At 39.8% G+C, this 135,473-nt stretch overlaps 2 protein-coding genes and 1 long non-coding RNA gene across 3 annotated transcripts; all 3 read right to left on the bottom strand.

Annotated features, from left to right (window-relative positions):
- Positions 1–29,920: 29,920 nt before the first annotated feature.
- Positions 29,921–33,496, bottom strand: LOC134733713 (uncharacterized). Its single transcript, XR_010117343.1, has 2 exons — positions 33,307–33,496; positions 29,921–30,061 (listed from the first exon to the last, which is right to left on the bottom strand). It is a non-coding gene; the product is annotated as an uncharacterized lncRNA (long non-coding RNA).
- A 13,426-nt stretch (positions 33,497–46,922) lies between these two features.
- Positions 46,923–78,233, bottom strand: CLCA1 (chloride channel accessory 1). Its single transcript, XM_063628010.1, has 14 exons — positions 78,027–78,233; positions 73,603–73,743; positions 73,284–73,431; positions 70,571–70,676; positions 64,777–64,954; positions 61,595–61,813; positions 60,457–60,684; positions 58,091–58,265; positions 55,891–55,997; positions 53,661–53,876; positions 52,813–53,074; positions 51,554–51,724; positions 48,409–48,648; positions 46,923–47,566 (listed from the first exon to the last, which is right to left on the bottom strand). Exons 1-14 carry the CDS (start codon positions 78,186–78,188, stop codon positions 47,175–47,177), a joined length of 2,745 nt encoding a protein of 914 aa, XP_063484080.1. The 5' UTR covers positions 78,189–78,233; the 3' UTR covers positions 46,923–47,174.
- Positions 78,234–90,139: 11,906 nt separating this feature from the next.
- On the bottom strand, positions 90,140–122,099 carry CLCA2 (chloride channel accessory 2). The gene is made up of 14 exons (XM_063624267.1): positions 121,197–122,099; positions 120,151–120,288; positions 117,086–117,236; positions 114,696–114,804; positions 113,141–113,300; positions 110,932–111,159; positions 106,575–106,805; positions 105,367–105,544; positions 104,149–104,255; positions 101,685–101,909; positions 98,933–99,203; positions 95,987–96,157; positions 93,114–93,347; positions 90,140–91,633 (listed from the first exon to the last, which is right to left on the bottom strand). Exons 1-14 carry the CDS (start codon positions 121,380–121,382, stop codon positions 91,191–91,193), a joined length of 2,832 nt encoding a protein of 943 aa, XP_063480337.1. The 5' UTR covers positions 121,383–122,099; the 3' UTR covers positions 90,140–91,190.
- Positions 122,100–135,473: the final 13,374 nt, after the last annotated feature.

Genomic DNA, 135,473 nt, shown 5'->3' with positions numbered 1-135,473 from the left:
ATGTGTACTCTTTTTATCCCTCACCCCCCCACCCTTTCCCCTGAGTCCCCAGAGTCCATTGTGTCATTCTTACGCCTTTCCATCCTCATAGCTTAGCTCCCACTCATGAGTGAGAACATATGATGTTTGGTTTTCCATTTCTGAGATTGGCTGCTGCAAATGCCATTATTTCATTTCTTTTTATGGCTAAGTAGTATTCCATGGTGTGTATGTAGGTATATGTGTATATATATATATCACATTTTCTTTAACCACTGGTTGATTGATGGGCATTTGGGCTAGTTTCATATTTTGCAATTGCAAATTGTGCTGCTATAAACGTGTGTGCAAGTATCTTTTTATATATGACTTCTTTTCCTCTGGATAGATACCCAGGAGTGGTATTGCTGGGATTTCTAGATCAAATGGTAGCTCCACTTTTAGTTCTTTTTTTTTTTTTTTTTTCAGATGGAGTCTTACTCTGTTGTCCAGGCTGGAGTGCAGTGGTGCGATCTCACCTCACTGCAACCTCCGCCTCCAGTGTTCAAGGGATTCTTCTGCCTCAGCCTCCTCAGTAGCTGGGATTACAGGCATGTGCCACCATGCCTGGCTAATTTTTGTATGTTTTTTTGTTTGTTTGTTTGTATTTTAGTAGAGATAGGGTTTCACCATGTTGGTCAGGCTGGTCTTGAACTCCTGACCTTGTGATCCACCAACCTCGGCCTCCCAAAGTGCTGGGATTACAGGTGTGAGCCACCACACCCAGCCCACTTTTAGTTCTTTAAGGAATCTCCACACTGCTTTCCATAGTGGTTGTACTAGTTTACATTCCCAGCAGCAGTGTAAAAGTGTTCCCTTTTCACCACATCCATGCCAACATCTATTATTTTGTGATTTTTTGATTTTTTGATTATGGCCATTCTTGAAAGAGTAGGGAGGTATTGCATTGTAGTTTTGATTTGCATTTTTCTGATCATTAGTGATGTTGAGCATTTTTTCATATGTTTGTTGGCCATTTGTATATCTTCTTTTGAGAATTATCTATTTATTTCCTTAGCCCACTTTTTGATGGGACTGTTTGTTTTTTTCTTGCTGATTTGTTTGAGTTTTTTGTCGATTCTGGATATTAGTCCTTTGTCAGCTGTATAGATTGCAAAGATTTTCTCCCATTCTGTGGGTTGTCTGTTTACTCTGCTGATTATTTCTTTTGCTGCGCAGAAGCTTTTTAGTTTAATTAAGTCCCAACAATTGATCTTTGTATTTGTTGCATTTGCTTTTCGGTTTTTGGTGATGAAGTCTTTGCCTAAGCCAATGTCTAGAAGGGTTCTTCTGAAGTTATCTTCTAGAATTTCTATGGTTTCAGTTTTAGATTTAAGTCTTTGATCTATCTTGAATTGATTTTTGTATAAGGTAAAAGATGAGAACCCAGTTTCATTCTTCACCATGTGGCTTGCCAATTATGCCAGCACCATTTGTTGAATAGGGTGTCCTTTCTCCACTTTATGTTTTTGTTTGCTTTGTTGATGATCAGTTGACTTTAAGTATTTTGGCTTATTTCTAGGTTCTATATTCTGTTCCATTGGTCTATATGTCTGCTTTTATACTGGTACCATGCTGTGGTAGTAACTATGGCCTTATAGTAGAGTCTGAAGTCAGGTAATGTAATGCCTCCAGGATTTTTGTTTTTGCCTAGTCTTGCTTTGGCTATGCAGGCTTCTTTTGGGTTCCATATGAATTTTAGGATTGTTTTCCTAGTTCTGTGAAGAATGATGGTGGTTTTTGATAGGAATTGCATTGGATTTGTAGGTTGTGTTTGGCAGTATGATCATTTTCATAATATTGATTCTATCCATCCATGAGCGTGGGATGTGTTTTCATTTGTTTGTGTCGTGTATGATTTATTCAGCAGTGTTTTGTAGTTTTCCTTACAGAAGTCTGTCACCTCCTTGGTTAAGTATATTCCTAAGTATTTTAATTTTTTTGCACTATTGTAAAATGGGTTGACTTCTTGATTTGACTCTCAGCTTGATCCCTGTTGGTATATAGGAGAGCTACTGATTTGTGTACATCAATTTCATATCCCGAAACTCTGATGAATTCATTGACAAGTTCTAGGAGCTTTTTAGATGAGTCTTTAGGGTTTTCTAGATATATGATCACGTCATCAGCAAACAGTGACAGTTTGACTTCCTCTTTACCAATTTGGATGCCCTTTATTTTTCTTGTCTTGTTGCTCTGGCTAGGACTTCCAGTATTATGTTGAATAGAAGTGGTGAAAGTGGGCATCCTTGTCTTGTTCTAGTTCTCAAGGGGAATGCTTTCAACTTTTCCCTGTTCAGTATAATGTTGGCTGTGGGTTTGTCATAGATGGCTTTTATTACCTTAAGTATGTTGGGGACACATTTTCTATACTTTCTAATTTTGATGAATTTCCTAAACATAGACATATACTTTATATTTTCTGTAGAGCAGAATGTGAAAATTAATAAAAATCCATAATAAAATGAACAGATACAGTAATACTAATGTCTTTTATTTTTACAAAGCAATTTATCAGCATTACAATGGTATAAATAATTGAAGAGATGATAAGATATTTAAATGTAAATAATAGCAAATTAGTTAAGACGGGTTTGAGGTCCAAATTAAAGATTTTAAAGACTTTGATAAATTTAGAAATCAAATTATTTACCTAAAAAATACTGTCCAGTAAAGAAATAATAAAATTTGTTTCCATACAAGCACATCAAAAACTTTATCTGGTAGTTTGCTTGTTACTATTGAGGCAGAGTGAATCACATTAATAGTTTACATTTATTCAGTTCTTACCAGAGCACAGATTGTCTCACTTAACCCTCACTGCAACTCTGTAAGGCAAGTATGCATATTACCTTCATTTTATGTATGGAGGAACTGAGGCACACAGATTTAAGTAACTTGCCAATATCACATGGCTAGTAACTGGTAAAGTCAGGATCTGAACCCAGCATTCTTATGCCAGAGCCCATGGATTTAATCTCTCCATCACAAGGCAATGCTGTTTTGCTAGGCAAGTAATGTAATAAGTTTTTATAAAAAGGAGCAGCTCTGGGAAACTGATTATCCGGAGTGAATAGACTGGGTATTAACAAATACATCCTATGCAGTCTTGCCCTCACTGACCCTCCCTTCCTCTTGCTCCCTGCTTCTTCCTGAACTCCAGCTTTGGTGGCTCCAAGAAAACCAAACATGCTCCCATCCCATAGAACTTGTGTTCAGGAAATTGTTTCTGACTGGTTGACTAAATGAATAATGAATGATTATAATTTTAACCAAAATAACAGCTTATCACAATGCCTAAACAGAAGCTTGTCCAAGGCCTTCGAAATTTTGAAGAAGCCTGATGGACTTAGATCCCCTCTATTGTTTGGGGGAGTATTTATTTTGAGGAGGTGCTATTATAACCTTAAAAAACTCAGGAAACTCTCAGTTATACATTTGGAAGGGAGAGAATTCCTCTTTGCCAAAGCAGTTAGAAAAAGCTCCCTGAGCACATGCAGCCTGGTGAAAAAAGGTGAATATTTATAACAGTCTCTCCCTACTTTTTCCTGGTGTCACAGGAACCTCGAAATTGGAGACAAATGTATATCCTTGTCTTGTTTTCCATCTATCCCCCTGGTTGAGTTTCTAATACTCTTCTAAAAGAGGAAAGTGGGAAGCTGCTCTGGTGGCCTCAGAGACACCCCCTTCCATTACTAGTCTACATATTACAGTTTCCAGGTCAGCTGGTCCAGCTACAAGGGCCACTGCCTCCATCAACCCAACCTCAGGTAGACATTCCAGCAGAAGCTGGCTTGTCGTAAATCAGAAAAGACTGTGCTAAGTGAGTCAAACCTAGATTCAATTCAACTCAGGCAAACAGGCTCACTTGTGTCACTCAAAAAGTACGAGTTTCCTTGTCTGTCACTGGGTCAAAAAAGAGCTATAAAAAAATCAGTTGTTATGTATTTGTTTAGTGTGTAATAGAAAAATGTATCCAACATAACAAACTTGTGTTTTCACAGATACTACTATCAGAATAACACCATATTTGTTTTTCTCTCTTTTTTATTAAGAAATAGTAGTTGTACATATTCATGAGCTTCATGTGATATTCTGGTACATGCATAACGATGATCAAATCGGGGTAATTAGAATATCCATCACCTCAAATATTTATCTTTTTTTTGTGTGTGTTGGAAACATTTTAAAGCTTTTTTTTTTTCTAGCCTCAGCCTCCCAAGTAGCTGGGATTACAGGTGTGCACCATGCCGGCTAATTTTGTATATTTAGTAAAGACAGGGTTTCACCATGTTGGCCATGCTGGTCTCGAACTCCTGACCTCAGATGATCCATCTGCCTCGGCCTCCTAAAGTGCTGGGATTACAGGCGTGCACCACCATGCCCAGCTAATTTTTGTATTTTTAGTAGAGATGGGTTTCACCATGTTGGCCAGGCTGGTCTCAAACTCCTGACCTCAGGTGATCCATCTGCCTTGGCCTCCCAAAGTGCTGGGATTACAAGTGTGAGCCACTGCACCAGGCCTCTAGCTCTTTTGAAATATACAATAAGTTATCGTTAACTGTAGTAACCCTACTATGCTGCTATTGAATATTAGAACTTATTCCTTCTACCTAACTGTATGTTTGTACCCATTAACCAACCTCTCTTCATCCTCCCATGTTCCCACCCTCTGGTAATCATCATTCTACTCTCTAGCTCCATTAACACTGAATTCTCCAGAGAGAGTCAGGACTTCTGATTTCCATGGCAACAGAGAGGTCTCCTGTCACTGGACTTATAAATCATGAGTCAATTACATGCTAAGAGAGTAATAGTCATTTTCTTTGTGAGAAAATTTGGATTCTTACTGAGGTAGATGTGTGGTCTATGATTTCATTTTTTATTTCTGGAAGAAATAATATTTGTAAACTTTTTATTTAAAAAAATGAAAGGAGCCTCTTTTTGAACTGAAAAACTGAGTTACTTATCCTTATACAATTTTCTGAAGGCAACATTGGATTTTAATTATTATAAGCTATACACTATCAACACAGAAACTGAAATATAAATAAGTTGGAATTTATTATGTGAGGCTTAGTTTCTTCCTCTTTTCTTTTGGATCTCTCTGTCTGTAGTGTGTGCTCTGGATTCCTTGTGCTAAGCACATGTGGTTCAGTGTCATGTCTTGCCTTCTAGAGGCAGATCCAGAAACCAGTCTCTCTTTCCTATTCCCAGTGCCAACTTATGTGAGGTTGGGATTCCCTTTGTACCTAGTCAGATGCAGGTATCTGTGAAAGAGGGAGTGTCTCTATGAGCTCTACACTTGGAGAGAAGCATTAGAAATCCTAATTGTGACTTGAGGTGAAGCCATACTTATTAATTTAACTTCAGCATATATGGGGCTAATATTTTTATAATCTGTCTGACTCCTATGTCAATTTCCAAATCAGTTCCAAACTCTGAAAAGGAAAATGGCAGGGTTTGCTGTGTTTCATTTTTGTTTTTGCCATTTTATTTATTCATTTATTTATTTATTTTGAGACAGAGTCTTTCTCCATTGCCCAGGCTAGAGTGCAGTGGCACGATCTCGGCTCATAGCAACCTCTGCTTCCTGGGTTCAAGTGATCCTCCTACCTCAGCCTCCCAAGTAGCTGGGATACAAGCGTGTGCCACCACACCTGGCTAGTTTTTGTACTTTTAGTAGAGCTATGGTTTCACCATGTTGGCCAGGCTGGTCTCGAACTCCTGACCTCAAGTGATCCAACTGCCTCGGCCTTCCAAAGTGCTGGAATTACAGGGATGTGCCACCATGCGGGGCCCTGTTTTTGCCATTTTAATATACTAAATACACTAAACAGGAAACAATGTGAAGTCACCTATTTTTGTACATTTTTGGGAATCCCACCATTAAGGATTTCTCATTGGCCTGCCTTTCTTCCTACTTAGTGTCCAGTTTTCCTCTCGCCTTCCCTCATTCTCTGCTTTTTACCCCTTCCTTCTAGGATTGTTAAATTTCTGGAACTCCAAATACTTTCTCTCTGTTCTACAAAGTAGTGCTTTAGCTCTTTCCTCTCCTACTCCCAAACTTGCACATTCAAACCCGTCAAGGGGAGGTGATGATATGTATAAAGAGCAATATAGTCTTACATGAACAAAGGGAAATTTACAGGTTCTCTATAGATAAACTGTTGGAGATTATTCCATTCCACAGTTAGAGGACTCTGCTCTGTTTAACCTCTCTACAGATTAACAAAATGGTATAAAACCCTCATTTCATCATACTGGACAATCTGGCATCCTTCTTAAAGATTTCTTAGCCATATCTTCCAGTCCAATCTTGCACAACATCAAATTATCTAATGTATAATACGAACTTTTCTTTCTCAAGTTCTTCAGGAGTTCATCATTACCTTTGGGTTGGCACAATCCTTTACTTGCTATTCAGAATTCATCACAATGTAGTTCCAAATTATAATTTCCAGTTTTATCTCCCAATATTACCTATGATAAATCTTTTTCTCTAGTCAAAATTTGTGGAAAATTATTTTTACTTTCCACTGTTATCCCCTTGACCATACTCATTTTTCTAATTCTATCCAGCTTAAATTGTACTTCTTTATGAAGACTCCCCTGAGCAATCCAGCCTGTTGTTTCCCTTCTCTGAACTTTTGTACCCTTTTCACCATAACAGGAAATCTTCCAGATCCAGGATTTAGGAGTTGAGATTTTGAATATCCATATGAGAGAATTTTCATGCTGGAAAACATCTTAGAGACCATCTAATTCAACCACTGATGTTACAGATGAGAACACTGATGTCCAAGGAAGGTAACTGACTTAATGGCAAAACTTAAACTGGAGACATTTGACTTTTAGCCCCATGTGATCTCTTCTTTTTTTTTTTTTCACAGTTCTTTTTTTTATTATTATTATACTTTAGGTTTTAGGGTACATGTGCACAATGTGCAGGTTTGTTACATATGTATCCATGTGCCATGTTGTTTTGCTGCACCCATTAACTCCTCATTTAGCATTAGGTATATCTCCTAATGCTGTCCCTCCCCCCTCCCCCCTCCCCCCTCCCCCCACCCCCTCCCCCCTCCCCCCTCCCCCCACCCCCTCCCCCCTCCCCCCTTCCCCCACCCCACAACAGTCCCCGGAGTGTGATATTCCCCTTCCTGTGTCCATGAGTTCTCATTGTTCAATTCCCACCTGTGAGTGAGAACATGCGGTGTTTGTTTTTTTGTCCTTGCGATAGTTTACTGAGAATGATGTTTTCCAGTTTCATCCATGTCCCTTATGGCTTCCTGCTCACCAGTGCTGCACCAGCCTCTCCTTACTTTCTCTAGCTGCTGCTGCTGCTGCTGCTATTTGTACACCAGCCGTACCCTGAGCTTAAGGCATCCCTTTCTTCTTAGAAGCTGTAAGCTTAGCGGATGCTACAGAAATATTCTAACATATGGCTCTTACATTTAAATATTTCTCTTTGTATAATCAGAAGAATTGAAAAAACCACAAGGAGAAATAGCCTTTGAACAAAATTGCTTAGAAGAGAGTTTGTCCAAAGAATGTTATGCCAGGAGAAAGTACTTATAGATTTATCAATTCATAGTCTACAATCCATTCTTTTTTATATATAAGAAATCCTACAAAGATTGGAGAGAATTAATATTTACGGAGCATATCTGAGCATGTCTGGTATTCTGATAACTATATAACTATGTCTGATATTCTGATACCTATATTCTGAGAGTTACCTGATAACTCTCAGATATTTTGATAGTTACTTTACATGAACTTATTTAATTTTCATAATCACTCTTTGAGATAGGTAATATCATCCCCTTTCTACAAATGGTGAAATAGATACCCAGAGATATTAAGTAAATTGTCGAAGTTTGTATAGCCAGGAAAAGGGAGGAGATGGGATTTGAACCTGTGTGTATTTGTCTTTATGCCATGCAATGGGTAGTTATGTTTTGCCTGGTTGGTTATACCTTGGAGTATGGTGCACTGCCCAAATCCCCTCATATCTCTTTGAGTGTTCCTGTGTGCTCCTTCTTTCTGCACAACATGCATTTGCTTGCAAAGGCCCATACCTGCAACTTTTCTTTGGAGGACAGCCTTCAGACTACAAGAGCTATTTTACCCACTTACACAGAGAGCCAGAAGGTACTTTACATCCTCTGAAGTGGTACATAGCCAATGACTGACAGTTCAGCGATATGAAATCTGAGTGCCTCCACTTTGGGTTGGGACCAGTTCTGAGGTGTAACGTACACACTAGAGATCCCTGTGGACCAGCCTGATGCTGCCCCTATGGGACTTTGCCTATACTCATATCCCTGCTTGGATTCTTCTCTTGTCTACTTCCTGCCGTATCCCCTTTTTTTTTCTTTCTTGAGAACTTATTTGGTGAATTACTCGTACATAAATCCTTGTCTCAGAACCTGCTTCAGGAAAACCCGCCTAAGATAGGGTGTCATGTCTTAACAAATAATATTTATTAAGCACTTATTGTATGTATGCTAAGCACTATGTTACATTGTTTATATGTATTAACTTATTTAATCCTCACAACAACCTCAAGAGCAGACACTATTTCTCATTTTACAAATGAGAAAACTCAGCTTTAATATAGCTTGCTGAAAGTCACACAGCCATTGGGTGTTAGAACTAAACCGAAACACCGGTCCGTCTCCAAGTCACACTTATAATCCTTATGCTGTATTCCTTGAAGATTACCATTTTCCTTACCATTTTCCCTGGTAAGGAGACCAACTTACGGTCAGTCAACCCCTCTATTTGAGGAAGAATATTAAAAGAAATGATTAAAATGCCAGTGCAAAAACCAGATTCTGACAAATTTTACAATTTTCTTTTTTCTAATGCAGAAGCTTTTAACTTTTGTTACTGGGGAGCAATAGAAATCTTGTCTGGGAGAAACAAATTTAGCAGATCATATAGTGATTATACTAATTCCTTAGATGTTTATGGTGTATTTCCTTTGTGATAAGCTAAGAAAATAAAAAGTTGTTGCCCTTAAGGAATCCATAATCTCGTGAAGGCAATGTCCCAGTGAAGACCTATGATATAATATCATAAGTGCCATAATAAAATTATATGATAGCAAGAAGGAAATAACAAGGAATCATGACCCTAGGGATTCCCTGGGTGAGTCAGTGCTAGTGACGGAGTTAGAAAATGATGATATTTCAGCTAGGTCTCAAAGAATTGGCAGAATTTTAATATTTTATTTTACTCTGTTATTTTTATTTTATTTTACTATTCTATTCTATATTTTATGAAGGAAGAACACATACCAGAATTGTGTTTAAAAGATAGGTCAAAATCACAGAGGTAGAAAATGGCCTGTATTTCTACTTCTAATTAAACTTCCAACACGAAGAATTAAAAAAAAAAAATATATATATATATATATATATGACACTTAGACACTGCCTGACACATAGTAAGTGCCCAACAAGTAGAGGCTGTTATTATTATGTATGTGAATTGGGGAAGTAGATTCCTGAAATTCTTTTGACATTAAAAAAATACTACATTATTTATGAAAAAGCTGGGGATCAACTTCTCATTTCCCATTTCACAGGTAAGGAGCTTTGAAGTTTCTACTCCATTCTAACAAGTAAAATGTTGAACACACTGAAAAATCAACAACTCTTCTTGGATATCTAAGAGAGGTGAGGACACAGGGCAAACTGCTGCCCCCAAAATAGGAGCAGACAGGTGAATACAGGGTCTTAGCTTACTGGTGTATAGACTTAGGAGTGAAAGCCGCCATGAGAACCAGTGCCAAGGTAGGAAATCTGAACTGTAATCGACTACTTGCTGGAAGCTCAGTGTGGACAAGTCTGAGAGTTAAAAACTCCAGGGTGAGCCAGCCATGGGCACGGGGCAGGGCAGGTGCAACATTTATGTAAGTTTTACCTCCAGAAGCCTGACCAGGTTCTCACAGTAAATACTAGAAACAAACAAACACTTTATGCTTCCAGTAGCAGGAGGGGGAAAAACTATTTAAAAATATGTGAGAGCACTCTGTTCTTAACAAGGCCTGCTCTCAGGAAAAGCTATTTAACCAGAGCCTAACCTGCTGGGGTTTCTTCAGAGCTTAACTGACTTGAAGGAAGGGAAATACCCAGCTCCAGCCAACTGTAGCCATCCTGTTTCATCTAAGGAGGGAGAAAAACCTGAGACACCTTTGTAACATTTTCCAGTCCAGAGGCATAGGCTCACTGAAAGACTAATCATAGGATGATAGGACATTTTCCCTCTGCCCTCACCCCCAACCTTACCACCACATTTTTACAGGTCTACTTGTGGCAGTTCCTTTTACTCAGTACATCATGTTTAGCTATCAAGAAAAAATTACGAGGCATACTAAAAAGCAAAACAACAACAATTTGAAGAGAGAGAGGAAGGATCAGAACCACACATGGCAGGGATATTGGAATCATCAGACATGGCAAGGATATTGGAATCAGACCAGAAATTTTAAACAAAAATGATTAATATACTAATGGACAAAGGAAATAGCATGCAAAACCAGATGGGCAATGTAAGCAGTGAGGTGGAAATCCTAAGAAAGAATGAAAAAAATGCTAGAGATAAAAAAACATTGTAATAGAAATGAAGAATACTTTGGTGTGTCTACTAGTAGATTGTACACAACTTATGAAACAATCACCAAGGTTGTGGCTATATCAATACAAACCTCCAAAACTGAAAAGCAAAGAGAACAAACAATGAAAAAAAAATAGAAAAGAATGTCCAAGGATTGCAGGACAACTACAATAGGTGTAACATAGGCGTGATGGGAATACCAGAAGGAGAAGAGAGAAAGGAATAGAAATCATATTTGACCCAATAAAGACCGAGAATTTTCCCAAATTAAGGTACGGATCCAGGAAGCTCAGAGAACACCAAGTGGATAAATGTTTAAAAAATTACACCTAGGCATATCATTTTTAAACTACAAAAAATTAAAAATTAAAAAAACTCTCAACAAGGATTTTACCTGTAGAGAAACAAAGAATTACATTTGACTTTCCTCAGAAGCCACGTAATCAAGAAGAGAGTGAAATAAAATATTTAAAGTGCTAAGACAAAAAGAAACCCCACCAACCCAGAGTTCTGTACCCTGTGAAATTATTCTTCAAAAATGAGGGAGTAATAAAGAGTTTCTCAAACAAAAATTAAGAAAATTTATTGCCAGCAGTCCTGCCTTGCAAAAAATGTTTAAAAAAGTTCTTTAGAGAAGAGGAAATAATATAGGTCAGAAACTCAGATCTTTATAAAGAAAAGAAGAGCACTGAAGGAGGAATAAGTAAAGATAAAAACTTTTATTTATCTTATTTTCAATTGTTCAAAAGTAATAGTAACAATATATTAGATTATGTATGCTTATGGGTATATATTATATATCATATATATAGATAGATGTATGCTATATCTATCTACATATGTAGATATAACATATATCTTTTTACATCTCATATGTATAATATATGTACTTATATGTGCTTATATTTTGGTGAAATGAATGACAGCAATGGTACAAAAAATGGGGCAGAGGAATTATAATTATTTTGTATTAAAAGGTACTCGCACTACCTGTGAAGTGACGTAGTGTTATTTGAAAATGGAGTTGGGTTAATTGTAAGTATATATTGCAAATTCTAGGGCAACCACTAATAAAAGTAAAAGAATGATAATGAATAATGCTAAGAAAGAAGAGAAAATAGATCATATAAAATCATCAGTTAAAACCACAAAAGGCAGGAAACAAGAGGAAGACAAAAATAGCAACAAAAGAAAACAAATAGGAAAATAGCAAGGAAAACAAATAGAAAAATAGTAACAAATATGGTAGACAATAATCCAACTACATCAATAATCACTTTGAACATCAATGGTCTAAATGTACCAATTAAAACACAGAGATTGTCAGAGCGAATCAAAAAACGAGGTCAGGAGATCGAGACCACGGTGAAACCCCATCTCTACTAAAAGTACAAAAAAATTAGCCGGGCGTGGTGGCGGGCGCCTGTAGTCCCAGCTACTCTGAGAGGCTGAGGCAGGAGAATGATGTGAACCCGGGAGGCGGAGCTTGCAGCGAGCCGAGATCACGCCACTGCACTCCAGCCTGGGTGAGAGAGCAAGACTCCGTCTCAAAAAAAAAAAAAAAAAAACAAAACAAACAAACAAAAAACAAAACAAAACAAAAAAACAAAAAAAACAGGATCCATCTAGGTATTGTTTACAAGAAACTCACTTTAAATATAAAGACACATAAGATTAAAAGTAAAAGGACAGAAAATCTTAGGAAACCAGAAAAAAAGGGAAAATTTAAACTGTGCAGAAGAAAAGAAATAAGTAGAACAAAAAACAATAACATTTAAAACAGGACATTAATAGAGAAAATCAATGAAACCAAAATCTGGTTCTTTGAAAAGAACAATAAAACTGATAAGTCTCTAGCCAGGCTAAGAAAAAAGAGAGAGGACATAAATTGCTGATATCAGAAATGAAATAAAGGATATTACTACAGATCCCAAGGACATTAGAAGGACAATAAGGAAATACTATGAACAGCTTTATGCCCACAATTTGATAACTAGATGAAATGGACCAATTCCTTGAAAGTCACAATTGGCCAAGACTCACACAGGCACAAATAGACCATTGGAATAGGCCTGTATCTGTTAAGGAAATTGAATCAATAATTAATAACTTCCTATAGAAAGCAACAAGTCCAGATGGGTTCACTGGTGATTTATACCCAACACTTAAAAAAGAAATTAAACCAATTCTTGACAATCTCTTTCAGAGGATAGAAGCAGAGGGGTTACTTTCCAACTCTTTCTATGAGGCAAATGTTATTCTAAAACCAATACCAGAAAAAGACATTATAAGAAAAAGATAACTACAGACCAATGTCTCTCATGCAAAAGTCCTCAACAAATTATTAGTAAAGTGGATCAAAAAATGTATAAAAAGAATTACATACCGTGACCAAATAGGATTTACCCTAGGTTTTTATCCCTTTATACAAGGTTGATTCAACATTGGAAAATGAATTAATCTAATTCATCACATCAATAGGATAAAATGGGAAAATTACATGATCATATCAATAGATGCAAAAAAAGCATTTGACGAACCAAACATTCATGATAAAAATTCTCAGTAAACCAGGGATAGAGGAGCATTTCCTGAACTTGACAATATCTACAAAAAAAACACACAGCTAACATTTTCCTTAATAGTGAGAAATCAGAGTTTTTCCTCCAAGATCAGAAACAAGGCAAAAGTGTCCCTCTCACCACTCCTCAACAACATACTGGTAATTCTAGTTAATGCAGTAAGAAAAAAAAAGTGGGTGAGGGGAGGGTGCGGGAGGGAGAAATAAAAGATATACAGATTGGGAAGGAAGAAATAAAATTGTCATCGTTCACAGATGACTTGAGTGTCTATGTAGAAAATTTGAAAAAGTTGACAAAAAATTGCTAGAACTAATAAATAATTGTAGTAAAGTTGCAGGATCCAAAGTTAATATACAAAGGTTAATCACTTTCCTATACATACACCAGCAATGACCAAAAGGAATTTGAAATTAAAAACACAATATCATTTACATTAGAACTGAAAAAAATAAATAGATATAGTCTAACAAAATATGTATATGATCTATATATGGAAAGCTACAAAACTGATGAAAGAAATTGAAGAACTATAATGGAAAGATATTTCATGTTCATGGATAAGAAGATTCAATATTGTCAAGATGTCAGTTCTTCCCAACTTTATCTATAGATTCAGTGCAACCCTAATCTAAATCCAAGCAAGTTATTCTGTAGATATCAACAAACTCATTTTAATGTTTATACGGAGAGCCAATACCCAGAATAGTCAATATAATATTGAAGGAGAAGAACAAAATTGGATTATTGACGCTACCTGACTTCAGGACTTACCACAAAGCTATAGTAATTCAGACAGTGTGGTACTGGCAAAAGAATAGGTAAATAGATCAAGGACACAGAATAGATAGCCCAGAAATAGACCAACAAATATGCTTAACTGATCATAACTGATGACAAGGGAGCAAAGGAAATACAATTAAGTAAAGATAGTTTGGTGCTAGAACAACCGGACATCCACATGCAAAACAAGAAAGAATTTAGTCACAAACCTTACACCCTTCACAAAAAAGTTAACCCAAAATGGATCATAGACCTAAATGTGAAATTCAAAACTATAAAACTCCTTGAAGATAACATAGGAGAAAACTTAAATGACCTGTATATGGTGATGACTTACTAAATACAGTACAAAGGCACAATTCACGAAATAAATCATTGATAGGCTGGATTTCATCAACAGTTAAAACCTCTGCTCTGCAAAAGACAATATCAAGTGAGTAAGAAGATAAGCCAGAGACTGGGAAAAAATATTTGCAAAAGACACATCTGAGAAAGGACAGTTATTCAAAATATATGAAGGATTCTGAAATTAAACAATAAGAAAACCAACCTAATTAAAAAATGGGCCAAGGACCTTAACAGACAACTCACCAAAGAAGATATGCAGATGGAAAATAAACATATGAAAAGATGCTCCACATCATAGGACATCAGGGAAATGCAAATTAAAACCACAATGAAATACCACTGCACACCTATTTGGCCAAAATCCAGAATACTGACAAGATCAAATGACAGCAATACTGGAGCAACAAGAAATCTCATTGGCAGGAATACAAAATGGCACAGCCACTTTGGGAGACAGTTTCTTACAAAGCTAAACCTACTTTTTTTTTTTGAGACGGAGTCTCGCTCTGTCGCCCAGGCTGGAGTGCAGTGGCGCAATCTCGGCTCACTGCAAGCTCCGCCTCCCGGGTTCACGCCATTCTCCTGCCTCAGCCTCTCCGAGTAGCTGGGAGTACAGGCGCCCGCCACCACGCCCGGCTAATTTTTTGTATTTTTAGTAGAGACGAGGTTTCACCGTGATCTCGATCTCCTGACCTCATGATCCGTCCGCCTCGGCCTCCCAAAGTGCTGGGATTACAAGCGTGAGCCACCACGCCCGGCCTGCTAAACCTACTCTTACTATATGATTCAGCGATTATATTCCTTGGTATCTATTCAAAAGAGTTGAAGACAAGTCTACACAAAAACCTACACATGGATGATCATAGCAGCTTTATTCCTAATTGCCAAAACTTGGAAGCAGTCAAGATATCCTTCAGTAGATGAGTGGATAATTAAACTGTGGTACATCCAGACAATGTAATATTATTTACCACTAAAAGAAATGTTACCAAGCCATGAAAAGACATGGAGGAATCTTAAATGAATATTACTAAATGAAAGAAGCCAATTTGAAAAGGCTGCAAACTGTAGAATTCCAACCATTTGACATTCTGGCATTCTGGAAAAGACAAAACTTTGGAGACAGTAAAAAGGTGAGTGATTGCTAGAGATTGAGTAGGGGAGGGTGAGGATAAAAAGTCAAAGCACAGATTTTTACTTTGTATGATACTACAATGGTGGACACGTCATTATATATTTGTCAAAACACATAGAATGTACAACACCAAGAGTGAACCCTAATGTAAACTATATGTAGTGTCAATGTAGGTTTATCAATTATAACAAATGTATCACTATATTTGGTAGGGATGTTGATAACGGGGAAGGCTATGCATGTGTAGGAAACTGGGATATATAGGAAATCTCTGTACCTTTTTCTCAATTTTGCTGTGAACCTAAAATTGCTTCAAAAAAATGAAGTCTATAAAAAGCTGGGGGTTTCTAGTCCACAGTGGATTCTTGCTTATTCACAGAAGCTTATCTCCATTTGGATTACCCAGGTCTTTTTTTTTTTTTTTTTTTTGAGACGGAGTCTTGCTCTGTTACCCAGGCTGGAGTGCAGTGGCACGATCTCAGCTCCTGGGTTCAAGCGATTCCCCTGCCTCAGCCTCATGAGTAGCTGGGACTACAGGCATGTGCCACCACACCTGAATAATTTTTGTGTTTTTAGTAGAGACGGAGTTTCACCATGTTGGCCAGGATGGTCTTGATATCTTGACCTCATGATCCGCCTGCCTTGGCCTCCCAAAGTGCTGGGATTACAGGCATGAGCCACCGTGCCCGGCCAGATTACCCACGTCTTTTACTCTTCCTCTCTCTCCCTGTCCTGCTAGCTTGTTTGTCCACACTTGACACATTAGTACTTACAGCCTATTTATAGGGAGTACTTATATCTATTTATTAGGAGTGTTTCCAGTTGTAACACTTGATTAATAGTGGCTGAACCAAATATGGATTTATTTTCTTTATAAGGCAGCCTAGGGCTGGTATAGTAGATTAATGATGGCAATAAGGACACAGGTTCTTTCTATATTTCTTCTTCACCAACCTTGGATTGGTGGCTTTTTACTCATCATAAGGTGGCTGCTGCAGCTACAGAGGATTGTGGTGGCCCCAACAATGTCTGCTCTTTTATCAGAATAGCAAATTTTTTTTTTTTTTTTGAGACAGAGTCTCGCTCTGTCGCCCAGGCTGGAGGGCTGGAGTGTAGTGGCATGATCTCCACTCACTGCAACCTCCACCTCCCAGGTTCAAGCGATTCTCCTGCCTCAGCCTCCTGAGTAGCTGGGATTACAGGCACACGCCACCAAGAGCCTCAGAAAATTTCAATTTCCACTGATTCGCTATATCTTCTGATTCTGTACATCATGCTATTAAAAGTGTGGTCTACGGTCTGGGCACAGTGGCTCACACCTGTAATCCCAGCACTTTGGGAGGCTGAGGTGGGTGCATCACTTGAAGTCAGGAGTTCGAGACCAGCCTGGTCAACATGGTGAAACCCCGTTTCTACTAAAATTACAGAAATTAGCCCATTGTGGTGGGCGCATGCCTGTAATCCCAGCTACTTGGGAGGCTAAGGCAAGAGAATAGCTTGAGCCTGGGAGAAAGAGGTTGCAGTGAGCCAAGATATTGCACCACTGTACTTCAGCCTGGGAGACAGAGCAAGACTTTGTCTCAAAAAAAAAAAAAAAAAAATGTGTGGTCTATGGACCAGCTGCATTGCTGCATTGTCATCAGTGGGAGCTTGTCAGAAATGCAGAGTTTCAGGCATTATCCCAGACCTACTGAATCAGAATCTGCATTTTAACAGATTCTCAGATGATTCATATGCACATTAAATTTTGAGAAGCACTGATGTTCACCATATTGACTATAATGGCCAGACTATGCCTTTATTTGTTTGACTTGAATGTAAATGCATTATTATAAATCATTTCTCTGCTACGGTCAAATAGGCTTATGGTGGCAGCACTGCCACCCACATAATCCTTCATGCTTGATCTACTTTCTTCACTAGGCATTCATATCTTTGCATTTCTCTACCAGGCATGGCCTTCATTCTTGGTACAGAGTCAACTGTGCCATTCATATCTTATTTCAGCTTTTGAATTATTCTTGTAAAACCTGCTCAGACAATTCTCTTGACACCTGGGGGAGGGATGGTTGGAAGGAAAGGTCCCTCTTTCAATGAAATACTTGCCCAACTAATTATTGGTTGGTCTGCTTGTTTTTCTTCTTTCTACATATGTGTGCTTCAAAGTAAGCAAGTTGAAAGTTATTATTGAGCTCCTTATTTAGTGAAATACAGTGTTTATGTAATGGGTTTTCCCTCTAGATGGAAATTTAATGTTTCTGTATACTTTGAGATATTTTATTCAGAAGATTGTCACAGAGCAAGTCAATTTTAATTTTCTTTTAGACAAAGTACCTGCCACACAAGTCAATAAAAAGTTTGCTCTGTTTTTTCTGTAAGTAAACTCTTTTGACAGTTATTTAAGACAATATGTTTTTAAGGGAGAAAACTTCATAAAGTAATAATATACTTTATAAAGTAATAATATAGAAAATATAAACAATATACGATGTTTAAATAAATAATATATAATATAAAGAGTATACAATGTTTTAAAATTTGCCCCTAGATTTTGGAAAATGCAGTTGATAAATAACGTGCTTCTTCATTCACTTGTTGATGACTCTTACCTGAAGAACTGGATACAAAGTTTGAATGACTGAAAAATTGGAAAGCTCATATAAATAGAATAAAGGTCAATTGGGTCTAAATGAACTGCTCAATTAAAGACAGGACAAAGACTAATATAGGGTTAACTAGGAAAAAAGTGTGAATTTTGTAATATTAAGCACAAAATGTAGAGTATTTCAGCATCTCTATACCAGTATGCATAAAATAGAATGAATACTATCCTTTGGGAAGTGTTCTTTATTTCTATGATTTCAAAGAAGTTTTCTTTCAGTGTAGGATTCAAGAGTAGTATGAAATTTAGAATATTCAGAGTTGCCAGAAAGATAAACACTGGTCAAAAATATTAGAAACTTCACAATGAGACACTGCTTCACACTTGCTAGGAAGCTATTATCATCAAACGAACAAAACAAAAAACATAAAATAACAAGTGTTGGCAAGGATGTGGAGAAATTGGGACACTCCTGCATTGCCGGTGGGAATGTAAAATGATGCAGCAATCTTGAAAAATAGTATGGTGATTCTTCAAAAATTTAAACACAGAATTACCATATAATTCAGCGATTTCACTTCTGGGTATATACCCAAAAGAATTGAAAATAGGAACTTGAACATATATTTGTACACCCATGCTCATAGCAGCATTATTTATAGTTAACAACCAAAGTGTTCATTGATGGATGAATGAATAAAAAAAATGATATGTATGTGCAATTGAATATTATTCAGCCTTAAAAAGGAAGGAAGTTTTGACACATGCTACAACGTGGATGAACCTTGAAGACATTATACTATGTGGAACAAGCCAGTCACAAAAGGACACAAATATTGTATGGGTCAATTTTTATGAGGTACCCATAGAAGTCAGATTCATAGAGATAGAAACTAGAATGGTGGTTGCCAGGAACTGGGGAGAGGTGAGAATGGGAAGTTGTTTTTAATGGGTAGAGTTTCAGTTTGGGAAGATGACAATGTTCTAGAGATGGACGGGGGTGATGGTTGCACAAAAGTGTGAATGTATTTAGTGCCACTGAATTGTGTACTTAAAAATGGTTAAAAAGGTAAATTTTATTTTATATGTATTTTGCCATAATGAAAAATTTAGAAACTTAAGAGGATGAAGGTTTAACATTTTTTATTATCTCACATGTTTAAGTTAATGAGTTAAACACTTACCACAGTGCTATTGCCTTTATTAGGTAGCTTTATTAGGTAGGTTGGTGTCAGGTACTGGTAACCTCAGTTTTCCAGGGTTACCAATAGTCCAACAAGCATTTGCTGAGTGCCCTACTGACTATTAACCAGGTGCTGTAGTAGGCCTTAAAGATACAAAAAGAAGTTAAATATAGCCCATGACTTTAGTGAGGTCACAGATTGGCATGGAAGACAGACATGGAGATAAATGACTGCAACTTAGTGTAATGCAACGTATAACAGAAATATATATGACATTCTGGTTGAAAGAGCAGGTTCTGGAACACACTGCCTGAATTTGAATCCAGGCTTGATTACTTTTACCAGTAGTATGATCTTAAGCAAGTTATTAAATCTGTGCTTTAGTTTCTATAAAATCGGGGTAGTAATGATTCTTACCTCATAGGATTGTTGTGAGGATTAAATGGGTTCTTGTGAAATGCTTAGATTAGTGCTTAACATGTGGTAAATACTTATTAGATCCCAATAAAGACTGAACAAAGAAGTGTGAGAAGGTCAAGGTACAGCTAATTTCAGGAGCAGTCGAAACCAGGAACTTACACATTCTCTCGCTCTCCTTTGTTTCTACTTCCTTTAGTCACTTCCTTGTCCATATGACAAGAAAAAGAGACAACAACAGAAACTGAGTTTTACGTTTTAAAGCTTCTCTCACCAGAAAGGAATAGATTCATTCAGTTTCTTAGGCGAATACTTTGATTGGCCTGGCTTGGATTAGGTACCCATCCCTTGGTCAATTACCAGAGTGGGAGGGGGATGAGATACTATAATTGGCCCATCATGGGTCATATGCCAATCTCTAAACCAATCACCTGTGGCCAGAATATGGGGGTCATATGGGAGAAAAGTTCTAAAGTCCTGGAGATCTGGATGCAGGAGGCAGTTCTCATCCAGAAAGACAATAACCTAAAATTACCTACTATCATCTTTATATAGTGTACTTGTCTTATTTCTCTAACAAAATTGTAAGCTTCTTTGAAGCATCAGTCATGCCTTATATTTTGCCTTCTATCATAATTAAGGATTTTTAGCAGGTATTTACTGATTGATTTATTGTCATGTAGAACACACTGGGTGTCATAAGAGACAGAGGAAGAACCACTGTATTAGAAATCTGGAGAAATGGTTTCTGGGTCTAACTTTGCCACCTCTCTGACCTTCTATAATATGATGTGGCAAATTAAGACATTAGAATAGATAATTCCTAAGATTCTTTTCAACTCTAAAATTCTATTTTATCAGGATTACATTCACTAAGTTTTAAAAATTAATTTTGACTTATTTTAGATTCAGGGGTACATGTGCATGTTTGCTACATGGGTATATTGCATGATGCTGAGTTTTGGGGTAGGAATGATCCCATCACCCAGGTAGCGGGCATAGTACACAATAGGTATTTTTTAACTCAAGCACCCCTCTCTTCCTCCCTAGTGTCTGTTGTTCCCATGTTTATATCCATGTGTGCTCAATGTTTAGCTCACACTTAAAAGTGAGTACATATAGTGTTTGGTTTTCTGTTCCTGCATTAATTTGCTTAAGGTTATGGCCTCCAGACCCATCCATATTTCTGCAAAGGGCATGATTTTGTACCTTTTTATGGCTTCATTGTATTCCATGGTGTATACATTCCACGTTTTCTTTATTTGATTTACCATTGATGGTCACCTAGGTTGATTCCATGTCTTTGCTATTGTGAATAGTGTGGTGATGAACTTACGAGTGCATGTGTCCTTTTGGTAGAATCATTTCTTTCCTTTTGCTATATAACTACTAATGGGGTTGCTGGATTGAATGATAATTCTATTTTTAGTTCCTTGAGGTATCTCCAAATTGCTTTCTGCAGTGGCTGCACAAATTTATGTTTTACTGACAATATATAACTGTTCCCTTTTCTCTGCAGCCTTGCCAACATCTATTGTTTTTTGACTTTTGACTGGTGTGAGATGGTATCTCATTATGGTTTTGATATGCATTTTTCTGACTACTGGTGATGCTGAGCATTTTTTTCATATGTTTGTTGGCCGCTTATATGTCTTCTTTTGAGAAGCATCTGTTCATGTCTTTTGCCCACTTTTTTTTTGAGACGGAGTCTCACTCTGTTGACTCCAGGCTGGAGTGCAGTGGCATGATATCGGCTCACTGCAAACTCCACCTCCCAGGTTCAAGCGATTCTCCTGCCTCAGCCTCCTGAGTAGCTAGGATTACAGGTGCGCATCACCACGCCCTGCTAATTTTTGTATTTTTAGTAGAGACAGGTTTCACCATGTTGGTCAGGCTGGTCTCGAACTCCTGACTTTTTGATCCACTTGCCTCGTCCTCCCAAAGTGCTGGGATTACAGGCGTGATTGCTCGCTTTTTAATGGGGTTGTTTTTGGCTTGTTGAATTAAGTTCCTTATACATTCTGGATATTAGACCTTTGTCAGATGCATAGTTTGTGGCATTCACTAAATCTTAACTCTTTCCAATTATTGATTAACTGCTATTTTTGACCCTTTTGTTTAAACAAAATTATTTTTAAAAATCCTCAATTTTTAAATGGCAGTTGGACTTCTCATATAGAACAGAATTCCACTCACGTCTGTTTCTTTAGGCTGCCAGCACATTTCTCCTAGGTTGTTCACATATATGGCTTCCTCCTTTTCACCTTTGCTTTTCTTCTCATAAGCAGAAAAACTGGGGGAAAAAAAAAAACTAAAACAAAGGTAATAATCATAGACTGAGAGTCTGAAACACCCTAGGTCACTTTCACCACCCGAAAAGCTTTGAAACGGACTGTTTGGAAAGGGTTTTTGGAAGTTTGGAAAAGGGCTATTATGGGTTGAATCTTGTTACCCCAAAAATTCATATGTTGAAGTTTGGACCCCTAGTACTTCAGAATATAACTTTATTTGAAAATAAGGCCATTAAAGATGTTTATTAATTAAGAGATTATACTGGTGAAGCTCCTATTTCAATGTAACTAGTGTACTTATAAAATGGTGAAATTTAGACATAGACCCTCAAATAGAGATAACACCACATAGACATGAAGGCAAGGGATCAGGTGATGTGTCTATAAACCAAAGAATGCCAAAGATTGCGAGCAAACTACCAAAAGCTCGGGGGGAAAAGGAATGGAATGAATGGTGTTTCACAGCCTTCAAAAACTCGAAAGGAATCAACCTGCCAACACCTTAATCTTGGACTCCTATTTTCTGGAACGATGACACAATAAAATTCTGCCATGTTTGTGGCATTTTGTTATAGCAACCCTAGGAAACTATACAGGGACCAAAATTTTGCTCCCTGATCAATCTTTAACTGTAAAATTCTGTTAACTGAGTCTTTGCCTTAATTATAGAGCTTAGAATTACAAAAATCTAGGTTGAAACCACAATTTTCCCCAAAGAACCAGAGACTCATCAAACAACTTCCATCTCATAACATTTAAAGGAAAATGTAATAGATTCTTAAACATGCAATTAAAGCACTATGGTTCCTTTTCACGACTTTTCAAGGACATAGAAGCAACACTTTCTCTTAGGTTTATTTTGGTTTTTGATTCTGGGGAATCAATGGGGGAAATCTAATTTTTCCTCTAGGCAAATGTTTTTGTTCTTTGGTCTAATTAGAAGATGAGAGATGACAACATGTTAGCAGCCCTCCTTTGCTGTCAGTGCCTCCTCGGGCGGCGTCTGCTCTGGCTACACTTGAGGAGCCCTTCAGCCCGCAGCTGCACTGTAGGAGCCCCTCTCTGGGCTGGTCGAGGACGGAGCTCCCTTGGCTTGTGGGGAGGTGTGGAGGGAGAGGCCCGGGAACCAGGGCTGTGCCCGGTGTTCACAGGCCAGTGCCAATTCTGGGTAGGTGTGGGCTTGGGGGTCCCACACCTGGAGCGGCCGGCCAGTGCCACCGGCCCCGGGCAGTGAGGGGCATAGCACCTGGGTCAGCAGCTGCGGAGGGTGTGCCAGGTCGCCCAGCACTGCCTGCCCACCTGCCCTGCACTTGAATTCTCTCTGGGCCTGAGCTGCCTCCCCACGGGGCAGGGCTCAGGACCTGCAGTGTGCGATGCCTGAGCCCCCTAACCTGTGGGCTCCCACGCAGCCTGAGCCTCCCCGACAGGTGCCGTCCCCTGCTCCACAGCCCCTGGTCCCATCAACTGCCCAAGGGCTAAGCTGCGCGGGCGCACCACAGGAGTGGAGAGCACCTCCACCCACAGCCCCGCGCTGGGATCCCCTAGGGAAGCCATCTGGGTTTCTGAGTTGGATGGGGTCTTGCAGAACGTCTATGTCTAGCTGGAGGATTGTAAATGCACCAATCAGCATCCTGTGTCTAGCTCAAGGTTTGTAAACACACCTATCAGCACCCTGTCAAAACGGACCAATCCGCTCTCTGGAAAACGGACCAATCAGCTCTCTGTAAAATGGACCATTCAGTAGGATGTGGGTGGGGTCAAATAAGGGAATAAAAGCAGGCTGCCGAGCCAGCAGCCGCATCGAGTTGGGGTCCCTTTCTGTGAGGTGGAAGCTTTGTTCTTTTGCTCTTTGCACGGAATCTTGCTGGTGCTTGCTCCTTGGGTTCGCACAGCTTTTATGAGCTTATCACGAAGGTCTGCAGCTTCGCTCCTGAAGCCAGCGAGGAACCCAACGGGAGGGACAAACAACTGCAGTTGCGCTCCCTGTAAGTGCTGTAACACACACTGCGAAGGTCTGCAGCTTCACTCCTGAAGTCAGCGAGATCACGAACCCACCAGAAGGGAGAAACTCTAGACACGCCATCTTTAAGAACTGTGACACTTACTGCGAGGGTCCGCGGCTTCATGCTTAAAGTCAGTGAGACCAAGAACCCACCAATTTCAGATACAAAGAGATATCTCATACAACAAGTAGACCAGTACTACTGGTACTGTTCACTGGTATCATTAATAGTTCCAATACTAGTAGCACTACTCACTCACCTCACTCCTTATCAGCAAAAGGCCTTGATTCCTACTTCACAAAGAATATAGAAGCTCCTAGACATGAACTCCCTCAAATGCTTGTCTTCATGACTATTTCTTTCCTTAATCATCAGAGAACACTGATCATTACCTATGTAAAGGGTAATGTCTGTGCACTTGTGCTCTTTATCCTCCATTCTCTCTAAGTACCTTGGTGTTCTATTTGTCTCCTCTCTTTTTTATGTCGTCTTCTCTACCGGTTTCCTACTCCTCTCCGCGGCCCCCACCACTCACCAACATAGAAAAATGATACAAACCTTTCTCATGTTAAAGAAAATGCAGTAACTTGGATATATTGTTACATCCAAAGAACAATTTGAAATACTTGTATTGCTAGATCTCTCTGTAATATTTTAGGTTGTTGCTGATCATCCCTCTGTTGAAACTGCCTCCTTTGTTGGTTTCGTGATGCACTTCTGATTACATTTGCAAAACTCTGGCCATTCCTTTTCAGTCTAGCTCACAATGCTGCCTCTTGTATCCTCTCCTTAAATGTTGGCTTTTCTCAGGGTTCATTCTTGGCTCCCTTCTCTTCCCCCATCTGTGTTCCGGTTGGTGATCTTCCCTCCCACACATGGCTTCAGTTATCCTCTGTATGTTGACGATGACCAGCTCCACAACCAGCTCAGGCTTCTGAACAGCAGCACTAGGTGCAAGAAGTGGTGGAATAGATTTTTAAAGCGTTTAAAGAAAAAAACAGTGTTTTTAATTATCACTTACATATTTGCATGAAGTGGATACTAAGACTCAGACCACCTAACACACATGTTAAAAGCACTGTTGGAGGAAATTATCCAGTTAGAAGCAAGTAAGATATAGGAAATAAATATCAGTAAATAATTTAGTAAAATTTCTTGTCTAAACAAGTAATGAATAACAACAAAAGTCTAACAATGTTTAAACTTTAGAAAACACCAACATGAGTCAGGTTGGTGTTGGAGTCCAGAGAGACCAAAGAGCTTACTAAGGTATTTCTGTTGAAAGTGAAGGGGATGAGGAAGATATAGCTACTGTCAAGCTTTGGAATTCTATTACTGTAGGAAATAAATCAGTGAATACTAAAGATAAGTACAGAAGTTGAGAAAAATACCAGAAGACTAAAAATAATAATGTGTAATTTTCAAAACAGCAGAGTAAAACTCAATCTATCCAATAGATGTTAGGAAAGGAGGGAAACAGAAGAAACAAAAAGGAAACACATAAAATGGAAGAGATAAATGCAAGAAATAAAAAAAAATAAACCTTTGTGAATTAAGCTCACTTTTAGTAAGAGAGAGACTCAGTATAGATTTTTAAATGATGCAATAGTATAAGGTTCATAGAGAAATACTTAAAATGATAATGTAACAATTCCTGAATTACCTATGTGTAAAAGAAAATGTATGAAAGTTAGAATATTTGTAACAGGTAATGAAAAAGAAAAAAAACAGCTGACCCTAGAATATTTTATTCTGCCTCATTATAACTTTGCTCAATAGCTCACTAGCTCAAAGATTGCCAACTCTGTACTACAGAACTCTTTGTCTCTATCTTGATTGCTCTCAATATGTCCTGCAACACAGTCTAAAACATGATTCACACCTGTTGCTGCTTTTCACAATCGTTATCCATTGCCTATAGGATAGAAGTCCAAGATCACTGTCATGTTTTTCAAAGCCTTTCTTGATTTGTGTTGGCTACTTCCCTATTGCCTCTGTACCCTTGACCCTCCTGTTATCTCTTCTTCATGCTTTGGGATGAAACATATGCACTTTTCTAAATAAAGCATTATAGTTCTCATTTATGTACCTTTGCCTATTTGGATCTTTCTGGCTGGAATTTCCTTCTTCCTTGTTTATCCATCAAGACTTTGAGGAGGTACCACCCTCTCCATGATACTGTCTCCTTTATACTCCTATATTTATATGACATTATATTACATCACATTACATTACTTTGTTGCTTTATCCGTATCCCCTACTAAATTGTAAACTACTGGAAACCACGTGGTCCCAGCCTCCAGCACAGTGCCTGCCATGTGATACAGATTGTTCTCCATGAATAGATGAATCCAAGACAACAAATACAATGTCTCAGGTGCTAGACAGTGTTAGACTCAGACCAAGAGGTAAGAAACAAAAATTTAGGAAATAGGTTCTGCGTACAAACGTTACAATAAATGATTTAGTTAGCTCAAAAAGGAAATTAACATAAACAAGTTATTGTCTGAAATTTAATTGTACTGTATGAGTATTATACTTAGGCAGCACTCTGATGGTGGCATGTGAAAGAAAACCAACTCAAATAAGTTAGTTAAATGTATGGTATATGTAAAAAATATTGGGCTTCTCTCAAATAGCATCGTAAAGGTGAGGCTGCCCCTACAGCTCAGGTTCAGAGGGAACTGGGAAAACTGGGGACATGAATGTAGCCAGCGTTCTGACCGTCTCTTGGTCTACTGGCCTCATCTCTTATATCAGCTTCCCTCTTTCAGCAGGAAAAATGGACAGAGAGGAGCCCTGAGCCTTACAACACATAGTTTTTTTGTCAGAGACATTGATCTTCTTCACTGGTTCCTGTTGAATAAGTCTTGGAGAAGAGCTCTGATAAGTCTTCTGAGTCAGGTGCCCACCCAGGGTGAATCAGTGATAGCTAGGAGGGAAGGGGCCGATAGCCAAAGGTATGAGAAGTGGGGCAGTCTCAATTCGTGACATGCAAAATGAGGTCCTCCAGCATCACCTGGAGCTTATTAGACATAAAGAATCTTGGGCTCCTGAACTTACTGAACCAAAATCTGCATTTTAACTAGCTCCCAAGTGATTCATGTACACACTCAAGTTTAAGAGGCATAGAACACATTAACCAGGAACGACAGTTCTCTATTTTTTCTGAGACTGGGAAAATTAATACTGGTTTTAAGTTGTAGCAAGAGGTGTTTCAAGGAAATGTTTGCAAGATAATCTTGTGTTTAAAACATAGAATACAACAGTACCTTGAAAAGTTTGGGAATTTTCTTTTGGTAGAAATTTTACAGAGAAATATTCACTATTTTTCTCTGGAATAGTTTGTCATATATGCAAAGAAATAGACATTCAAACTTACTTTACTCTCCCATCATTTCTATAATAAATTTATCTATTTTTTTAAACAAATTCACCCCAGACACTAAATACTGGCACCTGAAAATACCTATTTCCATACCAGTGACTTATTTCCTCTTTGGGCCTCACACTAATTATGTTTTCTCCACATGATATTGAGACTCCGTCTCAAAAAAAAAAAAAAAAGAAATAAATAAATAAAATATGAAATAAAGTTAGTAACAAGTTTCTTAAATTTACCAATCCTTTTTTCTAGCTTATTCCAGGTGAAGTCTAGAAAATGCTTTTTAACAGTAAAGAATTTGTTCTTTGGTTGAGTGGAGCAGAAAACATTTTCAAGAATCAACCATTCTTTTTTATCTTCTTTGCATATCAGAGCTTTAAAAAATCAGATTGTGTCTTTGCTATTAGTCAAAACGAAGGTTGATTACAACCGATTCCCAAAGGATTAAAGGACAGTTCCAAAGAATATTGACTTTTTACACAGAATTGTTTATGTCACTTATTGTTGATGAATTAAATTAAAATATGATAGATATTTTTTCTATAGTAGCTTTTTTTTTGGTTAATGGTTTAAATCATTTCGGGTGGTGATTTTTTTTTTTCTTTTAAAACAGAGAACGGGCTGGGTAAGGTGGCTTACACTTGTAGTCACAGCATTTTGGGAAGCTGAGGTGGGAGGATCACTTGAGGCCAGGAGTTCGAGACTAGCCTGGGGCAACATAGCAAGATCCCTGTCTCTATTATTTAAAAAAGAAAAAGATAGAAAAGTGGTAAGAATTTAAAGCATCTAAAACCACTTTTGGGATTCTGATTCAAAGTCTCACTAGGTTCTCAAACCATCTAGCCCACAGTGACAAAGATTAGCAAGATGTCAGTTCTCCTGATTTAATAATCTATTCAGCAGTAAAACAGAACAACAAAACAAAAAACTCCAACTAACTAGACAACTATGTTATGTTAAATTAGCAAATTTGATTGACACACATTATCCAGTGTTAAAACAGAAAAACAAAACAGACAAGCAAGCTAGGCCGTTTAACTACATACTTTAAGTTAGTAATTTTGATGGACGTGCAGTCATAAAAATTCCAAAGTCAATAGCTATGTTCAGAATAGTCCCTTGTAATAGTTCTTCCCTGAATCCATAGGACTTTCCCCTTATTTCCTGGTTCCTGGAAATATAGATAAGGAAGGTACACAGGACATTGAATTAAATACAAAATATTTTCTGCATATGGGACCTTGGCTACACAATAAAAAATTAGATCTATAATGAAAGCATTTAAAATTCTTTTCTGGAAAGTAAAATGCAAGAAAAAAATGGCTAATGTTAGATGTTCATCAGATAAACTAAAATGTTCCTGAAGTTACTTGTACTATTACTCTAGAAGTATTTACGGATTATCTTGTCTGGGTCAATTGCTTTAGTTCTACCTGCCTGCAAATAGAGCTCACTAACACAGTATGACCTTACTCAACTTGTTGAACCACTCTTTGCCTCAGCTTCCTGATTTGTAAATATGGATAATAATATTATTGACCTAGGGTTTCTGTGAAGAAAAATGAGATAATATAGCAGAAGCTTTTAGAGTAGTACTTGACACATGGAAGGTGCTTAGTAAATAGTAGCCGTTCTTAGTATTATTACTAAGCTATAATAAGTATTTTGTTATTATTCTAATTTTGTTATTATTATTCTTGGTTCTAATAAGTATTCTGTTACTGCTATAAGGAAAGTAGTTTTCCACTTCTTTCTTCATCCAGCAAATAATGTCTTGCGAATAGCATTAATATAATTGCGATTGTGTTTCTGGAGTGAGCCTGCTAATGAATTAACCTGAAAATGCTTCTTGGCTATAGGGACTAAAGCTGTTGAACATCTTAGACTTGTACAGTGTTGGGTCAGTTCATGCAACTAAGCTTCTTTCCAGAGGAAATATAATAAACTGATGAAAGAGATTGGCTTCCAGAGTCAGACTAACTCTGATTTACATACTGCTTAAGTCACTTACCAAGTGAGGTTGCAGGCAGATCATTTAGCTCTCAGTCTTAGTTGTCCATCTACACAGACTTTTGATAAGACATTTCTTCCCCTTAGTGGGCTCAGGGTGAGTTTCAAGGGCGTGAGAGACCTGTGTAGTCACTTATGGCCCTGCACTCAAGGGGTCCTGCGCTTGGTTTAATCCTCTGCTTCAGTTGTCTTAAAATTCTTAATAATTTTATCTTTGAACTTGTGTTTTATAAGGGAAGTCTGATAGGACAATAGAGAACGTGTGTAACTAGTGGAGATAGGTGTAATATGTGTATCTGCCTTTCCTTACTGTGCCATTTGCATACAAGTTCCTGATGGCTCATGCACAAAGAATTTGGGTAGACCTAGAGTGCTTGGAAAGTCAGTGAAACTCAAAGTGCCAGATAAGCATGCCATTTCTAGGACTGAGTAAGCAGGTGCCCTGACATCTTGAGACCACACTTTTAGTTCAAACCAGAACTTTCTTCAAACACAGAAAGAAGGCAACAACATTCTAGGAAACATAAAAGACCACACGATTCTACCTATCCTTTTTTATTTGTGTTACTTCCCTGTATTTGCCAATTACTTGTGCTGAAAATGATGACATAGGAGGAAGGAGAAAGATGAGGCAGGTCACAGTTCCTTTTCCTTTCAGTCTTTTCTTATTCATCAGTCAGCTGAAGGTAGAGAGTGTTGGTAGAATGTGAACATATTAAGTGAAACAAAAACACTTGAGCCAGTTTTATGCAGTATTTTCATTGTTTTGACAAAACAAAGTAAGTATGCATGTACAAGCTACAAAATACAAATTGTGTATTCAATATACAAGTTAAAAGTTCTTACATTTGTGTTTAAAACTGGCACCACATAATGTAGATGCATTATGTGGTGAAATTCATGTGGTGAAATTCATATGAATACTTTAGAATTATAATTTTTCTTTACTTAGAACATTAAATGACAAAAAAACAAAACAAAAAAAACACCATGACAAGCTGAGATGCACTATGGAAGAAAGAAAAAAGCTTTATATTTTAGTAACTTTAATTACACTTTTTTCCTGATAAGGCCTTGGTCCTGCATTTTCATTTTGTACTGGGTCCCCAAAATTATGTAATGTGTCCTGTCTTCTTCTGATGAAGTGTAGAGTCCACAGGACCAAGGGGTTGTGACACCCAGTGTGTGTCCTCCCACAGCCCCACATTTCTAGAACATGCATAACATACCCAACATGAAATTCCCTGACAAATGACTCATCCTCCTTCCATGGTCTGTGTATGCCACAACTGACTTGAAGTTCTTCCTAGGGAAGATTGTGACAAAGGTATGTATACTTCCAGGTTGGAAAGATGGACAAAGGATAGCTATTGATGTGGTGTATGGGCTGATGAGGCCACACCCATATGCATGAGGCCCGTTGGGGTTTGGACTGTGGAGTGGAGAAAGATAGGAAGATGGTGAATCATGGCCTATCTGTTCCTGAGGTGTCATGTCCCACCATCACACTAAGAGGTTTCCAAGAATTTTAAATTTGAACCTGGACTTCCAAATCATTATGAAGGTATATTTGTCAAGATAGGAGATAACACATTGTGACAGCTTGTAGGCCTGATTTATAATGTGTGCATATTTAGACACGTGGTATCTGGATCTACATTTGTCCTCTTGCCTCAGGACACTCAAATATTAGTGGAGGACCTAGACGTGACCATGTGAAGCACTTAGTGCCTGGCACTCAGTAAAACAGGACAAAACAAAACAAAAAACCCAGGAAATGGTAGCTGTTATCATTATCAGATAAAATAATTAATGATAATGGTAATAATATCACACCATTTTCTTCTCTGTCAAGGCCCTGAGTTTTGCTCACCTCTCCCTCCTGCTGCACTTTCCCCCCCCGAGTTGGTGTGATGATGGTGGTAGTATTTTGCTTTCCAACCCTCAGATTAGTGTCTGAGGAGGGAGACCTTTCTCTACATGGACTGGCTGCCTTGATCCTTAAAGTGCTGCCTGGGGTCCCACTTCCACGCCCTACCAGTAGGAGTAGTGCATTCCTGTGCCTGCCTGAATCACACATGAACTCAATGTGCCCTCTGGAGTTTGATTTGTGCTGTCCATTTTACAGGTCATCACTATTTTTTAGTCTCCCCTCCCCCTTAAGAATTCTGAGCTTCTTTGAAATTTAGGAAAAGCTTTATCTCTAGAAAACAGCTAAAATAGGTTAGGAAGAACCATTTAACATGTTTTCCTTTTGGCATGTGGGTTCAGGAACTGAGTTAAATAGATTTTTCTCAATTACAATAACTGTGCATTGCTTAGGCTTTTTAATTGAATGACTTTCTTGTCCTCTTTATTTAGTTCTTACCTGGGTTGTTAGATTTGACCGTCTATGTGAAATTTTACTGTAAGCCTCCTTGAACACTGCTTTGTTGATTTGTCTTCTCTTTCTTAGTTTAATGAATCACTCTAACAAATTTTTTTGGGAAAGATTTTGGCGTTTCTTTAAAAGTCTGAAACCATGTAGAATTACTTGGAGGCAATGAAAATCTATCGAGGCCGTATGTCAGGTGTATTTTTAAAGTATAATTTAAAGATTATAGTGTTTATATTTTCTTTATTTTTGATATTGTTCTGGGCAATGATTTTTGTGGATTTGACTCCAAAAGCTCAGGCAACAAAACCAAAGACAAATGGTATTACATCAAACAAAAAAGCTCCTGCACAGCAAAGGAAACAAATAACAGAGTGAATAGGCAACCTGTGAAACGGGAGGAAATATTTGTTAAGCCATACATCTAATAAAGAGGGAATATCTAAAATATATAAGGAACTCAAACAACTCAATAACAAGAAAATGACCTGATTAAAAAATAAGCAAAGGGCCTAAATAGACATTTCTCAGAAGAGGATGTATTAGTCAGGGTTCTCTAGAGGGACAGAATTAATGGAATATATAAAGGGGATTTTATTAAGTATTAACTCACACGATCACAAGGCCCCACAATAGGCCATCTGCAGGCTGAGTAGCAAGGAGAGCCAGTCTGATTTCCAAAACTGAAGAACTTTGAGTATGATGTTCAGGGGCAGGAAGCATCCAGCACGGGAGAAAGACGTAGGCTGAGAGGCTAGGCCAGTCTTTCTTTTTACATTTTTCTGCCTGCTTATATTCTAGCTGCACTGGCAGCTGATTAGATCATGCCCACCCAGATTAAGGGTGGGTCTGCCTTTCCCAGCCCACTGACTCAAATGTTAATCCCCTTTGGCAACATCCTCAAGGACACACCCAGGATCAATACTTTGTATCCTTCAATTGAATCAAGTTGACACTCAATATTAACCATCCCTTGTCAACTTGAACCCATACACATCTCCTAAGATCACACATAATCTTCAAATAAAGACAATAAGGTCATAATTACGCTTAACGTAATACAACTGTCCTTCATACAACCAAAATGCACCAATCCCCAACCCAAATACATAAAGTTAACGATACTTAAATGCTAGTGTGAAGTCAATAAATCTTATGTCACATGATAAAGGAGAAAGGAAGAAAAATTAAGATATTTTCTTGGTACAAGTGTGTACATGTACAAACATGTTTTTAACAAAAGAAGGAGGAAATACTCATGACAATTACAGTCCTCGTTTCTACAGCTGGTCCTGTCATGGTAGCTGATACCAATGACTACCTTGTTCTACTACCCATTTTGTATCCCATTTGCCTTCAGCAAGCACCTCAGCAGGCCATGGTTTTTTCCCTGTTGGAGTGACCCAACCCTTCATTCCTGAAGGTCCTGGGCCATTTGTAGTCCTGCCTGGATTGGGCTGTTGTAGTTTCCCATTACCTTAATCACAGGGCATGGTAATACTAAGAGACGCCCTAATGGATCTCCTGTATTCCATTCATATTCTTCCTTACCTCCATTGTGGAGTAGTAGACTAATTTCATTATGGTAGTCCTGGTCAATCACCCCAGCCAACACTGTAATTCCGTCCTTAGCCTGTTGACTGAAAGGGAGGAGAAGCCCAAAGTGTCCAGGTGGAAATCTTAACTTCCAGTATAATGGATTGTTGTGTCTTTTGGTCGCAGCATTCCTCCCTCTGGAACTAAGACCTCTAGGCAAGCAGAACACAATGTCATGGGACAAGGAAGCAAAAATTTTGCTAGTGAATCACTAGGCGTGATGGTGAGTGGTGCTACTTCCACTTCCACCCCTTGATTCCTGGACCCATGAATCCTGGCTATGGGAGAAACAGTACCATATACTGGACGCTGATTCAGAGCATCCATGGCCTTCTGGAGAACTTTGCCTCAGCCCTGCAAAGTATTGTCACCTAGTTGGCTTTGTAACTGTGACTTCAAAAGGCCATTCCACCATTCTATCAATCCAGCTGCTTCAGAATGTTGGGGAACATGCTAAGACCAGTGAATTTCATGAGCATGAGCCCACTGCCACACTTCTTTGGCCATAAAGTGAGTGCCTTGGTCAGATGCAATGCTGTGTGGAATACCATGATGGTGAATAAGGCATTCTGTGAGTCCACGGATGCAGTCTTGGCAAAAGCAGTTCGTGTAGGATAGGCAAACCCATATCCGGAGTAAATGTCTATTCCGGATAGACACTTATTCTATCCAGTGAGGAAAAACCTCTGCTCTTTCCATGATAAAAGAGGTCCAATATAATCAATCTGCCACCAGGTAGCTGGCTGATCACCCCAAGGAATGGTGCCATATGGAGGGCTCAGTGTTGGTCTCTTCTGCTGGCAAATTGGGCACTCAGCAGTGGCCATAGCCAGGTCAGCCTTGGTGAATGGAAGTCCATGTTGCTGAGCCCATGAGTAACCTCCATCCCTACCACCATGGCCACTTTGTTCGTGGGTCCATTGGGCAATGACAGAAGTGGCTGGGGAAAGAGGCTGAGTGGTGTCCACAGAATGGGTCACCTGGTCCACTTGATTATTAAAATCCTCCTCTGCTGAGGTCACCTGTTGCTGAGCACTCACATGGGATACAAATACCTTCACAGTTTTTGACCACTCAGAGAGGTCCATCCACATGCCTCTTCCCCATATTTGTCACCAATTTTCCAATCATGCTTCTCCCAAGTCCCTGACCATCCAGCCAAACCATTGGCTACAGCCCATGAATCAGTATATAATTGCACATCTGGCCATTTCTAATTTCATGCAAAGTGCACAACAAGGTGCACTGCTGGAAGTTCTGCCTACTGGGAAGATTTCCCTTCACTGCTGTCTTTCAAGGATGTCCTAGAAAGGGGCTGTATTGCTGCAGCTCTCCACTTTCGGGTGGTTTCTGTGTATCGTGCAGAACCATCTGTGAACCAGGCCCTAGTCTTCTCTTCCTCTGTAAGTTGACCATAGGGAACTCCCCATGAGGCCATCAGTGCAGGCTGAAGAAGAGAAGGCAGGGTGGCAGGAGCAGAGACCATGGGCATTTGAGCCACTTCCTCATGTAACTTACTTGTGCCTTCAGGACCTGCTTGGGCCAGATCACATTATATACCACTCCCATTTGATGATGGAATGCTGCTGTGCACGACCCACTTTATAACTAGATGGATCAGAAAGCACTCAGTTCATGATAGGCAGTTCAGGGAGCATGGTGACTTCATGACCTATAGTCAAATATTCAGTTTCCACCAAAGCCTAGTAATGGGCCAAGAGCTGTCTCTCAAAAGAAGAGTAGTTACCTGCAAAAGATGGCAGGGCCTTGCTCCAAAATCCTAGCTGTGATTCACCTATGGGGACCTGCCAAAGGCTCCCAACAGTATCCCTATCTGCCACTGACACCTCAAGCACCATTGGATTTGCTGGGTCATATGGCCCAAGTGGCAGAGCAGCTTGCACAGCAGCCTGGATCTGTTGCAGAGCCCTCTGTTCTGGACCCCACTCAAAACTGGCAGTCTTTTGGGTCACTCAATAAATGGGCTGAAGTAACACAGAAGACATACAAATAGTCAACAATACATGAAAAAAATGTTCAATGTCAGTAATTACTGGGGAAATGCAAATTAAAACCACAATGAGATATAACTTAACACTATCAGAATGGCAATTATAATAAAGACAGTAAATAGTTGTTGGCGAGGATGTAGAGAATCGGGAAGCTAGCATACTGTTGGTGGGAATGTAAGCTAAGACAGCCATTATGGAAAACAGTATAGAGGTCTCTCAAAAGACTAAATTATCATATAATCCACAATTCCTCTTCTGGGTATATATCCAAAAGTTTTAAAATCACTATGTTGAAGAAATATTTGTGCTTCCATGTTCATTACAGCATCAGTCACAATAGCCAAGTTATGGAATCAATCTAAGTGTCCATCCATATATAGAACATTTTCTTTATCCATCTGTTTGGATGATTGTATGTGTATCTGTATATGCATATATATACAGGTATATATATATATATATATATATATATATATACACACACCCCCACACCACATATCTATATATTTACACAATAGAATACTATTCAGCCTTAAAAAAAGAGATCATGTTGTGACATGGATGAACCAGAAGGACATTATTCTAAGTGAATAAGCCAGGTACAAAAGACAAATGCCATATGTTCTCACTTATATGTGGAAGCTAAAAAAATGGAATACATAGAAGCAGAGAGTAGAATGGGGATTAACAGAGGCTGGAGAGTTAGGGGAATGGGGAGATGTTGGTCAAAGTATATAATGTTTCAGCCAGACAGGAGGAATAAATGATAAGAATTTGAGGTGATGGATTTCTTAACTAACTGGATTCAATCATTCCATATTGTGTGTACATATATATATATATATATATATATATATATATATCAGAATCATTTTATACCTCATAAAATATATACAATTATAACTTGCCAATATCCAACAAAAAATTAATTAAAAAATAATTCAATCCCTAGAGGAATTCCAGAGTATACCTGGAAGTAGATTTTGCCCAGCATGACTAATTCCAAGATATAGTAATATTTGGAGAAATCGAGGTTTGATTAGGGTTATTTTGCTTCATTTCTTTCTCTTGCTTTTCTCTTCTCATTTTGTACATATACCCAGACATCATGAAAGTAAAAGGATCACTTTCTCTGGCAGATACCACATGTGGATTAGGTATGCAAAGCATGAGTTCCTATAATATGTGCTTCCCCTGAAATAGACCCTACATACTGTGCATTGCTTTGTTTGTTTGTTTAACTTTTATTTTAGGTTTGGGGGTACATGTGAAGGTTCGTTACATAGGTAAACTTGTGTCATGAGGGTTTGTTGTACAGATTATTTCATCACCCAGGTATAAAGACCAGAGGACAATAGTTATTTTTTCTTCTCTTCTCCCTCCTCCCACCCTCCATCCTCAAGTAGGCCACAGTGTCTGTTGTTCTCTACTTTATGTTCATGAGTTCTCATCATTTAGCTCCCACTTATAAGTGAGAACATGTGGTCTTTGGTTTTCTGTTCCTGCATTAGTTTGCTAAGGATAATAGCCTCCAACTCCATCCATGTTCCCACAAAAGACAGGATCTTGTTCTTTTTTATGGCTGCATAGTATTCCATGGTGTATATGCACCACATTTTCTTTATCCAATCTATAATTGACAAGAATTTAGGTGGATTCCATGTCTTTGCTATTGTGAATAGTGGTGCAGTTAACATTCACATGTGTGTGTCTTTATGGTAGAATGATTTCTATTTCTCTGAGTAAATACCCAGTAATGGGTTTGCTGGGTCAAATGTAGTTCTGCTTTTAGATCTTTGAGGAATCACCATACTGCTTTCCACAATGGTTGAACTAATTTACACTCCCACCAACAGTGTATAAGTGTCCCCTTTTCTCTGCAACTTTGCCAGCATCTGTTATTTTTTGACTTTTTAAAAATAGCCATTCTGACTGATGTGAGGTGGTATCTCATTGTGGTTTTGATTTACGTTTCTCTAATAATTAGTGATGTTGGACATTTTTTCATATGCTTGTTGGCTGCATGTATGTCTTCTTTTGAGAAGTGTCTGTTTATGTTCTTTGCCCACTTTTTAATGGGGTTGTTTTTCTCTTGTAAATTTAAGTTCCTTATAGATCTGTGCACTGTTAAGTGCCTGTTTGCGTGATTGTACTTTAGTTGGCAGAAACCATATAGCTTATTACCCATTGTAAACTTAGTGTCTAACATGGAACTTGGGATACGATGTGGGCACTTTAAAAATATTTGCTGAATAGATAAATGAATGTCTCAAGCACACAGACAACATGCTTAATGCAAAGCTAAAGGATTTCAGGGCAGTTGTGTTAAGAGGTGGAAGTTGAAGGAATTGTCAAAGGAGGACTTGAAGTGACATCCCAAGGCATACAGGGGCCATATAAAGAAAAAGATAATGGACTAGGTAAAAAGAAACAATCAAGTGATGAGAGTCATCATGAAATTACAACGTCAGTTCAGTGGGGCAGGAAGTGAACAGCATGGAGGGTTAGGAGGTTGTGTCCAGAATAGGATACTGGATTTTAAGATTTCACAGGTGCAGTTGTTTCAGGTCATTACTAGGTCAAAGTGTGGTCTTAGCAAGACTTGCTCAAACCATATGGAATTGCCAATATTCAAATTTTTTACTTATAAAAATACACTTTTATTATTCAAACCAACAGTTTGCTAAATTTTAGTGGAGGTGGGGTGACGATCAAGGAATTTTGAGGCTGAGATATGAATTGACTCATTGATATAGATTCTGAGACCTCTCAGAGTGATTTTAAGAGGTGAGGGGGGAAGAGAGTTGTGCCTAGCTTGGGTGAGGGTGGTAGATAACAGTGAAGAGAAGGGATAAAAAACAGCGTAGATCAATGACATAGGATGGAAGCTTTAAACAAATCACATTAGATCATAGGGGTAACAGCCTAGCCTGGAAGTTGCAAAGGGGAGCTTGGAGAATATTTCTCCCTACCCTGTTTTGATGCTGGATACTTGGATATTAAGAGAAGTACCAACGTCTGGGACAGATTTACTGGATTTACTCACTCACTTAATTGACTTATCAGAAACTAAGGTCATTGTGGGTCAATGATAGCATAAGGCAAAAATTTGACTTATTTTATCGCCTATGACAATACAGATCCATTTTGCAATAAACTTTCCTATAACCCAGAGTGCATAAGACTGTTTTTTCTTTGTTGTTCTCTACTTTCTATCTTATCTACATGCTAACATTTATCTCTTCTTCTCCAAAGTCACATGGTATGCATCTCTGGTTTACTACCATATCCCATGCTACATTTCACTGAGTTCACCCAAATGGGAAATTAAAATCTCAGTGAGTGACTTATTGGAAAATTTCCAGGCGAAACCTATGGCAACCATGTTCTGCGAAGTTGGGACCTCAGGCTCATTTGTCACAAAGTGGCCTTCTCATCATGTATGTGCTTGGTTTGGTTTTGTAACATTCAGAAGAGGACCCCAAACTGATGCTTGCAGAGCTCATAGCTTGCAGTGAACGCCAAGAATGAGTTCTCAGACGATTCTAGCTGAGTGGAGCGGGGGACCACTCTTCCGAGAGAGTGTCACCTCAGAATCCATCCGCCAAGTATTTATTGAAAGGGCTTGTTACACTACAAACATCCACTAGATGGCCTTTTGAGGTCGGGTGGTGAGGGACCTATGGCCTTGTAAAAGCACTCAAACCACATTCTCAGGAGGCTGTTTTCAGCGTTCCTTATGACACACTCCATTCCTTGTCCTGTTTTCAGGGTCAAGGAGTTACATTTCCATGCACAAATAACATACACACTGTGCCTCCGTCTTTTTCCATGCCCCTACCTCAGATGCCTTGTACACAAGCTTGAATGTGTTGCCATGCACCCCCGACGTCTTCCCCTTCTTTAATTCTTAGATCATGCTGGTCATCCAATGCAAGGCAACCTACTATAGTTCTTCCCTGGTCGTCGATGCGCTGGGTAGCAGCAGAGAGCCATCTGCAGATGTCTAGCAAACAGATACAAGAAAGAATAACTATAGCGGCCATCACCCAGATGTGCATGTTTAACCCAGACAACCAAGTGTTTGGGTTTAACCATTGAAAGCCTTCTTGAAATTGCAGAAGGGTACTTGTTTGTGATTGCTGTGACCGTTCTTCAAGTTGTTTCTTTAACTCACACTTAGGAGTAGAAACTTGAGAAGACAAATGGTCGCGATAAGCCCCTTGCAGATGTGTGTTCACTCTCTCCCAAGCATATTGGGAGCTATTATACGGCAGAAGTGTGACACAGATAGAATTATATTGCCAATCACAGTGTAAATTTTGATGGGTAATGAATGCCTGCTGCTGATTCTCTAGCTATTTAACAGTGGCTTTAAGAGCCTCCAGGCGAGACAGAATAGTTTTATCAATATTTACCCGTTCTTGAAATTCATGGGTTACATTATATACAATGTGGTTCACCACTGAGGCTGTGTGAATAGATGCTGTCAGAGAAACAGCCACAGTAGCGGCAGTTGCTAATATAATAATAGCTGAGACTACAAAGCAATTAAAGTGGCCAGAAATCTTTTTTTCTGAGTATGAGACAGTGCTTTTCTAAATAGCTGCAGAGTGGAATCTCCTTCCCAGCTCCTGGTTAAATTTATGGGCAGCCACAATTCTGCATGCCATTTTACAGTCATGACACAGGTTATATTCAACTGTGTAATGTTTTGATGAGACAAGCATGTAGCATACCAACTACTGGAAGAGACTTTAATACTGTAAAAGGATTGATTCTGCTCTATGTTAGGAACACCTTGCCCAAACAAAAGTATATAGGGGTGCATAGTACAAATCAGGACTGTGTCAGTGACATTATTATGCAAAAAGAGGGTATAGTTGCCACCGCTAGTAATACTCACCATGTTAAAGAACCCATTCAATAAAAGGAAGTCCTGGTCTCCAAATTTCGGTATGAGCAGGGCTTAAAGCTTGTTTCCCTCTTAGTTATAATATTGGTCCTGAAAGCCCATACTCTGACCAGGTGACAAAACTATTGGGAGGACTCCAAATCCAATAGTCTGATTGGCACACATAAGATAACCATGGGGACTCCATTATCAAACAGAGGCCCTTGATATGGTGCAGGCTGTCTGCGTGGTGAACACTGGACGACCTCAAACTTATATTGCCAGTCTCTACTCAGACGGCATATAGGAAGATCAGGCCCTTTGTAGCTTCATTAGAGACCTCAGTAAGATTAGTGGTAACAGCAGAAATAAAGGTCAAGTTTGCAAGCTTAGTATCCCTTTTGGACTGATGGTAAAGATACTCCTGAAGAATGAGAGGAACACACTTATCATGTGCTATTGTGGAAAAACAAATAGGGGGTTGCTGGACAATAAAATCAAGGAGTAATTAAGTTTAATCCATCCCAAATTTTCAGTTAAGGGGTAAGACAGGAGCATCCATCGACCTCCTATCCAAGAAGTAGCATTAGATGACAAAGGCGGGCCAGCATCCCACCACATAATAACATTAAAAACATGGGGATTTAGAACATGACTCCAATAAACATGTTCTTGAGCTGATCCCACTTGGAAAAGGATAAGAATTACCAGCCACCCCAACATCCATGTCTGTCTTACTTTCTCAGAAGTTTCCCCAGTTACCACCAGATACATAAGAAACGGATTCTCTGCAGTTGCATGGGCTTCCACGGCTGCAAGCAGGATAGATGCCTGTTGATCCAATCTCTTTAGCTGTCCCCAGGTAATGTTAGGTGACTTCTGAGTCATCATCGTCATTGTTGGTTGATTCTCTGACAGTTCCTATTCTCAAGAACAGAGCCCCATATTCCCCCTTTTTTGTTTATTAAGATATATTTTAAGAGTTTGATGAACTTATTTGACAATGGCCTGACTGGCTGAGTTAGAAGGAATACCAGTTTTGTGTTGTATGTGCCAAAGTTGCAATGCATATGCAAACTGAGCACTAAGATAGCAAGGTCCATTATCAGTTATTATAGTGTGTGGAAAGCTTAGAGTCATAATAGAGTTAAACAAATGAGCAAATGCATCTTTAGTTTTTTTCTCCAGTCTGGGGGGTAGCATGTATCAGGCCTGTATAAGTATCCACGGTAACATGGAGAAATTTAAAACTTCCAAAGGATGGATACTGAGTAACATCAGTTTGCCAGATAGTATTAGCCACCAGACCTCGTAGGTTAGCACCAAGCCCTAAGGAAAAAGGAGAAAGAGAATGCTGTTGGCAATCAGGACAGTTTTAATAATCATTAAAGCTGTGGTTATTAAATCACATATTATTATGTGAGCTTAAGCAAGTGTCAAATGAAACTGTTGTTTAAGACTACGGGCATTCTGATGGAAAACAGCATGATCAGCTTGAGCTCAGAAAAAAGCAGGAGAATCTGCAAACCACATCTGTGGTTGTACCAGAGCATCAGCTCAAGCGTTCCCTTCTGACAAGGGACCAGATAGCCCAGAATGAGAGCGAATATGTGTGATGTAAAGAGGGTGATGACTGGCACAGAGGAGTCTTGCGCTGCAAGAAACAAAGCTAGTAGGGGTTCATTAGTAATGCCCTTCACATGTGCAAGATCTAAATGAGTAATACTATACACCACCTAAGTGGAATCACTAACTATATTTATGTCTTGGTGAGGAAAAGTTTGTAAGGCCAATATCAGGGCACCTAACTCTGCCTGTTGTGTAGTTTTTAAAATGCTCCTGGATTCTGTGCTGCCTGTTTTGCATGGCATCTTGCCACACTATAGCTGCTTTTCCAGTTTTTCCTGAACCATCTGTAAAGAGAGTGATGGCATGAAGTAAAGGCTCAGAGACAACAATAGATACAAATTTCACAGGCACAGTTTGTAAAAAGTTCAGGAGCTTAGAGGCTGGTCAATGGAAGCTGATATTACGAATAAAGTCAGCCATTGCTACTTGCCAATCAAGATCACGAGCTAAGAGAGTATGAAATTGTTCCTTGCTTAAAGGTAGGAAAAGAGTAGCAGGGTCATATCCTGACAGCTGGATGCAACATTGGTGTCCCTTTATGAGAAGAGAAGCTATTAAATCTGTAGTCTTTTGTATATGTTTAGAGGGATTATGAGGCAGGTACATAACAGATGTAAAATACAGAAATGGCAAAAGGTAAAGCCTACCTGTTAAACTAAGGCATGGAAGCAATGGATATTTTAAATGATTTTTACTATATTTTGGCCCTTGAAAGTCATTAGAATGTGACTGCAAGTAGCCAGCATAATAAACCTGCATTGAGTTAGCTTAAGTATGTAAAAAACAAAAACAAAAACAAAAAAAAACCCCAAAAAACTTTTAAAAAGGTCATTTGGTGTTGGCCATTTTCCTGCATCAGCCTTTAGATGGACTGTCTTAGAAGTGAGCTTGGGAAAGTAGGGCTGTGGCCAGTTTCTTTTTATTCGTTCTGGGCTCCTTAGGCAGCTTCTGTTTTTAATAGCTTGCCACTTGTTGCTGCCCTTACTCTGAAAGAAAGGAAGACTACAAGTGGCAGTAAGAGGCCAAAGAATGACCGGGTGGTAAAGTGTGTGTGTAAGCGCAGAGGCTGGAGGCAAGAAGGTAACAGGCTGGGAGAAAACCACTCCGCTTATCTTCTAGGCCACCTACGCCTGAAGCCAACCCTGTTAGGTAAGGTACTGAAAATAGACTGGGCTTTTTATTATTTTTACCACCCTCAAGCAGAGAGGCTCAGGGGAGGAGCAGATAGGCAGCACAGGATCTGCTTTGAAGTTTCTTAGCTCCAGTGTTTTTAAACATTTTATAAAAAAGCGAAACAAACATTCCTTACTGCTGCGTCTATCTTCTGAGGATGACAGCAGCTGGCAGAGCTCATCCACCTCAGCCTAGTAAGCATTTACCATATGGCTGTGGGAAAGCGTCCCTTATTAGCGGGCTCCTCCCCCAGGGCTCTGTACTCTAGGCTCCTCCGCACTCCTTTGCCCACCTTAGGCTAGTAAGGTCGGGGTGCACATGGACTGTTTCTTAGCCCTTTCCCTAGGGGGCCAAGGAAGACAAGGAATTGCTTGTCAACTAAGACATGCGAGGGGTGGCAGGGAAGGGCAGAAGTAGGAAAAGCAGCAGCACGGCAAGCAGCAGGCCACTTCCTGGGCACAGTTACTAAGGCACGTGACCATGGTGAGGAGGATACTCAGGACCGGGCTGGAGCTGCCTGCAGCCACCTGGGGACTCGGTTTGTGCCTCTCGGCCTCCCCTCCGTCACCACAAACCCAGAAAGGGGCAACCTGCCCAGACTGCCAGTGACTAAATGGGCACTCCATAGCATCTTAGCAACTCTCCTGCCCCAGGCCTCTGTGGGCAGCAAGAAAGCCAGAGCTATCTAGGATAAAACCCAGGAGGCAGCATGTAAGTTCCCCTTATACTCCAGGGAAACAGAAAACCGACAAGGCCAGAGAGGCTGATGCTGGAAGTAGGAAATGAGAACTTGCATATTAGGAAGACAATCATAACCAGCAACTTTCCTTCCCTCTTGGAGGCACCCCCTCCAGCAGGGAAGTTTGTCAAGGAGAAGCGGACACCCGATCATACAGATGTTCGCAGACCGGGGGTCTTATCTAAGAACCGTCCCTTGGGCAGTCTCCAATCTCCTTAAGGGGGATGGGAGGCGCTGTTGGCCGAACGGGGCCAGCAAATGCAGGTCCGTTTAAGGGTGGAGGAAAGGAGGGCAATGGCTTTTCTATAGGGGGAGGAAAAGGCTCTGGTCCGTCCTTATCCTCACTAGAAAAAATATCCTGCTCATGTCCTACGGAAGGGAATGAAGTAGAGAGAGGAGCACCCCCTGCTGTTCTGGTTTCTGTTTTTCCTCACTAGAAAAAAATCTCTTATTCCCCATAGAAGGGAATGAAGAGGGGAGAGGAATCTCTCCCTTTAAATCTTCTGAATTCCTTTCAGGTGGAGATAATGGGCGGTCTGACTCACCGCAATCTGGCAGATAAAGAGGATACAACGCAGAGCTTACCAGCGCCCAGGTGGTCAAAATAGTAACATTTGCTCATATCCTCTTTTCAGGCAGCGACCTACCTGCTGCCGTAACTCTAAATCTAAGGTTCCTTGATCAGGAAACCAAGGGCATCCCTGCCGAATTAAAAGCATAGGCTTGTGTAGAGCTCCAGGCCTTACAGTGCACTGGATAGTCTTAAGTAGCTGTTGCACTGTTTTAAAAAATACTTTCTGTTCTTTGGTCATTTCCTGACCCATGATAACCCAACCCTTGGTATTTTACGCGTGGGTCCCGTCCTCCTAATGGGAATCAGGACTGTCCCTTACTGGGATTCCCCAAAAATTAATGAGTTTTCCTCCTTCACGTGTAACTTCAAGGCGATCACTTCGGGCGCACCACTTGTAGAGCTTATAGCTTGCAGTGAAGGCCGAGAATGAGTTCTCAGACAATTCCAGCTGAGCGGAGCAGGGGACCATTCTTCTGAGACAGTGTCACCCCAGAATCCATCCCGCCAAATATTTATTGAAAGGGCTTGTTAAACTACAAACATCCACTAGATGGCCTTTTGAGGTCGGGTCGTTAGACACCTGTGGCCTTGTAAAAGCACTCAAACCACATTCTCAGGAGGCTGTTTTCAGCGTTCCTTATGACACACTCCACTCCTTGTCCTGTTTTCAGGGTCAAGGAATTACATTTCCATGCCCAAATAACATACACACAGTGCCTCCGTCTTTTTCCATGCCCCGACCTCAAATGCCTTGTACACAAGCTTGAATATGTTGCCATGCACCCCCAACAACCCTCTGCCCATTTGGCTGGCAAAGCAACTGGTTGTGCCCTCAATAAACAGTACTGACTTTGGGAACATCAGGGTCTTCCTAGTCTTGGAACTCTCTACTGTTCAGTTTTTATAACAAATTTATATGTAAGAAATACGGGTCCTAGAAAACAGCCTGAATGACATGCAATCCATTCACTCCAAATTTTACCTCTGGGGCAAGCTCAAGAGCTAATTGCTAGGCCTGCATTTTTTGGGTCCCTGTATAATTGCCTTTCCTGAACAATGCTGTGGTGTTACTCCTTTGGCTTATAGTGAAGAATGTAATTAGCCCTATATTAAACTTGTTGTTATGATTACTATACGGATGCTGCTTTGGCTGCAGCCCTTAACATCACAGTGCCCTAATAAACTGAGGATCCGTAGATAAAACTTCTTGTGGGTCTTATGACTAGGAAAAGCCATGCTTCTCCTGAGCTGCTTCTGGCTTGCTTTTCACTATAGACTCTGTTAATCTTGTTACTATATACACCTCATTTGTCCTACCTACTTGTCACAAAGTGAAATATGTGACTTGGCTGTAGCAATTGTACAGAACATTATATTATGCATTTGATGTGGTGGTTTTTCCTCTAGTTCTTTTTCCCCCATGTATTCTTTATAGGTTTATACCTGAGCACTTCTTCTAGTTTCTATTATATATTTTATTTCGTTATTTTTATGTTTATTGCATGTATCACTAAGATGGCTCAAATCTGGTTTTGAAATAAGAAAGGTCTACAAATAAAGAAATTTTGGGTCTACACAGAAATGATATGCTAGATATTTTGTTTTCAATCATAAAGAGAGCCACCCACATCTTGACCTCATTGTGCTAATAACCGAGAACTCGAAACAATTTTCACAGGAATATCTACGCCTGCAGGCACTGGAATCTGTGACTAGTCCTTCACAAGGACCGCCATACTGCTAGGCCTACACTTGCAGCCTTTTTTCCTCTTCTCCTTCCCCTTTCATCTGTCATGCTGCTGGTCTTTCTCACGCTTATTAAGGCCTTCGTGTGGTTCTCAAAGACCCCCTTCTCAAGCATATCTCTGAGCATATCTGCCTCCTGATTTCAAAAATAAATCCTCAAATGCTCTTTTTAGTGTACAGGAAAAAGGCCAATGCTTACTCATCTTTCTATCCTTAGAACCAGCATTGGCCTGGAAAATAATAAGCAGCTGGTGAACATTTGTTGAAAGAACTGAATTACATTAAATAAACTAATGCATATAAGGCATTAGTTGGGCGCTTGGACAAAGTACACAATAAATGTTTATTTCTCAATCACTTTCCCTTCACACCTGGCCTGAAGCTACCTTTCCCACCTTATCCCCACTGCCATGGCTTAAAGCATCACTAACTCTTGTAATTTCATGCACATAACATTCATTTCTGTGCCTAAGGAACTTTCATTAAGCTGTTCTTTCTTTCTTCAATGCCATCTCTTCCTTAAATGCACCATCATTGCTCAAATTTAGAGAAAATAAGACATATTCCTGGTGATGCTGGTCCAAAACGCCTATAAAACAAGTCATGTTTTTTATATTTAAATAATTTAGATTGGTCTTTTCTTCACCAAAAGAAACCAAACAACTTTTAGCAACTCTGTTAGATTTATGCAATTCCATGTTGTTTCTAACTGGCAAAGCTCCTTAAAACAAATAAAAACATACTTCCATTTATTGATACAAACCTTGTTTCTTTCTAGTATTCAAATCCATTAATAAAAGACTCAATGATTATCAAATTTTTGGGTTTGGATAGTTTTTATGCGTATATACCCAGTTGTTTAGCATTTTATTTTATCGCCCCCTACAGGAAGTCTAAAATACATTTAGTATATCGCCTCCTACAGGAATACATTTCGTATAAATGTACTATACACATTTAGTATATCGCCCCCTACAGGAAGTCTAAAATACATTTTAGAAAATTTTATAATTAAAAAAAGGATGAATGATTTATTTATCTCACAAAAATTCAGCCCTAGGCTATTGACAGCTGCAGTTCTCCTATCCACTTCCACATAATTTTTAAGATGTGCATGCCAGGAATGGTGCTGTTGATATGAATATTAGGACAAGGAGCAGATGTTTCATCAGGACTAGGTGTCTCTGGCAGAGTCTGTGGAGGAATAAACAAAGATACTCGTGCAATATTGGATATTTCTGATTTCAGATCGACCTTATCAACAGCCTGAATAGCAATGAAAAGATCTGTGCCATTTTCAAAAGTAATGTTTTCTGGTTTAAACAAAAAGACTTCCTCAGAGTTGGCTTCCTTTGGGATGAGAGCAGTGGTATTCACTTGAAGAGATTCATTGAACTTGTCTCTGAGATTAAGAATACTTGTACTTATTCGAATGATATACTTGTGAGCTAAAAAGGAAAAAGAAGAATGTGACTTTAATTCTGAAATCTTAAAGAAACTTCTTAAGCAGTAGAGCTTTAAAAAATGTTTGAAAAGCTTTAAAAGTCTATTGGAAATTATATCATCACCCCATAAGGTTCCCAAATAAATGAACTGATGGTCCCATTTACAAGGGTTACTATCTCTTTTACATTCTTGTTTGTATATAATGACACAATGATAAGCGTAAAACTGGATTGGGCATGACGTAAAGCCTTGGTCAGCATTTCTGGGCATAGTGCCTGGCAGAAAGAAGAGATTGTTTAACAACTGTTTATTATTTTATTATTTATAGAGGGAGTTTGCACCAATGCTTCTCAAGCTGTAATGTGTGTACAAATCACCCAGGGATCTGAAAATGCAGATCTGAAAACACTTTCTAACAAGTGTTCATGGTATCTACATGCTGCAGTCCACAGACCTCACTTTGAGAGAGAAAGTCTGGTAGGACCTGAGGTTCCTTCCAAAGGAGCTCTGCTCTGTAGACATCTATGCTCTATTTCCAGTTCTTCCCCAGGAGTCACTGCTACCCAGAAAATGGAGTTTGTCAAAGGACAGTTTGGCAAGATTTCAGAAACAAAGTGAGGTTTACCATTCCTGGCTGAAACCTCTTACTCCCAAAGTATACCAGTTTTTCAGGTTTTAAATCTCTCTTCTTTAAATACATTTATCCCTCATTTCAAAGGACTGGCAAGATCCCTCCTGCCTTCTGCCCCCTAAGCCTAAGAACACGGCTGCCTGCCTCACCCACTTCTGCTCCTCTACTTGGCTGGTAAACTCCTTTACAGGGTCCACACCAGGTTCAGCTTACCTGTTCCATGGTCATAATCATCCCCGGGAGCTGTCCAAGTCAGATTAATGAGACTGCCCCCGTGAATTTCCGCCTTCAGGTCGGTGATTTGGCCAGGTGGGAAGAGATCAGGTATGGGAGCATTTGGGACATCGGAAGCCACAAATGAGCCTCCTGAGGATGTTCTGCTGAAACACACTTGCTTGTGTTGAACATCATCCTTATTAATTTCAGGTCTTGGTGGATTCCATTGTATTTCATCTGCATTAAAAAAAAAATACTCAATATCTTAAGCAACACCACTAAATGGTGATACCTCCGTCTGTTTTCTTATCGGATCACCCTCTTCCTATTCCCCACTTCTACTTCTTTCCTTCCACACACAGAATTAATTTTAAATATTTGGAGACAAGACCGCAAATACGGTTTCATCAGAGGGAAAAGAGCAAACAGAGAATCACAGTTTTTTTTATCTCTTAGATATTTCCTGGATATTTAGTGGACTAACCTTTTGGAATTTATTTTCATGACATTTTTCCTGAAATTGCTTATTTTCCCATCTTTTTGCCCATCCTGATCTTGTCTTCCCACCAGGTCAGTTTAAATACTACATTTGTTCCTTCCTTCCTTCCTTCCTTCCTTCCTTCCTTCCTTCCTTCCTTCCTTCCTTCCTTCCTTTTTTCCTTCCTTCCTTCCTTCCTTTCTTTTTTTGTTTTTGTTTTTGAAACGGAGTTTCGCTCTTGTCATCCAGGCTGGAGTGGCGTGATCTTGGCTCACTAAAACCTCTGCCTCCTGGGTTCAGGTGATTCTCCTGCCTCAGCCTCCTGAGTAGCTGGGATTACAGGCATGTGCCACCACACCGGGCTAATTTTTGTATTTTTAGTAAAGATGGGGTTTCACCATGTTGGCCAGCCTGGTCTTGAACTCCTAACCTCAGGTTATCCACCTGCCTCAGCCTCCCAAAGTGCTGGGATTACAGGAGTGAGCCACTGCGCCGGGCCTAAATACTAACTCTGTTTTAAACCTCAGACTGCCTCAAAAAATGTATTCCTCCTAAATAATAGTGTGGGTTTCATTATCTTTCCTTTTATTTGGCAACTAATCAACTGGACCTTCAAGAATGCCTTGTTTATGCATATTTCTTTCACTTTCTCGATGTTTGTATTTCATTTTTCTTATTAAATTTCAGTTTTTAATGAAATGTTTTATGTTAGAGGTTCCAAAATTTTGTAGTTTTGAAAGACTTCTCATTTCCTCAGTGAATGCATGGGAATCTAGTTCTTGTAGCGATCCCAATTTCATTCACATTCTTGTTGAAGAATGTATAAAAGCAATCCTGGAACTTAAAAAATACCCTGGTCTGTTCAATCTGTATAGTTCTCAGGTTCTCTTTTCTTTTCAATAAAAATATCTCATAAGATCCTAACGTGGCATTACTTAGAATTTGTTTTCTCATAAACTCTACCTCTTTATAGAATTTTTACCTATTAAAGACCGTTTAATCTTCATACGCATTAATCTGGTCTTGGCAAAGATGAAGTGAATGCTCTAGCAGGTTCAGGGTTCATGTTGAAAGCACCAGTAGAGACTGCCATTAAGGCTTATCGAGGGATAGAGGGAAGAACATGACCTTCTACTGTTGTGCCAGGCATTGACACTATTAGTTATATGAACCCATAACCTCTCTAGCTTCTGTTTCCCCATCTTTAAAAACGGATACTTCCAAGAATGAAATGTATTACTGTAAGTAAAATGCTGTGATAAGGCTAGACTTAGCCACTAAACCAGTCCCCTTCCACCTCCTTCCCCTAACTCAAAAAGCAATGGCATGGGCCGGGCACGGTGGCTCACGCCTGTAATCCAGCACTTTGGGAGGCCGAGGCAGACAGATCACAAGGTCAAGAGATCAAGACAATCCTGACCAACATGGTGAAACCCTGTCTCTACTAAAAATACAAAACTTAGCTGGGCATGGTGGCACGTGCCTGTAGTCTCAGCTACTCGGGAGGCGGAGGCAGGAGAATCACTTGAACCCAGGAGATGGAGGTTGCAGTGAGCTGAGACTGCGCCACTGCACTCCAGACTCGCGACAGAACAAGACTGTCTAAAAAAAAAAAAAAATGCAGTGGCATCTTTTAAAACATTTCCCTCTATTATCACCTTTGCATGAGGGACACCATGTGTCTCTGAATCCTCTCTTCACTAAGCACACACCCAAGTTAAGATGACAGTGGGAAGGTTCTCACACACCAACCTCAGGAAAAAGCCTGCCCAGGACAGGGTGGAGATTAATGGAAAACTAGTCATGGAACCCACTGGACACAAACTTGGTCTCAATTCCTTCTCTAGTCCAGGGCAAGTGTTTGTAACCAAAAGTGGTATGGGACTGTCTGTTTCATGGACATAATTTTCCCACCTGCTTACACGTGGGCTCAGTGTGCTGGCCTGCATGAAATTCATCTACTATGCTCCCTGGCCTGAGCAGGAGGAGAAAAGAGGAAAGACAGACAGTGGACTTGGAAAATGATATTGACATAGATAACAAACCCTAAATTATTACTTCTTTATTCTGTGGGAATGATTCATTATGATAAATTAGAAATGCTTCAATGGAAAGAACTTCATTAAAAGTGTTTTTAAAATAATGATAAAACCTTTATTAAACACTATTTACCAGTAACAGTTTGTTAGATGTATTTAGTTATTTATTCTTTGTGACCATCCTATGAGGTAGCTGCCATTATTATCCTTATTTTACAACTGAGGAGAGTGAAGTACAAAAAGATTACACAAAATACTGTATTGGATAGAGGGCTGGGATTTGAAGTGAGGTGGTCAAAAGCTATGTTCTATCCAGTGATTTTCAGCTGGAGGTTAGTTTGCCCCCCCTAAGGGACAGTGGACGACATATGGAGACATTTTTGATTGTCATGACTAGGGAATTGCTATTGACGAATAATGGATAGAGGTTAGGGATGCTGCTAAACATCCCACAATGTGCAGGATAGCCCTCCACAACAAAGGATTGTCTGTCTCAAAATCTTAATAGTATCGAGGTTGAGAAACCCTGATTTAATCATGCACCATTCTGCCCCACAGGCTTAATAGTTTCCTCTTGAAACCAATCCTTTTGCACAAGCCAGGTGTGTTATTACAGATTACTTGCCATTCTCAATCCAGCCAGGTATGTACAGTGCTCCACTCTGCTGGAGTATCTCTCTCTGTCTGGCTGCGTTAACTCCTCCCAGAGCCCGCACTTTTACACTGTATCTACCATTCGTGTCATAAGTTGTGAAATACCTCGAGTAGACACCGTCATCCTTAGTAGCATCAGCACCTTGATAAAGAACGAAGGAATTAATAAATATCCTAAAGGTAACGGGGAGGGTATTTGTATATTTCCAACTCATATGTAGGCTATGAATTTTCAAAGCAACAAGAAATTCAGCATTAGCTCCTAAAGACCTTAAGATTTTGGTGTGTTGAGGGTAAGGCTTGCTTCTTTTATCACTGTGTGTATAGTGTGTGTGGTTTTATGTATACCTTCTGTCTTCTTAAATTGTTGACTTTCTTTTTGAAATCTAAGATGATATTGTTTCTCTGTTACACCCAATGTAGCCCAGGGTAACTACTCAATAAGTATCTGTTGAACTAAATTAAACTGCTATATGCAACTGTGGAAGAAAAAAATGTATGATTCTTTAATGAAATTCATGACTTCTCCCCAGGGTAGATTTAGGTGGGAAATTCATTCACAAGATTCATTCTAATAAGGTTATTTGCTTCACAGTAAGCAGACATGTTTTTTGTTTTTTTTTTTTAAAGTGTAGAATTCTCTTTCTCTCTCTCTCTGATAGACTTCTTAAAGACAAGAATAATGGGCAGAATTTTCACTTTTGGGGCAAGCTAATATAGAGTCTGCATAGATACAGGAATCATAGAGGACTGTGCTTGAATCTATCTCTGCTGCTTTCTAAATGTGAAAGCCTCAGTGAAGATATTATAAAAACAAAGATTATATATGTCTTTGTATATATGTATTTGTGTATATATACACACACACACTCATATGTGTGTATGTATGTATGTATGTATGTGTTTATACAAAGCACCTAACGCAAGATGGTTATTAATTTTCCTCTCTTTCTTTTTTGGGGGTTGTGAAATACCCTATGACAACTCCCTGGAGACTCTGAATCTATTGAGCTTGAGCCATTAATGTGTTTTGGGCCTTGCAGAAGCCTTCATGTTTTCCAGCAGTTTCAAACGTAGGAATTGTGGGGAAATGGAGAACTCTCCCAGCCAGACCTCAGTGCTGTGCTGCCTTGCCTGTCTAACTGCCCTCACCACACCATGCCCTTTTGGCATTCCCTGGTTGCTTCTTGGAAAAAGAAATAAATATTTTCCAATTTCTTGGGTGATTACCTGCTCCATTATCCAGTAGTTCCAAGGTAACTGTTTTTCCATTCACTGATTCAATCAGGGCTGTGACACTGGCCCTGAGAATTGCAGAGGCTCCTTGGCGAATATTTGCATAAACTATCATAGGGCTGGGGAATTTGCCGGTGTCCTTGTTCATTTTGGAAGTCACTGTAATTGGAGGCAGGGTAGCATTGGACGCACGGGACGTGACAGTCAGAGTCAAGGTTTGTGAGCTTGCTTGCAGACTGTATTTCCAAGTGCCAACCTGACCAAAACACATGTAAACATTTCCAATGAATAACTTCAGGTGACACAGAACTGACTTCAATGTCACATACAGGAAAAGCCTCTGATACAAGCATGTTGGAAGCATATCTAAGAAGAGGTGTGCATATTTGATACTCTGTCAGCCACGGGGAGCTTCAGTGTGTTTGAACTAACTATATCGTTCCCATTGTCAAGAAAATTCCACGGGGGGTGGGAGGGGGATGGTGAGGTCTGAAAGCTATATGCTTATTGTTGCCTTGGTTTTATAAGAGACAAGTCTCTGAGGTAAAGGAAATAGTCTTTATGATCCCAAAACATCGAGGATCATTTTGTATCTGATTACTATGTAATTTGAAGGTTCTCCTTTTAGTACCTGGACAAAATATTACCTATTTCCTTTCTCTTTACTTGCTGGCATACTGAGTGATTTTCATTGGATGGAGATCTCTTTTCCTCTTTCTCTCTTTGATTCAATACTGACTCTCCTTTTAGCAACCACCAACATTTAAAATGCTACAATTATTCTGTAAAAACGTTATTTTATCTTGTTGAATTATGAGAAAGAAAAAAAGCTGACTCCATACCTTAGCAATGCCTGCGATTTGGAGGTAGGCCATTTTGGTGTTTTTGTCCACTACAAAGCCACCTTGCTTCTGTCCACTGGGATCCCAGAGAAGGATCTGGGGAGGCTGCGTTGTCCAGGTGATAAGAAACAAAGTGTCCTTTCCCACTGTGCTGTCCACGATCACTGTGCCATTCATCCACTGGCTGTTCTGGAGGGTTAATCCCTTACTCTCAAGCTGTTAAGAAAAACAGCTCTTACTTTCTGGAGAATACAGCTCCCATCACATGGTCTTTTCCCTTCTGCCCTTGTCTCCCCAGTGCCCCATTAGAAAGACTTCAGTGACGCCTGAGTCCTTGATTTGGTGTTAGGAGCAATTATGATGCAGTTCTAAGTTAGCTTTCTAGCCTTATCTTCCACAAGTTTCCTTCCTCCACCCAAGTAAGACCACTTCCCCGAAAGGTCCTTGTGAATCTCTGACTCTTTGACTTTATTATCATACTCTTTACTTTTCCTGGAAGGCTTTACATTTGTCTTCTCCATGTATCTAAGCCTTCTTAGTCTTCTCTATTTGTCTAAACCTTACCCATCCTTCACAATTCAAATATTACTTTCTCCATGAAGGTTTCTCTGCTGTCCATCTCATTTACCAGTTGTAAAAAATCTCCCCTTCCTCTGATCTCCTACAGGATTTTATTTCTATCAATCCTTTGACATTCATCACATTGTGTTTCACCCTCTATTTATTGGTATATGCAGCTCATCTTATTTACTAGACTATGAACCCTTAAGGGGACTCACTGTGACTTATTTTTTACCCACACATGGATTGTCTGAATTACCTAATTGCTAAGTCAGGTGGTATTGCAGGCCCCGTGGAGATAAATGACATAAGCCAAGGCCAACTTGTTTGGAATAGAATGAGGGAGCTGCAGAGTGGGAGTGAGGCAAGGAAAGATTAACAAGGCTTTTTTAGAAAATGTGATTTTGAGGATTATCTCCTAGGTAGTTATTGTCTCAAAGTTAGCACCTATTAGAAGACAGAATGGGCTGGTCATGGAGCCAGATTTCCTAGTTTCACAAGTAGATTACAAGCTGGCATGTGGAGAAAGTGAAGGGCTATTAGACCTGATTCTTGTGGCATGCTGGTGAATGAGTCTTGCTCATTTCTCCATCTATCTGTCTCTCTGTTAGGTTTCTTAAATACAAAAATCATAGGCAGAAATTTCCTAAATGTGAACTTGTCCTTTTATCACTTTAATTACTTTTCTAGGACACATTCGTACCTTTTCCAAAGCAGGCCCTTGCATTTAATTTTCTAAATCTGAACCAGAATAACCCAGATGGGTATAATTGCTGTCTTCCTAGATTGAATAAATGCTCCATTGGTAAGCCAGAAAGCCTATGGTTTCAAAATCTCTCATTATTAGGCTTTGACATTACAGTTTTCCTTTACCTTTATCTGAACTTTCATCATAAAAATTATAATTGACACCAGTATGAATGCTGATTGTTCACTCTCTCTAGTTTAAAAATTAATGTCAATAATTTCTGCAATTACTAAAAAAGAGCATTGAAAAAATACATTTTTTCTTTTTTCTTAATAGTTTCAAGACTTTTAAAAGGCAATTTGGTTTTCTTGAAATTTTAGAACCAGATGGGCCATTGGAAGTTTTCTGTCTACACCTGGTGGAGAAATGAAGGTCCACAGAGGTGAAGTTCTTTGCCTAGGTCACATAGTTAATGGCAGACCCAGGACCAAGATCTGGAGGTCTGGACTCACATCGCTGGCTTTTTACAGTACAAAGCACTTTCTGTCCATTATATGTAAATCTTGGCAAACAACAGAAATTTGATGTAATGGAAAAATAAAGCAAGTAATCCCTGGACACTTGTCCCAGAAAATTTGTGATTGAGATGATCTACTCTGAAGAAAATTCTGAGCCGATTATATTGCTCTAGTTGCTTGTTCAGAGATGTTCAAAAAGAATTCTTGGACCTATGACAATTTATCTGCCGATTTCTGTGAGGAAGTCACTTGGTATTGCTTCCAAACAAGTAGACACTAATTGCCTTGTTTAAATGAGTAGTGTTGCATTTTAGGAATAATGTTTAATATCAAACTGGACCTTCTATTTTAATTTTAATTCAGTACCAGAAGAGTGGAAAACTTAAAACTTTTAGCCATGAAATTCTCCATCTTGGCTATGATTATGTGCAAATATGAAAAACCAAAGATTAAGAACTCCAACCTGGATGGAGCGCTGAGAGACAGCTCCATTTCCTGATGAAAGGGCCCCAAAAGCATCAATGAGGCCATTGTTCTGAACTTGATCTGAAGCATATGTCTGTAAACCTCCTAAAATGCAATTACATTTTCAGAAATTATTTTCCAGAAAGCAAATCTTTGCAACATTTTAGCTGTTGTTTAGGGAGTATGCAATATAAATATCCCTTTGTGTTATTAAAGTATAAATAGATCAACATCAAATAGGTGCCTACATTAACTCAGAATTTGATACTTTTTTTTTTAACTTGCTTATTTTTTTCTAAGACAGGCTCTCACTCTGTTGCCCAGGGTGGAGTACAGTGGCACGATCTTGGCTCACTGCAACCTCCACCTTCCAGGCTCAAGCGATCTTCCTACCTCAGCTCCCAAGTAGCTGGGATTACAGGCATACGCCAACATGTCTAATTTTTTTTTTTTTTTTTTTTTTTTTTTTAGTGATGGGTTTTGCCATGTTGCTCAGGCTGGTCTTGAACTCCTAGGCCCAATCAATCCACCTGCCTTGGCCTCCTAAAATTCTGGGATTACAGGAGTGAGCCACTACACCCAGCCACTAATTTTTAAATCTTAGTAAATAATAGCTTCAGCAACATCTCGGTCACCTGGCTACTTCAACTATCTGCAAAGCAGCCATGAATCTCTGATATGATTTGATATTAATTTATGATATAAATTGATGTCATGAAATCTACATATTAAAGGTCCTGCACTTTTACATGAGAGAAGTCATTAAGCTGTACTCCAGGACTATTGATTTACTCTTATTTGAAACATAATTCTAACAAACGTGGCTTTAGAGTTTTCTTCTAAATGAGGAAAGGCACATATGCGACAGCAGCAAGAAATAACAGTGGACAAAGGGAGAGTTACAGAATAGTGTATTGTAAAAACAGGATTTTACACCAGGCCAGGCAGTCTTGGGCTATTTAGAATAGGTGTCACTAAGTTAGTCAATGTGAAAGCACTTTTTAACTATTATAATTCCATCTGAACTTAAGGAAATAATTTCAGTAAGGCTGTTCATGCCCCACCCACATCCCCTTACCCAGCCAAGTGCATCTCTTCCCAGCTGCTCTAGGCATTGGCTTATAGCTGCCTCTTCTTCCAGGGAAGTATCTTACCAAAAGGGGCCATCCTACCTAGAGAGATAACATGCCCCTCTCCTCTGCCCTGTTCTGACAGTCCACAGCCAAAGACTGATAGACACAATGGTGCAAAAGGCCACCCTCCTGCCTCAAGGTGAGACAAGTCTGTGATGTACTTTCCATTCCAGAGTCCCCTGTGGGCGCAGCTAGACTCCGACTAGGTCTGCATCAATGCTTAGCTCCTTCCCTGGCCCTATCCTTTCCTCCTTCCTTTTCTCCTGAGAGCTCTCTCTTCTATAAATTACATGCACCCAAATCCCTGTCTCAGGCTCTGCTTCTGAGAAACCCAGCCTAAGACAGGTAGTATTAGGAATAAACAGCTCTGGCATTTTAGTGGCCTCAGAAGGCAACTCAGTATAATAATTGAGATCCACAATATTATCCCTAAGTTAAAAAAGAAAAAAATGTGCTCACCTACTCTGCTAAAGAAGCTGGTGACATATGGAATCTATTTTAACCATCTGTCTGTGTATGGGAATTAGACACACAATACGTTAAGGTTTTATGGAGAAACTGCATTGTATTCCATTTTGGGAGTGATCTTTTGCCTTATTTAACATGCCCTTTGCCCTTCCCTGCTACTTATTCTGTTTCGTGAATGCTTCTTCTCTAGGTAAAGTTAAAGGCTCCCTTATTTGTGCTTTATTGTACTTTCTGTTGCTAATATAGCACTCATGCCATGGTGTTATATAGTTAGTGGCTTGTCATCTGTCTCCCCTAGGTCTCTTGGCCAGCTGCCACTGGAAGGTAGTGGTTCCTGGCCCGGGAAGAAGGTCCTGAGTCCTCACTAGAGTGCTGTGCTAGTTCCGTCTTCTCCAGGCTGCCTTAGTCCTAGACACAAAGCTTTAAAATAAATGGGCAGAGTCCATTCAAACAGTCATTCAGGGGTAAGGGTGGCTAGTTAGCCAATTAGGTTATCCTATCTCTCTCCATCCCATCTTTCCCCCACTCCCCAGTTCACTGGAGCTCACAGTGCAGTAGGAGAGACAATACTGGGGGTCTCAGCAAATCATCCCTCACCTGTCATTTTGGACAGCTCCTCTAGTTCTTGAGCTGCAGAGGGCCCCAAGGCGACTGTGTGGATGATGGCACCACTTTGTTTGACCTCATTAAAGCACCCACTTATAGTGTTGTCTTCCCCATCCGTCAGCAGCACAATTTCAGATCCATCGGTTGGATATTTCTTCTTAATCACCTAAGGATGGAATTTAGGGCACGAGCTATCAGACTTAGCGTGGCCAAAGTGTTTATGAAAATTCTGCTTACAGGAAAGGAGAAAAGAAATTCCAGACGGAATAACGAAAATTGTCTGGGAATGGCCAAATATCTGTCTGTCTTGAAATGATACAATCTTAACCCAGCAGCATTCATGGAACTTGACCACTGTCTTTCCCCTTGGCTAGTCTGCTGCAGAGAGGGATGGTGTGGGATGCAGGGCAACTCTAGGGGTGGACAGCACTGGGGAAACAGCAAAGGTGTTCCCAGTTTCCTTCACGTGGCCTCTCCTTGATAGGTTTTCAGAGCTTCCAAGATGCCTTCAGAAACCATCTCATTTAATGGGGATTATATTGGGGGGATATTAGACCCAGGGCAGACTTTAACTTGTATGATACTCACCAGTCGGACAATACCAACATTTATGGCTGGCATTGGTTCTGATTGGTCATTACCTAGGTCACATGAGTTGTCAATATTTTTAACAGCCTTTCTGATTAAAGCAAAACATTTCATTTCCATTAATCCTCAGTTCCTAGTTGTTCTGTGACACCTATGTCTCAACTATTCCTGGTATAGTTGGATTATTTATTTTTTACATGGTATAGAGAGGATACTCTTCTGCCAATGTTGAATAAGATTAGGACAGGAGGAAAATTAGATAAAAGAATAATGCTATCTATTTAAGAAAAGAAAGCAAGAGTCCACTCTTCCCCTAAACAGAGTAGAAGGAGAGACCCAGAATGAGAGGAAACAAGAAATCAAGCCTAAGCATCTCTCTGGCCTAGAATCTCAGAAAAGAAGGCGTCCTCTGAAGGTGGAAGGGAAAGCTGAGGGCAGAGGAGGCTTCCGCCTCACTCACTGTTTCAGCCATTAGAGGAGGCTACCTTGACTTCCTAGAAGAGAACAGAACAGTGACTGTTGCTGTTGCTGTGTCAAAGAGCCCAGAGCCCAGAAGCCTGTCAGCTGTGATCATGGCCTTGGCCTTACTAAGCTGCAGGCCAGAGAGGCCCAATTTGGATTTTCTTGTCGCACTCCCCATAACTGCTGTGTGTCATGGAAAACAGGCAAATGTTGCCACATATCCTAAAGAGGAGACACAAGACAGCTGGGTTGAGTGTTGGCAGGTAAGAGAAGGATAATCCTGCTGCAGAGGCTGAGGAGTATACAGTATGGCTGAAGGCTGGATGGAGGATAGGGTGGTGCTCAGGGCTCTGCTCCAACAGGGAGAGCCAGGGTGGGGCTATCAGTGGAGGAGGACCACTGGGCCCTGAGCAAGCCAAGAGAACAAGCCAAACTCGTATGGCCACAGCAGACACCACTGCAAGGAGCCCAGGGCAGACCTGACCAGAGCCTGCAGCAGGGACTAGCAGGGATCTTGAAGACAGTATAAGATCCAAGGTCCTTTGCCTCATCACCCTGAAGCCACATGAGCTTCTCCCACCCCACACCCAGACTCCACCCAAGGGGGCATCCTAAATTCCACTGGTATACTGCACACTCTCTCTCACTCATCTGAATGGAAAATGCAGAATCAGAAGTTCTCTCTTCACCACCATGCCATCTGGCATTAGTCATCTCCCCTAGGGTCTTGCACAGCAAGGGTTTGGTACAGCACATCAGTGATTTTATTGTCTGTTTTCCTCCCTTATTTGCTCCCTTAGTCAAAGCTTGGGTGGGTGACAGGGGTAATAAAATGCAGATGCATGCAGGCATCTGGAGAAGTGTTTCATAGCTGACTGTGTATGCAGTAGAAACCACTTTCAGGGAACTGATCTTCAAAGTGGACCAAAATGGTCAGAGAGACAGAAAGCACTTGAGGAAATGGTCAAGCCCATTGTCCACATCAAGCTATGTGAGCTGGAAACTACACATTCCTGCTGCCACATGGGAAACAAACAGCACTATTGAGTGTGATGTGCCCAACAAACAGGCTTAGGGCAAACCTGCCTAAGACACTGCAAGGTTCTGAGACCTTATGCCTGCCAGCCCCTTTCAATCTCCTACTCTGTTTCATGTGGCTAAATAGTCTCCAAGTAAATAGGGAATATTGCTCCTTGGTTATCTCATCCAGTTGGACCCTAGGCATGTATGGAAACACTGGAAATGAAAGTTTGTTAAGCAACATAAATTGCAAACATTCCAAACTACAATAGAAAAACACATCTCACAGTAAATGCTGATCGAAGCCCGCTGCAGATGGACGTCCCTCCTGAAGCTGCTGCAGGTAATCTTTTGGCGAGTGTGTCCCTGTCACTGCCACTGTTTATCTGTATGAGTTCACTTTGTACATGGGCAGCACTGTCAAATGTCACCATCCCAACCCAGGACCCCAGCTCAACTGTCTGTAGCAGGAAAAGCTGGCCTGCTTGATTCAGTCGATTGAGGCGGTTACCAGTCTAAATGGAGAAGCAAAAGAAAAACAGGTTATGTTTAGATGGAAAGACTAATAACAGAAAAGGCCATAGGGAATTTGGAAGTGGCTGCCTTAAGGTATAGCAAATAACCACAAGCTTACTTGAGGCGTATCCTATGGGGAAAAATTTGTTATTTATATTTAGCAGCACCTTTGGGTAGAATTTTAGGGCCAGTGTATAAATAGTAAAAGATAAAAACAGATGACATAATCATTAAAGTTCAATGCATTAGTAATAATTCTAGATAAATTCTGTATCAGGTGATATGGTTTGGCTCTGTGTCCTCAACCAAATCTCATCTCAAATTGTAATCCCCATAATCCCCACACGTCCAGGGAGGGACCTGGTGGGAGGTGGGAGGAACATGGGGGCGGTTTCTTCCGGGATGCTCTCGTTATAGTGAGTGAGTTCTCACGAGATCTGATGGTTTTATAAGGGCCTAAGGGGCTCTTTCCACTTTGTGCTGTCTCTCTCTCTCTCTCTCTCTCTCTCTCTCCTGCTACCATGTAAGACATGCCTGCTTCCCCTTCCACCATGATTGTAAATTTCCTGAGGCCTCCCCAGCCATGTGGAACTGTGAGTTGATTAAACCTCTTTCCTTTATAAATTACCCAGTCTTGGGTATTTCTTTATAGCAGTAGGAGAACAGACTAATACATAAGACTATGGACCTATAGACTTATATGTTGTACAACTATCTCATTTGGCAAATGAGATAGTTGATGCTGAATTTTTGTTGAACAAAGTTGAAGTGGGCATTTCTGAAGATAATGTTACAGTTATAACTATTCTGGCCCTCGGGTTATGTTTATTCCCAACTAGTTCCAAGTCAGGGTCCAGAACATGCATATCTGTGACCAGCATCCAGAAGACCTAGACTCATTGAACATACCGCCATGCTTCCAGATTTATCAAGGACTAAACACACAATTCTTTGTCCAATCTGCAGCAATGAGAAGGTGGGATTGGGTGGCTGTGTTGTCATAGGAGTGGTTTTCTTAAAGTCCTCAGAATCACGGATCACTTCCCATGTGCTTCGGAGATTGCATTTTTGATTTTGCTTGTTTGGAGCTTCTTTGTTGTGGTTTTGTTCTGTACAGAATTCAACTACCTGAAATTGTCAATGAAATTATATAGATAATGGTAAACTATGTGGTAAAATATTTAATAGTTTGTTAGACCTGTCTGCTCTGCTAATGCATAACCTTGGCTCGATTGCACAATCGCTGTAGAACAGTGCTGGGGAAAATCACAGTAATAATGCAGATTTCCTACCTTAAACCAGGCCTTCAATCTCACTGGACCCTCAGTGCTCCTCAGCAATCCATTTACCTCCTCTTTTTAGTTTCCTTCCTACACCTCAAATTTACCATTTGAAGCCATCACTACTCTCTCCAGCATTCCTCTCTTGGAACCATCTTATCTCTCCACCCTTATACCACCAAACTCCACTTCCTTGCTTCCCACTCATTTACCAACACACTATATTCCAACCTTCAACTCCCAATGTTCCAGCTCTCTCCAAAATCCACTTGGATGTCTCACATGCTCCTCAAACTCCACATGTTCATTATTGACCTTATCACTTTTCTCCCATCTGCCCCTCCTCCTCATGTATTTCCTAACTTGATGTCACCACTATGCACCCCATCACCAAAATTAGGAAACTGGAAGTTTTCCTACCTTTTCCCTCCTAAAAAGTACCCAAGACCAATACATTTCACTATATCTCAATTTCATCATCTTTTCTCCATCTTCAATGAAATATCCATCACCCAAGCCATCACAGTTCCTCCCTCAGACGATTGCAGTTTCCTTTGTGACTTTTCCATCTTGTTTCCTCTCTGTTTGGTCCACCTCACAGCTGCCTGAGAGTCTTTCCTCTTACTCCTCTGCTTAACACCCTTTGGTGGCTCATGATTGTTCATACATTACAATCCGCTCTTCATATACCAGTGGCAAACTCTATGACTTGGAGCTTTGCTTCATTCTCCATTCTCATTCTGGCTGTGTATTCCATGTCTCTAATTTACCCCACTATAGCCTGTCAGTTCCCAAACTTGCCAGTCTTTGGCATCTCTATTGCTCCTCCTCTGTCTTCTACATTGTAAACTCTACTTTCATGTTCAGCCAAAAAGTCACTTCCGAAATGTTTCTCCATTTTCTACTCTTCCTCCTGACAATTTCCATTCCACCCTTTATAGCTTCACAGTATCTTGTAGAAATTTCAATAAGGCCCCTTTAACATTGCAGTGCACTTACTGGACTGTAAATCCATCTGATATGGTTTGGCTCTGTGTCCCCACCCAAATCTCATCTTGATTTGTAATCCCCACGTGTCGAGGGAGGGCTCTGGTGGGAGGTGATTGGATCATCGAGATGGTTTCCTCCATGCTGTTCTTGTGATATTGAGTGAGTTCCCACGTGATCTGATGATTTCATAAGTGGCAATTTCCCCTGCATTCTCTCTCTCCTGCCACTTCGTAAGGTGTGCCTTGCTTCTCCTTCATCTTCCACCATGATTGTAAGTTTCCTGAGGCCTCCCTAGCCATGTGGAACTGTGAGTCAATGAAACCTCTTTCATTTATAAATTATCCAGTCTTAGATATAGTTTATAGAGGTGTGAAAATGAATTAATACACCATCTATTACAGAAACCTGCTTACCAAATTTTGCTTCCTCAAAATTTAGCCCTAGTGCCTGACACATAACAAAAACTCAATATAACTTTGTTGTTTTTTGAGTAACCTTAACCTCTCTGCACCTGAATTATTAAATCTACAAAATAGTGATAGTTATTATGCAGAGAATAAATGAGAATATATGCACTAAGGTCAATACTAACACAGCCAATAAATGATGGTTCCTTTCCCTTTCTTATGTCATATAACACTTGCTAGTATTTATATCCCTCGCATGTGGGGGATTTTTTTTTAAGGCATAGTATACAAAAGAGAAGTAATATGATTCCTCCTCTCAGTGACTTTACAATATTATCATTCAATTACAAATCCTAATATCTGGGATTCTATTAATTTATAAAGTAATCATTAGTTGTACAACATTTTTCTCTTTATGTGCATTTTTCAGGTCACGTGTTTCGGTAATGTTTTTATGTTATCAATATGGATACTTTTTAGGAAGAAGACCTGAAAAACGTTTGTGTAAACCCCAGGCAGAGGCTTCCACACCTGACTAGGTATCAGATTTAACTCTGTGGCTAATTGAAAATATATAATCTGGGCCTCCTCCTGGAAGTTTCTGAATAGGCCTGGGAATGGACTGCAATGCCAAATAGAAGGACGATGGGCCTGGTGAGCCATGGTGCATCACATTTTAAAAACTTATGCTCCATTCCTATTGACAGACTCTTGCAATTTATTGCACCCTCTATTCCAAAAGGAAAATGTAATTTTATATGAGACTGGAAGATAAGAGAGACTTCCCACTGAAGTCAGTTAACTGATGCCTTCAGTCTCATTTTGTGCAAAATTTCTGATTTATATATTTAGCAGTAATATCAATAACTGGCCAAGTTCATTTTATGACCAGTTAGTCACTAAAAAATTAAGAATTTTGAAACTATTTAAAGCTATTTAAACTATGTATAAACTCCCTAATGTAACCAACACTCTTAACAAGATAGAAAATTTCAGTTAACAACCAAAAGCAAACATGCAGTCTGAAAAGAGCTCCCTGAAAGTTAAATCAAGAGCCTACTGATCATGTCTTTATTAACTAATAAAAGGAACTGCCTAATTCCCCTGGGTAAAGTCCTTATTTAAGTAAGAATGTGTGTGCTTGTATGCCTTTGTGAGTATTTAAAGTAATCCTAAGCACTTGAACTAAAAACTAGTGGGAGGGAGATGATGGAGAAGAAAGCGTGGACACGAGGAGAGTGACAGGAAGGAAGACAGGACTTTATCCTTGACTTGCACGCCCAGCTTGTCCCAGAGATAATCCACTGCTCACTGATGATTTCTCTAAACTTTGATTCTCCCTTGGAGCACTTGGAGTAAAAGCCTCACTAAATTCATAAGAATCTGAGGGAGGGGGTGAGAACAAGGTACTTACAGAATCAACATGTTGTGCAAACATTATAGAAGCCTTCTCCGTCTGGTGGGATTGGAGTACAAACTCACATCCTTTTTCATAGAGTCCTGTTACTTTATTGAATGTGCATCTTTTGGTGTAACAGCTGCCTCCCTGACACTTCTTTACTACATTTGTACCAGTAATACCTGCTGAACATCTGAAAATATTGGAAGGTTAGATGTTTAGGTGATGTTGTCATTTCAAAGGGTCAGAGTCTAAGCTCAGTTTCTGACAGATTGCCTTTCTGTGATTTTCCTCTCATGATCCAAGAAACAAGGACATCCCATCATAGCAAAATTGTTAAATTGTCATCAGAGTCATTTCTGTTTGCCAGAAAGTATCTGAGGGGATTACAAAAATGGCATCAGAATGTATTTCTATGCAGCAGAAAAGCCAAGTCTGGCTTAGGGCTGTTGTTAGCATTAATGCAGACTAAGTCCTCAGGCACCTTTGAATCTATTCCCTTCAGCCCTAGAAGGTCAAGAGCCCTCTTTTATTCCCACAAAAGATTTGCTGACATTTCTTGTTTGTTTGTTTTCTAATTAGTTTATTTCATATGGTTTTTGTAGAGTTCTGGTATGTTCATAGGTATTTTAAATGTTTCCATGTATTAGGTATTTATGACTTTTGTTGCTGTTATAGTTGGAATGCTTTCCCCCACATCTTATTGTTTAATTGTATTTTTTTAAGTATATAACAATGCATGAGCGGTATAGAAAATTTGGAAAATGGCAAAAAGCATGAAGAAAAGAAAAAAAAACATGTCTCACCATCAGAAATGAGCTACTGTTACCATGTTGAAGCATTTTTCACTTTGTATATATCAACATAACACTCACTGCACAGATAGCTTTGTTTCCTGCTTTAAAAAAACTTAGCATATTTAATTTTTTAATACTATTATTTAATATTTTTCAAAATGTGGCTGGGTGTGGTGACTCACACCTGTAATCCCAGCACTTTGGGAGGCTGAGGCAGGTGGATTGCTTGAGGCCAGAAATTTGAGACCAGCCTGGGCAACATGGCGAAACCCAACTCTACCAGAAATACAATGAAAATTAGCTGGGCATGGTGTTGCGCACCTGTAATCCCAGCTACTCAGGAAGCTAAGGCACGAGAATTGCTTGAACCTGAGAGGCAGAGGTTGCAGTGAGCTGAGATTGCGCCACTACACTCCAGCCTGGGAGACACAGTTGGGACTGTCTCCAAAAAAAAAAAGAAAAAAACAATTCAAAATGTGATCTTAATAATTTTATATCTTTTAATACTATCATATGTATTCAGACTAACTTGTTGAACTTAGTTTCCCCTCCCAATTTGTCAGTACTAAAGTAAAACATCAATGAATAAACAAAATTTCATATCCAATTTTGACTGTATTTCCAAGTTTGCCCTGTGATTGATTCCCTGAGTAATTACTAGATCCAAAAGTTTGAACATTTTAAAGCCCATTGATACAGCTGCTCTATCATTTCCTTACAATGCATTTTTAAACATGAAATCACAGGATCAAGACTTTTTTTTAATTTGATATGTGTCACCCAAATTGCTTTCCAGAAAAGTTGCATGAATTTATGCCTCTAACAACCATCTCTGAGAGCTTTCATCCCACTGACAGTAACTTACTAGACAATAAATGCATCTGATCCTTGTCAAATTTACATCTCTCATTACTAGTAAGTATGAACATTTTTATTATTGGACATTTTTATTTCATTTCTTTAATTTTCTTTTTCTTGAGACAGGGTCTCACTCTTGTTGTCCAGGCTAGAATGCAGTGGTGTGATCACAGCTCACTGTAGATTCAACCTCACCCCCAGGCTCAGGTGATCCTTCCACCTCAGCCTGTCAAGTAGCTGGGACCACAGGCATGTGCCACCATGCCAGGCCAATTTTTGTATTTTTTGTAGAGAAGGGGTTTCACCATGCTGCCCAGGCTGGTCTCAAACTCCTGGGCGTTTTATTTTCTTCTTTTGTAAATTATCTATTCTTCTCCTTTGTCTATTTTTCTATTTGGATGTTACTGTTTTACTGATTTTTCAAAAGCTCTTTATGTGTTACAATACTAAGCTTCTAAAGCCTTTCTTTTTTGTCTTTGCAAATATCTTTTTCTGTTTTTTCCTTTTTATTTAGTTTATGTTTGGTTTGTGTGCAACAAAATTTTTAATTTATATGTAGCCACATTTATTATTCTCTTAGTTATATTTTTCAACGATTGAATGCGTTGAAAGAGTTTTGCTATCTAGGGATTTGATACTTATTAACATTCTTCCAGTTTTCATTATCATTTTGCTTTTTATCTTTAAAGAGTCTGTTAATTTTTTCCCCACACAGTTAAAAAATTGTCTATCTCAAGAAATGCTTTCTTCACAGACTTGTAATTCTACCTATAATAACTAAATTATCATATGTGTAAATGTCTGCCCACATTTTTTTTTTTTTTTTTTTGAGATGGAGTCTCACTCTGTTGCCCAGGCTGGAGTGCAGTGGCGTGATCTCGCCTCACTGCAAGCTCTGCCTCCCAGGTTCATGCCATTCTCCTGCCTCAGCCTCCCAAGTAGCTGAGACTACAGGCACCCGCCACCACGCCCAGCTAATTTTTTGTATTTTTAGTAGAGACAGGGTTTCACTGTGTTAGCCAGGATGGTCTCGATCTCCTGACCTCGTGATCCGCCTGCCTCGGCCTCCGAAAGTGCTGGGATTACAGGCGTGAGCCGCTATGCTCTGGCCCACGTTGTTTTAATTAATGTAGTTTTATAGCATATTTAAAATTTGAAAAGTAAGAATTCCCTTTATTACTTTCTTGTCCCCAAAATGATCTTAGCTACTGTCTACGCAACGAACTCTTGGATTTTTTTAATGAGGTAAAAATTGATGTACTTTTGACTAGAATTTCATAAACCCTATATATGAATTTTGTTTGAGTTTATATCTTCCATGAATTGAATGTCTCTCAATTTACCTTGGTTTTCTTTTAACCCTTTGAGAAGGATTTTATAGTTTTCTTTAAATATGTCTTCCACATTTCTTAGCGTTGTTTCTACTTTTATTATACCTTTCATCGCTGTCTTGGAGTATTGTTCTATTATATTTTTGAAGTGGTTATTGCTAATATATGGCAAAGTAATTTGAATATTTATTTTGTATCTGGTCACCTTATTGGCTTCCCTTGTCAATTTTAATTTCAATGTATTTCCTTGTGTTTTCTACGTGGATCACAGATCATCTGCATAACAATGATTTTCTTTCTTCCTTTCCATCTTTTTAACCTCCCCAGTTTTATTACATTGGCCACAATTTCCTAAGCAAGGTTGAATAATTGTGATAATAGTGGCTATTCTTAGTCCTGGCAGTGTCTCTAGTGTTTCCCTATTAAATATGAGGTAGATTGTTGGCTTTGAACAGATGTTCTGTATCACATGAATGAAGTAACCTCCTGTCCTGGGCAGTGCTGTTATTTGTGTGATTGCTTCTAAGCCTTAAAAATAATTTAAAATTTTGGAAGATAATGAGCAATACATATTATTAATATATTAAAATTAAAAGTTTTAAAGAGGACATGGCAATCATGTCTTATCTGTGGAAAGAAAAACGTGTTGTATATGTACTCATTTCTAGAATATCTCTAGAAGGAAACACTACTAATCACCCTTCCTGCCAAGGCAATATATGGTGTCTAACTGGCTGGAAGCTTAGGAAAGAGAACTGGGAAAGAGGTATCAGGTTTGGAATGGTGCCCACTGGGTTTGAAAAGTCAAAGCAAGGTATGATTGCATCAGAGAAGCCCCTCTGGGCTGTGGTCCATGTAGTGCAGAGTGTACAGGCTGAAGGCATCAGGAAGGCTGTGCATGGCTCTAGGAGGCAGCAGTGCACTTGATGTCTCTCTCTCTCTTTTTTTTTGGGATGGAGTCTTGCTCTGTTGCCTAGGCTGGAGTGCAGTGGTGTGATCTCAGCTCACTGCAACCTCCGCCTCCTGAGTTCAAGCAATTCTCCTGCTTCAGCCTCCTGAGTAGCTGGGATTATAGGTGTGTGCCACCATACGTGGCCAATTTTTTTGTATTTTTAGTAGAGAAGGAGTTTTGTCATGTTGGCCGGCTGGTCTTGAACTCCTGACCTCAGGTGATCCTGCCTCGGCCTCCCAAAGTACTGGGATTACAGATGTGAGCCACCAGGCCCGGCCCACTTGATGTCTCCTTATGCCTGAAGAGATCCAACAATGAGGCATAATATAATGGAAATGGGCCAAGTGTACAGAGTCTGACTGTTATAAAGAAAGGGAAAAGTAAAGAGCAGTAATGGTCCTGTGGGAGAAATGGAAGCAAAAACTGTGTTCTGAGCCCCTTTTGAAAAAATTGTACTAGGTCAAGACAGTTAGGAATCAAAGCTGAGTGCACCTCCTTAGAGAGCCATCAGGCAAGCAAGACCGGAAGCAGACATGGAGAGGGTGTTGTACCAACTTCTACTTAAAAAGAGGGTGTTGTTTTTAAATGCAGGAATAAATGTGCATTTTTATCAAGTTTCTTTTGAGAATCTATTGGAACAATCATTTATTTTCTTCTTTTCTTCATATGCTATATTCATTACTTACTATTACAACATTTTTGGATTTCTGGAAGACATTCTTACTTGGCTTCAATATGTTTGTTTTTCCCTTAATTTTGCCAGATGTAATTTACTATCCTTTTATTTGAAATCTTTGCCTCTATCTTTTTAGAGAGCCTGTAGCTACAGAATTTTTTTCATTCCATTTGTCAGGTTTTAGTATCTGAGTTATACTAACTCTTTAAAATAAATTAGGAAGTTCGCCATCACTTCTGTTTGCACTAAAGCAGTTTTTGTGCACTGAGACTGCTGGTGGCAAGAATTAGCCCATAAATTCATGGCGGCCAAGCGTTCTTTCCAAGTGTTGTGCTTGATTTCTACCGACATCGCGCAAGGTTTAATTCAAACTGGGAGGAGTTTCTGTTTTGCTTTGATATTCAGATTGTTTTTCAGGTAAGTTTCACAGTCCCTCCCAAGCCCATTCATACTGACAGAGTCCACACAGATACCATTCTGGGCCGGGCATGGTGGCTCACACCACCATGATGTCAGAGGTAATCCCAGCACTTTGGCACGCCGAAGTGGGAGGATCTCTTGAGTCCAGGAGTTCAACACCAGTCTGGGCAACATGAGGACACCCTGCCTGTACGAAAACTTAAGACCAGCCTGGGCAACATGGTGAGACTCCATCTCTACAGAAAATATAAAAATTAGTCTGATGTGGTAATGTGTGCCTGTAGTCCTGGCTACTCGGGAGGCTGAGGTGGTAGGATTGCTTGAGCCCGGGAGGTTGAGGCTGGAGTGAGCTGTGATTGCATCACTGCCCTCCAGCCTGGATGACAGAGTAAGACCCTTTCTCAAAAAAAAAAAAAAAAAGAAGATATTATTCTGCCCTCAAGGCACTAAAGAGCCTCATTAGCTCTGCTTATGTCACTGATGTTGGTATGGGATGATGGAGATACTAAACACAGCAACTGTAGATTTTTTATAGTTGGTACAGTTAAAAAAAAAAAGGAGGCAAATGATTTCTAGCTGCAGAGTGAAGAATTCAATTAACTGAACCACTTGTAAACAAAATGGTAGTTTTGTGGAAATCTGAAAAAGAAGGCACTAAGAATGAATTTGAATTAGAAAATAAGCCAGGACACACATTTTTTAAAGTAATCAATTCAAGAAAAAAAAGGTTGCAATTTAAAATAGTTTGGAACAAGTTAAATCAAAATATACATACCTTACTGCTTGGATTCTTCCATTGGATAAGTAGAATTTCTCATCATTATTGTACTCATCAAATACTCCCCATCGTAGATGAGCCCACTCATGGACAAATGCCCTACCTGTGAGAAAGTATTTTAAAAAACTGATTACAATAAGAATGGCAAAATTACCTTCTCACACTGGAAGAAAGCAATGTTTGGAATATTTATGCTTTGCTGTGTTAATTTTTTAAATTAAAGACTTGATTTCTTTAGATCTAATATCATAACTGTACATTTTCTTAAAATATAAATACTTATTTTGGCTTATCAAATGTTAATCAGGCACCAAGTAAGTGCCAAGCCATTATTTAGACACAGAGAAACAGCTGCCCTATCCTCACATAGCTCCTGGCGTAGTGGAGGGCATGTGTGATTAGAAGCTAAAATGCCTGGTGGTGCAGGTATGATGACAGAGGTCAGCAAAGGCGGCTATGGGAGCCCAGGGATTCCTACAGCAGCCAGGGCAGCATCCTCAACCACTTCTCCTCCCTCATGGCTCCTATCCCATCAGACCTCAAGGTCTGCTTACTCCATCTCTGTCTTTTTTATTCATTCTCACCTTTCCAGGCCCATTGCCACTTACTCCTGAATTGCTGCAGTAGTCACCAGATTGGCCTCCATGTCTCCATCCTTCAGGGTAAGTCCAACTTCTCAACATGGTGTACAAGGTCCCTGATGCCTCAGGCCTGCTCTTCTCTGCAGCCTTAGTTCTTGCTGTTCTCCACTCACTTCCCAAACTCTAGAATTAGGATGAATTCCTGAACTCCTTTTTTTCCTAGGTCATATCATGCTCTTATTCAACTCTGGTCTTTTTTTACCTATGTTTCCTTAGCTTGGAATACTTCCTTCCTATCTTTGCCTGGATAACTCTTATTCTTCTTTGAAAATCAAGCTTCTGTGTGCCTAGAAGCCTGCCCTGAAATCCTCATCCTAGGCCCAGTACTCTGCGTTTGCATTTCACCATCTCCCATTAGGCACTTAAAATGATAAACAGTCATTGCTACTTACTTGCCAGTCTCCCACAATAGAAAATTGTCTCCATGAGGACAGACAATATGACTTCTTCACTGTCATATCTGGGCATATAGTGTCTAGAACTTATCTGGGCATATAGTGTCTAGAACTTAGCAGGCATTCAGTGATATTTGTTAAACTTGAGTGAATGACTTATGTACAGCTCAGTTTTTCTGGAATGTAAATTCCAAGGAAGGCTGAATTTGGAGGGTTATGTGTGGTGGGACATTCTGTGGAAACTCTAGTATCCCACACTAAGGATTGGGACTTCATTCTGTAGGTGTTGGTGATCTCTTTAAAGATGATCGTGAGAGAGTTGGAGTGGAGTCACAATACAGAAAGGAGACATTATAAAGGAATGGTTTTATATATGATCATGATGCCTGGAGTGGGCTCAGGAGTGGGATGGGGCAGTCAGGTCAGTCAATTCAACACTTGTTTGTTGAGCCATACATTGAGAATGTTCTGTTCCTGTTACGGAGGTGAAATGTGTTGCAGAACAACAAAGAGGTACGCTTGACACATCCTCTTGACCAGGTCTTTAAGCGCTCTAGTGTGTTTGGGGATGGGGCTTGGATAGCGTTCTTTCGTTTGCTTCTCTGCCTTATATGTTAAAAAAAAATCAAGGTGGTTCCAGGGGATCCAAATCTTTTTTGAGGTAAAGAAATCTAATGCTAGTTATTTAGTAAACAGTCACATTTGATTCTTGGAAAGTACATTTTATATATATGTCATTACTTGTTTAATATTTCCTCCAATAATTGTTATATGTACCTCATATATAAATGATAAAGTTTATTTATCATTGGAGTTTTTTCTTTAGTTACATGTTTTTGAGAGCTGAATTGCAAAGGTATTCTGTCTGCTACTCAAAGTGTGATCCACAGACCGGTGGAATCAACATCTCCTGTGAGCTTGTTAAAAATGCAGATTCTTGAGTCCCACCCCACACCTAATGAATGAGAATCCACTTTTTTTTTTTTTTTTTTTTTTTTGAGACGGAGTCTCGCTCTGTCGCCCAGGCTGGAGTGCAGTGGCGCGATTTGGCTCACTACAACCTCCGCCTCCCGGGTTCACGCCATTCTCCTGCCTCAGCCTCCCAAATAGCTGGGACTACAGGCGTCCGCCACCACGCCCGGCTAATTTTTTGTATTTTTAGTAGAGATGGGGTTTCACTGTGTTAGCCAGGATGGTCTTGATCTCCTGACCTCGTGATCCTCCCGCCTCGGCCTCCTAAAGGAGAATCCACATTTTAACAAGATTCATAAATAATTTGAATGCACGTCTGAGAGCACTGCGCATATACGCCATCTGGTGGCTATTGTATGAATTGCAGGCAGAAGATTTAATTCCGTTGTCTCCTTACATATCCTTAGAAACTTAATACAAATTAAATTCTTTTACGGTTATAGTATGATGCTATAATAATAATTTACGAGAATTCAAAATACCATATTTATACATGTATCTAAAGTAAATTAAATTCATAGCTGAGAAATGCTGGAAATTCTAAGTGAAATGCATGTTCTATTTTAAGTGAAAAATGCTATGATGTTTTATCTCTAATAGTTTGGCTTATACGTGCTTACTCACAAAGATAATGCTAGTGTTGATACACTTTGAACATAAAATAGTTAAATTGTATGAGAAGTATGGTAGAATATTTCATACCTTGTGGTCCATATTCACGTAACTTTTTTCCTGCTATGAAATCAGGAGTGAGGTGGATCCTTTCACCCTTCTCTCCACAGTTGCCCATCTGCTCAGTGTAGGGTTCATCATTACCTGGAGGAGTAGACTCAGCAACCAGAACATCAGCCTGAAATTTAAGAAAAAGTTTTTATCATCACAAAGTTTCAGCAAATGAATTAACCATATTCGTACTGGAGTAAGTTTCAAACAACCACATTTGATTCTAGAGTATTTTGATTGTAAAAAATCTTGGTTACAGGAGAAAGTGGAATTTTAAAGAAGAACTTGATATTCTCACATTTTTGTAGGTCTCAAGTTTTGGTCTCACATAGTCAGCCTTTGTCTGCCATGTTTCAGGAATCAAAATGGCAACATTTTTGAAAAAAAATCGTTTTCCTGTAGCTTCAAACATATACGGAGATGCCTGGGTCACCATGTCCTGGGAAGAAAAAAAAAGCATACATTAACAATTGACTGAAAATAAATTAAATTATCAGTCATTCAAATTCACATCTGGATTTCACATTTTCAAAAACTAGTTTTTTGTTAAGATGGGAAGAAGAAATGTAGAAATACCTTTTAATAATAATAGCTAAGCTTTGAGAGCATTTACCAAATATTCTGTGTCACCGAATAATCAGTAACAATGCAGACTCTGGAGACAGACTCTAATCCTGGCTGCACCACTTTTTGTGGAACATTTGGCAATTTCTAATTCTGAGCCTCAGTTTTCCCATTTACAAAATGGGATATTATATTATAGTGACTGGCTGATAAGGTTGTGGTGAGGAACAAAGTGAAGCATGTGATGTGCTAGGAACAATGTTTACTTCACACAAGCAAGTATAAAATATTAGCTATGCATTTCACTTGCTCCTTTGAGGATCCATAAATCTCTGAGGGTGAAACTGAGACTTAGTATAATTCTCAAGGTCTCACAGCAAGTAGTAATGAAGAGAAAAAGTGAATGTGATTTTAACACCTGCTGACTCTTGTAATAATTTTGGGATTATATACTAAGTCAAATTAAATGTAATACTGAATGTTGTGGTATTATTTATTTATTCATTTTTCTTTTTTTTTAAACTTTGCCAAGTGCTGATAGAAGTATTTATTTTTCGTGCAGTGTGGTACTAAGAGACACAAGAAAATAGCATAATTATATATTTTCAAATTACACCTAATTTTACTTCTCTAAAATGAAATAGCTACAGTGTTAAATTATAAATGTGTCTGCAGATTCCCTGAGATATGTTAAGACAGTAGAGTAGGGAGAGTGATAGAAGATACTGTTATAGAAAGGGGGCAGTGTATCTGTTAGGACTGAAAACCGTTTGCTTCGAAAGTGAGCATAGACGGAGGAAAGAAGAGGCTGAAGACCGAGCCCAGGGAATGTGGGGGACCCCAGCATTCAGAGGTAGAAAGAGGAGGAGCCAATACAGGGGCCTCAGAAGGGCAGTCAGTGCCTGTAGAGGAAATGAGGAGCTGCGGGATGAGAGTGCTATAGGGAGGAGGGCGTGATCATCGGTGTCAAGCTGCTGAGCCATCACTTCATATGAGGACTAAGAACTGATCACTGGACTTGGCAGCATGGTGAGCCCTAGTAGCAGAATAAAGACAGCAGCTCTGTAAGAGTGGATTCAAGAAAGTGGGAGGTGAGGCGGTGGAGACAGTAAATACAGACAACAACAGGTTCAGAAGTTTTTCTGTGAACTAAAGGGGAATGGAGAAATTGGCAGCAGCTGGAAGTGGACTTCAGGACAAGACAGTTTTGTTTGTTTTAGTGGGAACTATTATAAAGTATTTCTATGCTAACGGAAAAAAAAACCCAAAAATGTAAAAGAAAAAGGGGTCATTGCAGGAGCAAAGTCCTCGTGGGAACAGACCAGAGTGACTAGACTCCATTGCCTAGTGGGGGTCGTGTTAGGAGCAGAAACGCTTCATCATTTTATGGAGAAGCAACACTTGGGTATTAGTGCATGGGTAAGTCCTACTGTGCCTCTTCCTAAGGGGTAAACTTGAGGAACTTATTTTATCTCTGACCCTCTGTTTCTCCCTTTCAAATAGTGATAATTATGGTTGCCTCTATTTTTTTTAAGTGTTCTTAATGATTTACGTTTTCTTCTTCTAAAACTCCCAGATTTTTAATACTCACTAGGAGAGCTTAATATTATGTCATTTTAAAAAATAAAATTAAAAAATAAGCCAAGATCACCAAAGACTTGAAAAGTAGATATAAAACTTCATATATTAGAGTATTTTACCATTTGACTTGTGAAATGTGAATTTCCAATATCTCCCGGGAAGAATAAGTAGCATGAAATGCTCTTGTCTTCCACATTGTAATAGAAACAATAATAAGGGATCTTTGTTTTGGCATCTGTTCCAGATTTTCAGAAAATCACCTCATATCCTAATACACACTTAGACTCTCAGGCTGAGAGAAGGTTGAGGGTGACAGTTTATAGGATGGGCTAGAAATTCCTTCAGGACAGGGACAGTATATTGACCACTGGACTTCTGGTACCTGACATAATTTAGATGCTCTGTAAATATTTGTTGAATGAATAAACAAACGAATAGATAAATAAAGTGGGTTTGGTAAGTGGAAAACTGGTATAGAAGTGCCAAGACAGGCAGTGCCTGGAGTCCTGCATATTGCAGAGACTCCAAAATAACCCTATTGTGTACCTTCTTGTGTGTGTGTGTGTGGGGGGGGGGGGTATGCGCGAGTGTATGTCTGCGTGTGTGCATGGGCTTGTGTGTGTGCACACGTGCTTGTGCATGTGTGTGTATGTATATTTGACGGGGGAAGAGAGAGTTTCTCTCTGACTCTCCCTTCCTCATCTTGTGACATGTACTCCCCCTGCTAATATTAGCAAGAATGCAGTGGATGGAAGTGGTGCAGAACCATCAACTGCTCTTGTAGGCAGGGAAATCTGGGGACTGTCCTGCTGAAGCAAGTATTTTTAAAGCTGACTTAGGGGCTTCTGTCCCCACAGGGGCACCAGGGGAAAGTCTCTCATCAGCAAGAAGGTTGTTGGAGCAGAGGGAGGAATGGTTGGGAAAGGTCTCCAAGCCCTCGATGAGGTCCCTCAACTCTGCAGATCTGGGACATCGAATAGGAAGGAGTTAGGGACTCTGATCATTCTATTCACTTAAGTGTTCTTGTTACAGAGAAGGAAATGATGGAAGCCAACTTATCTCACCCCCAACTTTAGGATCCATACTGGAAAGCCAATTTAATAATTGTAGCGAGAAGTACGTACCTCAGGAAGAAAACCTCCAAGGACAGTGAAGTGGAAGCACTTTGAAAGCTCTAGTCACTATATACTGTAGATACAAATTACCACGGTCACTGAAGATGAATACGGCATCTACATTCTCCTGGCATATTGCTGAACCCCACTGTCTAGCCAGAGACCGAAACACACTGGTTACGTGTTTGCTGATGCCACTTCCAAATTTAGAAACAATCAAAAACTCCAAAAACTCACTCAACATTTTAGATGATTGAGAGATTCAAGAGGTCTGAATCTCCCTTTTATCACAGACAGCCTGATCCTCTTTGGGTTAAGTAGGTAAGCTTTATGGTGAGTGACACCCTTCACTCTGTTCCCCATCCCCTACTGCTGCAATTCTCTAACTACACACTCCCAGCAGGTAGAGATGGTTTTCTTTCCAAATATTATCTTTCTGTATTTGCCTCTGCTTAGAGCAATGGATCTCTGGGGAAATCCCTCTGGGCCCTTGTTCTATTAATTTTCCATCTAGAGAGAGCCAATGACTATATCCACTATTTATTGAGCTCTTCCTATGTACCAGGCACTATGCATGCATTTTAAAGTTATTTTTTAAAGTTCCAAGATAAATTTAGATTAACAGAAGACATGCAAAATATTGCACCGTATTCTTACATACTCCACCCAGCTTCCCTTTATATGCATGCATTTTTAACTTTGATCCTCACAAAATCCGATAAGGGAGATATTTATTATTATTATTCCCATTTTACGGACTGATACTCTTACTAGTACAGCACTGCCTCTGGATGTGTTACAGCCAGATTCCAGGGCAGTCTTTTATAAAGCATTTCCCTCTTAGTTTTAGCTGTGGTTGTTGTACAAGACCTTCTTCAAGAGTATAGATGCCCCTGCCAGGACAGAAAGTCTTCTTCCTTTCCCTTCTGCTACATAAGAGGTAGCAAGAAATCTCTGAAAGGATCCCTTGAATTGGGGCTGATAAAATGCAAGGTTTTCTCCCATCAGAGGGTCAGGGTTGTTCTTACATCAGAGATTTGCATCTGGGGCTCCTTTTAGGATCACAGGGAAGGGGGTTCCAATTAGGAGAATAAAAGGAGAGTCTGACTCATGCCAAGGGTAAAATCAGGCAAAGGATCTGTGCATCTCACCATATCTGTCAAATGTAGCTGACTGCCTTACTATAGAACTAAATAATTTCCAGTGACATAATCCACAGCAGTACATATCAATTTATCATTTATCAATTGCCAACAATGTATCACTCTGAGTTACGTGCATTGCATTTATTATCTTATCTGACGCAAGAATCCTAATGGCTAATTTGTTATTATTTCCATTTTACAGATGAGGAAACTGAGACTTAGACATAAAAATACACGCCAGTGTCGTGCAGCTGGAATAGGGCACTCATGTTCTCTCCACATTTTTTAAAAAGCATGGATAATTACTATGAACTTACCTTTATTTGTTGAATGAGTGTTTCATCTTCTGGCACATTGGGGTCGATTGCAACGACAATGCCTTCGTAGCCATTGTTGTTCAGCTGAATGAGTGAATTACTCAGGGCCCCTTCTAGAAGGTGAAGAATCAAGATGAACACAGAACTCTTAAATGGCCCCATTGCTGTACATCTCCCTGTGATTTCTCTCTTTGGAAAATGCGGGTTACGAAGGTGTCTTTCTTTACCATTATATATATACAGATATGAAAATATAGACACACGTTTCCAACTTATCAAAAGTGGTTTATCACAGGTCTTTAACCCCCTGACCTGAATGTGTTTTACTATTGCTCTTGTCTTCAATAGGAGAATGATAACAATATCTTAGTCTCAAATTACGTACTTGTAAATATTTCAATTTGCCTTCAGCTGTGCCGGATGCTGGGGTGAGGGTGGGGGAGCCCACATCCGGTTCCTTGGAAGCACTCACAGGTGACAAGCAGCTTGGCTGTTGATAGGTTTGTTTACTTCCTGGAAATGTTTACCAAGCCATGGACACCAACCCACCCAAAGCCACCCCAACCCCCTCCTGCCCAGGAAAATCCAGACTGTTCTGCATATTCAATAATCATTTTGTAAGCCATATATCCAGTTATCCCTCATGGTGGTCTTTACCACAATGGTCGTTTTGTTTACCTTGACATAACCTCAACACCTCTTCATGCTCCCCTTAAACAAGAAAATATTCAATTATATTCCACATCCATTTGTACCAAAAGCATTAGCAAGTGATATAGATATTATTGACTATTTTATAATGGAGAGTAAAGATAAAATGTATATCTTACTTTGCAAAGCATACTCCTTCAAGTTCCTCATCAGACTTCTGGTTTCTCTATTGCATAGCTTCTACCAGTCAATAAAATTCCAGTTAACATCATTAAATTATTTTGCTGAAACTAAATGTCCCTAGGAACATGAATTATGGGCTGTCAGTGGCTGTATATATTCTTTCAATTTGCCAAACCTCAGTTGGAACCTCTAATTAGCCCCCCATTTTCTTGTGTTGAAATACTTGAAATATCTCTTTGTTCATAAATTCATTTGGTCTTCAGACGGTGGTAAGCATCAATTTCATCTTGTCTAGCATAATCTTAAGCAATTAAAAGGGAAACACTGAAATAGAGTGGAAATACTCAATTATAACGTGGTTGTCCAGATGATCCAAAATATGCTTTTATATCAAAATACGTATACGTTTATTATTCATACAAAATTTAAAAATTTAGATTCCAAGATATCTCAGACCCCAAATGTATGTGTCTTTGCCTGGGTTCCCTAAAGAACAGAGCCTAAGGCAGGCATATGTGCTAAGAGTTTGAGAGTTTAATCCCAGAGCAGTGAGAATGAGGGAATGGGGAAATGAGTCAGGGAAGGCTGGGAAGCAACTAAAGGAGGAGCATTACTAAGCCCTGCAATGGAGAGACCCAGCAGGCCAGCCCACAGGTGCCCTTGCCTTCCTGTGTGGGATGTCTCCTAAGGGGCTGTGCAAAGAAACCACGCCTTGGAGCAGCCCTTTGGAGAGAGGAAGGAAAAGCGTTTGGCTCCTTCTCATCTTCTACAGGCGATCATCTCCCCCCAGACTTCCTGGCTGTGTCATCCAGCCCTTTTGGCAGTCTCTTAGAAAGAGAGACTCCCATGCCTTGTGGTATGTGAGGAGCCAGGGGTTACAAGAGGTGGAAGCTTGACCTCGGGCAGTGGAACTGCTTGCACCTGCAAGGAGTGGATAGTGACTGAGGTGGAACAAATGACTGAGTGCCCAGTAGACAGATGGAACCAAGCAACTCTGAGGAAGTTCAATAAGAAGAGTCTGATACAGTCCACTCTTTGAGCTGCTCAGATTCACTCTAGTACTTTCATCATATCAAGTTCCAATATTATAATGTAGGATTTGTATTTCTGTGTGTGTGAGCACGAGCTGTCTCACTTTTTCCCTGAGAGAAGGTGCAAGTTTAATCATTTACAGACTCTCCTTCAAAGTGGTGGTCAATTGCAATCTGCTCAAATGCATAAGGCAAGAGGGTTATTGAAATAAATTGCAACGCCTGCTGTTACAGCTGGTCTCAAGGCTTTTAAAATCTCCCTCCTTTATCACCTATTTCCCTCACTTTTACTCAGCATTTTGGCTGATCTGTATTGTTTGTTCTCTTGTTGGGGTAATCCCACCCTTCATCCCTGAGTGGGGTCTTTAGTTGTCCTGCCCTTGTTGGCTGCAGCTGCTGCATTTCCCTATGACAGAGGTCATCTGGTGTGACAGACTCAGTTTAAGTGCTCTCCAAATTTGCTTGGCATTCCCTGCAAGCTGGGTCTTGGCTGCTTGCTCAGTGGAGAGTCCTGGCTGCTGCTAAAATTCACACATCTCCTAATACCAGTGTTTCTTCTTAGCTTTCCCTGAGAAGAGGGCCTAGTTTAGCATGACCTTCACTGTGCAGACTGTGTAGGCAGCTCCTCCATTCTCTCCCGTGCCCAAGTCTGGATTGAATGGATGCGCAGAGGCTTTGGCTCAGATAAAGCACTGCACCATGGCACTGGGATCTGGCTTTGTCAGAGGCAGCCCAAATGGGCCAAATAACACAAACCAGAGATGCAGGGAGTTAGCACCCTAAGGGACAACCTTTCACCAAAGAATATTTCCAGCATTCTAGAAGTTTCCTTTGCATTCCCTTCCAGTCAATCCCCCCAAAAGATAATTGCTATTCTGACTTCTATTGACACATAGGTTAATTTTGCCTGCTTTTGAACTTCATACAAACAGAAATATGCTATATGTACTCTTGCATTTCACTACTGTGACATAACATTTTCTATGTGAGATTCAGCCAAGTTGTTGAATGTAACAGTAATATGTTCTTTTTCCATTCCATTCCACTGTAAAAATATACTGCAATTTACTTACCACCCGCTCTTGATGAACATTTGGACTATTTCCAGTTTGGGACTATTATGAATGAAGTTGCCATAGATGTAAGCATTGATTTCAGTTGCGAATATACAAAGAGTGACGTTGCTGGGTGACAGGGTATACATCTATCTAGTGACAAAGACTCCCTCCTTTGACCAAAACTTAAGTCAGGATCCTGAGTCTTCTCTGACTAGATCTGACCTTGGGCTTCCCTCTCTGTCCTTGCAGAATCCAGTTTGAGCAAGAATCCTGCTAAGTCAGTTTAGGGAAAACCCCCACGTTTGGTATCTGACCATTCTCAGCATCTTTCCACCATGGCCTGCCTTCAGCAATGACCCTATCAAGTCATTTTAGCCAGACATTCCTTATCCTTGATGTTTCCTCGTAGGCATTTTTCATCCACTAACCCCACCCTTCTCCTTGGTTATAAATTCCCACTTGTCCTTATTGGAGTTGGAGTTAATCCACTCTCTCTCCCCAACTGCAAGACCTCCTTGCAATGGTCCTTGTACCTATCACCATGCCTCCCACCCCTTACTATCTTTAACAAGTGTTTGCATGAAGTTTTTCCTCGATACTAGATTATGTTGATCTCTCAAATACTTTTCAAGTGATTGTACAAGTTATTCCACCTTTCCACCAGTACATTGTACTGTCAGTCTTTCTAACTATCCATTTTCTTGATAGTGCAGTCATATTGTTCTGTGGTTTTGATTTGCATTTTCCCTAATGACTAATGTTGTTAAAGACCTTTTTATATACATATAAAAATGTATACTTTTGTGAAGTATCTCTTCAAGTTTTTTTTGCACAATTTTTAATTAAATTGTCTTTTTCTTATTGATTTATGGGAGTTCTTTATATGTTCTGGATACTGAGTCTTTTGTATTGAAAGATATATTGAAAATATCTTCTAGTTTGTGGCTTGCCTTAATAGTATCATTAGATGAATAGAGGTTTTTAATTTTAGTACCGTCCAATTTAATCTTTTATGTGTAATGTTTTTGTGTCATATTTAAGACAGCTTTCCCAAATTCATGAAGATATTATACAATATATGATTCTAGAAGCCTTGCTGCTTGACCTTTAACATTTAGGTATACTGATTGATCTCAAAATATTTTTGTGTATGGTGTGAGGAAAGGTTCAAGGTTTTTGTTTTGTTTTGTTTTCCTCTATGATAGCCAGTAAGCCGAGAGCATTTATTGAAAAGACCATAATTTCCCCTACTGAACTACAGTTGTGCTTTTGTTGTGCATGAAGTGACTGCAGATGTGCAGGTCTGCTTCTGAACTCTCTGTTCTGTTCCTTGTTCCATTGGTCTGTGTGACTGTCCTTACCTTGATTATCTGGTAGTGTAAACAGTCCAGATTTGTTTTTATTCAAGACTATTTTGGCTACATTAGGTGCACTTCAATATAAAATTTCAAAGCAGCTTGTCAATTTCACATACAAAAAATCTGGGTTTTATAGGAGTGCATTAAGTTTATAGATCAATTTTGGAAAAATTGACATCTTTATTATATTGTGTATTTCAAACCATGGAGATGGTATTTCTCTTCATTTTGAGTTTTATTTAATTTGTCTCAACTGTGGTTTATAGTTTTCAGGATAGAGATCTCGTGCATCTTTCATTAGATTTATTCTTAGGGGTTTTTCTTGGTGCTATTGTAAATGGTATTTTTATAAAATTCCATTTTCTAATTGCTAATCGCTGGTATATAAAAATATAATAAATTTTTATGTACGGACCTTAAATTTAGTGAACTTGTTTAATTCACTTATTTCTAGTATTTGTAGATTCTTTTGGATTTTATATGTATATAATTATGTCATTTGTGAGTAATAACATATTGATTCTTCCTTTCCAATATTTTTGTTTCCTTCTCTTATTGGACTAGCTAGGACCTTGAGTACAATATTGAATAGTGAAAAGAATGGATATTTTTTTTCTTGTTCCCAATCTCCGAGAGAAAAACATTCTAAAGAATTCTATATTTTATCATTAAGCATGCTGTTACCTAGAGATATTTTGTAGATACCTTTATCAGATTAAGAAAGTCTCTTTGGGCCAGATGCAGTAGCTCACACCTGTAATTCCAGAACTTTGACAGGCCAAGGCAGGAGGACTGCTTGAGTTTGAGACCAGACTGGGCAACATGGTGAAATCCCATCTTTGCAAAAAATACAAAAATTAGCCAGGTATGGTGCCATGTCCCTGTAGTCCCAGCTACTTGGGAGGCTGAGGTGGGAGGATTGCTTAAGCCCAGGAGAGCCACTGTACTCCTGCAATCCTGCCTCTCACTCTCACTTTGAAGAGAGTGAGAACTTGAGACCCTGTCTTAAAAAAAAAAAAAAGTATTTTTCTATTCCTAGTTTTTTGAGAGGTGTTTTTTTGTTGTTGTTAAATCATGAATAGGTGTTGAATCTTATCAAATGCTCTTTATATATCTATTAAGATAAGTATATAATTTTTCTTCTTTGTTCTGATAACGTGATGAGTTACAATGATTGATTCTTCAATGTTAAATCACTCTTACATTCCTAGAGTAAATCTTAGTTGATCATGATGTAGTGTCCTTTCAATTTGCTAATATGTTGCTTAGGATTTTTGCATATTTGTTCGTAAGATTGGTGTGTACTTTTCCTTTTCTGTAGTGTCCTTGCCAAGTATCAGTATCAAGGATATTCTGAGGCTGGGCGTGGTGACTCACACCTGTAATCTCAGTACTTTGGGAGGCTGAGGCAGGCAGATGACTTGGGGCCAAGAATTTAAGACCTGCCTGGCCAACATGGTGAAACCCTATCTCTACAAAAAAAATACTAAAATTAGCTGGACATGGTGGTGCAGACCTGTAGTCCCAGCTACTCAGGAGGCTGAGGCAGGAGAATTGCTTGAAACTGGGAGGTGGATGTTGCAGTGAGCCGAGATCACACCACCTGCACTCCAGCATGGGTGACAGAGTGAGACTTGTCTCAAAATACACACACACACACACACACACACACGAAAATTAGAAAATATTTGGAACTAAATGATAATTAAAATATGGCATATCAAAATTTGTATGACAAAGCTAAAGCAATAGTCAGGAGGAAATTTAAGAAACTAAGCAATAGTCTTATAAAAACTGTTTCAGAGTGTATACAGACAGAATATAAATATGCCTTTTTTTTTTTTTGAGACAGTGTCTTGCTTTGTTACCCAGGCTGGAGTGTGGTGACACAATCTCTGCTCACTTCAACCTCCACCTCCCGGTTTCAAGTGATTCTTGTGTCTCAACCTACCGAGTAGCTGAGATTACAGGTCCACGCCTCCATGCCTGGTAAATTTTTGTATTTTTTGTAGAGATGGGGTTTTGCCGTGTTGTCCAGGCTGGTCTTGAACTACCTGCCCCAAGTGATTTGCCTGCCTCAGCCTCTCAAACTGGTGGGATTACAAACTGTTTTCTCATTTTCATTGTGAGTTCTTTCTTCACATATGAGTTATGTGGAAATACGTTGCTTAATTTCCAGACATTTGGGGATTCTCTAGTGATTTATTTTTGATTTCTAATTTAATTTCCCTGTAGTATTAATATGTACTATTATAAATATTATATATATACATATATATATATATATATACACTAATATATTATATTCCTCTTTCGCCTGTCTCATAATCTGTTTTGCCAGGATGGTAGACAAGCTTCTGAACTCTGTTAGAGGGTGGGCAATCATTCTGTGATTCTCTCCATGTGCACATTATAAATTTGTATGCCATTTTTCCAACTAATCTGCCTTTTGTGAGTTGATTTTTCAGCCAAGCTTCAGAGGGCAATGGGGATGTTTTGAGAGAGAAGGAAGACACCAGTCAAGCAGGCAGTTAGGGTGGGTCTTTCGTTGAATTCTTTCAAACAAAAGAACAACCGGCAGACATAGATAAGGGAGCTTGCACAGAGGCGCTTGCCTAAGACATGCCCACAACTGCACAGATAAAAAAGGCTACACAGGTGACTTACCCAGACATGCCTGCAATGGAAAATTCTGTCCACTAACACATGTGCAGTAAGAGGAACAAAGCAATATGGAGTAACTCAAGCTAAGGGCCCACATGCACACTAGGAGGACAGGGTGGAGCTACCAGAAATTCATGCCTTATGCAGATGAGACACCCAGCCCTCATTGGTTTCTTATAAAAGCCTGTGCATTCAAAAATGGCAATCTTCTTCTGGGGCCCCTCTCCACAGTACCCTCTCCACCTTTTATCTTCTTCATTTTCTTGCTTCTTTCCTATGTTGGTGTGAAGTAAGATCATGCTAATTTAAAACATACTCCTTTTAGATGTTTGTTCTTTTATATTGCTTTTGCTACACAGAGCTAGGGAAATAGAAAGTAATTGCCCACTGTACTGGATAGCTTCCTCCTTCCTGGGTCCTTGAGGCAACAGTTGTCAGAAAGCAGCTTTTTGATAAGACTCAGCAGCTTGTAGCTGAGAGGGACTGGGAAATAAAGTGGCCACCATCTGGGTCACTCTCCACCCATTTCGGGAACCATCTTGCTGATAAGAGCTACTCATTCTAAGGGCAGGAGGGATGTTTGGACCAAGGCATGGCTTTTGATCTTTGGGAGCAAGCTCTAATCACCTCCATGCCTGTGTGTCTATGTCTTTGTGTGTTTCTCTATCACTGTGTACTCTTTGATGTGTCCCTTTCATACCTTACTTCACCTCTCTTTTTTGTGCCGGATCTGCGCATTAAACTTCCTGTAATATATACATACACAAGAAATCGGATTTTTCTTTCTTTCAGAGCCTGCTACTCATCTGACTTCCCTCTGCCTCTGCTTCCTGTTTCCCTGCATTTTGCATTTGCAGATCTTAACACATAATGCAGCATCCACCCAACTTTATATACATTCCATCTTTATTTTTCATGAGTTGGGTTTTCTGCCAGTCTTATACATCCAATCCTCCATTATAGATCATCTTAATTTTGTTTTAAATGTATTCTTTCTTCTCTTTTGTCTTATCAGCTTTATTTAGATCTGGTTCATACTCTTGCCCTGTTTTTCCCTTCAATAAGGCCACTTTTTCTTTTCTTTGTGTAGCAAATATCCTTGCCTCTTTCTCTTCCTCCTTAGAAAGCAAGGTTTCTCAGCCTCAACATTATTGACATTTTTGGCTGAATAATTCTTTGTTGTAGGGGTGTTAGAGTAGGTAGCTAGGCAGACATGAGTAGGACTGGAGACAGACTCCCCACCCTCCACCAGGAATGTCAGGCAGCCATCAGGTGATGGTCAGGCAGTTGTTAAACTGTCTCTCTAAAATAATAATTGGTTGCAGCCAGCACCAGGAAAAGAAGGTCGTTTCCCAATAGATAGAAAACACCTGAAGCTGGCGATTAGCAGCTTCCCAGTAAAATCTCAGGAATTGGGCAGGTGGGCTCAAGAATGTGCACTAAGAGGCAAAATGGTGGAGTTTAACTGGTATATGACCTTCCTCTAGGAACACTCGACTGGTAAGGAAAAAAATGCCTAAAATGAACATGCACACAACTTTAGTAAACATACTGTGCATGCTCCCCTCCCAAGTGCTGGCAGGCCACTGCGAATGCGGACAGCCTGCCCCAAGAAAAAAACCAAGGGAGGAGAGATGCAAACCCCGGAACCATGCCAATGTATAAAACCCTAAGTCAAAGGTCAAAGAGGGCACTTGGATCTCTCAAGTTGCCCACTTGGCCCTCTTTCAAGTGTACTTTCTGTTCCCACTCTAAAGCTTTTTAATAAACTCTTACTCCTGCTCAAAAACTTGCCTCAGTCTCTCACTCTACCTTATGCCCCTTGGTCAAATTCTTTCCTTCAAGGGGGCCAGAATTGAGTTGCTGCAGACCCATGTGGATTAACTGCTGCTAACAGGGGCTGTCCTGTGCATTGTAGGATGTTTAGCATATTTTTATTTTAGATATTTTTATTTTATGTATTATTTTTGAGACAGGGTCTCACTCTGTCATCCAGGCTGAGTACAGTAGCACGAACATAGCTCACTGCAGCTTTGACCCGCTAGGCTCAAGTGATTCTCCTGCCTCAGCATCCCATGTAGTTGGGACTACCGGCATGTGCCACAACACCTAATTTTTTTGATTTTTTTAGAGATGGGATCGCATTTTGTTGCCCCAGCAGGCCTCCAATTCCTGGGCTCAAGCAATCCTCCCACCTAGGCCTCCCAAAGTGCTAGGATTATAGGTGTGAGCCACCATACCTGGCCTCAATTCTCTATTTTTAATGGGTGCTAAAAGAGTTACAATATGCGTTCTTAATTTATCCCAGTCTACTCTGAATTAATATTATACCACTTTATGTATAATGAGAGTACCCTTCGATAATTCCGTTTGCCACCTTTATGTTCATTCTGCCCTTATTATCTTATATCTTACTTCTTGTTATTAATACCACAATATATTGCTTTTATTTCTGCTATAGTTAATTGTTTTTTAAAGGAATTGGGTAAGGCAAACCAACAGCATAGATACTTACCTACCTATTTATAATTTCTTTCTTTATTTTTTTTTGAGATGGAATCTCACTCTGTCTCCCAGGCTAGAGTGCAGTGGTACTATCTCAGCTCACTGCAACCTCCGCCTCCCAGGTTCAAGTGATTCTTCTACCTCAGCCTCTTGAGTAGCTGGGATTACAGGCACTTGCCACCATGCCCAGCTATTTTTGTATTTTTAGTAGAGACAGGTTTTCACCATGTTGGCCAGCCTGGTCTGGAACTCCTGACCTCAGGTGATCCACCCACCTAGGCCTCCCAAAGTGCCAGGATTACAGGCATAAGCCACCGTGCCCAACCTATAATTTCCAAAAACCCTTCAATGCTATAGATCTGTTTTTCCATCAGACATCATTTTCCTTCAGCCTAAAGAAATTTCTTTGGTATTTCTTGCTGGCAAAAATTAGCTTCTACTTATCTACATTTTGAAAGACATTTTTGCTTGAAATCATTCTATGTTGACAGATTTTCTTTAGCACTTTAAAATGCTATTTTATTATCTTGTGGCCTCAGTTGTTTCTGATGAGTAGTCAGTCATCCTTCCTATGATACGCCTAGGTGTTTTCTTTGTATAGATCCTATTTTAGGCTCACTTGAACATCTAAGATCTGTGGATTGATAGTTTAAATCAAATTTGGGTTTTTTTTTTTTCAGATTGAGAGGATGCAGGTTTGGGGACTTTCCTCTTTGTGGTTGCTTCTTTTTGGGATTCCCTTCCTCAATTTCCAACTAATCTGACACCCAGATTGCTTACTTCTGACTTGTCAACCTGGAATGATGGCTACTTTCTGATTGAGCTCTATCCAGATGTTCTGAGCAAACTAGGGAGATCCTTTGGGGAAAAATTTGGTTAAATGTGGATCCCACCTCTATTTATTCTCCCCTTTTAAGGGTCATATCTCCTTCAGTTTCTCCTTGCTTTTGTCAGGATCCATTGCTTAAATAATTGTGTCTACATTTTTTTCCAGAATTATAATTGTTATTTATAAGAGGATTAGTTTGATATGAGCAGCTTCACCATCAGTGTCACATTAAGTTTTAAATGTAAGATATATCTAGGGGTTAACTCTTCTAAGAATAATTGCATTGTAATAAAAGATAAAGCATACACAATTTTTTTTGGTAGACTTTTTGCTATTAACATGCAAGTACAAAGGTACTTTTGGGACAGTCAGTAGTGTCCACATAAACAGTGACCTGCTCAGTGCGTAGGCTAGATCAGCAGCTCTTAAAAATTCCCCATCCCCTCCTTTTGTCTCTCTTCCATTGAGATTTAATCTTCCTCTACTATCCCTAAAAGAAGAGGGCAAAAAATGGGGAGGATGCTCTCTTCACTTTCCAGAACAAATTTCTATCCACTACATAACAATGACTATTCTGGAATTTGAAAATAATATCTGCCCATATTGCTTAATTCCATAGACTTCTCTTCCCTCTCTCAGACAGCTGTGCGTCTAACCCACAGTCTTCCTCCTCTTTCAATCTTGGGTCAAATTGTTAATGATGTCACGTGTATTGACATCATGGTATTCCACTAGTGACCAGCGAGCACATCATAGTTTTTCATTCTTTTTGGCCAAATGCCTTATTGTTTCTATTTTTTTTTATCAGGTATTCAGAATCAACAGGGTCTTTACTGTGACTCTGTTCTATTGATTGCTGGAATCTCTAAATCTGTGTTTTCCTACATTTACTACATCTTTCTTCTTTTTAATATTTTCACTCCTTACAACCACTGAACACTGTTTACCCTACACACTTCATGAGATCACTCTTTCTATACTGTTATATTTGTTTGTTACTTTAAGATCATTAGAACCCCTTAATTTTGCCTCTTATACTCACTAATTTCTGGACTTAAGTCCATTTGTTCCATTCCTGTACCCACAAAATGGAAGACAAACAACAACAACATCAACAACAAAACCCACCAGGTTTCTTTAAAGCTAGATCTGCTGTCCTGCTAACTTATCATGAAACAGTTAAATATCTGTAGGTAGAAACCCTGGCATCTCCCACACCTTCTTAAATAGGAGTAAAGGAGTAGTCTGAGAACCTGGCTCTACCTCTAATATAGCTTTGCCATTAACCAGTATAAAACTTTGAATTACTCACCCAACCCTGCATTTTCCTGTCTGTAAAATGAGGAAAATATTCGAGAACTTGAAACCCACTACAATCCGTCTCTTGTGTTTCACTAGCCCAGTTTGAAACTAGACAGAAGCAAATTCCATGCTAGCAAGTATAATAGCGATAGAGGGAGGAAGGATTGACTGCCAGCTAGGAATTGAGCTGCAAGGGTCTTGAAGCTTTCCTCTGTGAAAATGTAGGTACCGTGAGACTTAGAAAGTAACAGGCCAGACACTGGATCAGTATAAACTACAAGGAGGTGGCCTGGGTAGAGAGATTTGCTGGTTGTTTTTCTCCCCAGCACTGGTCTGAGTCTCTCACTTACGGCTTCATGCTGTCTCTTTCTTCCTGTCCCAGTTCCCCACGTTTCCCTTTCCACCACCCTAAACATAATCTCATTTTTATTCTTAATTGGTCCTGGTTATAAAACTACGATATAGTCTACATTATTATATATATTCTTCAATAAAGTTTTAAACTCTTTAATTAAAAAGGCAAATGATTTTATTGTTCAATAATCTTTTTAAAAAATAAGAGGAAATAGTAAAATTAAAGATGAAAGATGATTTTTATTTCCTTTTGACCTCTATATCCCCCTTCCCCTGCCCTTGGTAAGTAACTCTTGATGAAGAAAGGATTAAAGGCTCTTATTTAACCAAAAAACAGAGCCAGCTAATCATTTCCAAAGGTTAGTATCCTTCTTTGGTTTAATTGAATAAAACTACATGTTTTTATATGTATTAAAACAAACTCAGAATAACGTCTTATCTTCCTTAGTTAAGGCATTATAAGGGCTATAACTATCAACCAATAATAACCAAGGCAGTAACTTAGAAAGCTGCTTTGATAGGAGTAGAAACTTACAAACAAATAAATTCAATAGACCTTTGTCATAAAACTGGTATGAAGAGACAAGTGTAATACCCATATTTTTAAAGATTACCTCTTAAAGTGAAAAAAGATCTCTGAGCATTAGCAGTGAGATGTCATCTGTAATATATATAACAAAATAGCAAGAGGTAAAGAGCTTTGCAATAGGGGCTTCATATATAAAATATAGCATGATCTTCAGTTGTAAACAAGCAACCTGTTCTGCACAGATAAGGAGAAAAGAAAAATTAATCGAAGTAACTAAATGATTGCTTCACATAGACAGTTATAATGCAGACCTACCCTACTTTTCTCTACTTGGGGCTATTTTTCCACCTCAATAAAACAAACTTTTCTTGACACTGGTCTGACTTTACCCTTCCCTTTGCCTTTAAAGACATTACTTTAAAGAATAATTTCTATTATTTGTTCATAGCCAAAGTCTAAGGGTTTTCTAATCTTCCCCCAAAAAGAATTTGTTGATCTACCATGTAAAAATCTTATCTGTATTGTAAAAAACTCATTGCATTTTAATACAGTTTTTGATCTACCATGTAAAAATCTTATCTGTATTGTACAAAAACTCAATGCATTTTAATACAGTTTTGATGTTGACTTTGTTAGTATGTTTTTGTAGTCGAAGGCCATGGGTCTTATATCTAAGAAGGAAGATGCTTTGTATATTTGTTTATAATAATTTTGTTCCATTATCTTTCTTGTCTGCTCTCTTTTTCCTGTTTAAAGTATGATGTGTCACAACTATAATCAGGCAAATGATTCCTATCAAACCCATTGCTGTTAAAACTCCTTTCAATATAAGATAATCTCTGGCAGGTACAGGATCAGAATTGGGAGAAATAAACAGAGATGCCCGGGCAATGTTAGATATAGCAGACTTTAAGGAGTTCCTATCCATTGCTCGTATTGCAACATAAATGCTGTGGCTTTCATGTGTTTCTCCATTTGGCTGATGTTCAGGTCCATTTGTGGAAATTTGGGGTGAGAACGTAAATATCTCCCTGATGCCAGCTTGCTGAGGATTTCGCTTTGATGTATTTACTAAAATAGCATTGTTAAAGTCATCTTTGATCTTCTGTAGACTTTTACTCATTCTTATTTCATAGCTTGTAGCTGAAATTAAAAAATATAAATAGGAAAATTAAGTCACTTTGAGTATATTTTCTAATTTATTAGAAATTACTAATGAGAACAGCAACAAAAAATCAAAATATTTAGAAATAAACATAACAAGAAATATGAATACAAGCAAAACTTTAAAACACTATGCAAGGACTCATTAAAATCTGAGGACTTTTTTTTTTTGAAAAGCAAGATTCAACATAAAAGATGTTATTTTTTCCTAAGTCATTTTGTAAATGTTATGTGATTTTTTTGTTTTTGTTTTTGTTTTGTTTTGTTTGAGATGGAGTCTTGCTCTGTTGTCCAGGCTGGAGTGCAGTGGCGCCATCTCGGCTCACTGTAACCTATGACTTCCAGGTTCAAGCGATTCTCCTACCTCAGCCTCCCAAGTAGCTGGGATTACAGGCATGCACCACCATGCCCGGCTTATTTTTGTATTTTTAGTAGAGACAGGGTTTCCCCATGTTGGCCAGGCTGGTCTCGAACTCCTGACCTCAGGTGATCCACCTGCCTCGGCCTCCCAAAGTGCTGGGATTTCAGGCGTGAGCCACTGTGCCTGGTCTGTTATGTGATTTTATTTAAAATGCCTCATTTCTGTTTTATCTAGTCAAGTTTATTGTAAATTCATATGGAAATTAAGCAATCAAAAATGAGCATATAAAGTCTAAAAAATAGCAATATGGAAGGACTAACCCTACCAGATATACAAATGCTATAATACCTCAGTAATTAAAATGCTGTGGTACTTACTGATGCATGAATAGACACATCAAAAAATAGGCCAAAACACATTCAGAAGTTTAGTATATGATAAAGGTGGAATTCAAATTAATGGGGAAAAAATACAATTTCTGAATAAATGGTGTTGTGAAAATTGGGTAAAAAATTTGGAAAAAGACGATGGAGGCAGAAGCCTCAAAGTTAACATAAGCCTTAGAAAAGGGAAAGTAGAAAAAGGTACTCCGTCAATGTTTACCCAAGCGAGAATAAGAAAGCCCTGAATCAGGGGACTGGTCCCAGGCTTCCTAGCAAAAATAATGGCCAGAAGTAGGAAACAAAAATGCACCAAGGTTTGCATGAGTTATGCAAAAAAATTCCCCGAAGCCTACTGATAAATACATGAATACATATTTACTACCCAACTTCCAGAAAACGAATCACTTCCAGTACTGGGAAGCACATGCTCTGTAGTGCAGAGCCCATTTCTACTGAACAGACACCCATAACACGTGATGTTTATGCTTCTAGTCAAGGTTTCTGAGTGATTAGTATCAGTGAGTTAGCCAGGGCCTCCTCAGTCCAGGGGCAGGCAACACACTGTCCTTCTGGGACTCCAGGATTTAAAGCCTGATCAGCAACTCAGAGCTTTTCACAACAATCCTCTGTACCTTTTTCAGTTCTACTAGCCCCTGACCTAGTTATTAGAAATGCTGTCTTATGGAAAAATAGGTAATGAAATGAGCGAACCTACCCTGGCCTTGATCAAAGTCTTCTCCAGGTGCTGTCCAAGATAGGATCAATTCCTCTTCTACTTTTACAGCTTCCAGGTCAATAATTTTGCATGGTGGAAACACATCAGGGTGGGGGCCAGCTGGAACTCCCTGCACTGAAAAGGAGCCTCCTGAGCTGACTCGGCTAAAGCCCCACTTTTGCTCCTCCTCATTTCTGCCTACTGATTTCCTTGGAGCATTCATCTGAATATTACCTGAGACAAAAAAGAAAAAAAAAGGCAAAATGACAAATTACAAAGCTTCTGAATAGCTTGTTCTCGACACAGTGAGACTTCCTTAAACCTTTTTTTCTTTACTACATCTTTAGAATAACTGAGTGTATTTGTACAATACTTTGATCACTAATTCATCCATTTATTCACTCAGTAAATCTTTATTTTATTTTATTTTATTTTATTTTAATTTAATTTTGAGACAGAGTCTTACTCTGCTGTCCAGGCTGGAGTGCAGTGGTGTAATCTTGGCTCACTGCAACCTCCGCCTCCCAGGTTCAAGCAATTCTCCTGCCTCAGCCTCCCGAGTAGCTGGTATTACAGGTGCCCATGCCCAGCTAATTTTTGTATTTTTAGTAGAGACGGGGTTTCATCATGTTGGCTAGGCTGGTCTCGAACTCCTGACCTCATGATCCGCCCACCTTGGCCTCCCAAAGTGCTAGGATTACAGGGGTGAGCCACTGCACCCGGCCTCAGTAAATACTTATGGAGGGCATATGCTGTGCCAATAATTACAGACAAAACAGTATCCCTCATGGAATTTATAGTCATGTTAATCATATTAATAAACATATATTTACAAAGTATGATAAGTGTAAGAAGGAAAGAAGACAGGATGCTATGAAAGAAAATAATGTGGGTCTATAATTTAGCGTGGTATCAAAGAGGTAACATTGAAAGACTTCCTAAAGATTGAGTAGGAACTGTCCAGGTAAAGAAGAGAGGAAAGAACATTCTAGGTGGAGGGAACAGCAAACCCTGAGATAAAAAGAGGTTTCAAGTTAGAAAAGCTAAATTAAAAGCAAGGAGAGTCGTTTGAGATGAGGTAGGAGAGAAGTTTACACAGGACCTCATGGTCCAAAGTGGTTTTAGATTTTAATGTTACATGCTGTAGGGAAGCAGGGAAGTGACAAAATTGTATTTGCTTTCTAATAGGACACTCTGGCTGCTTGGTGTAGAATGAATTAAAGCACAGCAAGCAACAAGGTGGCCACTTAGCCATTCAATAGTCCAGATGAGAGAAGATAGCAGCTTGGGATGGGAGATGGTGTGGAGAGGAGGGCAAGAAAGAGGCAGTTCAAGATGTCTTCTGCAGATGTCAAGCAAAAGCTGGTGATGGATATGAATACAGAATGGTGAAGAAAAGAAACATGGTTTAAAATGAAAAAAAAAAAAAAAAGCTTCCAGGTTCCTAAAATGATCAAGCTGGGAGGAGAAGCAGGGTAAGGAGAAAAAGAACAAAAATTAAATTACGAAGTTTGTGATTCCTGTAAAACATCTAATTCAAGATGTTAATGAGCCATTTAGATCTGGATTTTAAGTTTAAAAAAGGGATTTTAGCTAAATTTAATAATTTTAAATTTATGAATTTGGAGGTTATACACAGATGTTATTAAAGGCATATGGATTAATGAGATTAACTAATAATAATTATTACTATAATGATAAGTAGTATTTTTTGAGCACCTTCTATGTGCCAGGCACTTTTCTAAGGCCTTACGTGTATCAGATATTTAATTTTCCCATCAAGGCTATGAAAAGGGTACAATTATTACCCTTATTTTTTTAGATGATGAAACTGAGACACACAGAAGCTAAGTCACTTGCCCAAAGTCACACGGCAAGTAAATGGAGGAGCTGGGTTTCAAAACCAGGCAATGTGGCTCCAGATGGTAAAGTAAGAAGGTTCAGACTCAGCCAACATTTAGAGGCCTGGTAGAAAAGGAGGAGCTGGAAAAAGGGCCTGATAAAGAATTCCAGAAAATAAGAGGTAATCAGGAGAGTGAGGTATCATAGAAACCAGGAAATGGCAAAGGAGGGATCAACTGGCTGTGTTTGATACTGGTGAGGTCAGGAAGAATGAGCACTGAAAAGTAAACAAAAAGTATAGAATCATGTTATGGAATAGTCCAAATGATTAGTTACAACTTCTAAAATACATGAATAATATTTATAAAGAATCTGCATTTTTGGAAATACAAATGCTCAGAAGTCTTTTTTGAGATTGTTTTCAAAGACTATAGCATGATATATTTCTGTTGGTCTATTATGCTTTAACCACCACTTCCTATCAGGAACTATTATAATGGTGTTAAAAAGATAACTATCTTCCATTTATTTTGCACTTTTTTCTTGAAGAAAAGCAAAACATCTTCAGGAATCACTTAGTTGTCTGTAACATCCAAGCTCATATTTATTTAGGAACTCATTTCCTGTGTGGACTGTTCGGGCTGTTGGCCTCCTTCTTTCAACTGCTAATAACTTTTTGCCTCTTTCTCTTGCCTAAACCTCTATAGAGGAAACACAGAAGCAGGAATGGAGAAAACCCAGTAAATCTCTTTATCTATTAGTAATTCTGATGAAACAAGAAAGAGGTCAACATAATGACTAAAATGAAGTTAGGTATAATCTGTGGGCATTACCTATTGCCTTCCTGTTACCCCCCTACCATGAATCACTGAGGATTGAAGAAACAGTCAACAAATTATGTATGGACTTAAGCGTAAAGGGTTTTGAAATTCTCTCTTTCTCTCACTCCCTGCCACCCCAGTACACACATACCCATCAGAGATACGTACATGAAATGATGTTACTCAAATAACAGTGCTAATGGTTCTTACCGTTTGCTGTGTAACCTGGTACATACATAGCATGACTCCCTGGAATTGAGTGGGCTAGGGTGCTTATGCTGGGAAAGTGATTGACATGCACTTTCAAGCTATATCTACCATTTACAGCAAAGGAGAAAAAATACCGCGAGTAAATTCCATCATTTTTTATAATATCAGCACCTGTATATATAAAAAACACAGTGTCAACACTTGTTGTCATAGTAGATTACTAATATTTAAGTCATTAAAAATGAGATTTAATCCCCTTATTCTTTCTATATAAGATATATTATCATGCTCTTATCTACTTTTTACATTCTCAGGTAATAAAAAGTCCAATGGGTCCATAATTTCTCCCTGTAATTTCTTACCTCAGAAAAATGATTTTCTAAAGGTGAATAAGTTGTACCATGCTAATAAAACATTTAATTATCACCTTTAACATTCTTGTACTTATCATTGAAAATAATACTAGTTTTTTCTAGAAATCAGCACATTCTTCAAGTTGCTTATAGTCATTGACCCTTTTGAGATATGAATAAAAGCCATTTTGTCCCTAGGAAATAAATATATATGCACATATACACATTTTCATACAGTTTCAAGGGTTTATGAATGCCCTTGAAGTCACTTGATTAAGGACTTTTAGTAAATAAAAACTTTGGTTAGTTTATAAAATAGTGTGAAATTACTTAATTTCCTCATTAGAGGGTATCTGGAACTGTTTTTCTAGATTCTAGGGGACTTGATGACCTGGAGTGTGACAGAATTTGGTAGCATCTACTGTGCCTTGCTTCAGGGGGCATTCCAAAAGGTTAGCCAGGGATGTACTTCCTTCCTTTTGCATTGATCTTCAGAGAGCAGTTCAATTCCAAGCCAAATTCATGACTCAATGGCAGGAAGGCCTAGACCCCAGGGCAGCAGAGGGAAGTCCAGCTGAGCCCAAGTACAGATCACTTTTGCCATTCAAGTACAGGTGGCCATATTGGGCAAGCAGCTTGTCCTCTATCCTAGAGGTCAATTCAGTTTTCATACCACACACACAGCCCTGCATAGCAGCAGTGTATCATTGCTAAAGTGTCCCCAGAATCTCCCTCTTCCCCACTGCAAAGGCAGGGCTCCTTAATATAAGAAAAGCAGGAGTATATTTAAATGAAATAAGAAGTGCTAAACATTTTATTATCAAGATAGATTTAGAACTCTTTTTTGTCTGTTGTAAGAAATCAAATCTTGGTATTTAGTGGTTTAATGATTAATAAGGTTTATCTTCGTTGAGAAATTACAAAGGAAAATCTCTCCACATTAAAGTCACCAGTGTCACCTCTTTAATAACTGAGGCAGAAAGAAATGGGGAAAGAACATTGGCTTGGGAGATAGAGGAATTGGTTTGAAGGCCTGCATCTGTCACTTAGTAGCTATGAGGCTTCATGTCTCTGAGCCTGTTTTCTCATCTATAAAATGGAGATAACTTATCTTGCAGGGTTGTTGTGATGATTATTTGAGAGTATGCATGAAAAAGTACATTTTAAATTGTAAATCATTTCAGAGGTATAAGTTTTATTATAGTTCATTTACTGAGCAAATAAATACTGCTTCCATTATAAAAGTAAGTATTAAACAACTATGTACATGCGTGTTAAGGATTGATTGGAGGGGAAACAATTTACATTTTTATGCCTGAGCAGTATTTTTTATTGTTTCTTTTTTTAGGGCATACATTTAGATATCAAACAAATAAAATAGTTCCAGGGAATAATATAAAAGCCTATTGAGCTGAATCAGATGATTTTCCCTAGGAGAGTAGGCTCTGTTCTCCAGGCCCGCCCACAGGGTGGGGCAAGAGAGAAACATTCTGCAAAAGTACATTTTTGGACCATAAACAAAAAATGAAATGATGGATAAGCCATCAGAGCATGAGAAGTTCATCTGGATCCAATCCAACAGGCAAAACAAGAAGACTTCTCTGCTATCCCCCTGAGGTGGACTTGAACCAAAACCCTTTGAATGAATTTTGTTTTCCTGCACATCATACATGATTGCCATGGCAAGATACTGATGGGCTACCAAACTTAAGACTCTTGAAAAAAGATTAACTTTGAAACAACAAAAGAATATAATTTTGTTAGTAGATTAAACACTTCGGGCTGCCAACAGAGGCAGGTCTACTGCCGTTCTAAGAATGTAATTTAGGAAAATAACCAAATAGGAAAGATGGAACAACAAAGGAATTTGTTTTTCAAAGGAGCTCAAGTGCTGCTGTTTACCTGGCTGGATCCTGTATCATCTATAATGTATGATGACGAGGCTCTGAACGCTGTATGTGCAGAATGAGAGCTTTTCTCTATTCTGATTCCACTAGGCTTGCAGGCTGGGTCTTTTTGGGACCAAATTACACATGTAAAAGGCATTGGCTGTGCTAGAACTGAGCTGTGCCCTCTCTTTAACCCAGCCTCTTGGGTCTAGGGTCATCTTATAGGTCACAAGTTCAGTTTCCAGTTTTTTCTTCGTAACTGGGGTCCAAAGGGAAAAAGTGGGTTCGCTGTCACTGCACCTCCCTTCTGATTTTCATTTGCTATTTTAACAGTCCAATCTGATTACTTCAGTGAGTAATAAAGCTAGTGACTCTTAGAGGAATATAAGTATGTCATAAGGACATAGAAGCCTGCTCCTGTATGACCTCAGCAAGTGGAAGCCAGGACCAAGTTGTCCAGCAGCTGCCTCCCACCCTTTGCTCAAACATAGACACTATGAGGAGTCTCACGAGGACTCTCTTTTTCCATGTTAACCTGTAGCTATTCAGTATATCAGTGACTCTATGAGAATTTGAGAATATTGTAAGATTAAAAAAATAATTGAACTGAAGGAATCTTACAGATAAACTTAATATTGATACTACCGCATCATATCACAATGGCCGCTGAGAACATGATAAAATGTCATGACATTCTTTGTTACCTGCTCCATCATCAAGAAGTCTCAGCCTAACAGGATCTCCAGTCTCTGGCTCAATTATGGCAGTGACAGTGGCATTAAGAATGGGATAAAATCCCTGTTTCACATTGGCATAAATCGTCACAGGATGGGGAAAATGGAGGCTGTCTCTTTCCACAAAGGCTTCCACAGTGGCTGGGGGCACAGCTGAGTTGGAGGCGCGAGAGGTCACTGTCACTTTCAGGGCTTGCAGAGAATGGTGGGTATTGTTCAGGGTGTAAGTCCAGTGCCCAGGCTGTAAAACAAGTCTTATTGTTTTGGAAAGTGTGAAAAAAAATCAACCCTAATTTTAAAGCATACATCAAACCTTCTGGAGAATTTTGCTCTTGTTTTGTTGATGTTGCACTTTTTAAAATACTACAGAAAGATGCCAGGAAAAGTAGCATTGGTTAAGGGATGAATAAATTTGTATTTACATGGCTTTCATAGCATAAGTCACCTTTATTTCTAGGTAATTCTTTAGGGAATTACACCTCGAATTTATTTGGAGTGAGGGAGGATACATCTTGATTCCCATTCCCCAAAAAGGAGTTTAAATGTTTTTCATTTCTTTTTGTAACTGAGAAAATTACATCAAATTAAGTGGACCATTGTAATTTATGCAGACACCGTGGACTAAAAAGGCAACAATATCCTTCATTCACTCCACTTCCCACAAAACTCCACACAGAAATCTCAATCAACAAAAACCACATACACTATTAGGGACCAAGAAAAGGACCTACTATTTTTAGTAGGTCAGGATTATACAATATCTAATTTGAGTAATTTGTAGAAATACTGCTAAACACTACTCTTGCCTTTCTGCCTGGGAAAAACCTACAAAAGAAAATCTGAAAGAAAAAGACTAAAATTACAATATGGCAGAAATTCATCCTTTTGATTAAGCTAACATATATTGCATTTTCTTGACTCCTGCTGCTGCTCCTTATCAAACCCCCAGAAGTAACAAGTGAAACACAACAAATCAGAAGGAAGAACAGAAAAGCAAGGGGTTGAAGTGTAACTCAGGATGGAGAGTTCAGATGCACCACACCCTAGCCATCTTTCTTCACTGGGATTCATGAGCTTCACCATTTTCCATTAAGTCATGATTCAAGCACCAAGCTTTTTTGTTTTTGTTTTTTTGAATCATAACATTAGTGACAGATGCATGGCAGGAACTTCCACATCAAAAAGTTCTCTGAGTGTAATAAATGTTTTGATACAGGGCATCTAATCCAGACCAAGAGATCAGGCAAGGGGAGCAAGAAGTAGGTAAAGTGTCCCTGGCCCTTATACCCAGGTGTGAAAAGAACATGATGAATTTGGAGAAAAGTTCAATAGGAGCAGAGCATCGAAGAAGTTAAGAGAGAAGCTTGGGTAGAAGCCAAAACATGAAGGGTCTGGTATGTAAGAGTTACCACTTGGATTTTATTCTGAAACCACCAAGGAGGTTTTCAACAAAAGACAGACTAATTTGTGCTTCAGAAGGATCACTTTGATAGAGGTAAAGAATGGACTGGAGGGATGGCAGTTCAGAGTCAAGGACGCTAGTTAAGGGACTGTCAAGAGGGTGGCGGGAGCGGTGACTCATGCCTGCAATCCCAGCACGTTAGGAGGCAGAAGCAGGCAGATCACTCAAGGTCAGGAGTTTGAGACCAGCCTGGCCAACATGGCGAAACCTCATCTCTACCAAAAAATACAAAAATTAGCCAGGCATGGTGGCAAGTGCCTGTAGTCCCAGCTACTCGGGAGGCTGAGGCAGGAGAATCGCTTGAACCTGAGAGGTGAAGGTTGCAGTGAGCTGAGATCCTGCCACTGCACTCCAGCCTGGGTGACAGAGCGAGACTCCGTCTCAACAACAACAACAACAACAACAAAAGTGGGGGGTGGGGCATCATGTGAGGAGGCACTGAATTCAGGCAGTGCAAGAGTGAATCTGATTAACTTACAATTCTCATTAGAACCATTAGTGGTTCCCTTTCACTTTCAGGATTCAAGGCCCTGTTCACTTTACTGTTGTGCAAAGCCCTTGCTAGTACAGCTCCTGTTTATCTGTCTAGCCTCACTACTCCCCTCTCCTTCCTTTGCCTACATCCCTAATTTATAGATTACCCTACTCTATTGAACTACTCTAGTTCTATGAACAGCCATGTTCTTTTTATCTGAGTCTTTCTATGTGCTGTTTCCTCTGCCCACAATATCATACCCACCTTATATTTCCATTTTGATGTCTTTGCTTCCAGGAAGCATTCTTCTTCCCACCCTCTTGTATGTTCTGACAGTACCCTGTTCATACTCTTACTATGGCATTTTATTGTAAAGTACCTGGAACAAGACCCAGCACACCCAGTAGATGCTAAAAACCACATGCATTGCATGTATTCATATTATAAATTCTAAGTAGAGATTTTTTTCTAAGCATATAGAAAAGTGTGTTTGTATGGATTATGTAAAGAAATATGTAGGCTAGAAAAAACATTAATTGTAATACTAGTGGAAATACTAATTTTCAGTGTTGAAGTATTTGGTATCTAATATATAAAACTGGGAATATACCTTAGTTATTCCTCTTAAATTTTTAGTATTCACAAAATGGCCTTATAAATTTAAAGTAAACTTTTGATATATTAAAACAAGATTTTCTTTACACAATGCATTTAATCATGTGATTCAACTGAAAATCATAAATTTGGCTGAATGTTGTCCTTAGGAACAAGCTCACAACACCTACCTTAGCTGTTCCTGGAATCCAAAGACTAGCTGTCCGAAAAGTTAGATTGGTGATAAAGTTATCTGTGTAGTATTTTCGTCCATCAGGATCGAATAACATAATCTCAGGAGGACCACTGGTCTGCCACGTAACTAGAAACGTAGTGTCGTTGCCCACAGTGTTATCCACAGTCACTGTGTTTTTCAATTGACGGTGAGGTTTAACATTTTCACCTGTACTTTCAAGCTGTTAAAGAGAAGATATATATGAGTTTCTGGTGTATGCACAATCATTCCATCTTTTTCTTTTTTAACAAACAACAATGAATTGGCAAAAACAAAAATAATTTAATTCTGACAGGTACTATAATTATACATTATTTTTCATATAAAAATTCTTTGCAAGGCAAAATATTGCATGTTATTTAAGTCCAGTAGGTATAAAACATTTTGTTGTAGTTAATGCAAGTGTCATTTCATTATTCTTTATTAAGAGATGTTAGCTGTCCTCATATTATCTCTTATCCAAACCAACATTGGCCTCAGATCAGCAATTACAATAACAAGCTTTTAAAAATTTTCATTTGTGAATATGCTTAAATTTTATTAATTTGTATATAATCTGTCCAGATCCTTTTATATATTTCGATAAGAAATAAAAACTTGGGTTTTGGCATGGTTTTGCGACATTAAAAAATTATTTAGGCCGGGCACAGTGGCTCATGCCTGTAATCCCAGCACTTTGGGAGGCCGAGGCAGGTGGATTGCCTGAGGTCAGGAGTTTGAGACTAGTCTGGCCAACATGGTGAAAGCCTCTCTGTACTAAAAACACAAAAAAATTAGCCGGGTGTGGTGGCATGTGCCTGTAATCCCAGCTACTTGGGAAGCTGAGGCAGGGAAATTGCTTGAACCAAGGAGGTGGAGGTAGCAATGAGCCGAGATCGCGCCACTGCACTCCAGCCTGGGAGAAGAGCAAGACTCCATCTCAAAAAAAAAAAAAAAAAAAATTATTTAGCCATTCACAATAAGCCATGTGTGTGCACACGCATGTGTAACATGTACAGAGTACAAACGTATGCCTGGCCCTGTGCTAAAGGCTTCACAATCTCACTTGATCCTTATAAAAATCCTCTGTGATAAATACTATTATTACCCACATTTTAGAGATGAGAAGAGTAGGCTTAGAGAAGTAATTTGCTGATGGCACATACCAAGGGAGTGGAACCATGATAAAACCCAGTGGGCCTGACACCAGAGACCCTGCATTTAATCACTGCGTATTTCCAATGGATACAAGTCTCTAAATAACTTTGAAAATTTACATTTATTAAATAAGCACATTAGTAATGCTTCGTTAAATTGCTCAAACCTGCAAAGCATGTAAAATTATATTGGTGGATAACAGCAAAGACATTGTGAATTGTTTGTTCAAAGGAATTTAAGAAATATTTATGGATTGCTGACGGCTGGGCCACATGCTATGCTGGGCCCTGGGCTGTTGAAGATTTACATGTAGTTCCCACCTCAGTCCAGTGGAGCTAATGACTCCAACAGCTTGTGGGGAGGGGGACAAGTTTGGGAACGTTAAGGCTTATGTGATCCCATATGAGTAATATTTTGTTAAATTTGTTTTTTACTTCTTTAAACATTTGTTTTTATTCCATATTGTTGCAGAGGAAGTCACAGGGCATAAAGATTGAGCATTATCAGAAGAGCCAATTGTAGCCTAATATGTACTAGATATTGTCATTTATAATTCACATTTTTACTTCTTATTATGGAATTGTGTTTATTGCCTTCACTGTGTAAATATAATCTTCATGTTAAATAGACAGGCTGCATTGATCACATCCAGCCATTAACTTGGCAGGTACACTTGCCATCTGTGAGGAAACTATAGATGAAATTTTGTTTAAAATATTATTCAGTTATGTCCAAAATAGCTTTAAAGTACTTTGGAAAGAAAAAAATGGCCCTATGAAAAGGACTTAACTAGAAGAAGCTTTGGTGAGCAAAATCATGTAAGTTGTGGTAGTCAAAGAGATATTTAGATATTTGTGGTAGAATTTAATGAAATAGTTGATACCCCTTATACAAGGAAGAGCTTCGAAGATGTTGAAGAAGCAAAAATAAGATGAATTCTGATTGACAGAAAGTTACTATAACACTAAAACTAAATTCACAGTTCCTTATTTTTCTTCTGCACCTTGCCTCTGCCACACCCCCATCTGCACTTTCAGCCACAAGAAAGGAGCAAGCTGCACTCACAGACTTTGAAAAGCTGAGGTGGCAATTGTGGTAAATGGCTCCTAGGGCTGAAAGCCTGGCTCTGGTGATGCCAAGCAGCCTTTTAAAAGCCTTCCATACACAGCTGTTACATATTTAAGTAAGGTTAATGAAGCACCTAGCACAATTCGTTGATTTCTCTTGTTTCCTTCTTCCTTCCCACTCCCCACCTGGAAATATAACATTGAGAACATTCTGACCTGAATACGTTGCTGGAAAATGTCTCCAGTTCCAGAGGAAATTCTACTGAAAGCATCAATCATGCTATTGGAGTTTGATATATCTGGGACAAAGAACTTTAAACCTCCTGAAATACATGATAGGGATGTTCACTATTAAAATGGGTAAAATAAAAGAAAAATAAAAGTTAAGCCTTTTCCAACAAGCTTTCTTTGCATTAGAGCGTTTGTTTTGGGGAAATGGCAGCTGTGCTTGACTTGCTTTGCCTGACATCCTATACAACCACATGGTAAGTGGCCCTAGGCCAGTGGTTTCAGCTATTCTATTCATGACTGTATTGCCAGGGCCTAGAACTTCTGTACAGTACATAAGAACTCAATAAATATTTATTGAATAGTCTTCAGATTAAGGTAATTTTAAGATAATTTAGGTTAACTGCTATTTACATCCCTATATGTTTACAGTTATATTCTGAAAACATTGCTTTTAAAGATAATTCAATAAAACCTTTCGTTTGTCAGATCAGCATGCCCATTTTTTATTGAATAAGGAATATAAGATAAAATTATTCTGTGCCTTATTTAGTATAAAAGGATATGTATCTTAAAACACTGTGTGTGTCCCTATTATAGAAGTTAGTGCATTTAATCTTTTTTCTGTTTTGAGATGGGGTCTCGCTCTGTCACCCAGGCTGGAGTGCAGTAGTGTGATCTCAGGTCACTGCAACCTCTGCCTCCTGAGTTCTAGTGATTCTCCTGTCTCAGCCTCCCGAGTAGCTGGGAGTATAGGGACCCACCACTATGCTCGGCTAATTTTTGTATTTTTAGTAGAAGTGGGGTTTTACCATGTTGGCCAGGCTGGTCTCAAACTCCTGACCTCAAGTGATCTGCCCACCTCAGCCTCCCAAAGTGCTGGGATTACAGGTGTGAGCCACCATGCCCGGCCACAAAGCATTTAATCTTAAACATATGTTTTAGCTCCATGATTATGCATGCTCAGACTGGCTTAACACAGAATTATAAAATATTATTTTTTGGATGTATATAGTTGGAACCCTTAGGGAAAATGTAAAAAAAAAATCAGCAAAATTTTGACAGATTTTAGCAATATGTGTGTGCGTTTTTTAAAAACAGTTTCTATATTTTCAATTAAGCCATATAATGAGTTTCACAGTTATGTCTTGGATAGTCAAGTTAAAGGGAAATGCTCCAAAAGATATGTTTTTAAACGTTTATTACCTGTAAGACGTGATAATTCCTCCAGATTTGGGGCTGCAGTTGAACCCAGGGCAATGGAGTGAATTGTTGAACCACTGCTGAACACAGTGGGTAGGCAATTGCCAAGAAGCTTATCATCTCCACTGGTCACTAATATCATCACAGAGCCATAAGCTTTTCCATTCAGTTTTTCAACCACCTGAACATAGAGAATTAGTCACTTGGAAGGAAGTGTAGTTCAAATTGTTTTATTGAGCAAAAGGATTCACTCTCATCAAAATTCCCACTATAGCTCCTACACCCCAAGCTCATCTCCACTCAAGTTTTACCTCACCCCATCACAGCACTTGTCACCCTACATTCCACTGCCAGTTTGCTTGTGAGCAGGGACTTTTCCTGCTTGAATCATAAAGATGTCCCCATAGTTTAGAACTGTATCCATCATAGAGGATGTGGAATACATTACTGTGTGAGAGGCTTGCCTCTGAGATCCAGCAAGTGACCAACAAGAGGGCCTACAGCAGTGGTTCTCAGTCTTGGCTACATGTTAGAATCAAATGTGGAGACTTAAACAATTTTAATTGTCAGGTCACATCCCAGATCAATTAAATCAGAATCTCTGGGGGTTAGACTCACGCGTTGGTATTCTTTTTGATCCCCAGGTGATTTCAATAGATAGCCAAGGTTTAGACTATGGGCAGCAACAACCATAGCTGATGTGTCTTGTTTGCTATCAGATAAGCATCCCAGATGTGAATGCAAACTTGTGTTGATTTAAATAAACTCTGTCATTCCTGAAACACAATTCTGGCCTTAATTGGTTCTGATATGCGTGAAGTCTAGAATGACTATAGACAGAAGCTAGACATGCTGATTTTGACAAGAAAATTGAAAGGTAAAAATGGCCCAGAATGGCTAGGAACAGTCTAGAAAATGCCCAGATGTTGTTTAGGTCCTCTAGTCTTGTCTATTGTATTCATTTATTTTCTCATTCTGTCAACAAGCATTTATTAAGCAACTATTGTATGCTATGTACTTTGCTAGGCACAAGGAGTACAGTGGTGAATAAGGCATGGTTCCCGACTTTAAAGATAATCCATCATTACTTTCATAGTTGAGGCTGTTTTGACCACCCTGTAACAGACTGCCCCTCATCAGAGGAAACCTCGTATACCAGATGAGGGAAAGGAAAATGACGGTGATCCAAGGCTTAGGATGCTCTACTGTACCTCAAATCCTTTCTTAAGCCCTGAACAAATGCTGACTTCTGTTTTAGCTGATACAGTGGTGGGCAGATATGAAACCAGCAACTTTCGATCATCATTGCTGTTAATTTGGTGTAGCTGGGCTCTGATCTCTCCTTTGCTGTCGAAACTGGCAATGCCCACGAAGGTATGAATTTCAACCATCTGCATCAAATAAAATTCTGCGGCTTGTTGTAGCTGAAGGAGTCTGTCAGCCTATGTCCCAAACAGGAAAAAACAAAATGGCAACATTTGATTGGTAGACAAAAGTATGATGAAGTAACTCAATTAGCAAACATCTCTGCTAATTCTTTAGAGACGTTGGATCATAATTTTTTGAGCTTTAAAGAGTAACATAATATTAGAATATTGTTTGATTAATTGCAGGCTCAAAAATGCATGCTTTCAGGGAAGAGGGAGTGGCTTGGGACTCTGCCCCCAACAAGATGTTCATAATTTACCACTCTCTGTTTCTCATCATCCCCACTATTTCACTCCAACCTAGAATTCAAAGATTCATGAACCCAGCTGAGACGAGATTTGTAAGTGCTGTTTTAAAAATGCAGTCCAGGTAAAAGGAAACATTGCAAAGAGACCTTTGCTCGAGAGGAGTGGCAGTCAGAGGACCCATGATCTGCCCTGGCACTACCCTCTGCTATTGTGGTCACCTTAGGCTAGGTACTTCATCTGTAGAGTGAGGATGATAGCTTTCTTGTTTATGAAATTAGAATTGCTGTGAGGATCAAGTGAGATACATATATGGCAGTACAGTTATATCATGAAGGGCTAACCAGGTGTAAAGTAATATTACTGACCAGTTTTGGGCAGATGATGCTATTGATTAATTCACTAGGGTAACTTGTTTTGAAAAGTATGGGAAAAGAGAGGAGCAGCAAGCTGAGTTTCAATGACCACCCACTCAGGGATGACCCTGATCTCTATCTCCAACTCAAGCATCTTCCTGGGTGGATCTAGACCTGCATTTCACACTTCTTAGGACACAGGTTTCTGGCTTAACTAGTAGGGAGTGATGATTTGATGACCATGAAGATGGCAACTCTACCCTTTGAATTCAAATACTGTTTCTCTTACAATATTGGGAGGTAAGTTGTAAAGGGGGTAAAACAAGGACTTAGAACTCTGCCTTCAACTTTTGCTAATTACGTGATCATAGTAAAATTACTTTTTTTTTTAGCTTCAGTTTTCTCATCTGCAAAATGGATACTGAGTAAGCACTCACGATAGAATAGCTATTGCCATCTTCATGGTCATCAGATCATCACTCCCAATCTTGATCTCTACTCCCAGCTAGCTAAGCCAGCAACCCAGGACTCTCTTACCATTTCTGTTACCAGCCTCCATATTCTTGAACAGGTCCCATCGACTCAATATCTTAAATTTCTCTCAAATCCATACCTATGTCTCTATCCCATTCGCCACCTCTCAGATCTACCCAGTGTTAGTTATAGTCATACAAATGAATGCCCTTCCCTTGAACAAATCCTTTTTTTTTGGCCTCTTGGCCACTGCACACACTTTTCCGTTCCCACAAATGTCCTCCTTTCTTCTCTTTCCTTACATCACCCAACCTAGCAAGCACCTAGTTGAATCCTTCAAGATTCAACTCCAAATTGATTCTCTCAGTGAAATCTTCCTTGACCACTTTCTTCTACAGCACCGGGTGCCGCCTCTTCAGTGCTCACATAGTAACTCACATCTCTGTGGAGCCTGGTCACATTGTATTGTATCTATTCACATGTGTGTGTCCTGTGTCCCTCATTAGCTGTAAGCATTTCAAAGTAGAGGCACTGTTCTTGTCATCTCCATATCCCTCAGGCCAGTGCAGTGTAGGCATCTGATAATGAATGGCAATAATGGTTCAATGACGTTGTTGGCAGGAAAAGGGAGGAAAGTTTGGTTTGCCATGAGTTTGTTACTTTGGGCTTATCTCTCTTCTACGTATTTCAGATGGTACTCTCAAGTACCTTCATCTTTCCTCTTCGTTCCATCATTCTTGCTCAATACAGGCTGATAGCCAATATAAATTACTCTGAGACCATGTTTAAGAAAAGCATGCCACTGGGCATGTTGGCTCATGCCTGTAATCCGAGCACTTTGGGAGGCCAAGGCGGGTGGATCACCTGAGGTCGGGAGTTCGAGACCAGCCTGACCAACCATGGAGAAACCCCGTCTCTACTTAAAATACAAAATTAGCCAGGTGTGGTGGCACATGCCTGTAATCCCAGCTACTAGGGAAGATGAGGCAGGAGAATGACTTGAACCTGGGAGGCGGAGGTTGCGGTGAGCTGAGATCGCACCATTGTACTCCAGCCTGGGCAATAAGAGCAAAACTCCATCTCAAAAGAAACCAAAAAAAACAAAAAAAAATGCCCTAGTCAACTGCACATAGGCAACATAACACAATTGTTCAAATGCTGGCTATATTAGTGGAGTTTTTAGTTTTTCAGATATCGGCCGAAAAGGCAAGTATTCCAAGACTATTGATCCACAAAGCACAAGGGGATAAATTCTCTCCTTGGACAAGTACTGTTAAAATAAACAGCTACCATTTATTATTTATTTTGAACTAAAAATTTCATATTATCTCATTTACTCCCCTCTCAATAACCCTATGAAGTAGACAGTGGTATGCTGGTAAATGTTTAATAACAGTTTTCTGATGAAGAATAAAAGAAAGGAAGGGAAAAAGGGAGGTAGGGAGGGAAGGAGGAAGGCAGGCAGGAAGGCAGGCAGGCCTGATTCGTAGCAACTGCCAGTTTCTACGGGGTAAATACTCTTCCATGTGTGAAACCATGGTTGATTTCCTGCTGTCAATGTGACATCACTGAGTGCACAGTTGGGATGAAATTGTAGTAGCACATCCATACACATGCAATAGACCAGAAATAACCTCAAGAATTTAGCTCAGGGATCAGCAGAAGTTTTCTGTGAAGGGCCAGATAGTAAATATTTTAGGCTTTGCTGGCCATAAGTTCTCTGTTGCAACTCCCCAGCTCTGCTACTGTAGCAATAAAGTATCCATAGATAATATGTTGACAAATGAGCATTGCTATATTCCAATAAAATTATTATTTGTGGGCACTGAAATTTGAATTTCATATAATTTTCACATGTCATGAAAAAGCCTCTTGTTTTTTTTAACCATTTAAAATGTAAACCCATCCTTATTTTGTGAGCCATGCAAAACACGTAGTGGGACATAGTTTGCTGACCCTGGGCATAGATAATAGTAAAAAATAGTAGGAAAAATTAAGAAGTGATGAATTTTGAGTATTTCATATATTTGTTTTCATATATTTTATTGTAAGCTTATATCATTTGTTATTAATAGCTATGTTTAATTACTGGTTTGCAGATTTCCTAGGACTTTAAAAGTTGACTCTCATAAAAGTAGGCACTATTATCCCTATCTTACAGGTGAGAAAGCTGCTTCAGAGAGGCCATCATGCTCTTTATAACAAAGACATATGACACAGTAGTAAAGGAGCCAGGATTAAAACACAGCTGCCTGACTGTGGAGACTAAGACTTTAATCAGTTAAAGCAGCTGGAGGCTGCTAGATTGTTAGATGACTGAGATATGGTCTTCTGTACACAATGACATGGAAAATAGCCATATAATGGACATTCACTTTCACTGCAAATTCACAGTTTACTTCCTCAACCAGGGATATTTACCAGTGAGTAGAATGTAGCCAGCAGGAACTTTTCATTATACATAAGAATTTTGGATCATTATAGTTAAGAATTTTGGAAAAGGATCTTGTTTGGAAAGAGTTTCAATTAGTAGCAAAAATAAGGGTTAGAAATTATCTGTGGATTTAATTTATCTGCATTATCTCAACTTCTGGCCACATTCTGAATTCGTTCCTCCCAACCCCCCAAAAATAGGATGTCCTTGACTATTCCAAACCTTTTGCCTCCTCCAACTCTCACCCTTACCTCGTGAAAATAAAAATAATTAAAAATTGGTAGAAAAGGCATGGTGTCCCGCACCTGTAGTCCCAGCTACTTGGAAGACTGAGATGGGAAGATCATTTGAGCCCTAGAGGTCGAGGCTGCAGTGAGCTGAAATTGTGCCACTGCACTGCAGTCTGGGTGACAGTGGGGAGGGAGAGCATCAGGATAAATAGTTAATGCAGGCGGGGCTTACTACCTAGGTGATGGGTTGACAGGTGCAGCAACCACTATGGCACACGTTTACCTGTGTAACAAACTTGCACATCTTGCACATGTACCCCAGAACTTAAAATAAATTGAAATAATAAAGAACCGATAGAAAAAAGATAAATGTTTACATTCATTTTCGTTCAAAATGTTACCTCTGCCATCTTGCTGGACACATCCAGCACTAAACAGACCACTTTGTCACCAGCCTGTACAAGCGAGAATGTGGGAGGAGGTGGAAGCTCAGTCCCATTCATGGGAAAGCTGTGGTGAAAGTCAGAGGAGTCTGTGATTACATCCCATGCACTTCTGAGGCTGCACATCTGGTTCTGTAGGTTTGGTGCTTCTTGGTTGTGGGTACTTGCATTACAAAATTCAACCACCTGGAAATAAATACAGTCTTTAATAAAGAAAGGCACTTCTCCCAAAACAAACATAGTTCTCATTCTCAAGAAACTATAGGTAAAAGAAAAGGTGAACTGAAAGAAAAGAAATCAAAAGTGGTACAGTGATATACCTCTTTCCTTCAAGAATGACATCAAATTTACAATAAACCTTGGCATTCTTGCTGGAAACACTAGCACCTTTGTGGTTCTGAGAGCAATCTCTATTAAAGTTTATTGGTATTAGATAACAAACCATGTATGTGTACATATATACACATAATCTTAGTCTTAAAAAACAAAACAAAACAATCTCCCTCCTCCCTTAGCACAATATTGTGTTAAGAAAACAGCCAGGAGAAGTTATCATGACCAGCCTACTTCCTGGAATAATATTTAATGATCACTGCACCTTTATTTGTTGATTAGTCAATATATATTTTTCTATCTCAAATATTGATCTCTGTAAAAATAGATAAGGGGATAAACAATTTAAATTTACTACTGATCCCCCCACCCCCACTCAATTTGGAAATATAGATATAATTTACAGAAATATAGACATAATTCACTGAATGATACTGAACCTATGTCAATACCCCACTTAAAAATATGGTTTGAATTGCTAAGTAATGCATTACCGTCTATTCCCAGTGGCTCTATTACTACAAAGAGTCGATACTTCCTGTTAACAGAGCCATGGAAACTTAGAGTTAGAAGCAACTGAATAGCCTCTCTTGTCTCAGCTCTAATTTCATAGAAGAGAAAGCTGAAGCTTTGAAAGGTTGGTAACTGCTTAAGGACGTGAGTTTCTTAGGAAGGTGCAGGGATGAACAGAATCTAGTTTTGCTTTGCATTGTTTAACCCTTTTTCTTCCATTTCATGACTATGGTTACGGGATTGTAAAACTTTTCTGACAAGATATTTATGAGTAGGTCTTTCAAAACATCGTGAAGATAGTACCTAGTCACAAATAATGTGGATTGAATGCATTAGGTTAGTATCAGATATTAAAGCTATAAATAAGAAACATAATGGATGGGACAAGAAATATGAAAAATTGCCTTAAAGTTACAAAATAACTTTTAGTCCTGACTAAAACTAGAATGAAATAAAATAGTATGTCAATCCAAGGGGCATTGGTCAGCCATGGAAACAAAGAGAAAACTCCACAGAGGCATGTGTGGGCTGTACCCCCAGAGCTGTGAAGAGATGACCCACAGATGTGACTTACAGGTTTTTGTGAACTTAGAGAGATATATCAGGTCATGAAGGCTGATGCTACCAACCTCTGAATCACCTAACTCCTTCCTTTCTGATTCCATGCTCTCAGACTATGCATCTGGTGAGAATTGGCTGTTCCAGGCTGCTTCATCCAGAGAGAAAATAAGTTGGCCAGAGGATGCAAGTATGAGATCACCATGACAGAGTACTCTTTTTAATTAATAATTTAAAAAATAATATTCTGGATTTATATGCTAGTCTCTTGTCAGTTAGTTAGCATGTAATATTGACAAGGTTGGGTTTCTGCAAAGCAGAGTTGGTTGACTTCCCCTGGTGATACCTTACTTTTAAGTTCTATTCAAAACAAAGGAAAGAGATTTAGGAAATGCACTTCAAATACAGAGTGGTCTGCTACCTCAAACGAGAGAATTATAACCATTTATTATATCACTCATTAACCCAATGTAATTTCTTATGAAAGAATACAAGAACACCACCATAAGAACAATTTATTTTGTGGTCCCGAGTCTCCTTGTTAAACCTCCCAGGAAAGCAAATAGTCACTTTCCTAAAGGTATCATTTTGGTAATTATCTTGGGGGCTCCAATTTTTAAATCTGTAGGATAAAACTAGATGAACTCTAGGGTCCCCCAAGTTCTAAAGTATAGTGCATCTTAATTGTCTTATAATTTAAATACTTGAAACATGGGAAGAGAAGGAATCCTGCAAGAGTGTGTCATTCCAAGGGCATACTTACAGAAGATAAACTTTGCATGAACATTATTGATGCAGTTGCATTTTGGGTGCTATTGTAGATAAAGGTACATCCTTCTTTAAAAAGCTTACTAATAATACAGTTTTCTTGAGGGCAAGGACCTTTTTCACACACAAAAATGCCTGTGATGTCAGATGAACACCTAAAAATGGAAAGGGAAACTGGGAATTAGGTCTATTTTAGAAACACTTATGTTTCTTCTTGACTAGCTCATATAATTGTTTCAAGGATTGTAGCCTGCTAGATATATACAAACCTTTAAAACTGCTCTACTGGCGGGGCACTGTGGCTCACGCCTGTAATCCCATTACTTTGGGAGGCTGAGGCAGGTGGATCACCTGAGGTCAGGAGTTTAAGACCAGCCTGGCCAACATGGTGAAACCCCGTCTCTGCTAAAAATATAAAAATTAGCCAGGCCTGGTGTCGGGCGCCTGTAATCCCAGCTACTCAGGAGGCTGAGGCAGGAGAATTGCTTGAACCCAGGTGGCAGAGGTTTCAGTGAGCCAAAATCGTGCCATTGCACTCCAGCCTGGGCAACAGGAGTGCAACTCCATCTCAAAAAACAAACAAACAAACAACAACAACAAAAACAAACAAAAAACTGCTTTATTAAGAAAATCCACTAATTTAGAAATGCACTCTATTTTATTTTAAAGCATTTTATCTTGATGGAGGGTTCTGTATTAACAAGGGCATTAACGACTAAATACGGCCAAAGCAAAAGATACTAGGAAATCCAGATGGACTTTGGGAAGCCCAAGGAAGGACATGAGTGGCAAGATCCTGGGTCAGTGCTCCTTTGAGTTCATTTCCACTTGGTATCAGGGGAAAAAAAGAGAATAAACATGTAATGATGATATTTAACAGGATTCTTTCCTAAATAAGCAATCTCAAATGTTGTTGATGGGAATGTAAAACAGTGGCACTTTTAGAAGAAGCATCAGTCAATAGCTACCAAAATCACCCTTTGACCCAGTAATTGTTGGAAGAATTTGATATGTGAATCTGTCTGCACGTATGACAAATGACACATGTTTAATGCTATGAACTGCAGTGTTACTGATAATACAAAAGATGGGAAACAACCTGTGTGTCCACAAAGAGGAGACTGGTTGAATAAATTATGGTATAGTCACATAACAGAACATCATGCAATTATAAAACACAGAGCGAGGAAAAACATATATTTCTATTCATTTGAATTTGCCTGAAGAAATATTGAAAAAAATAAACAAGAAACTAATCGAAGTGGTTACTTAGAGGGCATGAGGGGAAACAGTGAAGATAGTGCTGCGAGCAAGACAGCTACAAGCATGACTCTTTATATTGTTTTGATATTTGAACCACATAAATACCAATTTAAAGAAAAATGTCATATAACTTAAGAACTGAAAAGTGAAAGGATCTCTTTCTTATCAACTAAGTTTTAGCTGCAATTAAATTAATTGCTTAAATTAGGCACTTATTTAATTGCTTAAGTTATAAGCAATTTTAGAGTCAAATAAATAATGAATTATAACATGAAAAAAGTACTAACCTTGTCACTTTAATTTGATTTCGCCCATTTATGTAGAAAGGTTTGTCATTGTTATATTCATCGAACACACCCCAACGGAGGTGGGCCCATTCGTGGACAAACACTCGGCCTGTGGAAGAAAGAGCTTTTGCTTTTGAGCTTCTAAAATCTCAGCAATGTGCCTTGCTAACTAGTGAAGATGTAACATTTCTTGACCGCACATACTCTTTGGAATGACCAAAGAGTTTAAGTTACTTCCCTCTCTCCCCTTTTCCTCTCCCCTATCCTATTCCCGTCTCCTCCTACTCCATCACCTACCATCATAAAAAAGGCAGCATGAAAATATTTTTGGTCTTGTAAATGCAGTAACTTACTCGTTGCACATCCATCTGAAGCTAGTGAGTAGTCCCACATCCTCTCATCTCCCCAATGAAGCTGCCCAACAGGTTTCTATTCAGCTTCGTAGAGGCCTCTAAGTTCAGGGTTTGGAGAAAGGGAAAGAAGCATATCCAGATAGGCTAATAAAGCTTTCTGTCTGAGCTATCCAAGCAGACCTGCTTTTTTTCTTGCAGGTAATTCTTCTATCTAGAGCAATAGTTGAAATCTAGGAGCTAGGGAAGGAGGAAGGAGCAAAAAAGGAGACCACAGAATGTTCTCCTCAGCCTGGATGGTCCTTTCTCTTTTGTTTTATCCCTTATTCTCCATGTTTACATGTATTTTACAGCTCTTAGGTCAGGGAAACCCCCATCCTCTGCATGAGATCCTTTAGAATTTTCTCTCTCTAAATCTTACATTCTCTTCAAAGTTCAGACCACAACTTTCCCATATAAGCTTTCCAGATGAACTCCCTCCCAAAGCACACATTTCTTTTTTCTGAATTATTTTAAGTTCTGGGAACTCAGGAAGTGTGTGCTGAGTTGACTCAGGCTGTGGCGTATTGTGTAATTTTTGGACCTCGAGACAAAGGAAGGGAGGGTAACAGTCCAAGCTGTGAGTGTTGAGGGAAAGATTGTGCCTACTCATGAAATTTAGAAGTGCTGATGAAATCATGCTTGAGCAGAGATTATCAGCATCTCATGGTTACCAGGAAAGAAAAAAAACTACGCTTTTCTAAAGATTTATAAAGTGTTTTGTGAAGTGTATTTTATGGAGTGTTTCACTCCACTTCCTGCTAACTATACAGAGGATAACAAAATCCTTGTTAACAAAACCCTAGTTTAGATTTAACCAGGGATAAAGAAGAAAATTAAGACATCACTTGAAAGGCACTACTGTTACATTAAATCAAAAACAAAAAGTAAAGATTGGGATAGATAGTTCTTGACTGGCAAACTGTGCTCACTATTTTCTTCCTGAGATCTCACTCACTAAATACCAGTCTCTAGGCCTGTGACCCTGAATTCTCTCCCAAACTCTAGCCATCAATATCTAACCATAGGCTGAACCACTTTCCCTGGCATAGTCTACTGCTCTTCACCATGAATTTGCCTAGATCCAGACTTCTGGGATTTCTTCTTGAAGCTGGTTTTTTCCATGTCTGACAAAAACCTGGTGTGTGCCTTGTTCCTTAATGCTGTCTCCACATGCCTCTTGCCTTTCCTTCTGAAGCATTTCAGACCTCTTTTTGTTTTTTATCTCTGGAGTATTTCTCATCGCTCAGAGTTGCTAGAATTAAGTACGATAACATTTGAAAAGCAAACCACAGAGCGGCTAGCGCATAGGAAATCCTCAGTGTCCTTGTTACTGTCCTTCCCATCTCACTGTCTCCATCCATTTTTAAGTCTTGTGGCCTCATACCTCGACTTCTCCCAATTATTCTCCTGATATCCAGTTTCTCCCTCATTGATCAGAGGAAGCCAGATTAACCTTAAAACACTGCTTTGGTGGAGTCACTCCTGTGCTTAGAAACCTTGAGTGGTGACTTGAAAATGTGGCCATTTTAGTGCATCACCTGGCCCTCATGTATGTTTCAACGTTTTCTCCCACTGCCCACAGTCTCCCTGCACCATCATCGGAGTCTCTGTCTCTCCTATATGCCTTTGATTTTTCTGCTGCCACAGTTTTCTTCATAGTCTTCCCACTATTTTCTCCCTTCTTTCCATTTATCAAAATGATGTTCAACCTTGAAGACCTTTTCCTTTGTGAGGCCACTTCTGACCACCCTTAGCTCTAAATGGCCTTTCCTTGACTGAATTCTTGTAGCACTCCTCTCTGGGCCACTAATCTGGTGCTGAACTCTTTCTAGTTCACTTTAGCCCCACATCTTTGCATGGGCATATGGCCTATCTCCCCATTCGAGTGGTAAGTCCTTGACAAGTTTCAGATTTTGTGAGTGAGTCCCTTTCAGCACCAAGCACATAATGTTATAAGTAGTACTGTCCAATGGCTATTGTTTTATTGGTCCCACTTACCTCGTGATCCGTAACCAGCTGTTAAGTTATCATTCAGTAGGAAATTAGGTGTGAAATGAATGTATTTTCCCTCTTTTCCACACCCTCTGTATTGTAGGGTGTATGGATCATCTCCATGTGCCCCATACCAGTCAGTCACTATGACATTTGCCTAAATTAAAAGAAATGCCTTGTAATACTTTCTCAGCTCTGTTGTTGGTGACATAAATGTATACATTCACGAAAGCACTTTGAACTTTACACTTAAGATGTGTGCATTTTATTGTATGTAATTATAACCCAATTTAAAAACAGAATTGAAGAAAAACACGTTATGGATGGAGTTTAAAATGCACCCACAGCTACATATCAATAAAATCACTTGGGATTTCCAAAAAGGTCTATGTTATGAAAACTTAGCAAATTTTTATGGAACCTAATTACTTCCATTTGATCTTTCCACATTCAAGAAAAAAATATTATCAAAAGTCAATCCTGTAAAAGTCTGATATAACAAAACACTATAAAATGCAATTAAAATATTTGAAGGAATTCTAAAAGCATTTATACATCATTTAGAACCATTCAGAAGGCTGTAAAATGTTACAGCCTTTTGTGAACAACTTTCTTTGGGTTATTTTATTGGTGTAAGACAATAGAACATTATTTCTTTGAAAATTTGTCCTTTCTTTCCTGTAACCAATTAGATCAGCAAAACGATCATTCCAATGAAGTTATATTTCATCTTATGGCCTGACCATTTCCATTACTGTTGCTAAAACATATTTTAAGTCCAAAACCGAAATATCTACTCATATAACTATCAAGACAAGAAAATGTTATATATAACATCGTTTCTTTTATTTTTAGGAAGAAAGATAACATATTGTTCTGGATATGCCCTTAAAAGTTAAATATGCTATTAAGTTTTTAAAAAGCTGATTTTGAAAAAATAGATCTAATATGATCCAATATAAATAATTATCACTCTATGTACAATATGTATATGTGTTGTGTGTGTGTGTGTATGTGTGTCCACCTGTGTCTGTGTGTGTGACACTGAGAAGAGGACAATAATATTTTTAATTTTTATTTTCCATATTTCTACATTATTTAATTTTTTTCAATGAGTATAAATTACTTTTATAATAATTAACATTTAGTTTTAGAAAGATAAGAATTCAAGCCAAGGTCATTACAAGGAAGTACCTACAAAAAAGGCTGAAGAGGTCACGCTCTTGGATAGTCCTCGCTTGGGTAAAACCTCATTCCTATGTCTGAAAATTTGTCCTGAGGCCAAAAGGAAAGAGTGCCCTTCATGGAATGGAATACTAAGAGGCTGTTTGGGGTTACCTTATACCTTATAGACCACAGTAATTCAGCTCTTATCTACTTTTCCTAACCCTTTCCCCCTTCCTTGATTCCTACCTACATCACATTGTAGACTTGCAAGGACAGGAACTACCTTGCTGGTCCTTAGGTTCTCTGCAGTGCCTAGCATGGCCCCGTACATAATGATCATTCACTAAGTGTTTGCTTAATTGACATTCTGAGGTTAAAGAATTGGTATCCAACACATATATGAACAGCATTCAGGGACTATTGTTTCCTTTGGTCTTTCCATTCACTCATATTTTCACTTTTGCTTTACTTATTTCTCTCCCCTCCATTAGGATCAAGAGTGTTACCTATGGCAACCTGGTTTTGGTGTTTGTTGTCTCCAATAGTTCTTAGTTCTATTGAAGGCCAAATAGATGCATTAAATCTCTATTGACCGCTAGAGACAACAAAGCTTAGTGCGAAAAGCATGGGTTTTGGACTCAAATAGACATTCAAATTATGGCTCTGTAATTTACTAGCTGTTAGATTTGGGACAAAGTCCATACCTTATTCGAGCTCCAGTGTTTTAATTTGTGATCACAGAAACTAATTTGAAGTTATGTGAGAATTAAATAATATATGTAAGATGCCTGGCACTTAGTTGGAGCTTAAACACTAACTCTTCCCAGTTCCCCCACCTATCCTATCTTCATGTGCAAGCATTCTCAAATGCTTTCATCTGGTCATAGGTCAAATGCTTTTCACAGGCTCTTTAACTTCTTCAGGACATTGGGGTACCTATCTGGATTGCTATACCATTCAATTTCTGACAGAGTAGCTTTGAAGGAGAGCTAAGAATGAAACAGACTTAGGAAATTTCATACTGAGGGTCAGAAGTAAGGAAAGGGGAAAGCTGTACCACATGTTTGAGTCATTCTGTTAGAGATGTAGTTACAATCTCAAACCCACTCCATTGCTGAAACCCTGAGATAAGTTGCCAATGCCTCTACTTCTGGCCCTTCTGGTAGCTGCAATGGACTCTTGTTCACAGTTGACTTCAAACAGTGATTTACTATTTATATTATTTATCGTTTATTTATAGTGTGCACACTAGCATGTACCAGACATCATCATGGGTGCTTAATCATGATCTGCAACTTATGAGAGCCTTTCAAGGTGAAGTTCTTCTATAGGTGGAAAAAAAAAGGTAGCCATTCCCCTACTCACCTACATCCCCACATCCTTCCTCCCTTCCTTCTAATCTCCTTATTCCCCTAAAACAACATCCTGGACTTGAGCTAACGTGAAATTCTGATAATCTACACCATGGCATAAGATGGCAGTCATATTTTTATACGCATGGTGGTTTATATTTCTGTCTGGACATGCATGTTTATTGCTCCTGACAGGATGGTAAATGGGTATAGTCATAATTGGAACTGTTCCCTTTGCAGCTCATCCTCAATAGGATAAAACTAGTTCTTGATCCTCAACCAAACTTTTCAGAAAGGACTCCATAAGTTACAAAATAAAGAGATCTTCTGAGAAACTACTTAGGCAATGGCATTTGACTCATTTTTTACTGCACAATTTGCATTCATTTATTCTCATATATTTTGTTGATAACATTCTGCCCATTAATATTATTTGCATTGTTAATACTAATGATTTGTTTTTACTTAAATTCTCACTTTTATAGTTTAAGCACAGTATATTTTGGTGTTTTTTTCCCCTTGAGATCATTGAATGAAATCCTGGATTCTTACCTTTTCATATGATTCTTGTTTTATTTTGCTGTAATTATTAGCTTTCCATGTGGCAGGTATTAAAATCTTTATATTTCTGAAAAATACTCTTCTCTTGGTAGCATTAAATAGGTAAAATGAAGCTTCAGTTATCATTTCCTATAGTCAGACAAAAGAAAAACTTACTTTACCACTTGTAAATCCTGTATGTTTTGTTTTTTTGGTGTGCTTAAACAGTAATAAAAAATATTGAAATATTTTGAAGAGACCCATTTCTTTTAGAGAAAGCACTAGACTTTGGGAAAACATAGGAGCAAATTTTTTAAAAAAAACTTTAAATGATTATCTGGAAGATTTTAGGACACTAATTATATGTCTGTGCTTGCCTTCATAGTTTTCCCAATTTTGAGAAAGGCTTTTAAGCTTTTACGGAACAAATCCTTTTCATGTCACACCTGTGGGCACATTCAAGACCACACCTTATGATGCTACTGATTTCACTGAAGCAATACCAAAAGGAGGCTCTTACATCATAGAGCTATGATCCTCCCTTGCCATGTTAAAGTAAAAATAGTCAATTATGTTACAGCACATTCAAGTGAAAAGAAATAATTTTGCTTTTTGGCCCGCCATACAGACTGTCACCCTTTCTGCCTGAGAATTCTCACCCTCAGGATGGAATGTAGCAATATGATTTCAACAAGCATGCTCATTATCATGCTTATTCATCAGTTAAATATTCGATCTTTGTTGCCACAATGGGTTGTTATTTTTCTAAATTGCTACCCCAAAAACAGTCATGTAGGAAAACAAAAGAGCTGAAATTAGTAGCAACCAACAATAACAAAAGAGAGGGCTAGATCAACACTCTGTGAGCTGAGACTACACAGAATAAGATGAACAAACTGGCTTAGTTAGCCATAATCATAACGTTGTGGCGCTATCTTTTAAAACTGCTGTTCTCTCTGTTACTCAAATACAAACCAGGCAGGGTAGTTAGCTTTTTAAATAAGGCTACAGGTCTGATCAAATGGGATACTAGTATCAATTTCATAATTTCCACTCACCTTAATGTTTGAGATGAGGTTCTGATTCTCAGGTACCTGAGGATTAATTGCAATGAGCAGTCCATTATACCCATTGTCTTGAAGCTGTACTCCAGCTCCCAGGAATGGGAGTTCTGAACTTAAGACAACCAGGAGAGTCACAAACTTCAGGTCGCAAATAGGACCTGTAATGCTCCTTTGGGTCATGCTGTAGAGAAGCCTCCAGTTCACTCACACTGAGCCTGCTGCATACATTGTTTCAGGTTTTCAATATGGATGCAGATGGTTTCTTCCTGAACTTGCAAGGTTTTAGAACACAAGATGAAGGAGGTGTCTTCTTTGAAAAGTCTGGGGTGGATCCATCTGGGACCTGCCTCTACAAGTCCTTTTCCTCTAGGCAATGCTACACTTGCCTGTTCTGTGGCTGAGCTGCCTCCTGAATCATGGTTGGGCAAGAAACATTCTGCCCTTCATTCATTTTATAACTTCTCAGAAAGAAGAGGGAAATAAGACCAAAGGAGCTTAAAAGCAGGAAATCTGGGCTGGAAATCAGTATATCTGGACTGTTCAATCAACTTGCAGTAGAAACACAGAAGTCTATAGTGATTTTCCTCTCCTCATTTTTCATACCCTCCTCCATCAGTTGGCACAAGTACTTTCTACTGCCCTCAAGTCATTTTTCATTTGTTGCAAGATTTCCTTGCCTGTTTATTTTGAAGATTTAGAAATCCATTCTGCAGCCCAGTCCCTCCAGCCCTTGGGTCAGATAGTCTGGGCAAGCTCTCAGCTGATGGCTGGGGGTCAGATATCAGATATCCCCCAGGGAGGGCCAACTGCCGGGAACTTGGGTGCCTGTGGAGGTCTTTCCCTCTGGCCTTGCTACCTTTTCTCTCTGCATCAGGAAGAAGAATAGATTTCTCCTTCAGCTCTCTAAGGGCAAGGCCCTGCTTCAGTCAACCCTCCATTTCTCCAGGACCAAAAACAGGATCTAATATATAGTAACCATCGCAAATATTTTATGACTGATTCATAATACCTGATATTTACCTCATGCTTTAAAGTTTACAAATGAACTCACTTAAATATCAATACTTTGATGCAGGTATAATTTGTACTTTTCAAATGAAAATAATGAGTCTTGGAAATTCTGATTATGAAAATTAGCCAATGAGAGAAGAAACTAACATTTTTTGAGTGATGGATTTTATTATGCCTATTTTATGGGTGACAGAACTAATGTTCAAAAAAAATCTAAGTAACTTGTTCAAGGTTGGGAGTATTATCATCGTACTAGAATGAACCAAGTGACTCCAAATTCCACTGTTTTTCAGTATATCATGTTCTCTCTTAGTTACTAAATTATCTTAGTAACCTCGTTTCTCCCTCTTCTTTGTGTTTAAGAACACCGCACAGTGACAGCTATCATAAAACTAAAGAAAAAGTTTTATTCACAGCGTCAGAGGTCCACAGCAAGCAAAACCTGTGACTCTTCCCTGCTGTGGCCCCGTCTCGGAACATTTCTGAGGAGGCGAGTGTAGCAGTTAGGAAACAGTCTGTCCCTGCTCTCAACAGGGATTTCACCAACGTTGTCTCTTTTCTGCTGTACTGTCCATCTTCATGGGCAGTGTGATGTCACTCTTCTTCCCACCAAGGTTGGAGTATTCTGAACCTGGGCTTTGATATTGCACTGCAATGTTGACAGATGTTGAGGGAATTTTTTCCCCTCGCTGTCTTGCTTGCATCCTATTCTCATGCTTCTTCTCACCTGCTTTTCCTTCAAATTCCAGCTGTGTCCTGGAAGCCTGGCCTGAGCTCCATAACTAAGTCAACTTCCCTTCTTTCACGTTTCCATAGCATCAGATAACTCACCTTTGCAGTATGATCATGGTAACAATGTCACATTTATATTGTATAATTGATTGTCAGCTTCCTGCTGTATGAGGGAAGGGATGGAGTCTGTCTTCATTCAGTACTTCCCCAGCACCTAGCTCAGTAAACTCTCTGTTGAATGACTGAATGAATGGAGTCAGAAGTAAATAAAACAAGATAGTGAAGGAGCCCCGGGTTATAGTGTAAAACTTCTTTCCCCCACCCTTGTTTTCTAGAAGGCATCTCTTCTGTTCTAGAGCAGTTTCCCTCTTGCTCCCTCTTGACAGGCAGTGCTTGAGTATGGCGCCCTCCCTGGAGAATGAGACGGCGCTGATCATTACGTGGCTGCCCAAGTGTCTTACCCTAAAGTTCAAAGGTCAGCTTAGCTGCCTTTTCTCCTGAACTGAATTCCCAGCCCTAGTTTTTTTCTGCTTGTTCACTGTGTCTTCAGAGTAGAAGGCTAGAGGTGTGGCAGCTCCAAAGGCTCTGTCTGTAAATGTGACTCATTGAGCAGAACAATGCACTTCATTTCAAATATCCCTGGCAGTTTACTTTCTTATGCCAACCTCTTGTGATTTTAAGAATAAAAATATTCCCATCGATAAACCAATATGCTCAAAAACTAAACTCGTAAGCACACTGCAAGACTGGCTTTTTGCCAACACCTAGGGAAGTTTTTCTTGACACTTGTATAGGTTGTTTGCTGTGGGAGGGAGTGATTGAGGACTGACATTGAGCACTCTCTCCACTTGTTTTTATCATTACGATGATTCCCTTGGGATGTGAGGGTGGAAAATATTGGCTAGAGAGCGCATGCAACTTTATAAAGAACAGCTACAGATGAACAATTTTGTCCCCCTTCACTTGGGTTGAAACCTGAACAAGCTCACTCAGGCTTTGCTTAGCCTGGGTTGAGAGTCTAGGCATGATACCTACTCTTGTCTATCTGCTTTTTTTAAACTTATAATTCAGAGCCCTTTTTGTTATCAGCAACCAGGCCTGGGACTGGGCCAGCTTAAGGTCTCTTTTTACTGCCTTCTTCTTTCATCAGGCTGACCTTACAGCAGACAAAACTGAAAAGGTGGAGAAAATGAAACTGAGTAAAGGAATTAGAAATTACACTGAGCACAGCATCTTTTTGTGAAGTGTGACTTTGTCAATAAAGTGAACTTTTTATCCTTTCATTAAACAAAAACTAACTGATCATAGCCATAGATTTTAGATTTTATAATATCTGAGAAAGAAAATATACCTAAAGGAAAAGAAAGGAGGAATACAATTTTTAAGTGTTTATTTCAATGTTATATAAACTCTAGGAATCTGCTTTGCTTTTATTCTGCTTTCAAGAAAATAAGCGTTATTCAATTTCAGTAACTGAAGAATCTAAAGCACATCTTTGTTCATTGTCTGACTCTGCAGTTCAACCTGGCCCCAGAAGGGCCTGTCTATTTTTTTCATGGAGTCAGCTGGTACAGACCCGCAGTCTAAGTGAATACAACATCCAATTGGTGTCAGAGAAGTCCAGAGATTTGACATCTTGGGGAAATCAAAGAAAATTTTGGATTATTTCCTTTCAGGCTTTGGTTTCAACAATCCCATTTAGAAGAGGAAAGTGTAGTACACTGTACGGTTGGGCTACACAGCTCATGGGTCACGTTAGTTTATGTAATCCCTGTGAAATAAATCAGAAAAGAAGTGAGACAAATTGTCAAGACTAAGAATTTAAACAAAACACAGAGTTTGCCAAGGGCCCAGATGGTACATTTCCTATCTCCTTTATCCAGTCTCCTTCAAATTTAGACCCATTTTCAAAGCAAAGTAACAAAGTGGATGGTCCAGATAGGGTCTGGGCAGCCATTTGTATTGTCAAATCACCACCATGTCAAAGCATGGAGATAAAGAGCAAAGGTGAAACACAATGAAACATAAACTCAGAATTAAGCATGTCAGGATAAACCAGTTGGTTTCAGAGATAGCTGCTTGAGAACCTGATGGTGAAAAGATTCCAAAATTGTACAAAACAGAGACTGTCTCACATTGCAGAAGGAGGCACTGAGTTTGGATATTGTAAAGACACTCTCAGCAATAAAGGCTTATGGGCACCAGTCATTATTAGAAACAATCTCTCATGTTTGTATCGTGCTTTGCACTTTTCAAAGCCCTTCTTAATCATACTGTATCTCATGAGTCACAGGAACTTATAAATTCTGCTTCTGTGGAAATTAAAGAATAGTAAGAGTAGCTATCTTCTTAAAGGACCATTTAGGTGAGATCTGTCTTGGACACAAGGTTAAGATTTAGCTCACAGGTTCTCTAAAATTTATTCCATGCGTATCAGCAGAGTGTACTGTGGAATGTAAAGAATGGGAGATACTGGTTTTATTCACTTGCTGTAGGATCCAAGTCACATCACCTAAACTCTTGAGGCTTGGTTTTGTCACCTTCAAAATAAGGGGGTTGATCTACTTAATGGTATTATTTTTCCTCACTTTCCTCATTCAATTCACTTTGGCAATAACTCAACAGATTATCTTGTGTGCACACAAACACACCGAAACCCTCCAAAATTTGCCAAAATGAATGAAAAACAAGAAATACTTTTAATGATAACCCAATTAAAAAATGGGAGAAAGTGTATGGAACATTTATCATTTGCAAAACAGCCTCAAACTTGACTTTTGTAAAAGACTGTTATATCTACTATATACCAGAGAGTATATAGCATCATGTGGATATATTATCATTATTACTGCTGTTACTTTTGAGAGGAAAAAAAAAGAGAAAGCAGAAGTGTAGGAAATTTATTAAAGAGATGAAAAATAACCAGCGAGACTCAGAACAGGACACAGAAGTAGTAGAACAAGATTTCGTCTCTGTTCTTCCCTAGTTTCCCTTTGATTGCTTCCTGCTCTGACAGTGGCCTCCATATGTTTCTGAGAACCCAGGGATTTGCCAGATTCTCCTCTTGCTCGCAACCCCACTGGGAAGGGGTAGCGGGTATTTTTTGTTCTCCTTCCTCTACTTCTGCTGCTTCTAATACTCCATTTCACATTGCCTGCCCTGTGAAGAACAGGAAGCAACTATAACCAGTTTTTCAGCCGGCAACTGGGGGATTAGGGCTCCCCCTTCTGTTCTTGGGGTGCAGGTATCTGGGGCTATGAATCTCTAAATAAATTCTCAGCAACAGAATGGGCCTGCACAGACCTCCCTTCCAAAATGTACCAAAAGCTGTCTAGAACAGTGCTTTTCAAGTTTTATTATACCCAAGAATCACGTATTCAAATGCAGATTCTGACTCAGTGGGTCAGGATGATACCAATATTCTACATGTCTATTAAGCTTCCATTATGCTCCCTTATGTTTCTAATACAAATGTAAATTAATTTGTGACTGATGCAGCCTTTGTTTTATTTTATAGTTACCACTAAAATATAAATTGTGAATTAACAGGGAATTATTAATTTCAGCCAATCAATGACATCTTTAATAAGTGAAGATTGCCCATAAAGAACGAATAAATCATTATGATAAACATTAATAACTTACACTAAACTCAACCTAATATATGAAATATATATTGGAAATTTATATTCCAAATATAAATTTGGTCCTTGGGCCATACTTGAAGTAACCTCTGGGTCAGGAAAGCTCCTGGGAAATGTCCAGGGATTTACTTCGTGTTTATAGCCTTTACACCAGAAAGAGGTAGTCTCTATAGTCTTTAAACACATTTTTACCTTCTATGGAAAAGGCCTGTGTATTCTTCAGAACTCAGGAGAAAAACATTGCATTAGTTATGGTGACACCATTGTTTAAATATTTTTTGTAAAGAAACAACTGCAAAGAACTGTGTGGGTTTTTTGTTGTTGTTGTTGTTGTTGTTTAAAAAAAAAAAAAAACAAAAAAACACTGATCTGTAGGTTTTGGAATCCTAAAATTCACAATCACTTCTCTATTATTAAAGCCCTGCCCTGCCCCTCCCCGCCCCCAGTTCAATCCATCTATTTTCTTATTGATCATATGTGAGGCATGGTAAGACTGTTTTAATGGGCACTTTTTAAAAAATTTCTTATGCCTCCTCAGTGATCTCCAACACATAGCCTCAAACAAGTGATTTTCAATGATTGCCTTACTCAGCAGGGGACTGCTCCCTTAACTTTTCTTACTCTCTGTTTTTGCACACTCTTTCATTCATTCATTCAAAAGTAAAATTCTGCCAATTATATCTCAATAAAGCTGTTAAAAACAAAACTGTGTTCCTACTAGATGCCAGGCACTTTTCTACGTGCTGGATATGAATGAACAAAACCAACCAAGTCCCTGTCCTGATGGAATTTACATTCCAGAGAAGAGAGAGAGACAACGAAGAAGTATAATGTGATATCTAGTGGCCATATGAGAAATCAGATAAGGTGGGGAGGCAATGAGAAGGTAGAAGTTGGGGTTCCCTATTTTGTGCTAGGTGGTATGAGGAAGGCCTCACAGACCAGATTATCAGGAGTGAGGGGAGGAACCATGCAACTACCCTAGAGTAAAACAGAGCAGATAGAAGGGCAAGAGGCTGAGACTGGCTGGTGCTGCAGTGGAGTGGGCACAGGACAGCAGAGTGAGAGAGGAGGTGAAATCTCTGGCTCTGGAGAGGCTAAAGCATCCGGGTGGCCTCTGGTGTACGGATCATGCAAAGCTTGCAACTTTATGTAAAGGATGGGAGTTTACTCTGTAAAATGGGGACTCAGTGGTAAATTTGGCAGAGTGATATAGTATGAACTTCAGACGTTCTTTTTGTAAGGACCACTCTGGCTGCCGAGTTGAAAGTCAATGGGAGGAGGCTGCAGGTGGAGTGGGGGCCAGTTGGAGGGTGTGACTGTAATGCCAGTGAGGAATGGAGACAAAGCTCAGACAACAGGTTGGGTTATGTTCTTCGTCCAACTTTCCTGGAATTTCCTTTCCTCTCCCTATTAAATATTGTTGCTGTGTGGGTGAAATAAGAGCCCTTCAGCTTATAGGCTTATTAAGAGGAAGGATCATACTTCTTTGGCTGCCCAAATGGCCTTAACGTAATGCTGACTGACAAGAGATGAGATAAAATGAGAAACAACAACAAATATAACCTGAGACCTATAGTCATTGGTAGTCAAATGACAAAAAATGTAGTTCAAGTTTAAGCTTATAAGGCTGTGGTTCTTAATGCCTCATCCATAAATGCTCCATAAATGGCAGCTGATTCTACAGTAATTATTAATTAGTATAATTATCAGTACTCTCTGTTGGAGTTCTCTTGCTCCTTAGAGAAGTATGTAAAATTGGCTTTCACCTTTGTCAATTTCATGGCCCGTGGAAGATCAAGCCCCTCCTAAATTTCTGCAACTATGCTGGATGCTTGATTTCTCAAAACTCCTGCTTCCCAGATCCACACCTGCTGCTTCTGTGTTTCACTACATTGTCTTAAATGTAGTATTTGGAATTTCTCAAAGAACCATGTATATACTGTGTTTGCAGCAATTTAGACTTTACTAAAGATTTCTTAGGGAAACTGGAGAGTTATTTATATCGAAAAAAATAAAACTTAAGCAGTCAGTGAAAACGGCAACATTCTTGTAAGGGAAGTAGCTGCACTTCAGTCAAGAGCAGGCTGAGGTGGCCTCCTGGTACAGCATGACTCAGCGGGTTTGGAGCGCAGGTGCACAACCCTGCACATTATGTAACCACGTGTCACGAGGTGCATTAGGTGATCACCCATGTGAGCTCGTGCTTGGCTCGGAGCCATTTTTGTCTGTAAAAGGTATAATTACCCTGCTAACGCTGTACATACAGCTCGCTCGCATCCAGAGAGAGAAAGTAAAGCCATGTCAAAACTGTCTATGATTCCTCAATGTTTTTCCAGCTACCCACCACTTGCCCACCGACTCCCCTCAGACCTCAGTTAGAATCTGACAATTGGCATCATGAACAGGATCCTGAGGAGAGTGAGCCTTTGGTCCCCCACTGATTCCAGGTTGGCCATGTGGCTGCAACATGGGTTGTGGTACCCCGTGGCGGCTGTTCTGCTTGGATTTGTTCTGGTGGAAACCTGGGCAGCAGTAGTTGGGTCCCCCATGAGCATGGAGAAGGTGCTGAAGCAGCTGGAAGCACAGACCACCAAGGAGCGAGCCTTTGCTGGCAGAGTTGGATGGGCATTTTTGACTGCACTATGAGAAGTACACACCCAGTCCCTGAGGGATGCAATGCAGATAAGGACCCTCCAGGTGCAGGCAGCGCATATGGAGGCCTGGCTACACAGCTCAGAAAGAGTTAGAAGCTGCCATGAATGGGGACCTCCAGGTGTAGGCAGGGTGCCTGAAGTCCTGGCTACAGAGCTTGGAAAAGGAATTAGAAGCTGCTGTGGGCCGGGCGAGGTGGCTCACGCCTGTAATCCCAGCACTTTGGGAGGGCAAGGCGGGTGGATAACTGAGGTCAGGAGTTTGAGAACAGCCTGGCCAACATGGTGAAATCCTGTCTCTACTAAAAATGCAAAAATTAGCTGGGCATGGTGGTGCTCCCCTGTAATCCCAGCTACTTGGGCCATTGAGGTAGGAGAATTGCTTGAACCTGGGAGGTGCAGGGTGCAGTGAGCTGAGATCACGCCACTACACTCCAGCTTGAGTGACAGAGTGAGACCTCATCTCAAAAAAATAAAATTAAATTTAAAAAGCTGCTGTGAATGCAGGCCTGGGTCTGTTTTCTCAGCCAGAGACCCCCACTTGGTCAGATACCAAGGAGGAAGAACCCCTGTTGTGGGCTCACCCAGTGGCCCATCAGAAGGCAGAACATAAGCAGCCATTGGGGTCCCAAGGATAGGCTCAGAGACCCACCACCATAATGCAACATACTTCAAATACTGCCTATACCCCAACTGAGTTGTGAGAGTTAGGCAAGCAGTGCCGTCAGCATCCAGGGGAACCTCTGCTCATCTGGATGCTTCGTCTGTGGGATGAGGGAGCAGACAGTATCTCCTCTTCTGCCTCTGAAATGGAAAAGATGGCCTCTATCACGACTCACCCCTCCCTCCATCAGCGGTTGCAGGTTAGCTGGTGGCTGACACAAGGGCAAGGTGACCACACCTTGACTGAGTGGCTATGGGCAGCCATACAGATGGTGTGGAACGACACCAGTGAAATACCTGAAACTGTGGGTAAATGGCAGTTGTATGCCAATTTGGTGCAAGTCACCTGGGAGATAAGTATGCAGCAGGCTATGTGTATTAGGATTCTCTTGGACAAAACTAATAGGATATACATACATACATACATATATATATGTATATATATATATGAGAGTTTATTAAGTATTAAACTCTGTCTGCAAGCTGAGGAGCAAGGAGAGCCAGTTCAGGTCTCAAAATTGAAGAATGTGGAGTCCAATATTCTAGGGCAGGAGGCGTCCAGCATGGGAGAAAGATGTAGGCTGGGAGGCTAGGCCTGTTTTCTCCTTTTCACATTTTTCTGCTTGCTTTATATTCGCTGGCAGCTGATTAGATTGTGCCCACCAGATTAAGGGTGGATCTGCCTTCCCCAGCCCCCTGACTCAAATGTTAATCTCTTTTGGCAACACCCTCACAGACACATCCAGGATCAATACTTTGTATCCTTCAATTGAAGCGAGTTGACACTCAGTATTAGCCATCACACTGTGTTTGACCTGAATGCCCCAGATGATGAACATTTCACCTCCCACATGAGGGATCTCATGTTGGGTTCTGTGCTCCCCAGTGCCTTTGGCTTCCTAGCTGCTGTCCTCACCCAATACGTAGGATGCTGCATACATGAAGTGACTACTGCTGTGGCGGCTCTTGGAGAAGCAGAAGGCTATTGGTGGGACCAAGGGCTCCACGCAGTAAAGAAGGGGAAGACATCTTGCCCATAGGGGCCCCACCATGGAAGAAAAAGGGGCCACAATGAGTGACATGCTCACAGATGTAGATAGATTTGATTTTGGCCGGGATTGGATGAGAGAAAATTGATAAGCAGCCCAATGAAGTACTCTTAACTTTGTGAAGATAGTTGTCTTCAGAATAGCAATTCCAGAAAATGCCCAAGGGGGAGAAGGACGTTGCTGCGCCACTCGGTGCCACCCGGTCCCACCTGGGTACTTTAGCTCAAAGACTACTTGCTGCAGCCAGGTGGAAATGTAGAGACTTTTCTGTTTGATTAGGGAACTGGCTGAGGTCCCCAGCTTGCAGGGACACTAGATAACTGGAGGCCACATGTGGAATTAGCAATCCACTGCTCCCCCACTAATGTACAGTGGGTGCTGGCACTGGTGGATACTGGCACAGATTGCAGCCTTGTTTATGGGCACCTAGGTAAGTTTCCAGGCAATTTTGCTTATATTGACAGTTATGGAGGCTGATCAGTGAAAGTGAAGCCTGTATCGTACATTGGCATGGGCTGTTTGGCCCTCCACTTATATACTGTGTATGTCTCTCCCATACCGGAATACATTCTGGGGGGTGGAAATTTTACAGGGCCTGATGTTACAAACCACAGCAAGGTAATTCAGACTCCGAGTGCGCGTCGTGAAGCCAGTGCTGCATGGACATATGCATCGCCAGCCTCAGGTCCTGCCAACCCCAACGGGTTACTTCCATTCATCAATACCATTTGCCGGGTGGGCATACAGAGATGACTGAGACACTTAAAAAGCTGGAGGAGGTGCAGATAGTGTGTGGCACCTACAACCCCTACAATTCTCCAGTGTGACCAGATAGGAAGCCTGATGAAACTTGGCGGATGATGGTGGACTATCGGGAACTAAATTAAGTAACATCCACTTTGCATGCAGCTGTACCATCAATAATGGATTTGATGGACCATTTCATGACAGTACCACTATGTAGTGAACTTGGCCAATACATTTTTCTCCATAGACATCACTCCAGAAAGCTAGGAATGGTTCGCCTTCATGTGGGACGGGGGACAATGAACTTTTACAGTGTTGCCACAGGGCTATGTGCATAGCACCACCATATGTCATGGTCTAGTTGCCACACATTTAGCTGCCTGGCAATGTCCAGAAGGGGCCTGCCTATTCCATTATGTTGATATTATGTTAAACTCTGATTCACTTGCTGATTTAGAAGTGGCAGTGCCCCTCTTGCAGCAACATTTGGCAGCATGCAGTTGGGCTGTCAATGAATCCAGGGTCCAAGGGTCTAGATTATCTGCCAAATTATTGGGAGTTATCTGGTTGGGTGAGACAAAGGCCATCCCAGAGGTTATCACTGATAAGATTCAGGCATATCTCCACCCCACCATGGTGAAGCACTTGCAAACTTTTGTGGGCCTGCTGGGATATTGGTGGGCATTTGTGCCCAATTTAGCTCAAATGATAAAACCGTTGCATTGGTTAACAAAGAAGGGAGCTACCTGGGATTGGGATGATGTGGCTGAGATTGCCTTCCTGCCAGCCAAGCAGGCTATTCAGCCAGCACAAGCCCTATGTGTAGTTGACCAGGGGTATTCATTTGAGCTGGATGTGCTTGTGACCATAGATGGTTTCCGTTGGGACCTGTGGCAGCACAAGGAGTGCTTGAGAATGCCATTAGGCTTTTGATCCCTATGGAAGGGAGCTGAGCTCTGGTATTCCTTGAGAGAAACAGCTAGCAGCTGTATATGCCGCCCTTCAGGCTTGTGAGAGTGTGACAGGATCGGCTGCAGTCATTGTGCGAATGACTTACCCAATAGCAGGATGGGTGCATCATGGGTAATGACCCCCCAGACTGGGATGGCACAGACATCCATCTTGGCAAAGTGGGCCACCTACTTGGAGCAGTGGAGTATGCTGGGTACAAGCCCCTTAGCAGCAGAGTTTCAAGAGGTCTTGAGACCTGTAGTCTTAATGCAAAATAAGGCCTGAGGCACCCCTAGACCCTGAGCCTTCACCATTTAAGGAAGGGCGTCCCCCCACTCCCGATGTGGCATGGTACACAGATGGGTCTAGCTGAGGTGCTACTGCTGCCTGGACCACGGTTGCAGTCCAACCTAGTACTGACACCATATGGTTTGAAACAGGGTATGGACAAAGTAGACAACGGGCTGAACATAGAGCACTATGGATGATGATTACCAAGGAGGCGAAACCTATGGTAATCTGTACGGATATTTGGGTGGTCTATCAAGGTTTAACCTTGTGGTTAACTACCAGGAAAATACAGGAGTGGCCTTTGGCTACCCCCAGCAATGATGAGGCAGATGTCTTAGCCAAGCTCTCATGGTTAGAGTCGGCACCTACATGAGATGTGGCCATGTGGCTACACCAGAAACTGGGACATGTGGGGGTAAACTGATGCAACAGGTCAATATGCACCGGGATCTGTCCCTTCCCATGCAAGATATTTGGGAGGCTTGTCAGAAATGCCCAGCATGTGCTCAGACATACCCTAATCAGAGGCAGCTGCCCAGTGTTACACAACAGTAACGACAGGGCAAGTGCCCTTGACCATGTGGCAGGTAGACTACACTGGGCCACTGCTGAAGCTGCTAGGGTATATGCATGTGCTAACAGCTGTGGACACGGCCACAGGCCTGTTGTTTGCCTACTCTTGCAGGGTGGTCAACCAACAGAACACCATTCAGGCCCTGCAACACTTATGTGCCCTGTGTGGTTACCCTCTGGCCATTGAGAGTGATAGGGGAACACATTTCACTGGACAACAGGTACAAAAATGGGCACAACGAATGGGCATAAAGTGGGGACTCCATGTGCCATACAACCCACAAGCTGTGGGTATGACTGAGCGATATAACACGCTCCTGAAGAATGGGTTATGCTTGCATGTCACACCCCCATCTTTGCGGGGCTGGAGTTCCAGGCTGGACCTGGTGCTCCAAACCTTGAATGAATGACCACCAAAAGGTGGCCCAGCCCCAGTGGAGGCTTTGTTACACTGGGCCACTGTCCCATTCAGTTGCAGATATATACCAGGGATGACCTCCTCTGACCATATATGGGGACGTATGGTAACCTGTTGTTGCCTGCCTCAACACCCTTGAAGGCAGGAGAACAGAAAACCTGGCTGTGGCTGTGGACCCTCCAAGTCCCCCACTGCTGGTGGCTGGCCATTGTAGCTCCCTTGGGGGAGGGCCTGCAGTGTGACTTGCATTCGCTCCTTGGGTGTTTGATGCATGGCTCCCATGGTTGGCTATTCATGGTGGGGCGGTCGGGGAAGGAGCCCTCCTCTGGGGGACATATGTACTGTCTGTGTGGCCTATTATGAGCTCCCCTGTGACTTTGGCACTGATACAGGACTCAAAGAAACCATGGGGAGCTGAGAAGGTGTGGTACCATCGCCCAGGGCAAAAGTCCTTTGGTGGCTGCATTGTTATCCAGGGATGAAAGGTTAGCTTGTATTTTGCCTGAGGGACATGACTTATCCCCGTTAGTACCTGTGCTTGCTCTGTCACTTCGACATAGGTTAACATGCTCCAACTGCATTGTGGACCTATGCTGAGGTGACCAATGTTTTCAACTGTTGGGTCTGCACCACCCTTCCAGCAGCAGCTGCGGATAGCTTGCCTTGGCACATGCATCCCACATCTGCAGAGAACTGGACATAGTTGGAGACTTGGGGTCCCATAGCTGACACTTGGAATGCAAAGTGGCAAACTCTGGACAAAGGACGCTGCAAGACCCATGGTGCGCCCATCACCTGGCTGGCCTATAGCGTTTATGACAGGTGGGGCTGGCTAGTGGGGGAACATGTAGTACCCCTGGCCCAGGCACTGCAGTTCGTAGAGCAACATTGGGGTAACACCACTGTGGGATGGGTACCCATCATGGCCTGTGCAAACATAACATGTGTCACCACACCGAAGGTAGGCTGGAACAAGCGGCCCCACCAAGGTCAGGCCCAATGGACTTTTCGCCCCTGAGACTTTATGGGTCTGTGGGGACACAGGGTGGCCTTACCTACCAGATGACTGGATTGGATGTTGTACCTGGGGGTGGCCTTACGTACCTGCCACTGTTCTCTCCGTGTTGCCCAGATGTCTGCGTAACTGGGAGGTGCTACGCTCTTTGTTTTTGCAAATGCAACGAGCCCCCTGGTGGTTCTACCCCTTGGCAATGACTATCCCTGGAGCGGGTGTCATAACTTTAGAAGCACAAGTTACTGCTCTTGTAGAGCACACCACTTGGGCTCTGAATTACACCCGAGTGGCCCTCCTCCTGTTAATGGATGAGGTTGATCAGATCAGAAAGGTGGTGTGGCAAAACAGAATGGCCTTAGGCATAATAACTGCTGCCCAAGGAGGCACCTGTGTCCTTTTAGGAACACAGTGTTGTACCTTTATCCCTGACGATCAGCAGAACTTAACAGCAGCCCTGCAAGGGGTCTCATGGGAGATTAAGGTGGTTGAGAGACTTACTGATGACCCCCTGCAGAGATGGTGG

Source organism: Symphalangus syndactylus, chromosome 12 (assembly GCF_028878055.3).
Source record: "Symphalangus syndactylus isolate Jambi chromosome 12, NHGRI_mSymSyn1-v2.1_pri, whole genome shotgun sequence".
Taxonomy (NCBI): Eukaryota; Metazoa; Chordata; class Mammalia; order Primates; family Hylobatidae; genus Symphalangus; species Symphalangus syndactylus.
This window is presented reverse-complemented; position numbering and strand designations above follow the sequence as displayed.

Coding starts and splice junctions, on each gene's coding strand:
- CLCA1 (XM_063628010.1), bottom strand. CDS start 78,188: ATGGGGCCATTTAAGAGTTCTGTGTTCATCTTGATTCTTCACCTTCTA. Junction 53,877..55,890: donor TCTCTCAGCGCTCCATCCAG/GTTGGAGTTCTT, acceptor TTTTCTTAACAG/CTTGAGAGTAAGGGATTAAC. Junction 53,075..53,660: donor AAATCGCAGGCATTGCTAAG/GTATGGAGTCAG, acceptor TGTTTTGGTCAG/GTTGGCACTTGGAAATACAG.
- CLCA2 (XM_063624267.1), bottom strand. CDS start 121,382: ATGACCCAAAGGAGCATTACAGGTCCTATTTGCGACCTGAAGTTTGTG. Junction 114,805..117,085: donor AGCTGGTTACGGATCACGAG/GTAAGTGGGACC, acceptor TTTCTTCCACAG/GCCGAGTGTTTGTCCACGAA. Junction 104,256..105,366: donor GGAATTATCACGTCTTACAG/GTAATAAACGTT, acceptor CATGTATTTCAG/GAGGTTTAAAGTTCTTTGTC.